At 40.0% G+C, this 126,089-nt stretch overlaps 7 protein-coding genes across 12 annotated transcripts in view; 3 read left to right on the plus strand and 4 right to left on the minus strand.

Annotated features, from left to right (window-relative positions):
- The window catches only part of LOC133441610 (mitochondrial intermediate peptidase-like), a 37,246-nt gene extending 26,829 nt beyond the window's left edge, over window positions 1-10,417 (minus strand). The window contains exons 1-13 of the mRNA XM_061719086.1: window positions 10,213-10,417; window positions 10,021-10,179; window positions 9,769-9,942; window positions 7,403-7,491; window positions 7,149-7,235; window positions 6,959-7,022; window positions 6,623-6,805; window positions 5,933-6,089; window positions 5,629-5,677; window positions 5,059-5,119; window positions 4,824-4,876; window positions 2,655-2,808; window positions 2,398-2,475 (exon numbers count right to left, since the gene is read on the minus strand). Coding sequence (XP_061575070.1) covers window positions 2,398-2,475; window positions 2,655-2,808; window positions 4,824-4,876; window positions 5,059-5,119; window positions 5,629-5,677; window positions 5,933-6,089; window positions 6,623-6,805; window positions 6,959-7,022; window positions 7,149-7,235; window positions 7,403-7,491; window positions 9,769-9,942; window positions 10,021-10,167 — 1,296 coding nt within the window. The 5' untranslated portion in view covers window positions 10,168-10,179; window positions 10,213-10,417. The remainder of the gene's footprint in view (window positions 1-2,397; window positions 2,476-2,654; window positions 2,809-4,823; window positions 4,877-5,058; window positions 5,120-5,628; window positions 5,678-5,932; window positions 6,090-6,622; window positions 6,806-6,958; window positions 7,023-7,148; window positions 7,236-7,402; window positions 7,492-9,768; window positions 9,943-10,020; window positions 10,180-10,212) is intronic.
- A 4,375-nt stretch (window positions 10,418-14,792) lies between these two features.
- On the minus strand, window positions 14,793-46,111 carry brwd1 (bromodomain and WD repeat domain containing 1). Of its 4 annotated transcripts, none has more exons than XM_061719091.1 (44): window positions 45,862-46,111; window positions 45,696-45,754; window positions 45,554-45,583; window positions 44,242-44,301; window positions 41,135-41,285; window positions 40,864-40,962; window positions 37,798-37,958; window positions 37,356-37,577; window positions 35,064-35,164; window positions 34,770-34,840; window positions 34,499-34,599; window positions 34,326-34,366; window positions 34,099-34,200; window positions 31,847-32,000; window positions 31,603-31,737; window positions 30,987-31,115; window positions 30,657-30,805; window positions 29,788-29,864; window positions 29,380-29,592; window positions 29,082-29,265; window positions 28,736-28,823; window positions 28,325-28,447; window positions 28,141-28,208; window positions 25,193-25,418; window positions 24,730-24,846; window positions 23,783-23,890; window positions 23,562-23,686; window positions 23,249-23,331; window positions 22,859-22,970; window positions 22,509-22,570; window positions 21,216-21,371; window positions 21,012-21,132; window positions 20,760-20,885; window positions 20,573-20,639; window positions 19,663-19,713; window positions 19,397-19,522; window positions 19,143-19,295; window positions 18,840-19,009; window positions 18,484-18,716; window positions 18,244-18,375; window positions 17,997-18,158; window positions 17,594-17,917; window positions 17,334-17,477; window positions 14,793-17,249 (listed from the first exon to the last, which is right to left on the minus strand). In XM_061719091.1, exons 1-44 carry the CDS (start codon window positions 45,896-45,898, stop codon window positions 15,940-15,942), a joined length of 6,663 nt encoding a protein of 2,220 aa, XP_061575075.1. In that variant the 5' UTR covers window positions 45,899-46,111; the 3' UTR covers window positions 14,793-15,939. The 4 variants fall into 4 exon arrangements, with proteins under 4 accessions (XP_061575075.1, XP_061575073.1, XP_061575074.1 ...); XM_061719089.1 differs by having other exon boundaries at window positions 19,397-19,525; XM_061719090.1 differs by having other exon boundaries at window positions 21,216-21,374.
- Window positions 46,112-49,014: 2,903 nt separating this feature from the next.
- Window positions 49,015-52,268, minus strand: hmgn1a (high mobility group nucleosome binding domain 1a). Its single transcript, XM_061719092.1, has 6 exons — window positions 52,076-52,268; window positions 51,090-51,122; window positions 50,234-50,263; window positions 50,090-50,140; window positions 49,829-49,978; window positions 49,015-49,735 (listed from the first exon to the last, which is right to left on the minus strand). Exons 1-6 carry the CDS (start codon window positions 52,088-52,090, stop codon window positions 49,670-49,672), a joined length of 345 nt encoding a protein of 114 aa, XP_061575076.1. The 5' UTR covers window positions 52,091-52,268; the 3' UTR covers window positions 49,015-49,669.
- Window positions 52,269-53,595: 1,327 nt separating this feature from the next.
- get1 (guided entry of tail-anchored proteins factor 1) lies at window positions 53,596-61,908 on the plus strand. The gene is made up of 5 exons (XM_061719095.1): window positions 53,596-53,727; window positions 54,246-54,411; window positions 56,860-56,927; window positions 57,184-57,298; window positions 60,481-61,908. Exons 1-5 carry the CDS (start codon window positions 53,638-53,640, stop codon window positions 60,552-60,554), a joined length of 513 nt encoding a protein of 170 aa, XP_061575079.1. The 5' UTR covers window positions 53,596-53,637; the 3' UTR covers window positions 60,555-61,908.
- On the minus strand, window positions 61,096-63,909 carry LOC133442505 (lebercilin-like). Its single transcript, XM_061720515.1, has 8 exons — window positions 63,678-63,909; window positions 63,273-63,589; window positions 62,824-63,066; window positions 62,510-62,647; window positions 61,855-61,924; window positions 61,676-61,773; window positions 61,377-61,473; window positions 61,096-61,194 (listed from the first exon to the last, which is right to left on the minus strand). Exons 1-8 carry the CDS (start codon window positions 63,907-63,909, stop codon window positions 61,115-61,117), a joined length of 1,275 nt encoding a protein of 424 aa, XP_061576499.1. The 3' UTR covers window positions 61,096-61,114.
- A 1,507-nt stretch (window positions 63,910-65,416) lies between these two features.
- sh3bgr (SH3 domain binding glutamate-rich protein) lies at window positions 65,417-79,704 on the plus strand. Of its 2 annotated transcripts, XM_061719093.1 has the most exons (8): window positions 65,417-65,574; window positions 67,842-68,027; window positions 68,229-68,309; window positions 69,849-69,923; window positions 70,975-71,118; window positions 71,702-71,737; window positions 77,519-77,575; window positions 78,981-79,704. In XM_061719093.1, the coding sequence occupies exons 1-7, from the start codon at window positions 65,530-65,532 to the stop codon at window positions 77,534-77,536; spliced, it is 585 nt and encodes a 194-aa protein (XP_061575077.1). In that variant the 5' UTR covers window positions 65,417-65,529; the 3' UTR covers window positions 77,537-77,575; window positions 78,981-79,704. The 2 variants fall into 2 exon arrangements, with proteins under 2 accessions (XP_061575077.1, XP_061575078.1); XM_061719094.1 differs by lacking the exons at window positions 69,849-69,923; window positions 70,975-71,118.
- A 1,297-nt stretch (window positions 79,705-81,001) lies between these two features.
- Window positions 81,002-103,756, plus strand: igsf5b (immunoglobulin superfamily, member 5b). Of its 2 annotated transcripts, none has more exons than XM_061719096.1 (10): window positions 81,002-81,114; window positions 83,410-83,505; window positions 86,620-86,937; window positions 91,662-91,789; window positions 94,358-94,523; window positions 96,355-96,486; window positions 98,832-98,856; window positions 99,446-99,534; window positions 102,307-102,371; window positions 103,426-103,756. In XM_061719096.1, the coding sequence occupies exons 2-10, from the start codon at window positions 83,457-83,459 to the stop codon at window positions 103,534-103,536; spliced, it is 1,083 nt and encodes a 360-aa protein (XP_061575080.1). In that variant the 5' UTR covers window positions 81,002-81,114; window positions 83,410-83,456; the 3' UTR covers window positions 103,537-103,756. The 2 variants fall into 2 exon arrangements, with proteins under 2 accessions (XP_061575080.1, XP_061575081.1); XM_061719097.1 differs by having other exon boundaries at window positions 86,623-86,937.
- The last annotated feature ends 22,333 nt before the right edge of the window (window positions 103,757-126,089 follow it).

The raw sequence follows: 126,089 nt of genomic DNA on the forward strand, positions 1-126,089 counted from the left end.
GGAAATGTGGACATATCCAGCAAAATGAACACATTTCTCCAGAGGTTCAGTTCAGGAATAATCCCAGCATCCTCCTCTCCCGCCTCTAGCCAAACAAACCCCCCAAACTCCCTTGACCCACAGCTTCCCTGCCACACCTCAGCTCTCTCATCTTCTACCTCAGTCATGGATCTTAGTGCAGCTTCATTGTCTCCAACCACCTCGGTAGTTACCCGTCGCCCTCTCTCTTCCCCTCTTGTCTCTAGCAGATGAAGAGGTGGCTGAAGAGACTGAGCTGGAATAAGGCTGTCTCTAGCAGATGATATCAGCAGACCAGCTTTGTGGGATTCTGCTGTAGCTCTTCAACATCAGCCTGAGCTAGAAGGATCTAATGATGATGCAGACGTCCTGCCTTCTCTTCCATGCTCTTTAAAGGGGACCTATTATGAAAAACACATTTTCTCTTGCTTTAACATATATAAAGTGGTCTCCCCTCAGCCTGCCAACTCAGAAGGAGGAAAGAAACCAGATTCTGCAGTGTCTGTACAGCCGCCCGGATGAGCCGTCCAGTGTGATGTGGCTTCTACGAGCCGTTCAGATTTTGCGCCCGTCGTTACGTAACGACGGGAGCGATTAACATAAATTGGCCTCTGATGCGTGAAACCACGCCCACAACTAACTCCGCCAGCCGGAGCTTCCTCCATTTTTTCGTAGCGGTGTATCTCGTCATTCAGGCAGCCAATCAGCACAGTGCCTCATTATCATAGCCCCGCTCACTCAGAATCCCGCATAGATAATGAGGTTAGAGACTGGGAAGATAAAGGCTTTGGCTCAGAGGCTGAATTTCTAATTTATTTAGCAAAAACAATCAAAAGCTTGTTTTTAAGACATTCAAGGCCTGTTTAAAATAGATATTAGATGCCATAAGAGGTCCCCTTTAAGACTGCAGACCTGTGGCTCTAACATCCCGCAATCATGAAAGTCCTTGAAACACTCTTACTTTCCATCTGAGTACACAAATCAGCACCTTTCAGAAACCACTGACCTTGCTGTGGAGCCAGAGCTGAAAACAGCATCACACACCTGCTTCAGGTCATCTATAAAACGTTATCTGTTTTCTCCAGTGCATTTAACACAATTCAGCCTGTATTTAATTTGTAAGAAACTCAAAAACACACAGTGGGATAACTCCACAATTGCCTGGATTACTGAATACCTGCCAAACTGCTGACAGAACAGCGAGCGAACTGGATGAGCAGATGGTCAGCAGCACGGGAGCACCACAGGGGACTGTACTCTCCCCATTTCTCTTCACGCCATACACCTCAGACTCCCAGTACAAGCTGGAGTCTCGTCATCTGCTGAAATACTCGGATATCTGCAGGTGTGGGATGTATCAGCGTTGGGCAGGAGACTGACGACAGACAGTACGGAGAACTGGTGGGCGACTTTCTGGCATGGTGTGGGAACAATGGTCTCATCTCCAATGTGAACACGACAAAAGGAGATGACTGTGGACTTTAGGAGAGCCAGGAAGAAGCCCGTCTGGTGTGCACCCGGGCTACAGACACAACACTGATGGCGTCTACAAGAAGGAGCAGAGCAGACTGTACTTCCTGAGGAAGCGTAGCTCCTTTAACGTATGCAGTGAGACGTGGTATATCTTTTGAGTTCAATCCCATCTACAGTCATCTGTTGGGGCTGAAGCATCAGAGCCAGTGACTTAAAATAATGAATCATCTAGCCAACTAAAGGCCTCGCTTACGTTAACTTATGAAACACTGATGAATCAGGAGAACATGTAACAACGGTGTGTTGGCAGGGCTGCAGGAGAAGGTTTGTGCCCTCCAAAAACACCAATGTGATCCCGAATGAAATGAAATTGGTATCAGATAGCAGAATCTTTGCCTCCATGGTTAAGAACTGGCTGAAAACACAACAAGATTGTACCCACTTTTGAAATGTTACTGTGTGTGTTGTGATGCGTGTTGAGAGGGAGTGAATGAGTGAGGGAGTATGTGTATGATGTGTGGAGATTGTGGGATTATGTGACTGTTAATTTTGTGATTGTTTTTAAATAGATGTAATTTTATATTTTGTATCATAGGTCCTAGATATTTTTGTATTGTATTTTATTGTTAGAAAAGCCCAACTAGGGACAGGAGTTGCAAATTAGCAATAGCTACAAACTCTATGTGCAGAACATCAGTTGCTGTCATTGTACTGAAACTATGTTTAAACTGCATTGTCCCTATCAACTAAACCAATAAATAAATAAAAAAGTGATCTGTTTGTTTGGTAATAAATAAATGGACAAGCCAAAAGGAACGTTTGAAGACTGTTTAGTGGACGGAGGCAACCAAAGAAGAACATTTTATTTACAATCAAACATATTATTCATTTTGTGTGTTTTAATACCTGATGAGGTTTATCTGACCGGTGAAAAAAGTCACAGTAGATGTATCCCAGTAATCCCTCCGTCTCATGCACCACAGCCTAGACACAAACACACACACACACACATAATAATACAGTCAACAGACACGTTGCATCAAAAAACTTTGATCACTGAAGACCGTCTTTGTTCTAAAGCTGGACATAAACACAGACATAGCTCCTCAAAAGTGGCAACAATAACAATTCAAGACATTTGTGCACAACCACCGAAGATTTACCAATTTGCGGACATCTTCACTCCAAACTTCTCCAGCGCTGGGGGGCTCTGACATGAGCGAGACCCCGTACAGCTGAGAGAAAAGGTTGTTCAAACCCTCCATGCAGCCCCCGAGGGACAGGTAGGGGCTGTACAGACTGGGCTCTATGTTGTACCTGGAATGAGCAAAAGACAAAACACGATATTCAAAGTGGAATAGGTGGTCATTTTTCAAGAATCACATCAAAGACGGAGAAATTCCACTGATACGTGCTTGAGGCGCCGGTTCTGGGAATCAGCGCAAAGACTCGACCCCACCCTGATCTGTGGTTTAAAGGTATCCGTTGCCCGGTTTTAAGCACGTCAGCTGGATTTCTATAGTGTATGACAGACATTTTCAAATAAAACTTTAAAGATTATGAGTTTAACCATTGTGCTGTCTTTGGGTCAAGGGAGAGTGAAGGGAGAAAAGAAGGAATGAAGGAAGGGAGAAAAGATGGAAGGAAGGAAAGAAGGAAGTAAGGAAGAATGGAGAAAAGAAGGAAAGAAGGAAGGAAGTAGGAAAGGGAGTGAGGAAGGGAGAAAAGATGGAAGGAAGGAAAGAAGGGAGAAAAGATGGAAGGAAGGAAGTAGGAAAGGGAGAAAAGATGGAAGGAAGGAAAGAAGGAAGTAAGGAAGAATGGAGAAAAGAAGGAAAGAAGGAAGGAAGTAGGAAAGGGAGTAAGGAAGGGAGAAAAGATGGAAGGAAGGAAAGAAGGGAGAAAAGATGGACGGGAGGAAAGAAGGGAGAAAAGATGGAAGGAAGAAAAAAGAAGGAAGTAAGGAAGAATGGAGAAAAGAAGGAAAGAAGGAAGGAAGTAGGAAAGGCAGTAAGGAAGGGAGAAAAGATGGAAGGAAGGGAGAAAAGAAGGAAAGAAGGGAGAAAAGGAAAGAAGGGAGGGAGGAAGGAAAGGAGAAAAGGAAAGAAAGAAGGGAGGGAGGAAGGAAAGGAGAAAAGGAAAGAAAGAAGGGAGGGAAGAAGGAAGGAATGGAGAAAATAAGGAAAGAATGAAAGAAAAGCAAAGAAGGTAATAATGGAACGGATGACGAAAGGGAGGTAGGAAGAAAAGGGAGTAAAGGAGGGTAAAAAAGGAGGAAAAGAGGAAAGGAAGAAGGAAGGAAAGGAAGAAGGAAAGAGAGAGCATGACGGGAAGAAAGAAGGATGGAAGAATTGGGTCATGTTGACCCAAAGACAGCACAAGGGTTAAAAGAATCCAATATTTCCAAAATTCCAATATTTTTGGACAGTGGAATGAAAATCCCACGGTGGTTTCTTCTGGGAACACCAAAGCTTAAAAACTAGGTCCGCTCACACCGCTTAAAACACATTTTAGATAAAGAGCATCAAACCAAAACAGTTGTTTAGCTTTAACGCAGTGATGAATACCAGACTGCTGCTGAACCCCACCATCAGCTCTGAATACACCTTTACTGGGATGTGGTCTGAGCGTGTGGTCCCAGTTCAAAATGGTTCCCGATGGTTTGAAAGAAAGAAAGAAAACTGGCAGAGGAGCAGAATGAGCAGTAGAGGGAAGAGCTTAAAGACTGTGTGTAATTCAAAACAGAAGCAGCTCCCTTAATCCACATTTCCTGTCTCTGTCTTCAGTCTCTACTGAATAAAAGGCAAAATATTTAAAAGGATAGTCATAAAAAACTTCCCAAGAACTTTTACATGCCATCAATTACTTTTGATCGCTGGAAAAAAAAATAAAAGTCTTCAAATAACAGGACTCTGTAAAATGTAGGAAAGACTACTGACTAATACCAGCGAAACATCTGGCAGCTTGAACCCTCAGGGACCCTTCAGGCCGTTTGACCCCCTGTTGACCCTCCATCCAAACATTTACAGAAAACTGCTAACGCAGTGAAATCAGTGTTACTGCTAATCCTTGCTATGTCCAACAATGTCCCATCTTTCCAACTTTTACTATCCACAACATGGCTCTTATTTGTGTTTTGCTTTTTTTTTTATATATAAAAAGTGGCATCACACACTCAAAATGGCATTTAAAGGGTTAAAATCCTGAATTATATTTAACCATTGGTGGTTTTGATCAGAGCCGAAAAGGGTCAGAGTTTTATGCAGAAAAAAAATAATCAAAACAATCAAATCAAATGAAAACGAGATGAAAAGCAGGGAAGCAAAACTCGCCTTTCGGCCCGCAAGACACCGCTGAGGTACGGATGATCCCAGGCCATCAGCTCCTGTCAACCAGAAGAGTATTTTGCTTTCATGTGATGTCAAACAGTTTCAACCCAACCTAGCAAAGTACTGGTGAATCATTAATATTAATTACACGATTGAGGGCGATGTGTCACATCTGCCGAGGAACAAATCCTCGCATGCAAAGAGTAAAGTGTTTTTTTTTTTTTTAAAAAAAGCTCACAGAATTACGAGGGTTGAGTTTCTTCTTCATGTCTCTCATCATCTGAAAGTCTTTTGCCGTTCTGAGAAGAGAAAAACAAGTTATGAGCTAAGTGACTGCAGGCATTAATTCCTGGCTGAATGCACCTCTTTCTGCACAGGATCAATGGAGGCCAGAGCCTATCCCAGCATGCATTTGGCTGAGGGCGGGGGAACACCCTGGACGGACTGCCAGGCTAACAACCCCAGTTACACCTGTGGGTGATTAAGAGTCTCCTGGTCAGCCTGGCATGCAGATATCTGGACTGTCTGAGTCACCATGCATCTCACAAACACGCACACACACAGGCTCGTGTGAAGTGGGAACATAAAAAGCCAGAGGCCTTTTTAAAGTTAATACCCAGTGGAAAAGTGACAATTTATCAAATCACCCCAGTAAATCAGTCTGCTTGATTTACAGTCTTTGAAAAACATGTGAACGGCCCATTAACCTATTGTTAAAAAACATGGGAGATACTGATTTATTACCGCTTTTAACACATTTTCCCCCCCTTTTTTTAAGTGACTACTGGGCACGACGAGGAAACTGTACCTGTCTGAGAGCTTGTCTGTTAACAGCTGGAGAAAGTTCATCACCGTTTCTACAAAGAGCCAGAAGAATAAGACGTCAGCAACTTTCTGAGTCAGATGTTAAAAAACACAGGATGAACAACTTAGATGGACCTTTTTCTTCTGTAACGTGTGCTGGCAAAAATAAAACTTGAAAACGACTCTGAGTCATTCAATTATGACCCAACATTACAGATACTTATATATGAACTCAAATTGACTTTACGTGAGGTTAATGTATACAAATGAACAAGTGATTCAGTAGAGATCACGGTAACAACAATAACCTGGTGTTTTGGCCATCGTTCCCTTTAAGGCTCTGTGCCCATACGACTCGTAGCCCACCAGTTTGGCCAGTTTGTATCTGCATTTCAGCAGCTCCTCCAGACACTGCATCAGATCTGCATTGGGATAGAGGTAAATCCTGTAGGCAATCTCTCGTAGCTACGAAAGCGGAGAGAAGACAGAACAAAATTCATGAAACACGTTAACATTTTAAGATCAGCTTACAACCAAGCCTGTACAGTTACTTATAAACTATTCATCAGTGTGACAATTAAACCGTTTTTTTATATACTGCTTATATTAATACTGCTTTATATCTTATACTTTTTATCCTACTGCTGCTGATTTGGTCGTTTTTTCTCCATTTCAAAGTGAGCAGGTTCACATGAATGAATAATATTGTTAATCTGGTCAGAAAGTTCACAAAGCTGCATCAACATGGATCAATAGCAGCTTGAAATTTTTAAAAGAGAGTTTTGCTAAACGAAATTATACTACAACCAAATATATTTCAGCAACTACGACGAAAAAAAAGATCTAGATATATTTTCTCATATTTTTGTCATTGAATTACAAAAAGCCATTGGGACAGAAGCTTCCCTTTTGTCCAGTTTCATGCGTGGACATGAATCAAAGGCGCCACCTGCTGGGTAAAAGGAGAAATGTCCCAGCAACTCAGACTACTAACTTACCAAGTCATCAGGGGAATCTGCATGTAATCCCCCGATTTGAATGAAGCTTCCCTCGCTTCCAAATTGCAGGTGCAGATGTTCAGGAATGGCAGACTTTGCGATTCTGTTGGGCATGTGCGAGCCCATCAGAAACTCGTTGTTTAGATCCAACAGCTTTACATGAAGACCAACAGCTTCTTTTCTCTGCAGAACAGAATAGTGATCAGCATTAATGTCACGCTGTAAGAACAGCAACTATGAACATTGTTTATGTAAACCATTGAAGCCCATTCTCATCATTGTGCATTTCAAGGTTTTTATGCAGCTGTCATGACAACCCACCCGGGACTAACTTACCAGTTTGTCGTCTAGATGGATCCCGCTTATTTCAAAGTCAAACATGAACAACTCCGCCACTCGCCTAAGAAGGCAAACATAAATAAAAATCTGAACCACCTCTAAATATATCAATGTAAGAACTGGAATGTAAGATGCACTGCAATTTCAACATCTTCTAAGAAAAGCTTAATAAAATGAATAAACCTACCGTGTGTCAGGGTCCAGTTGAGCAACAACTTTTGGATCTTCCAGCAAATTCTTTAGACTCTTGCATAACTCGACATTAGTGTTCAGCCTGAAACACAGTCATAAACCTACATGTAAATATCTGTCTCACAAATATAAGCAGAAAAAGAAAATCTGTATCGCAATATCTTACTCGTGTAAACAATATATTAATACACATTTTCAGCACTGCACAGCTATGAATAACAGCTGTACATAGTGCAGTGTGCTTCTTACTTTTCCACAACCGTCCCGATCTCGATGCAGGTCTTTTCTGCAGCCTCACGGTATTCTGGATCTGGATGAGCTACTTTTATGAAGTCTGCCTGTGTATGATCACAATAATCAGACATCCAGTCAACGACACTCAGGTCAAGTATAGATAACAAGCAGGACTCCACAAACTGAGTAAAAATAAGTCAGCAATCTGCTCCAAGAAGATAAAACATCCAAAAGCAAGCAAACTGTCTGTCATCTTTTAAATGGATTCTTATGTCACATTTTTGTAACGTTTCTTTTTCTGAAGTGGTGGCTTTGGTTTGAATTTCTTAGATTAATAGATATTATAATTTTAACTTCTTATTGCCATATGCATTTTGGATCACTGTGGGTGAGTGGTTGGTGTTGTTGCCTCACAGCGGGGAGGTTCCCTGATGCAACTCTCCATCTGTGGTGAGTTTGCATGTTCTCTGTGCGGGGTTGTCTCAGGAACGGCATTCAGTGTGAAACCGATGTAGACTGTGGTAACCTCTCCAAAAACCAGAGACTAAGCTCTTAGCAACTGCATGAAACTAAATGAAATTGTAACTGCTTACCTGCTGATAAGCACTGGCATAAATACTGCCCATCTCAATTACCGGATACACTTGTGCCACTTAAAGGGGACCTATTATGGCATCTAATACCTATTTTAAACAGGCCTTGAATGTCTTAAAAACAAGCTTTTGATTGTTTTTGCTAAATAAATTAGAAATTCAGCCTCCAAACCATGTCTTTATCTTCCCATTTTCTAACCTCATTATCTATGAGGGATTCTGAGTGGGCGGGGCTATGATAATGAGGCACTGTGCTGATTGGCTGCCTGAATGACGCGATACACCGCTATAAAAAAATGGCGGAAGCTCCGGCCGGCGGAGTTAGTTGTGGGCGTAGTTTCACGCATCGGAGGCCAATCGATGCAAATTGCATTTTGGTTACGTAACGAAAGGGCGCAGAATCTGAACGGCTCGTAGAAGCCACATCACTGTTATTCTGAAGCAGATGAACAATTACTCATTTTTCAAGCCACAGTGCAAAGCTCTGCAAATGTAAGCAGAGGTGTCAAGTAACAAAAGTACAAATTCTTCGTTACCTTACTTAAGTAGAAATTTTGGTTATCTATACTTCACTGGAGTAATTATTTTTCAGACGACTTTTTACTTTTACTCCTTTACATTTTCACGCAATTATCTGTACTTTTTACTCCTTACATTTTAAAAACAGCCTTGTTACTCTATTTAATTTCGGCCTTTAAAAAAAAAAACTATCCAGTTCAATTGTGCCATCCGGATAGAGTGAATTTGGTTGTGGTTGTGGCATAGATGTTCTTGTCCAGTTTTGTTCTTACAGATTCCTGCAACTAAACTTGGATGTACATTCCAATAAAGGTTAGGATAAATGATAACATGCCTCTGAAGTTTGACTTTTTGCACCATTACAATACTTATAGGCAACTAGTCATCATATCTTCTGCTCTCTGAAACACATGTTAATGCTCAATAGTACACATTAGGGGTGGGCAAAAATATTGATACGGCAATATATCGCGATACATAGTCTCCCGATACGATATCGATATTCAATGTATGTATCGCGATATATTGCCGTATCAATATTTTTGCCCACCCCTAGCTGCACTTTATTTTGTGATTTCAGTGTGGGTGAGACACTGCATTTTATTTTTGTCATTTTAAGTCAGGGGCAAGTAGCTGTACTGTATTTTTGTGATTTCAATTTCAGTGTGGGTGAGACACTGCATTTTATTTTGAGTATTTTGTATCTAAGAATAATGCACACACTGCACTTTTCATTGTGTTTCGGTGTGTTTTTTCATGCAAATATGTTGCATAATTAAAATGGAAAGTTTGAATTACATTGTTTTGACTCAGTCTGTCCAATGCATTATCACTATCATCTGATGTACATATATACAACTTTGATTTTAAAATGTGTAATGCATTTTTAAATTTTTCGGGGAACTATGTAGAATATCGCGATATATCGCATAATCGGGATATCGCAATTTGTATCGTATCGTGGCTCAAGTATCGGGATGCGTATCGTATCGTGAGGTCCTTCCCAATACCCACCCCTAGTACACATATATGGTTCTTTAATATATTTGCATTATACTAAGATACATTCCTTTTCAATGCCTTTTGTCCTTAATGGCTTTTCCCCCCTTACATTACTTTTACTTTTTATACTTTAAGTAGTTTTGAAACCAGTACTTTCATACTTTTATTTGAGTAAAAAACTTGAGTTGATACTTCAACAGGAGTATTTTTAAACTCTAGTATCTATACTTCTACCTGAGTAATGAATGTAAGGGAGGCTGAACCCACCAGATCTGCCACCTTGCACAGCTCGTCTGAGAGCTGGTCAAAGCACTGCACCGTCTCCACACCCGGGGCTCGGCTGCAGGCTCTGTGCAGCAGCCGCTCCGTGTTCTGCAGGGCGGTCCGTGCGGCCACCTGGAAGCCTGCTGGACAGGTGAGCTCAGGTACCGCAAACAACCCCTGCAACCACAGAGAATAAGGTGTCACTGCGAGCATTTCAATGAGACGCGGTAGTAGAAGTGAAAGCAATAAACGAACCACGTTTTTCTCAAAGGCATCCAGTCTTCTGTGAGGTTTGGCATTAAAAGCAGCTCCGACAGGTGACCACGTAGAGACATTTCTCCTCAAATACGTCCACAGGGTCCTCTTCTTTGCGAGGTAAATCAGCCTTTTACAGGCAGACATGTTGTACTTAATATGTTGTTGCTTGTCTGCAGATCACTACAGAGGCTAACAACAACAGCTGACACAGGTCATGCTAAACTACACAATATTACGGTTACAAAAGCTGTACACTTAAATATTATATTAAAATAACGTTAATGTAATAGAAACCTTCCCGTTTTGAGAATACCAGAGGTTAGGCGTCTTTCATATACATGTAATTCAAAGTGACTTCTCATCTGATGAACATAAGTGCTCACATGTTCGCTCACTAGCTCCTCCAAGCGAATCTAACTGGCTGTAGTGGCTGGTGTTTTCGTGAAATACGGTAATACATGTTTCTTTGGGAGAGTCGAGTTTATAATGAATTATTAAGGATGACGAAATCATTTGTAATTTTTCCGCATAGTAATATATTATTAATATGTAAATAACAATGATTAACGCCAGATCCTTGTGTCGAAAGTGCGAAGAGCTATCGAAACCTTTGACGTCACACTCGCAAGTATCTCATTAGTTTTCCTTTCCGTGTTTGTAAACAAGCGAGCTGCGCGCGCATTGTTGCGGCAAAAAGACGGAGTTCATGACAGTTTACACCAGCCGATTGACGGAAAAAGATCGTGGAAATTACGTTACTAAACTAACTTTGGCGGATGGAAAGCAACTTCCTTCCCGGAGGAAGATATCACAAAGTGGCCCGATGTCCAATGTCTGGATATTCATCTGTATTTGGTTGAGAAACCTAGTGTTTACTCAGGAGAAGCTGCGACACTGTCAGCAGCTGTCACAGCTGAAGTTTGTAAAGAATTATGACAACTGAATGTATTTTATGCACTAGACATTTTAAGTTATTTTATTATTTCATATTTATTTAATTTATCTTATTTTTGTTAATTTACTGTTTCTTAATGAGTTTCATTAAGCATGGCCTTTGAATGGAAGCCATGTCATGTGTACCTTTGTCTGTGCTGGCTGAATGAAGTTGATAGTTATTTAAAAAAAAAAAAAAAATGAAAAATTATATGAGCTTTATTGTCCATCCTGCATCTCACATTATCACCATTAATTTACAGAAACCTATTCCCACTAATACGATAAAAAGAAAAACATTAAAAGGCATATAATGCAAAATACTGTTTTTTAAAACTTAGTTCATTATTTTTAGGTAAATTCATTATTTTTATTTGATGGTTTGTGGGGATGAATATATCTATAATATACCTGAGTTTGATATACAACACATATAGTGAATATATGTATATTTGTGCAGCATATTTACAGCTGTGGAAGTTGGATGTTTGTAGCTTTAAAAAGAGAAAATAATCAATACATTTACACAATCAGTGAGAAAAAACAAATAACTCCAGTAGTTTATTAGCAAATCTTTAATAGTCAAGTAAATCATTAATGGCTGATATTCAATTCATAGTCACAGCTCCAAATCACTGATGAGAAAATAAAAAAATGTCAAGACTTGATGTTATTATTCAGAACCCTTATTTCTTAGATTTTTTCAGAACACTTTTGCTAAGGTTTGTGAGACTAGCACACACAATAACAATCATCTAGAAGGTCAGCCTGTGACAGTGGAATTCTTGTCTGCAAAATTCTGAAGTTCTTCCATCTCCCTATAACACGTTCGACATGTATCCTGACACGTGACAGTTGTCTTGATGTGTCGACCTCCTGTGCAGAAAGTTGCCGTTTGCCTTTGGTGAAAGCTGGAATGCGAAGGGTGGCACCCTGAGCTGCAACCTTAATTTCATTAACACTATCAAAAGATGATCCTGTAGAGAGAGCTACAGATGTTATTCCAGTGATAAACAACAGTTGTACCATGTTGCACTTAATATTTGAGTATGAAAATGTAGACTTCTTCAGCTCCTCTTTAAGTCTCTCATTTTCATCTCGCAGCTGTTGATACTTTTCCTGCAGGTTGACGTGGTCACTCTTCAGCTCGGTGTACCTCAGGTTCAGGTCATTGTATTCTGTCCTCGTGACTGGGATGTCCTCTTCAGCTTTAGCAGAAAAGAGAACAGCTGAGAATTGAAGACGAGATGGATGGATGGATGGATAGGTGTATAGAAAACATAAGAGGGGCATTGGAATCAGTAGAGGACAGTTGTGAATAGGAGAGGAGAAAAGGACAGGGACAAGGAGATTTTATTTGTCACATACATAGACTTAAGATTAATTGCAACTGTGTTAGTCTATACTGTGCATAAATATGGGTTGTAAAGAAAAGAATGGATGTGAAGATCAGCATAGGGGGAGAATACTCAGCATGGTTGAACCATTATACAATGCAATGAGACATGAAATGACAACAGTGGCTACACTTACTAGGACTGTGATCCATGCTGGTGATTCCTCTGGAGCTCCAGGAGCAGGAGCAGGTTGGTTTGGTGGAGCAACCAGAAGTCTTTCACTCCATTTCTTTTTTCTTTGGTACCTTCACATAAAAAAACTCAAATGAACAAAAATACTGATCTCAAGCTGTAAACAATACATTCCCATCTTAATTATCGGTTATGGTTTGCTTAATACCAAAATAAGTAAACCCTTAATATTCATGAGTTAATCATGTCATTAGGTTAAGCTAAAAACACAAACAGCTAGGTCTTATTTATTGTATTTTACCTTTTGATCTTTGCATCAGGGTTTTGGTTTTGTTTAGTGTATGAAAAAATAGAGGGCACAAAATCAGGACTCTCGTGGTCCAGTGACATCTCACCTGTAAAAAGAAAGATACACATTAGCAGAATAACACCAGATAACCACTTTTCAAGTTTCTTAAGTGTTCTGAGATGCTCAAATCAGAGAAAAGACAACCAGGGCACACATCCTAAACAACAATGATGCTAGAGGTTAAAGCTGTTAAGTTACGTGGAGCTGCTGTACACCCATGGATCTATAATATTAATAATATTAATTATTATTATGTACACCACACTGAAGCTCTCAGCTGTATGAGTTAGTACTAGTAGTAAACTTATAGTCTATGGTAGCAAACACTTACAACACACTTACTCTACCTACAGTTACTCAAAGGCATTTAAGTAAAGCTAAACCAGATAGCCACGATAACTAAACTCACCAGATATGAAATGAGCACTGCAAACGCGGGCATGCTTGATGATCCTCGGTCCAGTCGGTTCTTTGATGCTTGCAGCCACAGGCTCCTACGGTGCTTTTAAATGGCCTGTTTCCTCTGGGAATTGCAAAAAAATTATGTTCCTCGGGATTTCGATTTGTACACCCGTACACACAACAGCTGGTGGGCATGTTGTTCTTCTATAACGTTACTGCAACTCCAAAAACGCAACTTAAGAAACAAATCTTCCCTCGCTCCAGTCAAACTCATACAACTTCTTCAGCACTTCCGCCGCAACAATGCGCGCGCATCCTGTGATGACGTAGGCTGGAAAGGGGTCTATAAAAGCCATCGTACTCATGATCATACTGATCAACGCTATTATTGATCACAACGGAGCAATCCACACCATGTCCAAAATAAAACCTACCTTTTTTTATGTTAGAGCTTATTTTCCTTAACCGTCCGGGGACCACCGACCAAAAACAAAAAGTACAAAAAATAAATATAATAAAATGTTTAGTAGGCTATTCATTACAAATGCTCTAATCTATTTTATTAAAAATCATATTAGAAAAATAATTTTACATATGCAACACTTAAATACAAAAAAAGAGCCAAATCTGAGCTAAAATTGATTTCCCTTTTAGCCTAAATTAATAAATGTAGTAAAATTTAAAACTTAAACTTCAAGGAAAGTGACATTAAAATACTTGCTATTTTCTTACCTTGATAATGGTGCTAATTGATGGATGTAGGTGGTGATGGGTAGCAATTAAAATATTTTAAAAAACAATCACTTTTTCCCCTTTTTACCTCTGACCATTTCAATGAAGTCACAAAGTAAATCAAAGAGAAGAAAGAGACTACACTCCAATACAACCCTGTCACAAGTCAGAACATTTCTGTGAATTATTCAGATTCACCAGATACTGTAACATTGCAAAAAAATAAATAAAATATCCAGCTTACTTATCTCCATTCCATCTTTCACTCCTATTCAGCTCCTAGACTCTGGAATAACCTGCCGTTTCATCTGATGAAGATCTGCACGATCACTTGAGGTTTTTAAATCAGCTTTAAAAACACACCTTTTCTCCCTGGCTTTTGATTAGTTTTAGTGGATTTTGGCCAAATTTTATTTCAAACATTCTAATTTTCAATTATTTTACTTTTTTATTTAATTGTATTCTTGTATTTTGTACTTATTGTATTTATTTTACCTTTTTAATATATGCCTACAATTCAGCTGTTTTTAAATGTACGGCACTTTGGTCAACCTCAGTTGTTTTAAAGTGTGCTATATAAATAAAGATTTGAGTTGAGATCATTCGCAGCACCCGAGTTGTGTACCTCACAGCTATAGCCACATCTTTAAGACTCAACTGAAAATGTGGCTTTTATACACCATATTCATTATACTTGACCAAAACACATCAAAGACATTTTTGACTTCAAATTGTGTCAGCTTTTGAAACAAAAGTTAATCTTCATTTGTTATTCTTAAAGAGACAGGATTATAAACAGACAAGACTGAGTACGAGACAGAATATATCTTGAATTCATGTCTTTATTAATAGGAAGAATAACTCATTCATTGCACTCCACGACCACAATGCATTAATAGTTTTCCTGTGTAATCTGTTTATTAAATGTGTAGTATGAAAAAACATTAAACAAAATATCCTCAAGTTACTGTACTTATAACCCTCCCCATAAACTAAAACAAAAATAAACTATGACTGGCAAAATGTTTGAATCAACTCTGAAAAAAAGAATTTAATACTGAATGTGGGTAACACAGGACAACAACAGAACGTCTTCCCAATATGAGAAATCTCCGTATTTTGCATTTAGTACTTTTGGTTGTTTGTACTTGGCAAAAAAAAAAAAAAAAAGTACCAATTTGTGACATATGGCAAGACAATGCAGTTTAATGCGAGAAAAAAAACTCCAATTTAAATAAACGCTGTCCTCACGACTTCTTGTCAAGCCGCTCGGCAATTTAATTAATCAAATATTTACATCTATTCACTAGAATATAAAACAAATCTAATAAGGAAAAAAAAGAGAGAAAAGAAGAAGATGTTTGGGGAAAATAATTCATTTTAGTTCATTTGGCTCATATCAACTCACAATATAGTCAAGCATTAAGTGTGTGGATTTACAAAGGAGTGCTGTAGTCAAACGTCTGAACATGGATTTGTTTGTCCCAGTCAATGTGCTTGGACATCTGCCGATCTGGAATCGTAAACAACTGCATGTCTGAGACTACAGTAAACTTAGTTGACCCCTGAGTTTTTTTTAATGGAAAACTAGTGTATGAAATACCTCATTACAGTGTTTCTTAGTGCAAGCCAGCAATATGCTCGATTAAACAGAGGTATATTAAATAGCACCCAAGCTGACAAAGATTGCCCAGAACTGTTACTCTGCCGGCCAAATCACAACAAGCAGTATGAGAGGTGGCGTTTTTTTCTCTGTATTCTTGTGAAAAGCAGCAGTCCAAATGCTTGAATTTTGTATAACATCTATAAACATGTTTTTCATAGAAAATATAAATATCCCTGAATGGAACAGATTCACAGCATTATTTTCCTCGAGGACTCCAGTGCTACTACCATAACGTGGCCATCAAGTGTCTTTAACGTCTCCAGTTAATGTCGGTCTTCCCTGTAAAGTTCCCGCTGCCGTGTCCTTCATTCACTGTCGTGATAATTTACCGTCCGCTTCCCCCGGTTCCGGGTGTTCACGCGCGGAGATTTGCTGTACAACTCGTCGCTGTCTTCCTCCTCCGAGGTAGCACCCTGGCGGCGCCGCCGCCTCGGCCGGCGGCTGAAAGTCCTTCCGCCAGTTCCCCCCCTCCTCTTTGGACTGCTGTGGGGCCCTGAGCTCACACATGAGTTGTCAGAGGCTGAAGACGACTGCTCGCTCTCTGATTCTGAACTGTTTCTGCTGCTGTAGCTTTCCTTTCGCTTAGGTTCTGACTGCCTTGGGTTTTTTCTCCTCCTCGAGGGGCTGACGTCTTCCTCCTCCTGACTGGAATCAGATTGGCTGGAGGTGTCCCTCTTTCTGCTTTCACCAGCTTTGGATTCCCTTTTGGAGCGCTTGGAGGAGCCCGACCTGCTGTTCCTGTTGTTACTGGATACCGGCTCCTTTTCCCCGTCCTCAGATTCTGAGGTGTAAATACGTTTTCTCTTGGAAGAAAGCGGATTCCTGGTTTCAGTAGGAGATGTTCTGCTGGATACTCCCAACTCTGCGGCTCTTTTATTACCATTCCTCAGCCTGCTCTTATCTGCTGGGACAGACTCTTCCTCAGAGTTATCGCTGACATATTTCTTTTTCGCTAGCGGTCGGAGCCTCAGCCGTCGGTTTAACGTGCGATCGGAGCTTTCCGACTCTTCGTCCGATGAGCCCGTGGAGCGCTTCCTCCTGGACTTCTTCTCGGGTTTGTACTCTTGCTCAGAACTCTCTGAAGCTGAGGTGCTGCCATGAGGCCTTTTGCTTTTTTGTCTTGTTGGTCTCTTTGTTACAAAGTCGGAGTCATCACTGGAACGCCTGCTTTCCACTTTATCTTTTTTCACTTTTTTCTTGCGTGGGCTGGATCTCTTTGGAGAATCATCTGATTCTGCACCATCCAGTTTATTCGTTGAGGCAGATTTTTGTTTGTCTTGGCTTTTTGATTTAGAAACTTTGTTTTTCTTGGAGTCCCTGCGTATTGATTCCTCCTCACTTACTCCGTTTTGGTGAGGGTACTTGTGGGAAAGATCCCCTTTGTCCTCTTCGTCTGAGCTAGCACGAGGTTTGTGTTGCGTGGCTTGGGGTTCGGTGTCCTCTTCCTCCTCACTTGAAATCCGGCTTTTCCTTGCCAAAGCGGCGGCTGTGCTTCTAGAGGGTTTCCGGGGCGGTGGCGCCCGCTCCTCTTCAGCTTCCCCAGAGCTGTCTTCCACAGTTTCCTCCCGCTCGGAGTTGGTTCTCCTACCGTGCCCATTCACATGAGAGCAAGCATCTGAACGAGAAGAAAAGTTCAAAAGCTTAGAGAAAGAGAGTAAGCACCACTCGTGCGCTTAAACTGTGAGGAGGAAGTTCTTACCATTTCCCTTGGTCTTTGCAGCTTGTCTCGGCGTCCTTTGTTTGGCGTCTCCGTTCTGCTTGATCCGGGCTGAGGAAGTGTCGCTGTCATTTCCATCTTCTTCATCCTTGGATTCACTACCTGACTCATTTGTATTCTGGGAAGCTTCAAAGTTGAAAGAAACAAACAATAAACAAACATAAATGAGCAAAACTATCAAACGGGATGCCTGAAAGTTTAAAAGGCAATAGGGTACCTGCATGTTTAAAGGAGTTGCCTACCTCTCACAGATGACTCTTCATCTGAATCGGAGCTGCTCTGGATCACTGCAGCCCGTTTGCTGACACCAGTCTTGTGGCGAAGCCGGGTGCTGCTCCTTGTTGGTTTCTCCTCCTCCTCTTCCTCTTCATAGTCTTCATCTGATACTTCAAGGAGCTTCATCATCTTAACGGCGGCTCTTGCAGTCTTCCTCTTAAGGAATCTGCGGATTTCAACCTTTTCTTCCCTGTCAGAACCCTGAGACGTGGTTCTGTCGGAGTCCTGGAGGTGACGCCTCTCCCTGTGAGATGACCTGCTACTGTGGCCGTTCATTTCTGCTCTGCCCTCTGAAAAGCAGCCAGTCACAATGATGAGAAGCAGAAAACAGAAAACAGGCAGGTTTTGTATAAATCTGGCAGCGTTTACCTGCTCCGTTTCTCTTTCCGGCAGCCCTGTTTCTAGTTAGCCGGCTGCTCCTGCTGGGATAGCGACGATCTGAAGACCGAGAGGACGCCCGTTCATCTTCTCCCTCTTCGCCTTCGCTCGCAAGTTCTTCCTCTTCATCTTCTTCACTGTCACTACTGCCAGCTACCAATGAGAGATACAGATTTAGATTTTTATAGATTAAACAAATGAAGAAAGCAACAGTTTATGGGGATACTTCACGCCTCACCTTTATTATTCTGCTTGGAGCGTTTGCTTCTTGTAACTCTTGCTTTCCGTTTCTGTTTATGATGCTTTGAGGAACTTGGCCGTGGCCGTTCCTCGTCGTCAGAGTCACTTGGCTCGCTCTCACTTTCAGACTCTGGAAAGAAAAAAAAAAAAGTTTTTCATATTATCGGGAGCTAGAAGGAACGCAAGTGGGATGTGGCAAAATTTTGATTTAGAAATATGTGAAAGCCGTCTTCAGCACCTGGTGTTGATGAGGCAGCTTTGGAGACGGAGTCGTCGTCTGAGGAGCTGCCTGCCGAGCTTCTGCCTGCCGAGCTCCTGCCCGTCGAGCTTCTGCCCGCCGAGCTTCTGCCCGTCGAGTTTCGTCCTCGACTCCGCATGGTCCTCTCAGGAACAGACGATTTTGCTGAGGTAGATTTGGTTACTGATGTCGACTCTGATTTTTCCTGAGTTTTGGCAGCATCCCTCTTTTGACTTGAGAGAAAGAACACAAAATATGTTTGACAACCTCCAAACGTAGCATCACATCAGCCAAGATGCTTCTGGATAAATATGAATAATCTTGGACAGTTTGTAACAGAGACTCAATCCACAAACCCCGCTGATCTAGTGGTGGCAGACTGCTCCTGCTGCTGCTGCATTTTCTTGCGGAATCTCTGACTGCGGCGGAGCCTGTCGCTGCTCTTTACAGCAGTTTTGTACTCTGATATGATTGTTCTGATCTGTTCCTCAAAGAAGGCAGAGAGGCGCAACGTCATACTGTAAATCTAAAATGGAGAGAGAAAACAATGCATCAAATCCGAAGGAAAAACACACAAGACCAAACACTCACAGAAAATTTGAAGTCAGAGGAGGTTTAACTTGATTAACGTTCCTCCACAGAATATAATTAGCCGCTACCTTGGAGCGTTTGTTGGGTGTGTACGCTCTAGCATTGGCAAATATTAAGCGCGTGTCTTTGCACAGCTCTGTGGGGTTGTCGTAGCGATCTTCTTCCAGCATTCTCTTTATTGTGCTAAAGTCCATTGGCGTGTGGATGATGTCATGGTAGTCCTGGACACGCACACAAAACATGATTTGAGGCTTAAAAACCAGAACTAATAACAAAACTTGCTGCTGTTTCATACGCAGCCTCTGCAGTCAAGTTAATTTACCGGGTAGTTCTGAAGATCCACCGGCTGCCTGAAAGGTTCAGAGTCCTCACAGTCAAATACGTAGTTCATTAAGTTTTTGCATTGTTCCTTCCAGGAATCTCTGTCCGGTGGCACCTCTACAGAGCGCTGCTGATATTCACAACAAAAAGAGAATAGACATGTAGCAAACTTCACCAAAGTTTCAAAACAATCACAATATCTCAGAGGGACAATACTACAATGTCAGTGTTGCCAACATGCATCCTCGGATTTTAGTTTTCACTTACCTGACGCAGCCTGTGCCCAGAAGATGTACCCGGTGCTTCTGCGTCTTCCTCCTACAGGAAGTAGTAGTAATAATAATAATAATTAATAATAATAATAAAGAATCTAGAGAATCATCCTTGACAATTATATATTTAAAATATGACGGTTTTCCTCAGTCTTGGAAACACTAATCTATTTAGGTAAAACAATGAAAAAGGAACAACAACAACGCTTACTAAGATATAATTATATGCACCAGCTCCATCAAAGGATTTCAACTTTCATATCAATACATAAAGTGCAAACATTAGAGCAGTTCACTTTTTCACAGGGAGCTAAATCAAAGTCACGACTTCCTAAAACTTTTCTGCATAGGATTTTGCTGCAAAAGTATCGGTACAATCAGTTAAGGCAAAACAAAATAACTAGTGCAATTTATTGGCTCAGTCTGTCCCTCTATAGGCAGATAGGTTAAACTGCTCTCACAACACTGTCCAAGATGGTTTTGGTCAGTTTCTTGTTTTCTCTTCAGTCGTTTCTTTTCTGTATTATCCTCTGCCACGATGTCTGTGAGCTAGCGCCGCCAACGTTAAAGTGTGACATAGTGCCGTTTAGCAAAACACAGCTGCCACAGGAAATAGTTGAGATGGAAGGGAGCTAGATCAACATCAGAGTCTCAATCAAAAATTACATAATTCAGACATATCCGCGATATTTAACCAAATGGAAATCAATATCAACTCTAAGAAAAAACTAAAAAAAAACACAGCATTAGCACAGAACTTTTGCCGTTAAATCTCATACAACTACCTGCTCTGTCCACCTCAGCCATGGAGTATTTAAACAACATTAGTGGTGGTAAAAAAAAAAAAAAGAGGGAAAAACAACAATATTAATTAAAAAAAGGCTCATAATTTCATCCAGACTTGCCTCATCGTCATCATCCATTTCCTCCACAGCGGAGTAAATTTCCATGATATCTGTGCAGCTTGGATTACTGTTAAAAGTAAAAATATAGTATATTAAATCATTTTTCAAATGATACAGTGTGTATGAGTCATGTATCACCATACCATCTAACACAGATTATTTCTCTTGAACATCCAGTAAAACGTACTTGACAAACTTCTGGAGGATATTTGTGATCATTTTTGCAGAGTGGGCGATTTTGCTCCTTGGTTCGTTGAAAGTGCGGGCATTATGTGCAATATACCTGGCATCCCAAATTAATGCTGAAAGACGTCTGTGGAGATTAAAAAAAAAAACCCCAACATCAATATTTAAATTTCCACAGTACAATATTTGAGAAGGCAAGTCGTGGAAGGTCACACCCTGCACGGGTCAGGGGGAGAAACGTGGAGGAACTGACCTGTAGAACCGGTTTATGAGTCGCAGTCGAAGCGTGTCCAGATCTGTAGGATATGCAATCACGGTGCAATAGGTGGGATACTGGACCAAGTCCACAGGACCAGAGAAAGGAGCGGAGATCTCTGTAGCACAACAGAAAGGCGTGTTAATGTGGTTAAGACCCTTCAATGTTTATGTCTAAACCTGCGATCTGAAGTATACGCACCAACAGCGATGAGCTGATTAATGCCAGCAACGATGCGCTCACATTCCTCGTCCCTGCTCCTCTCACCCCACTCCCCTGGCAAAGGCTTGTACATCAGCTCCTTCATCTCATCCGCTGTAACAGGGACGCCGCCTCCCTCCATCTCCGGCTCCTGGGCTGCTAAGAAGGGACACACTCATTACACCATGAAACCAATCAATAGATCTCTGTAAACGCTAGGGGTGTAACGATACACTAATCTCACGATACGGTACGATACACGATATTGAGGTCATGATAACGATACGATATTATAGCAGTATTTTTTAACAACCTTGATAGAGGAACATATGACTGGAAAAAATTGTCTTTTATTTGAAAGACGCATAATACAAAACAATGCTGTGCATTTGCCCTATTGTTACAGTTTGTAATGCTTTATAACTGTTTAAGTTTTAAAGAGAAAGCCAGGACAACCATTTTCCACAAACTGAACTGAAAGTAAATGTCAGGTTTGCATTATGCAGCTTCAGTTTCATACAAGTACAAATATTTTGCCACAAACTGAATAGTTTCTCTCATGTATGATTTGACTTTTTTCTTTTCCAGAAATTTAACAACTAAAATTGAATAAATAAATACAAGTAAATAAATACATACAATTTTACATCATAAAAAAGATTGATTCATGCTCACCTTATAAGTGTAAGAGGAGATTTATTTTTGTTAAGAAGGTTATTTTGGTAATTCAGGGTTCATTATTTTATAAATATATTCTTTATATTCTGTAAATCAGGGACTATAATGACACTAGTCAGTTTATCTGTAGTGATTAGTCTGTTTTAGATTGGGCGGAGTGATACAGCACTAGGTGTTGTGTTGATGTTCTGAAATCCTACGCTGTTGAGCGGACATTGAAGTACACGCACGCAAACTCACGCAGAAGTTGTCCCGTGTTTATCCTACTCAAGACCCCAAAAAGGTTTAATTTAATAAGGTAAGGCTTAACTCTACACCAGACTTAAATAAGTAAAGGTTCAGAGCTCAAAACAGGACCGCAAAACGGGACTACTTTCTTCTGAGCGGAGTAAGATTTTGGTCCGCGCGGTCGCGGCTGCGGCCGCGGTCGTGGTCAGATGCGCGTTACTAGTCAACACAATAGATTAATATTAATAACCCAATATCGCGATACAGGTTGTCACCTCCACGACACGTATCGTGACGTTTTTGTATCGCGAAATTTCGTGGCACGATTGTTACACCCCTAGTAAACGCACTCCACTGCTTCGTATTTGCCATACTAGTCTGTATTACCCTCATCCTGAATGGGTTCCACGTCCCAAGGACTCAGTTTCTCCGTCTCACCATTGTCCCACCTGTTGAAAGCAAAAATAATGCTGCCCTCAACACCAATATCAAAACCCCTATACATTGTTTTTTTCTTTCAAAGCAAGATTAGATTCAAATAGTTCATCAATTAAAAGGGCTAAACAAATATCATGCAATGGCACACCACGTCTGAATGCCAGACAGTCTTGTCTTGTATTACTCACATCTAGGAAGTCACACAAGGATGTAAAGGTTCATAACATGAAGAATCAAAAAGCGGCACAGTCACGAGTATCTCAAGAATCGCTCTCTCCTGACGATATACTTCTTCCCACCTGACTTTGAAGCATTGGAAAAGGCTGTCGGAGTATTCTGGCTGGTAGGGCTCCTGACAGATGAAGGTCCCAAACCACCAGGCGTCATCTATCACCGAGCGAAACCTGTCATCTGCAGTTGGCAAAAAAATAGGACCAAATACAGATGAGAGAGCAGAACAGTCTGTTTCCCATTCATCTGAATCAGTGCAAGCACAAATCCTTTTAAAGGATTACACATGAAGGGAAGCCAAAACCACTCAACGCAGACAGGAAACCAGCTAGAAAACTGGAATAACACATCCGTCTAAAACACAGAAGCTACAACAATCCATCGTCATTACTTTTACTTCAGAGATGATTCAACAAATTTACAGATTAAGCTAAAAAGACGTATGTTGTCACACGTACTTGGTCGCCATTTTCTACGCAGAGCTTCATCATAACTTTGCTTCAACACCAGGAAATCAATCACATCTGGCATGTCATGATATCTGTGAGAAAAAGAAAATCAAAAAAGAAAAATAAACGTTCACCTAGCTAAGAGTTGGCAAAGGATACTAGTACATGCATATCACAAGAAAAGACGATCATCTCTCTATTACAAGGACTCATTTCAGAACTGTACAAACAATGCAGACCACCACCTAACACGATTCAGCAAGTACTCACTTCTATTGATTTTCAATGTGTTTTTCAACAAGAATACAATCAAGTTCCTTACTTGATAGTGAACGACTTGTCTGTGATTTTGCCGGTGCCGTGATCAATAAGAGTCAGCTTCAGACAACACAGCGTCGGAGGACAGACTTCATATTTGATCCCAGTGATCTTCACATATTCTTGGTCCTTGGAAGCATAAAAGGAGGATTGTTGTTTCATTTTGCAGTCTCAACATTTGCGTCATCTCAGACATTTCACCATCTTGTTCGCCTTCCTTCGTACCCGCAGTTGCATTTTGCTCCAGGGTTGTTTTTCCAAGTTGATGGGGTAGAGATCACTGCGGCTCACGGCCTCAACATAGGCCTCGTGTCCCTGCCGGAAGTATATTACCTGCAATATAAAAGGGAGATCCAATATTTAAACATCTATTTTTAACAGTGACCATTAGCGATATGCTTCTAAACTGAGCTGTACAAGTAAGTAAGCATAATTCAAGCAACACCACACAGCCAGGTCTGGACAATTTATACATTTCGGTCAAACCTCCACAACTAACTAATGTAATGGCTGAGTGAAATACTGACTGAACCAGAAGTAGGAATGGGTGATATTTTACCGTTCACGATAAACCGTCAAAAATATTCCCCACGGTAAGAATTTGTCATCTCACGATAAAAACAATAAATTCTTGTTGATAACGTTTTTGTGTAAAACTGATCTGTGTTAAATCCACGCACAACATACGTGAAGGAAGGAAGGAAGGAAGGAAGGAAGGAAGGAAGGAAAGAAATGAGCCAGAAAGAAAGAAAGAAAGAAAGAAATGAGCCAGAAAAGAAAGAAAGAAAGAAAGAAATGAGCCAGAAAGAAAGAAATGAGCCAGAAAGAAAGAAATGAGCCAGAAAGAAAGAAAGAAATGAGCCAGAGAAAAAGAAAGAAATGAGCCAGAGAGAAAGAAAGAAAGAAATGAGCCTGAAAGAAAGAAAGAAAGAAAGAAAAAAAAAAAAAAAAGGATACATTTACGTTTTTGTGTAACAAACATGGCGGATCTGAGAGAGAGATAGATTTATAGTTACAAAGGTGGAGTTGAATTGGTATTTTTTTTTTTTTTAAATCGTCATTTTTATTGTTATCGGAATAAATGCCAGAAATTATCGTGATACATTTTTTTAGTCCATACCGCCCAGCCCTAACCAGAAGTTTCAGGTATATCCTTACTGGTGGTTACATACCTCATCCCCCATTTGGGGAACAAAAGGAGACTTTCTGGGAATGACATCAGTGATCCATTGTGGTGGCCTGAACTCATTTGACACTTCTCTGTTAATAGATGGTCTGGCCTTTGGACGCTGATTGGAGCACCAAAATACGAGAAGGTTAAGCAAGAAAATATGAAACATCTGAAGTAGAATTCATTCATAATCCGAGGAAGCATCTAGACCAGGGGGGGGGAGCCTGGTCCTCCAGGGCCACGGTCCTGCATGTTTTAGATGTTTCCCTGCTTCAACACACCTGATCGTAACTATTGGTCATCATCAGCTTGTCAAGTCTGTAAATGACACCATCATTTGTGTTGGGGTCTGCTGAAGCAGGGAGACATCTAAAGCCTGCAGGACAGTGGCCATCGAGGACCGAGGTTCCCCACCCCTGATTGAAACCATCATGACCCACACCAGACGTACAAACTGAACGTACCCTGGGTGACTTGGTCTTTGCTTTTTTTGCCTTCTCCTTGCTCTTCTTTGCAGGTTTCTCCTCCTCGTCGCTTTGCTGCTTCTCCTCCTCTTCCTCATTCTCTTCTTCCTCCTCTTCAGAACTGCTGAGCCTGAGCCTCGCTCGTTTCCGTGACGACAAGGGGGTGGAGGGCTGCAGGTTTATACCGGCATCTGCTGTCCAGTCCGAGTACTCGCTGGATGTATGGCTGTACGAGCAAAAGTGGCAACGTTTAACGTTTCAAATCAGCGACATAATATAAGGAGGAACAAATGTTGCAACTTTGGATGACTCAGACACAACTAGCAAACTGAGTTTCCATGGTGATGCAAGATGAGCTCTGTGCGCCACGGATGAACTGACATGGTACAACACCAATGATGAACTACTCAACGCCAACATGCTGCATGTGATGCTGTGCAGAGCCACGTCTGTTCAAAGTATTCTCAAACGGGGAGCAGCAGTGATTTCACAATTGTTTGTGCCGATATGATACAACTGCTGTGAATAGAGAAATTGTTGCCTGGTTGAAAGAAAATCTCCATGTGAACATGAACTGAGAGTGACAGTAAGAATCCTGCAGCTCTGTTTGGGGAAACATCAGCAAAATGGGTTCATTGTGGTGAATAATAATATTTGTCGAGATTGATAAATATAACTACTTTTTCAGGCCATATGGCTGCATTGTTGTGGTGCACTGATTACAAAATGTGGTAAATATGGCTCGTTGTCCAGATTTAACTATTGTTATTGCTCTATAAAAAGGTGATTGCACATTTTATCATATCTATTCATCCAAAAAAGGATTAGTCTTGTCAGTCACAACCTGGCCTGGCCATGCACTTCCAGAAGTCCAGAACTGCTTCGACCGGACTGAGTGGGACTTATTTGAACATCAGAAGCTGGATACTTTCACAGACACGGTACTGGACTACATCAAGTTCTGCATTGGAAATGTGACTGTAGACAAAACCATCCGGGTTTTTCCGAACCAGAAACCCTGGATGACTAACCAGGTCCGCTCACTCCTCAGGGCCCGCAACGCTGCCTTCAGGTCAGGTGACAGAGCTACTCGAGCTGTCCTGTCCAAAGGAATTAAGAAAGCCAAAGCGGACCACAGGATGAGAATAAAGTCCCACCTGTCCAGTAATAACTCCCGGGAGGTAGGGCTGTTCGATTTTGCCCAAAAATAAAATCTCGATTTTTTTCTCTCAAAATCCGATTTTCGATTACTATTACGATTATTTTGTGAATTGACAAAAGGCAAAGAAATGATTTCATCCTCTAGCGTATCTGTCCGTTGCCTTGAACAGGCTGTGTGCTGCAAAATGTGCTGCAATTCCGGGCCGGAATTTCCCGCGCTGTCCTGCGTATGTGACGTCACATGACGCTGCAAGCACGTTCTCCCCGTTCTCCCGTGCCGGCTTCACTGTTGGCTGCAGTACCCCCAACGGCTGTCGTGGTGAAGGGTGGCGCTATAGAGTCTAATTTCTTAAAAGGAGCCTCAAGCTCCTTTAACACAATAATCCCAGACATCCTCATCACAAAACTGACCACCATCGGCCTGCCCCCTCTCACATGTGCCTGGATCAAAAACTTTCTCACCAACCGACCCCAGACTGTGAGACTCGGCCCCCACCGGTCCTCCACCCGCATGCTGAGCACCGGCTCTCCACAGGGCCGTGTGCTGAGCCCCCTCCTGTACAGCCTCTACACCAATGACTGCAGTCCGACCCACAACAACAACCTCATAGTGAAGTTCGCTGACGACACTACGGTGGTCGGACTCATCTCAAAGGGGGACGAGGCGCCTACAGAGAGGAGGTCCTGGAGTTGACAGCCTGGTGCTCAGAGAACAACCTCACTCTGAACACCGGGAAAACCAAGGAGATCATTGTCAACTTCAGGAAACAGAACACCGACTCAGCCCCTCTCTACATCAACGGCCAGAGAGTGGAAAGGGTCCATTCTTTCCGGTTTCTTGGCCTCCTCATCTCCGACAGCATCTCCTGGGCTGAGAACATCACTGCCATCACCAAAAAAGGCTCAGCAGCGGCTGCACTTCCTGAGAGTCCTCAGGAGATACAAGCTGGACTCCAACCTGCGGCTGACCTTCTACCGCTCATCCATCCAGAGCCTGCTGACGGCAGCTGCACTGCTGCGGACAGGGAAAGGCTCCAGAGGTGAATGCAGTGCAGAAGATCATCGGCTGCCTCCTTCCCCCACTGACGGACATTTACGCCTCGCGCTGCCTCAGCAGAGCCACTAAAATAAAAAAAGACAGCTCCCACGCCGGCTCTGACCTGTTTGACCTGCTGCCTTCAGGAAGACGCTGCAGAATCATCAGGTCAAAAATTTAACAGACTAAAAAACAGCTTTTTCCCTAAAGCCATAACCGCCCTGAACAAAATGTGAATGCCTTCATGTGCATGTTTTTACCGTGCAATACTTTTTCCCGGACTATCTGTGCAATATTCCAACACATGTGTAACTATATGTTATTATCTGTAGATAGGCTCTCAGGTCTTGATTTCACTATTCAAATGCACCTTAATCTTTTTTATATTATTTATATTTCTTATTGTTTGCACTGTCACTGTTGACAATAAAGTGTTCTATTATTGTAATTGTTCTAGGAAAGCAAAGTTCTATTTGATTAATTAAATTAAATAAACCTGATGGATTGCTTTAGTAACACGATGTCACAGAAACCGGCTGATGATTTGGATTTGTTTTCCTTTGTTGAAGAAGAAAATTACTTAGAGGAAAATAAGTTAATAATAAAAATGATCTTGATATTTTTGCTTTTGTTTAAGCTGAACCCATTTTGTTACAATCTTGTTCGGGTATGTGGACCTGGACATTTTTCCTACTTCCAAAAAATCTGGAAAACTAGTAAAATAATGGCTCCAGTCTCTTCATTTTCCTACCTTGAGCTGTCACTATTCCACTCCTCATCATTGGAGGAATCCAGTTCACTTCCATCCAGTTCATTGTCCTGCAAGGAAAAAAAAAAGGATAAGGCTCAAAATTAAACAACAATAACATCAAGTAATGAATAAGATCACCAGTTATATTCACACTTTAACCAGGTCACATGAAAACTGAACATACCTCTGAGTGCACATCTGAGCTGGCAGTCTCCTCCCCCTCCTCACACGATGTCTCAATCAAGCCCTGCGAAGGTCTGTGGCCATGGGCTCGCTTGGCAGTGGTGGGCTCGTCATCTGAATCATCCTGGGGGACAGATGGGACTTAGTCAACATTAGTGGAATAAAAAGAAAAATATGTGAAATAATTTAACATTTAAAAAAAAAAAAAACTTCTATTCTAAAAACTGATAAACGAGCTTTTACACAGGACACCATAAATGCACTTTGTGCTTTATTGATGCATCTTACACAGCGCAGCATGATGTCATACTGTGATTATTCTCCAGGATTTAGTCTGCAGAATGGTTAACGTTCCAGTAAACACCAAATATAACTCAAATTAAACACCAAACCTGAGGAAAAAGAAACCTACCCGACAGCTATAGATGATGCGTCTTTTCTTTGCGTTGTACAGAAGCATCTCATCATCCCCTCTGGTTGTTCGCACACCCTCCTGGTTCCTGAAAAATAATTTTCATCTTTTTTTTTTTTCTGAGGAACAACACAAAACGAGATGTAAAATACATAACATAGAATTTAATTAGCATGCAAACCACAGTCTTTCTAAGACCTTAAAAGAGGATCCTACAAGTCTTCCAAGCTGTGAGGTGAAGCAGTCATGGGTCATTCAATTTAAATGTGCCAGATGTTTTCATACAAAGTCACAGTCCCACTTGGACACATCAAATACATTTTTAAGTAGAAAACGTATGTTCTACCTATAGCTGCTGGGTGCCAGCTCAGGTACGACCACCCTCCGCCTCCAAGCCTGCAGGTCTCTCTCAGTGGCCATCTGGCTGCGAGGAGCGTTCTGGTGCATCTGCCTTACACCCTCCACTTGTCCGCTGCGGCGCAGACCCACATTAGGTGGTGATTGCACATCTGCTCGGTCATTCACAGACACTGCAGAGGCGGAAAATGAAAGGTTCACTCTCAAAGGCTTGTCTGGTATTTTTCTAGATATGGCATACATCCCAATTAATATAATATAGTACAGCAGTGGCGGTGTACTGATACCCCTGCGTGGTGTGCTCGGTGCCGGTGCCGACACTGGCCCTTGAGCGTCAGGCTGGCCCTCTGGAGCCGCCCCCGCCCCAGGCGGGTTGTGCCGGTTCTGCCGCTCTTGAAGCTGCCGGATGGCTTCGTCCAGAAGGCTGCTGCGTCTTATTGCCACCTGCTCATGCTCTGCGGTCTGCTGGCTGATCACCTGCTCCACCACTTCACCATCACCTGGACGGGAGACAGAGATCAGATCAAGCTTAAGAGTGAAGCTCGCACTTATAGTAGGGAGATTTCAAATTGATCAAACTAAACAATTATGTTCTTATATCCAGTGGAAACTGATTAACAAGTAGATATTAACAAGAACTTTTTTTTCCTCAACACACATATTTAAAAGTTACAAATGTTAAATTATTGTCTTACTGGTGGCTACATATCCCAGCTGAGGAACCAGATGCTCAGCAGCAATGTTCTCCCGCCCAGGAACAAGACGCTGGTACCTGAAATTACGTACAATTTTCAAACCAAAGTGCATATTTTTTCAAGATTTATTTGAAAGAAAAACAGGAGATACCCCAAAACTTTCTGTGCACACACTGAAAGTAGCAGAATACCAAGTTTAATGCCAGTTTTACATTACAGCCCAGCCAGGTAGCTCGTCCTGGTCTCGAACAATGAAAATGGCATAACAGTAAAACCTCTGAAACGTTACTGGGTTTGGAACTTTTTTTTTCTTCCTTCCTTTCTTCAAAGCAAAAACGTCCCAAGTTGATGGTCAATATGAACACTGACTTTTGGGGTCGAATCGAAAAAGACCAGTTTTTGTGGGCAAGTCGGCCCACAAAAACACTGGATCTCGGAAGAACATCAGATAAAACTTCTTTTACATCAATATTCATTTTTCCGTTTTAAAAGAAAGAAAAACAGATCATGCCACTTGCAGGACAGTCATTTATTCAGAGGTAAGGCTACTTTATGGATGGAAACCAGCTGACAAATAGTGATAATCGAATACATTTCTTGCCCCTAGGATAACGAAGCCTAGTTTCTCGGAATAAAAGCCTATCACATGTCAAGGAAGTGCAACACCCGATCGGTCCTCACTGCAGCAAACTTTAAAAATCATGTGAATTATCGTACTGGAGTTCTCTGACTTTCTTTTTTTCCCCCCAAACCAGCATGTATTCCTTCAAGATCATCAATTTACACATCAAGTCCCACATCAAGTGAAACGCCCAGGGTCACCTTCAGACCAAACTGATACTCTGCAGAGAAAAGTGCATTATAACTACCTTGGCGGATGGGGATTTCCATCCACGTCCACCAGGAACGGCGGGGGCATGAGATGGGGTGCCTGCTGCGTCTGCTCATCCAACACGAATCCATTAGCATCCCGGATTAGCGGCCTGTAGTCCGTATGGAAGAACACCTGGTCTGGAAGCTACGGGGACCAGCAAAGCAAGAATTAGGAAATAACTTCACTTAGCTGCTCCATCAACTTAAAGAGCAACCGATTTATCCATGACGGTTACCTTTTTATACAGAATAGTGAGTGTACCAAGTGTTGCATCTCAAGGAGTGTAACATTTTTGCAGCCTTAGAAATGCAACTATTTTCCTTGCCTTTTCGTAGGGCTTGGAACTGCCAAAGCCGAAGATGAGCAGATGGCCGTGAGAGTCTGTGCAGGCAAAGCGCTGGCCATCAGGAGTGAATTTGCAGTCAAAAACAGCTCCATGACCCTGACCTTCAATCTGGATGGAAGAAATATAAACCAAACACACAATGAAGATAAGCAGTAGCACAGAAGTAGATTTGTTTAACCATAGCTAAGAAATGTGTTTCTTTAGGTTTTATGGCCCTTATGGAAAACAAAATGTATATATATTTTATTATAATTCAACATCTGCTTTCGTGCATTTTTGTTTCCTTTGATTCTAACAGATATAAATAAAAAAAAAATAAATAAAAAAAATTTGTATATTGTCTGTTTTCCTCATCCACTTGCTGTAGACAGTACATGTGACGATTAAACGACAAAAGGTAGACTCAGCAACCTCCAAGATAAACGGCTTTGGGAACATACAAAAACTGCAGTAAACCAGGTGTGTTTTAGTGTTGCCATGTTGCATACACCCATTTGTCATTATTACTATCATGTCCCCAACGTAGATTTTTCAAGCTGCGTTTTATTGCCACCTCTATTCTGCAAACACAGTGTCTGGTGGGATTTTTATGTACCATGTTGAAGTAGTGCTGCGTGTTTGTTCCTCGCAAAAGGTCCCAGATGAAGACATTCCCATCATGGCCGGCAGACAGGATGATCCTGGGATCAGAAGGGTGAGGTTCAAGGACAAACACCTCAGCCTCATGCCCCTGCAAATAATACCGACATAAAGCTCTCATTTGAATGTGAGACGCATCATTTACATGCAGCAGTATGCAAACTGCAGAAAGATAAAGCACAATACTTTTAAACTATTACTTTAAGGATATGTAGCAGCTGCCCTGTGTAGGAGTTCCACACTTTAAGGAGATGGTTGTTAACAGCCGTGATGACTGTATTGTCATGACGATCCCACGCTACCATGGTGACTTTGGGTTTGAAGTAGCTTTCTTCTTCATTTACTGGTTCAGCACTGAGAAGAAAAAAGAAATATTTGAGCAAAGTTAGTGAGAGCAGCCTCTCGACTGAACGGTAATAATGACAAAATAAGTAGCAGCTTGTAGCTGCTACTAAATTCTCAGAAATAAGACCTCTGTTTTCAAAAGACATTGCTATGTGCATGCTGGAGCCTGCTCATCTTTCCATGGGAACACAGACGATCATTAATAAACCGTTGGCTTCTCCAACGCCATTAATAAGAGGTAAGACAAAAACAAAATTAAAGCTGCAAGCAGCGATGAACGGGCCCTCGCACTCATGGTCGCCACGGTAACGCTTTTGACTGAGAAAAGTAATGCGCATCGTCGCAGGATCAAGACGCACATTTTGATGTATAACACACTTGGGTGCACGATACGGTTCGGGCGAAGAAGCGGCCGAAGAAATAAATTGCGCCAAAATTACCCAATTAATTCAAAATGGCCGACTTCCTGTTCGTTTCGGCCATGGCGCCAAGAGACTTTTCTTCAAGTTGCGACATGATACATTAATGCAAACCATTAAATATCACATTTTTCGCCAGACCTGGCTTGCGTGCAAAATTTGGTGACTTTTGGGGCACGTTTAGGGGGGCAAAAAGGCCCTCATTTCGTCTGAAAAATAAAAATAAAACGAGGAAAAAAAAATAATATGTATATAAATATGTATATAAATAGGGCCTTCGCACTGTAAGTGCTCGGGCCCTAAAAATATAAGAATGAGTAATCGCATCAGTTTGTGCTCGAAGGTGGTTAAGCAGATTTTTCAGTTAAATGCACTATTTGCACAGAAGTATTATCTCAGGATCTGTGGAAAATTACAAAATCACACATCTGTGTTGCTCGCAGCCTATTTACTAAGAATAAGCCTATTATGCATTTTACTTTAACTTACAGACATTAATCCCAGATGTGTTTAAGACCCAGCATTTTGTTAAACAATTACCATTAAATTAACTCTGAATCATTATATGAATCAAGGGCTTGTTTGTGCTAACGTTTGGATAAGTGCTGAATTGAAAGCAGCTGACCACACAATCTACAGTCCGGCTTCAGTAACACATCACATTTTGACAGGTGTCAAAACTAGAAAATGACTTATGTACTTAAGTTGACATGGTAACAGTGAACTGCAACCACAGCTCTCGCTGTAGCCTAAAGGTTTTGTTCCGTCAGTCTAGGCTCTGAGCTCCATGCGAGATAGAAAGTTTCCTAGCGCATGCAGCTGCGCATGTTGTCTCGTTGTTGCTCCTCTGCTGCTCTGGGTTTTCCTTATTTTTTTTGGGTCTATACGCTTATTGCTCACCAATTTTTTTTTAAATTTGTTTTCCCGCAAAATACATCATGATATAGGCTAATATCATTATTTAATGGTGTCACTTTATTACTGCACTGCAATAATTACACCAGGAAAGAGGCAGAAAAGGCAACATAAGGAAATGAAAAGAACCAAACGAAACAAATAATAAATATTTTCTCCCACTGAAATAGGGTAGGTTATTCGCAGCAGAATTCTTACTTCACTAATTCACACTTGATTAACATCACATACATCCTCTGTGGTTATTATAAAAAGTCCCGGGTAAAACTAGTCCAGTACGACTATGGCTCAACTCTTAGAATGAAGACTGGATCTTCGTGATCTTGATGTTTTGCCATTTTATTTTTTCAGATTATTATAAAAACAGGATCAAAGGTCACATGCGGACCATATTTTGTTAATAATAGTCATTAATAAGTGTGGTTGCATTTTCACTTGCCAGAACACAATATTTTGTCACTAGAAACAGCAACAGATTAAACAAATAAGATAAGTAAGTCAAACAAATAAAATGTGTTTAAAATATATGAAGGAAAATCATTTTCACTAAAATATATCGTCATTGCAAACCTTTTACCACTATTATTTTGTGCAAATCGATCTCATCTATTGTATAAACGAATACAGTTAGTGAAGTCCAATCTTTTTGTTAGTTAGTCTTTCATAGTTGGGTTAGGGTTTTGATGAACCGAGACAACTGAAAAAATAAAACATTTGGACAGATTAGTTTTTCAGCTGACATGGGCACTATTTTTTCCAGAGTCAGCCCTTACCCTGGAAGATTAGCCGACATGTTGAGGAGGATGCACCTCCACTGCTGCCGCTGGTGGAGCTTCCAGATTCGGGCTGTTCCATCTCGACTTCCACTCACAAACCTGAGGAAAGACAGGGATCAAGCACCTTGCAACGTTACTAAATGCTACATTTAAACCCATATTAACTCACATGACACATACATTATACAATATCAAATTTAAAAAAAATAGCACTCTTTGTATACCTTTCACTTGAGTGGCAAAACTGGATGCTGTCAACTTTGTCCTAGAAAGAAGTTTGACAAATAGACAATTATCCTAATCCACTACTTGATATTTTTCTCAGGTTGTTTCTCAGAAGTTTACGTCACAAAGTTCTTTGTATGCACAGCATGCTACACATCCAACTTGAGCTTACCGTGTGCTCATGGAGCTCTGATATCTTCTCTGGACTCCCGCTTCCTACGTAATATATTCTAATGACATCATCGGTACTTCCTGTTGCTAAGAACATCCCACCTGAAAAGAAGGTATTTTAAGATTCACATGTTCAAACCTAAACGTCACTGAAGGAAAAAAAAAAAAGTCTTCCAATGTTTATAAAATAAAGAGGAAGACTACACATTTTTTTCTTAACAGCATCTACATCATGCAACACAGCAGTCTTTAAATACGACTACGGTAATTACCTGGACTGAATGATGAACACACAGTCTGAACTCCAGGCCTCGGTCGCTCTGTAAACTTGTGTGGCCTATCGCTTAAAGGAAAATAAGAAAAATATGTTACTGAGTTTATACGAAACAACAAGGGACAAGACTCCTTACAGAGGGTAAAATATTTTGGGACAGTGATTAATATATAAAATAAATTGTGCACAATCATCCACAATGTGAGCCTTCGCTAAGACCTCTTAGACTTTTATCCGAGTCTTAACAAATATACAATAAAATAACAGAAGTTGTTCTTAAAGTAGTTCTCACCTAAAGTTGATGTTGTTGACATCCCACTGCCAGAAGCAGACAGTAGCATCAGTTCCAGTGGAAAGCATATATCGTTTGGAGCCCTTGGCAAAAGGCGAAAACTAAAAACACAAAGACATGTATAGATCACAGTCCTGAAATACTCTTAAGTCATAAGATATCCAGACACAGTTTCAGTATAGAGGATTGAGAGTGAACGTATTCTCTTAAAACACAAGAAAATGTCTTAAAAGCAACCAGTACAGATTAAACTGGTGCATAACTGACAGACTAAGTGAGGGGAAAAAAGCATCTAGGCTTGTCTTTAACATTTGCCCCAACATATTACAAAGAGTTGGTCATATTTCAGCCAAGCATTATATACAACAATGAAATAAAAACTGCTCTCTCTGAAAACCTAAAAAAAAAAAAAAACACCTTTATAATTATGAAGCCAGACAAAATAAATGTACCAATATGACATATGTCATTATTCATGTAGTCCTTGGTTTGTATCTTTTAAGGATATTTGCCCAGCACTACTTGACAATGATTTGCGTAACCTCTTCCATTTCCTCCATAAAAATGCTTGCATCATAATAAAAAGGAAGCCTCTGTAGCTCTGCTCATCTCCCATCATAAATGACATGGAGATAAGTAGTGCTCTACTGTAATATCTTCATTTCCAATACAAAAAATACCTGGTCAGACCACTCAGGTATATCAAAAGATGCATTTATAACCCAATTACAGTAATTTTGTCATTTTTAACTAAAATACCGAACACCGATTCAGCCCTTTTATCTCAGATACGCACGCATGACATCTGCCATGCCCATCCTCCTAAAGTCCACTGGATTAATGAATACATGTTGATAAGCAGAAGGGTTTGTTGGTTACTCTGTTGGTTCCTCGTACAAATACATGTATTTCTCCCTGGCTAGATTTAACAACTTTCAAGATCCTTAGATTTTTTATTTTGCCCAAAAGTAGACCTAGCAAATCTATCAAGAAAGAAGAAACCTTAAGTCTGCATTCTGTGGAAAACGCCAACTGTTAGCTGCAGGAACAGAGAAGAAGCAATTCTCTGTTCAAACATGGCAGAATCGTATGTGACCAAGGACACTTGAACGCAGTCTGTTCAGTGAGTTAGAGAGCGAGCGGAGACGAGCACAACAGCTGGCAAAAGGGAGGGAAAAATCAAGTTGCTTATTATGTACCCATGTAAAATTCAACAGCTGATTTGATGCAACTGTAAATAAAAACATACAAAGTCTGTTGGTACAGTTGAAGTCACAGAAAAGCAACACACACACATACACGGGCCAAATGTAGCATCCCAAACACAGCGAAAAAGGAAAACATAAGATAACGCCGTTGCAGAGAGCGCAGAAACAGATAAAAACACACATCCAGTGAATCATGAGACCTCATGGAGAGGAGAAACTTTTAGACAAGTCTTGTTTGTTCAGGAACACTTTGATTATACCCTGTTTAAATTAAAAAAAAAACAACAAAAGAGTTAACCTTTAATTCTAAGTTTCCAAGGATAAGCAGGTACCTTGTACAGAGGCTACACTGCTCACACAGCAGGTCCAGCTTCGAGTTGCGGCCTGAGACCTTGAGCTATGTCTTCCCTCAAGCTCTCTGCCATCTTTTCCTGTCTACCTACTATCAATCAGGAGTCAGGAGTTTTTGTGATTAAGTTAGATTCTGAGTGATACTTAGAGGGGAAATATTACAAAAAAAGAAATGTTTTCCCTGCATCTGAAAGGTCTGACATTACACAAACCCATGACTTTGTCTGTGCTCATCCAGGTATGAAGATGACTCATTCAGGGAACACTCAAACTAAGTAACTACAAACAAATAACCCCTAAAGTTTGCTAGGCCTGAGTTGTGCAAGTGGTCACTTGTCGGGTGAAGTAAGGCAGGATAACACAGTTGCACATGCATGTGGGGGAGTGCAGGTATACGTGCAGATGTTTCCTTGTGACAGTCATTTAACAACACAGTAGCATAAATCAAGACATGCACAAATGTGTGTGGCTTGTATCTGCCAAGAAAAACTAAACTCGCCAGCAGATTTTAAAAGGAGGCCCACTCAGTGGAAGATGGGGTGGAATGGAGTGGCCAACTCTGTCCCATAAAACTAGCCCCTTACAACACGTGTAAAGATATGGTTCAAGAGGGTTTTGGGTAAATGCTAATTGAATTAAGCGAGTGAGTAATTTGGAAGGGTAGTTATATTTTGTCTTTAAATCACAGGACCAACTCAAATTTGGAAACTGGCAGTATATTACGAAGACAAACCTGAAGGGAGGTAATAGATCCACTGTGCCCCTGCAGCACAGCCACGGGAGCACAGGTACGAAGGCACCACACACGAATGGTCTTGTCACAGCTTCCTGCAGCAATTAGTGTGTTCTCATAGTTCACAGCCAAATCTGTGATCTCTGCAGAGTGTCCTCGCAACGTGGAATGAAGTCTTCCATCAAACGAAGACCAAATCTTCACCAAACAGTCATCTGAGCCCTGAAAAACAAAAAAGAAAAACTTCAAAAACTGAAAGAAATATCTGTGAATAAAACACAAAAACTATTATACTTTAAGAACAGCAACAACTAATGTACACAGCCAAACAAGTATCCATTTCAAAACTAATACTCTCAGTCTTTAAAATAGAGTGGTAGTGTTTAAAAAAAAACAATAATACAGATGGCCTTATTAATTGTGCTTTGCAGTTCCATCTTACTGTAAAGATCCTGAGACCAGTGCGATCAAAGGCGATACAGTACACTGCAGACAGATGCCCCAGGATCCGCCTATGCAGACGCATGCGCTCATAGTTGCTGACAGGACTGATGGAGCTGAAGCGCTGCTCCCCTGTTAGCTCTCTCCCCCGAAGCACCTTCACTGTAGAGAAGAAGATCCAAATAATCATCAACATTGCAGAACGGCAAGACGGTTTCGATCAGGACAAGCAGAGCGTGAGGAATATTAATGCCAACGTTTTTCCTGGTCTTAGCCAGACAAACATGTTCACTGAAAACACCAACTTGCTTTACTTGAGTTTCTCATCTCAGGGACAACATAGATTTTTTTTTTTTTAATACAACAGCATCAAGTACAAGGAAATTGTTATCCCATATCCAGATCTGCTCTGTAATCAATATGAATAACTCAGACAGACAGACATCTGGCTCAATGTGTTTGCTACGAAAACAACTAAAACATCCCTTAAACAAGAACAAAATAAATAAATAAAATAAATCACACACTCTTTTGCTTTATGTTCCAACAGACTCGAGCTGAAGCTGGTTTTCGGCATTTTATGCAGGCAGACGTTTAGTGGTCATATGATAACAGTACCTTGTGAATGTCTTTAGTTTCTTCAATAACATTTGAAAAAAAGTTTTCTTTTGACTTAGCATCTTTTTCCACATGTTAAATTTTAAATCAACAAACAGAAGTGGAATACAAGTCATCTTGGGTTTTTCTTAAGGATATTGTGCAACCACTAACCTCCACTTTAAAACTGCTGACAAACTTTGCTGCCTGATGTACTTCATAATCAACATGTACAGCCTGCCCAGAGGCTACGTCCTCGCAAGTGGAACGCATATTTAATAACTAATAAATGTTAGTAGAATAACAGATGACAAAACACTTGATTTGACTGGCAGCACAAACAGAGGACAAGCCATCTATATGATGATATAAATGTCTGACTGCATCCTGTTAGCAAAACAATATATTGATGCCTTTCTTGAAATATTGTAGTGAAGTGTCCACTTAATTTATATGATTTAATTTTTAATTGAATAAAAATATGCATGATCGCAAATCAATGTAAATGAAATAGTGGCATTAAAATATATACAAATGTGCCACAATGACAGAGCTTTTGGCACAAACAGGAGTATTTCCCAGGCTTCCTTCTAACTGATTATTCCATTTTGTTCTGGACAACCATGAATATCCTGAAGTCCTCAAAAAAAGTTGAGATGCAGTTTACTGTTGTGTTGCGTCATCTGTTCTTTTGATAAAACTGGAAATTAGGATACTGAATGTTGCAGAATACAAGATTTCTGCTCACCAACCAGAATCAATTCACATCAGATTCACTTTTGCAATATGTGCCATACGTTCTCAAAAGGACAAAGATCTGCACTTCAGACACGTCAGTGTCAAGCATGTGCACTCTAGAGTTGTTCCGAAAATACTAACAGTGAGCATTTACGTCTATGCACCATCCAATATTTACAAACAGAACTCCAACTCTTCAATGTCGCTTTAAAAGCCAGAACAAGAAGTTTCTCTATGCAGCCTTGGAAACTCCTATGTTGAGGGGCCTAAAACAGTAGCATGTGAGTCAAAGAGCTAGCTATCTAGCGTTACCATTATGTTGGCAATACTGGTTTCTTTTAGGTGGAAAATCCTACCACGAAGCCTGTGACGTGCTCCTTCTGCAGGGCTGCAGTTTAGACTGAAACCAGGACAATATTGGACAAAACTATATAATTCTTTGTCTTTGATGACCAGCCACTGTTGGATTTCACTGCACAATGAACATCTGGAGCCATGATACAGTTTCCCAGGCTGAAAATGCAACTCTAACGGCTCTTTATTAAATAGATCTAATAATATTTATGGGGATAAATCATCTATAAACCAATTTAACATTAAAATAACAGTGTCATCTGAAGAGTACTTGCCATCGGCCTATACCCAAACTCCAGGTAACGGATGAAAGAAAAAGAAATTGGTACTGGAACATCTCAAATGTACATACACTTTTTTTTTTTTTTTTTTAAAGAAAAATCTGGCATTGTCTGGTTGAAATAACCGTGGACTTATCAGGAAAAACGGCAAATGGATGGTGCTCATTATCTCCAAGAAACACCTCTGCATCAATGGTACCTCCACACTTATGCATGTCTGATGCATCCCAATAGGTGCTGGATTTTTGACTTTTCATAGATGACAGTTCAAGTGACGCCTTCATCTTGGAACATTACATTTTTGGATGAAGAATCAAGCTTTGTTTAGTGGAAAAGTAAATAGTTTTCAAAAGGCAGCTTAGAGCCCATGTGGCCTTGCTGATAACGGTGGCATGATGGTTTCTCATGCTGTGCTGCTTGAGGGCTTTTGCTGCTCTTCCACATTTTTGTGGGTCTGTTGCTTCCATCAAATACAATGACATTAAATGACAATATGGAAAATAATTTCCTTTGAACTTGTGGCTATCAAATATCTGCATAAATTAAAGATGAAAGTTTTTTATCTCCACATTTAATAAGCTTCCAAGCTTTTTCTAGAATCTGCGTTTTACTTTGCAGGAAGAAAAAACAACAAAAAACAAGAATCCTTGAGACAGTGTTGAGGAAGTGGATGCCTGACATCCAGATCAAACAGGATTGAAGAATGATCGTAAGTAAAGAAACAAAAGAATTCCTTAAAAATAAATTTAAAAAAATAAATAAAAAAAAAACACTGGAAGGATGAATGCCGTTTTGTAAAAAGTTCCTCTGTTACCAACACTAAAATTTAGCCAATATGGCTTAAAACTTGGCCTGGTCATATAATCCACCAAAGCTTATGGTCAACAACTGTGAGCCAAAAGAGAAATTATTAGTGAATTACAGTCAAATGAGCACATTATCCAATTACTAAATGACTTCTAGGCATCAGTCAGAGAATTAATCATTAGAGAGGAAGGCTAAGACCACAACAACGTACATGCAACAACTCCAAGCACATCCTGTGGTCATTCTCATTACTTCCCGGACAGACAATTAAGAAGTGACTCTGGACCTACCTAGGTGTGATGTTTTCTTGCAATTCAAAGGCCTCTCTGGTGGTCGGCCCCGGTGAAGGGCTGCATATGATGAAGCTTGAAACCGCGCACTGTCGCAGTCTGAAAATCAAAACCAAAGTTGATGTAATGATTCAGCAGATTGCCTGGTGTACAAAACCTGACAGCTTCAGCCCTGCCAACTTAAAAAAAAAAAAAAAAAGTACAGCATGCAAACTCAAATTTGCCCAAAAAGATACCCAGAATACACAAAAGGATCTTGGAACCATGGTACCTTTTGCCTTCCTCAGCATTGACTGCTTGCCAGACCCCAGCAGAGAGTGTACACCTGGGACACATGATGGCACCTCTTTGTCAAGGAGTGGTCCAATTTGCTTACATATCTGCAGCAAATGGTTAGGTGCAATATGTCTGTTTGCTGCAACCTGTCATGGCAAACAAAACCAGAGCAGTGACACTGATCAATACAAACCACTGAGAAACATATTGAAACCACAATTTCTACAACATGTTTTGCAACTATACTTCAAAACAGCCATCTGAAATATGTAAGATCATTTAGTCCACATTAGTAATTATTTAAAAAAAAAACAAAAAAAAAGGACAACTTATTTCATAATAAACAAAAATTGGAGTTGGAGTCATGAAGAGACTGTTTTGGTTGTTTGTTTGTTTTTTTTTTTTAAATAAAAGGATAACCCTTGTGTGTTCAAGTTTAAATATTACCAAGAAAGCAGATATGTTATGGCCATTATATCTAATACCACCGTTTCAGCCCTGTTTTCATATTTTGTACAGGACTGTCTCAGAAAATTAGAATATTGTGATAAAGTCTTTATTTTCTGTAATGCAAAAATGTCATACATTCTGGATTAATTACAAATCAACTGAAATATTGGAAGCCTTTTATTATTTTAATATTGCTGATCATGGTTTACAGATTAAGAAAACTCAAATATCCTATCTCAAAAAATTTGAATATTCTGGGAATCTTAATCTTAAAATGAAAACCATAATCAGCAATATTAAAATAATAAAAGGCTTGCAATATTTCAGTTGATTTGTAATGAATCCAGAATGTATGACATTTGTTTTTTTTTTTTTTAATTGCATAACAGAAAATAAAGAACTTTATCACATTATTCTAATTCTCTGAGACAGTCCTGTATATTTGAGGAATAACTTGAGAACTATAGATTTGTAATCACAATTTAACATGTGTTAAATTAACCCCTTTTTTTAGATTATTTTCAGCATTTTTTCAAGGTATATACATGAACACACAAACACAAAACTTCAAACCCCCCCCCCCCCCCCCCCCCCCCCCAAAAAAAGAAAGAAAACATAAATAACAAATAAATGAGGTTGAGAGGCAAGATAGACAACAGTAAGCGCTGACAGCAAAAAAGCTTATAAATCTACAACCCGTCCATCATAGAGGCTGACAATGTGTCCATATATGCCAAATAGGGTTGCCACATCTCTGTAAAACTTTGATAGTCTTTCCTGAGTGTATATGTAATTTTTTCAAGTGGAACACAGCTATTCATTTCTGAGACCCATCTTCCTATAAAGATGGGAGTCAGGCTTCCATGTGACGGCGATACACTTCCTGGCAACACACAAGGCCAGTGCGAGAAACTTCTTTTGAGCTTTTCTTAATTGAGCATCAATTTTTGTAGTATCTCCTAATAAGCATGTTTGAGGATCTAATGGAAGACGCACTCCTAGAAGTTTTGTCATGATGTCAGAAAAATCATCCCAGAATGTGTTTAGTTTTGTGCATAACCAAGTGCAGTGCAGGAATGAGCCCTCTTCTATCCCACATCTAAAACACAGGCTAGATATCTCAGGTTTATATTTATGCAATTTCAGTGGCGTAAGATAGGACTGATGGAGAAAGTTATAATAGGTCAGCCTGTATCTGGAGTTAATAGTGGCAGTGAGACTTTTTCAAATTAACCCCTTTAACAAAGGACAAACATACCTATTCCAAAGTTAATAAAGACTCTTATTTAAAAGGTGATCATGTTTTTTTTGTGCATTATCTTTGCAACAACAATAAAAATGTGAAGAAAATGCTTTTCTTAATTGAGCATCCATTTTTGTAGTATCTCCTAATAAGCATGTTTGAGGATCTAATGGAAGACGCACTCCTAGAAGTTTTGTCATGATGTCAGAAAAATCATGCCAGAATGTGTTAAGTTTTGTGCATAACCAAGTGCAGTGCAGGAATGAGCCCTCTTCTATCCCACATCTAAAACACAGGCTAGATATCTCAGGTTTATATTTATGCAATTTCAGTGCCGTAAGATAAGACTGATGGAGAAAGTTATAATAGGTCAGCCTGTATCTGGAGTTAATAGTGGCAGTTAGACTTTTTCAAATTAACCCCTTTAACAAAGGACAAACATACCTATCCCAAAGTTAATAAAGACTCTTATTTAAAAGGTGATCATGTTTTTTTTTGTGCATTATCTTTGCAACAACAATAAAAATGTGAAGAAAATGCTTTTCTTAATTGAGCATCAATTTTTGTAGTATCTCCTAATAAGCATGTTTGAGGATTTAATGGAAGACGCACTCCTAGAAGTTTTGTCAGAAAAATCATGCCAGAATGCGTTTAGTTTTGTGCATAACCAAGTGCAGTGCAGGAATGAGCCCTCTTCTATCCCACATCTAAAACACAGGCTAGATATCTCAGGTTTATATTTATGCAATTTCAGTGCCGTAAGATAAGACTGATGGAGAAAGTTATAATAGGTCAGCCTGTATCTGGAGTTAATAGTGGCAGTTAGACTTTTTCAAATTAACCCCTTTAACAAAGGACAAACATACCTATTCCAAAGTTAATAAAGACTCTTATTTAAAAGGTGATCATGTTTTTTTTGTACATTATCTTTGCAACAACAATAAAAATGTGAAGAATATGAGCACACATCTGACCAAACAGCCGTTTGCTACTCAAACCTAACTCGGTAGGGGGCGTGGCTTCCTATGCAGATGGACCAATCAGAGAGCAGGTCACATGCAAAACAACGCGGAGATGGAGCGTCTCGGCCGCTGATTGGCTGGCGGAGCCGTCTCCACAAAGAGAGCCTGATAAGTACCCACCCTAACTGCAGCAGCACGGCCGGGACAAAATAACATTTAACTCCCTAATCAAATGCCGGTTCCCCCTCCTCTCTTCAGCATCCCTCAACAGTTTACTCTGAACAATTTCAGAGTAAATGAAGTGTGTATTAGTCAAATAGTGCAGGTCAGGAACAATAATCCTCGGGGAGAAGAAAGCAGAACAAAGAGCGTGGTCGCACTCACTCAGCCCCCTGTCTGTCACCACACAATAACAATCAACTTTGCAGAAACAAGTTCAAATCTCACCACGTCTTCATATGTTCTCGGGTGCTCGTTTCCAAGCCAGTCCAATCTGCTGGGCAAGAGCTGTACAGAAACATAGTTTTATTAGGTGGGAGTCCCCACAGAAACAGAAAAAAGGGGGTTTAAACCCAGCTCTAGCTCTGGTGTCAAAAGGATGAGACATTAAAAGTAAGAGAGTTTGAGTCCAGACTGGGCTGCAGACCTAGGGTTTAAGTGTACTCTTAAATTAAACCTGCTGTACTCTACTGCCCTTATTTTTTTAACAGCTTGTGCTTTTTATTATTTTACTTCTTTTCTTATTCTTACCTATTTGTTATTATGTCTTGCCGCTTTTAATGTCAATGTAAAGCACTTTGAATTACCTTGTGTTGAATTGTGCTATATAAATAAATTTGCCTTGCCTTTCAGAAATAAGGGACGCTCCGATTTCAGCAACGCAGACCCCCAAAAAAGGACATCCCCAAAACTTCTAAACTGCATAGAAATGTATTTATTTTATATGAAAAAACGAAATGCTTTGATTTAAAGTTTAAAGTGCTTTAATAGCATTTAACTAGCATGACTGTACAGACATCCAACCATACTAGCAACTGAAATATCCTCCTATGATGTGTACGTCCATCAGCCCAGATGTAGAATATACATACAGGTGAAGGTCGGAACATTAGAATATGGTGTAAAAGTTAATTTATTTCAATAATTCAACTAGAATATGGTGTAAAAGTTAATTTATTTCAATAATTCAGCTAGAATATGGTGTAAAAGTTAATTTATTTCAATAATTCAACTAGAATATGGTGTAAAAAGTTAATTTATTTCAATAATTCTACTAGAATATGGTGTAAAAGTTAATTTATTTCAATAATTCAACTTAAAAGGTGAAACTAATATATTACATAGTGTCCTTACATGCAAAGCAAGATATGTTAAACCTTTATTTGTTATTATTTTGATGATTGAATTGTTTATTGATTTCATAATATAGAGATTTTTTCATTTGGGGTTTTCATAAACTGTGAGCCATAATCACCAAAATTATAACAAATAAAGGCTTGAAATATCTCACTTTGAATGTAGTGGGAAATAATATATTAGTTTCACCTTTAGATGAATTTACTAAGAATTAAGTTTTGCAATATATTCACATTTTCCGACCTTCACCTGTAGATTATTACATAAATAAGAGCATAATATGTGTCTATATTGGTTCAATACGGAATGCAACTTTTAATTCCCAATTTTAAGGGACGGGTGGCAAGCCTATGCAGACCCGACCCCTAGCAGCTATTAGCGGGCCAGCAGGGACGATACACACCTGGTACTGCTCTAGTTCACTGGCCAGGACCTGGGGGGAGATTAATAAGGCGTTTCAGAGAGAGAACAAGCACGTATCAAGTCAAGCAGCCTTTTAAAAGTGTGTTGAAAAGCAACAACAGTGTGGAGTCAGAGCAGCTCACCTCCGCCGCTCTCCGGCACGGACCCGTGGTGAGGAACCGAGAAACCACGTAATAAAGCTCTGAAACACACCAGCAAGCTCGTTAACATGCAGGGAAAACACAATCACATATCGATGCAAACCCGAGCTACCAAAACTGTGTGGGTTTTTTACTTTCTGCGGCTTACCCGTCTCAAGGAGCGAAATGTCCCGATTATTGGCCATTGGAATCGGCCGGGGTTTTTTTGGAGAGGCGAGGCGGATTTCAAGCTCTCTTTTATGGCTATGGAAAATGTTGATATATTTATTTAATTTTCAATTGCACAGCTCTGACCCCCCTCCACTGTAGCTCCCGCTTTCTGTTCTGTAGCCCGTTTGCAAGTCGCCATTGGGAGTACGAGGCCTCGGCGATACGGCTTACTTCCGCCCCCGCGGAGCGGCACAGGAACCGGGGGGTTGGGAGGAGCCTCGGCCAACAAAGAGAGGCTGATTATAAACGTAGACGCCGCGTCGAGTGTTCTTGCCCGCTGCTGCGATACGTCAACGCCGCCGCCATGTTGGATGTGGCAAGACTGCGCTGTAAACTAATACAAGTAAATTGACTTATTTTTATAAAGCGCCTTTCTACAAAGAAATTTATGTTTTACGTCTCATTTATTCATTCACACACGCACTGATATACTTGGGAAAAAGTTAGGCACCAAATATAATATATTAAATTTTCTCAGATGGCAAAAATAAGAACTTTATTGATCCCACATAGGAGTTATATCAGCTATAAAGAACAAGGTAGTGCCAAAAACAATGTATATATCCCCTCACAAAAATAAGAAAAACAGATAAATATATTTTCTCATCAACAAAACATATTTAAAAATTTTCAAATAACAAAATAACACATTTGCACCATTTTTCAGGCAATAAAATAACTGAAAAAATCAGAAAAATGGTTCAAATATGTTATTTTTTTACTTGAAAAATTTAAAATATGTTTATGTAAAATATGCTTTGTTGATGAGAAAATATGTTTATCTATTTTTCTTATTTTTATGAGGGGGGGATATATTATATTTGGTGGCTAACTGATTCTCAAGTATATCAGTGCGTGTGTGAATGAATAAATGAGACGTAAAACGTAAATTTCTTTGTAGAAAGGCGCTTTATAAAAATAAGTCAATTTACTTGTATTAGTTTACAGCGCAGTCTTGCCACATCCAATATGGCGGCAACGTTGACGTACGACTCAGCGCTCGATGGGGCGTCTACGTTTATATGTCTATGGACGCAGAGCCTACGCAGAGCCTACGCCGTAACCCAAGGCGTAGGCTATGCGTCGATTTAACGCAGAACAATAATTCAGGCTTTAACCCGACGATATTCGCTGTTGTCCAGGGGGGGGTTTGTTGATATGCATTTTCAACCAACTTTAATGAGAATTGAATCATTAAAGAATGTTTTAAACGTAAATTGAAAGCACGAAGAAAGCACAAGTCCACCCCCCCGTTTACGACCAAGGTCGTGAGTTCTGAGGATGACGTAATTAATGACTCTTTCGATGGTCGATTTTCTTTATTATAGTCTTGATTGATTTTCTTGTTGTATCGGTGTTCGGGTTACCAACCGTCCCTTGAGCTGTATTTTGTCCCGTATTACTGTGAGAGTCAAAAAATAGTGATATCATGTGACTACCCCTTCTGTCTTTGTTATTACTTATTTACTTGTTACTTATCTTATTTATGTTCACTAATTTTGGTAGGTGCGCCTTTTAGGTCTTTAAATTGTACCCCCCGTTTATCCTTTTCTTTTTTTTTTTAATTATTTTATTTATTTATTTTTATTTATTTATTTATTTATTTAAATTTTGTTTACTTATTTTTTTACTTTTTTATTCTACGGTTATTTTTTTTTACTTTTCTACTTTGATTTGTCTGTGTGGAGAGTGTGTTCCATGTTTTGGGTGGTGTTTAAAAGAGGGTGCATATTTCTGTAATACTGTTTAATTCTTGACTGTCTGACCCTTTGAAAATGAATAAATATACTTTACAAAAAAAAAAAAATAGTCATAAAATGGCATTGAGCTGTTGAGTTTGAGTTTTTTTTTCTGTTTTACTACAACTGTAGCCTACAGTCATGGCCTTTGAGGCACAAATATGTTTATAAGTTTTCTCCAGACCTTCTGTTTGCACTTTTGTTATTGCACTAAAAATGTGCACTATTACAGAATGGATGTTCTGCTTTCTTTCTATTGTTTCATATTAATTTATACAATTTTAAGTTAAGCAGGACAGGTTTCTGTTTAAGAAAGATACTTATTTTATTCACTTCATTTTGTATTAAAGTGAATTGCTGAATAATCATTTTTCCATGGGTTCATGGCATTCAAAATATGCATGTAATTCAATTCAGGTTCGAGTCAAATAGTTAAAAAAATCGTTTCACTCACAAAAAAAGGGGCTAAAAAAATTCACACCAGGAAAGGTGAAGGCAATCGGGTTGCCCGGCTCTGCCGATGAGGTGTCCCTTATTTTTCAGGGAGTTGGCAACCCTAATCGGTGTATCTACATATATATGAATGTTTTACCGAGATTTAAAATCTGAATTTGTGTACTAAATAGTTTACAGATTTGCACCAAGCCCCTCTTTAGAAAAGCCAAGTTGAAATTGTAATGTTTGAGCTTAGTTTGCGATTTTATTCATTAAAAATCAAGCATCTCACTATAATGCAAAAACATGTGCAAATGAGAAGGTAGTAGTAGACTTCAAATTATATTATATTTGACCTTCAGTTAACTCATGGCCTGAGGACCATTCAACTGACTCACTGAACTTACTTGAGCTACTGAAAATGATTAAAATAAATAACTATAAAACTAAGATTTGTCCTAGGTTATATAACTTTTTTTGGGTTATTCATGAAACTGTCACGAGTCCCTTGAAGAGTCCTACTGTAGATGTAAATCTTGATAGGTGAAAAAAACAAACCAAAATCACTCAAAAGGACAAAAGCTTCTTTTGAGTGAATTTGTGGGTTTTTTTTGTACATGGCCACATCAATGCACCACAATTTATAATAAATGGTCATAAGGTTGGGACAGCATTTAAAAACACTACAACTGTTAAAATTTGAGTTTGGTTGTTTTTTTTAGACACAGCCTTAACTTTGCAGCATCACTATATAATTTTTTATAGTATCATGGTTTATTACACACACACACATCCCTAAGAGACACACTTCCATAGTTTAGGCCCAACAAAATTGAAAAGCCAGAAGTGTACAGTCCAGGCAATTACTCAATGCATTATATATATATATAATATTTCTATTAACAGAAATGGACGCATTTGATAAAGAAATTCCTCTTTATTTTGGCATTTTATACCATCGATAACAAAGTTTTAAAAGGAAACTGTACATTGGTAGAGAAATCCCCCAACCACATAGATGTCCTAATGGAAAAAAACAAAACATGAAACATATACTCAATCTGTAATGCTATAGAACATTACTGAAAACAGGGATCAATGCTCTCATTTGTACCATACATTTGAAAAACAAAAACAACTCAACACACAGTGATTTAATTATTGAGCTTTATGAAAACAACAATTGTGACCACAAATGTTTACCACACAGTATGAAACCCATTCTCGGCCCTAAACTTTCAAACAGTATTCTGACGTACAGATGACAAAACGGTTAAATTGCCCATCACTGAACAAGGCATGATTGCATGTCAGGCACAAATACTCCAACTTTAAGATAAAACACAGACGAGACAAGAATACAATGACAAACGTTCCCTTCCCAGAAACCGCAAAATTGAAATTGTAGTATTAAAAAAAAAAAAAAAGGAACACAAAAAAACAGCAAACGGACCAAAAAAAAAAAAAAAAACATGAAGCAATTATATCCCTAAAAACATTGCTGTCTTAAGAAAATAGTCGATAAAAAATATTCTCTGCATTTTACAACAAAAAAGGCATTGGGAGCACTGGCTACTCTGCTTCTTTGTCCTTTTCAGCCTCTTCCTCCTTTTCATCTGCCTCCTCTGTTGCTTCAGCCTGGAAAGAGGTGACAAGAACAAAACATGGTTCATTGTTTTATCTCTTTGCTACAGTACTAAGTTCCCTCAGAGGAATCCAAACATGCAGTACCTCCTCAGTTTTGGCTTCGCCATTTTCTGCAGGAACTTCTTCTTCTCCCTCTTCTTCTCCCTCCTCCTCGTCCTCCTCTGCCTCGGGTTCTTTCTTCTCTTTTTCTTTGGGCTTAGCTGCTTCTTTCACCTTTTTGGTCTTTGGGGGTGCCTACAATGGAGAGGCAGAATATTCACTTTTACAAAAAGTTTTAAAAAGAAAAAATAGACATGTTTTAACCAGATGCAGTGTTCCGGTGCACTGGAAGGATGCACAATTTACCTTTGTCTTTTCTGCCTTCGCCTTTGGCTTTGGCTGTGGCTCTGGCTCTTTCTACAAGAAAAAAACAAAACAAATACAGCACACATTATACAACTTATACACACAAAAAAAAAATCCATGTAAAAACGGTTTTGTGGAACTTACCGTAGACAACCGTAGAGACTTTCGCCTTGGCTGAAAGAGGGTGGAGGAAAAATGATTTTAATTCAGTCACGCATTAACAAGTAAATGTGACAAAGTTATTTCAAAGTCAGCAAAAAAAAGAAGATGAATTAAAATCCTACTTGTTACTATGAGCTACGAGTTAAGTAGGTAACAAACTATACCTAACAATTTCAAATACAAATATGCGTTGCGTAACATGTTAACATTCACAGAGGCTGTGTTCAAAGCGCCTGGTTTTACAACATCCTTGTTGGAAAACAAAAAGCACACGTGCATATGAGAATGAGACAGACAAAAAAAAAAACAAGCTAAAATTAATTTACAGAGATGAAAAGAAAATATAAAATTAAAGTCATATGAAGTGCATGAAAGCAATAATTAAACATGCGCACACAATAGGTAAGCTTGTGACACTAATTAAACACTTATGGTTAACATGTGCACGTTCTCGTGGCTTCTCAAACTCTGTGTGCCACATTTGCGGTTTTGACTAAAGGCATTTGAGTATTATATAGATTCAAACAAAACAAAGCAAGTGAACACGCTGTACTCTAACAAGACCCTGACTAGCGCCCCCTGGAGGTGAAACTTCCAACCTACATCCCAATAAACTGGATCACATAACACAACCTGAACACTTACTTAAGACCAACCAAAAGGCGCCATGATCCACAACTCAGCGACTAACTTCCAGGATCAAATCTGGCGCGAACTTAATTATGCAAAAACGGATTTGAAACCATGACACCCTTTGATGTTATGATAACAGAACAAAGTGTCCCATTTGGCTGTGATACATGCAGTGAACAGCCTGGATGAAGTTGTGAATACTAACCTCTGCACTTGCATCTGCATCAGCAGCAACAGCCTGTAAAAGACAGAAATGGAGAGCAAATTAGCACAACTGTTTAGGCATGAGCCAAAGTGGGTGTGTAATGTAAAGGGGGGATGGGCACCTCTGCCTCGCCTTAAATCACAAAGAAATTATGCAATCTGTGCTCTTTGGTGAGGGGGTTCAATGGGTTTTTCGGTTGGGTTTTACAGTCTGAGCGCATCTTTGCTCCTTTTTTTGCAAAGTATTTGGGAGAATCGTGACAAATACCGGTGTTATTGTGATGTGGGCCGAGGCCGCAACAGATCACGAGGTCCACGCACTATAACATACAATATTGTGATCGTGTTTGTCTGCAACGTGACTGATCTCGGAGGATCATCACAGTTTTGGTTTCAGCTAACATTAAGCTAACATTAAAACGACCAGTCGTGTCGCTGTCTCCTCAAGGAAGGAGGCATTAGCTGCCATGATGAAACCTAAAGAAAAGAGCTCAAACATGCCCGTCGAGGGGGTAAAAAAAAATATAAACTAACAATCCATCTGATCCGGACTTTAAAAAAAAAAAAACGTTACAACACGTGCATCACACGTGTTTAATGCAAGGATAAGTTCAAACATCCGGTGGCAATGTGGACCTAAATCCCTTGAAGTGGCCACCTTTACCTCGACGACGGTTACACCCCTTTGTTTGATGCAGCACACGTCGAAGAGCATTGATAAATAAACGCGGAAAGGTGTATATTTTATTAAAAAGGGGCCTGCAGAAGGGGGAGGGAGGACATGCGGCTCTGGCTCAGAGAAAAAAGGCGCCACTTCCCGTGTCAACACGACGTCCAGCGTGGACCTGCAGCCGCTTTAGAGCCAAAATACAGGCCAACACACACACTGCTATACTTTAAAAAAACACACTTAAAAGCGTGTTTTAATATGCCACATTTACCGCAATATAAACGGCTTATATATAAACCAAATAAATATAAACTTACCTTTTTCCTTCCCATTGTTGCTTGGATTGTGCGGGGTACACTAACAAAAAAAAGGGAAAAACTGCTTGTTTTTGAGTAAAGTAGGGGGGGAAAAGCTGGCCAACTGCACTCTTGAGCCTACAACTCCAGAACAGTGCACGGTGGAGACTGGAGAGCAGCAGCAGGACTCGCTAATGCCGGATTGGATCTCCCTCTCGGTATATTTTATGCCTTGTCCTACCACCCTACCCGGACCTGCGAGGCCCCGCCCCCCCGCCGCTCTGATTGGCTGAGAGCTGGAGGCAGCAGCGTTTTTGAAACATAACATCTTACCTGTGTGGGCAGGAGAGCATGCCAATCAGCCACGTGACCCCTCGCTGTGTGTGTGCAGCGAGATAATATGGTATTAATTTGTGAATTAACGTAAACCCCTGGCCCTGAATGTGATGTGCTCAAATGAAAAAAGCCCTGGAAAAACTGCAAGACCTAAGACCTAAAAGCATACCTTTAAACTACCATTAATGCCGCGTTCCATTTGTCCTCGGAAGTCGGAATTTCCCAGTTCATAGTCGGAATTTTCAACTGGAACGCCCCTCAAAGTGGGATTTCCTACTGGGAAAGTGGGAGAAGCTTCACCACCTCCGAGTTACCATTCCAAGATGGCTGCCATTCCCAGTTCCCAGTTCCGATTTCCGAGGTAAATGGAACGCGGCATAAGCCCCGCACAAACAAGCCTTACTTGAGTAAAAGTCAGTAGTTTTGTTGGCCAAAGTCTTTCTATTAAATGATAGCTTTGTGTTGGGAACATTTAAGCATTAGAAACTCTTTGTTTGTGTGTGCAGCCGCTGTTCATTGCCGCGTTCCATTTGTCCTCGGAAGTGGGGATTTCCCAGTTCCCAGTTGGATTTTTCAAATGGAACGCCCCTCGAAGTGGGATTTCCCACTGGGAAAGTGGGAGAGTCTTCACCACCCCCGAGTTCACATTCCAAGATGGCTGCCCCGGTTGTAAACAGTAGAAGAGAGCTCTGTAAAAATTCGTAGCGCTTCATTCTAGTTTTGGTCACACTAAATCAGTCGTATACAAGTATTGTTCGGCATATATATGCTGCTATAGTGTAATTTACATTTTTCATGTGGTATATGCGAACTACAAACTTGTTTACCTACTTTGTAACTGGAACGCTGATAACTCGGCTGTGACGTCATTCCCAGTTCCGACTTCCGACTTCGAGGTAAATGGAACGCAGCACATGTGCAGCGAGATATGGTTTTAATTTGTGAATTAACGTAAACCCCTGGCCCTGAATGTGATGTGCTCAAATGAAAAACGCCCTGGAAAAACTGCAAGACCTAAGACCTAAGACATAAAAGCATACCTTTAAACTACCATTAAGCCCCGCACAAACAAGCCTTACTTGAGTAAAAGTCAGTGGTTTTGTTGGCCAAAGTCTTTTTATTAAATGATAGCTTTGTGTTGGGAACATTTAAGCATTAGAAACTCTTTGTTTGTGTGTGGTTTGATGAGCAGGGAAGCTGCACAGCTGCAGCGAGGAGGCAGAGGGAAACGGAAGAAAACATCCAACATGGCGAGCGGCGGTGCGTGGTTCCTCGTCCTGGGCTCCGTGTTTCTGTGCAACCTCATGAAAACATTCCTGCCTACCATGTCATCTTTTGTAAGTAGGGTCACGTTGTTTTGCACACAGGCGGAGACGGATAACTCCGTCATAAATGTTTAGTTAATGCCAGAGCTCGGTTAAAGCCTGAATTATGGTTCTGCGTTAAATCGACGCAGAGCTTACGCCGTAGGGTTACGGCGTAGGGAACGCGGCGACGCGCACAATACGCAGGCCATACGTAGGCTCTGCGTTGGTGTAACGCGGAACCATAAATCACCCTTTAGTGCTGAATGGACGACACGAGTTTAGCATGAAGCAACCTGAGCTAATGGAGGGAGCTGGTTCATCACAGCCCCGGCCAGCTCATCCACCCAAACGGGAAACAATTCATAGTTAAGGAGCCCTTACCATTACGGGGGTGTAACAAAATAAAAATCGTATGACCCAAATCGTTGCCATTCCTATGTACCACGTTTTTATGTTTTTATTGTTGAAGACTGTGATTCACTCCCATTTTGCACTCAGACCCAGACTGTTTGTGTGTTTAGTCTTTTCTTCCCTCCATGTTTCCTCAGCTCTCAAAGATGCTGCAGAAAGATGCTGAGCAGGAGAGTGAGATGAGGATCGAAATCCAGGAGATGAAGAGGGAGCAAGCCTCCATCAGTATGATGGACGAGTTTGCTAGATATGCCAGGTTGGAGCGTAAAATAAACAAAACAACAGACAAGCTGAAAACACACGGTGAGATACAAACTGATCAAACACCAAACACAGAAGCCCATATTCAACAGACTTCTACTGATCTTAAAAAGCAAGTACCCGTGCAGTATAGATGGTGTAAATGATACATCATAACTATCCATCCATCCATCGTCTGCTGCTTATCCGTTCCCGGGTCGCGGGGGCAGCAGTCTCAACAGAGATGCCCAGACTTCCTTCACCCCAGACACTTCCTCCAGCTCTTCCGAGGGGAGTCCGAGGCGTTCCCAGGCCAGCCGAGAGACATAGACTGCGTTTACATGCACTCAATAACCCTTTTAAAACCCGAATATTGGCAATAACCCGAATTTGCACGGCCATGTAAACACCAATAACCCCTTTGAATAACCAGAATTTGCTCATATTCCGGTTTTTAAAAACCCGAATATGACCCCTGGGTTACTCCTTTTAAAACCCGAATATTCGGTCATGTAAACGCCAAACGGAATATCAAACGGAACATGAATTTGTTTTCTGCGCATGCTCTGTTCGCAAGGAATCCTGGTCTTTTGAGTCCAGGAAGTTCTTCTAAACACGGGGAAACGCAAGACCACGCCACACTTTTGGAGTGAGGAGGAGACTAATCACTTCATAAATGTAATGAAGGATATGATCATTTTGGCATTTGTAGACGGTAGAAAGTACGGGGATAGCGAGATTTACAAGAAGGTGAGCGAAAAGTTGCGCAAAGCAGGATTTGTTTTGAATTTGGATACAGGAAGAAGAAGCGGAAATTACGCTATTCACGTTCTCCGCGCGTCGCTGGTTTGATCGGGATATCCCGAATGATTAATTACCATGTATACAGGAATAACCCTGTTTGCTCACGCATGTAAACGGAATATTCCGAATGTTTCAGTAACAGGAATATTAGCAATAACCCGAATTTTGACTGCATGTAAACGTAGTCATAGTCTCTCCAGCGTGTCCTGGGTCTTCCCCGGGGTCTCCTCCCAGAGGGACATGCCTGGAACACCTCCCTAGGGAGACGTCCAGGAGGATCCGGTACAGATGCCCAAGCCACCTCAGCTGACTCCTCTCAATGTGAAGGAGTAGCGGCTCGACTCCGAGCTCCTCCCGGGTGACCAAACTCCTCACCCTATCTGTAAGGGAGCGTCCAGCCACCCTGCGGAGGAAACTCATCTCGGCCGCTTGTATCCGCGATCTCGTCCTTTCGGTCACTACCCAAAGTTCATGACCACAGGTGAGGGTAGGTGCGTAGATTGAATCGTGAGCTTCGCCTTTCGACTCAGCTCTTTCTTCAACACGACGGTCCAGTACATCGACCGCATAACTGCGGACGCTGCACCGATCCATCTGTCAATCTCCCGCTCCATCGTTCCCTCACTCGTGAACAAGATCCCGAGTTACTTGAACTCCTCCACCTGAGGCAGGACTTCTCCACCCACCTGGTTCTCCGGCACGCCACCCTTTCCCGGTGGAGAACCATGGCCTCGGTTTTGGAGGTGCTGATTCTCATCCCTGCCGCGTCGCACTCGGCCTCAAACCGCCCCAGCACATGCTGAAGGTCCCGGTCCGATGAAGCCAACAGGACAACGTCATCCGCAAAAAGCAGAGATGAAATCCTGTTGTTCCCAAACCGGATCCCCTCCGGCCCCTGGCTGCGCCTAGAAATCCTGTCCATAAAAATTATGAACAGGACCGGTGACAAAGGGCAGCCCTGCTGGAGTCCAACATGCACCGGGGACAAGTCTGATCTACTGACGAACCAAACTCCTGCTCTGATCATACAGAGATCGGACAGCCCTTAATAGAGGGCCCCGGACTCCATACTCACTGACCCCCCACAGAATGACACGAGGGACACGGTCAAATGCCTTCTCCAGATCCACAAAACACATGTACTGTAGACTGGTTGGGCAAATTCCCATGAACCCTCGAGCACCCTGCTGACATCATAACTAATTGGCACTAAAACATTCACAAATGACACAGCAAGGTTTTAGAAAGTAAGGAATTATTGCATAGCTGTTATTTTTGATGCTTATGCTCTTATCTACTTTAACACCCGTAGGTTAAAACATTTTATATCACTTTGACCCCCAAAAGGAATATCCTATGGTTTTCTGTTGCTGTATAGATTTCCAATAGTAGATTGATGCATTAAAAGTCAGTCAGCTTCCGGATTTTCTTGTGAGCAAACTGAAATTTTAGATTTTGCATTGTACAGTACAGTACATAGCAGTGCTTTATTCAGCAAATTGCGGACTATAATCTCAACCAGTTTGCTTATCAAAGTGAACTGTCAGACCCTTTAAATGTGAAGCATTTATATAAACTTGTCAAATTCTTACATATGTTTTGGATACACTCAATCCCATCCCAAGATCTTGTTAGGAATGCACTTTTGAAAGGTACAGTGTATTGTCAAATTGAGTATTATAGTTATGTGTTTCCTTTCATTTGCAGTGAAATCGAGAACTGCTCAACAAGCCAAAATGAAATGGGTTGTGAACATTGTCTTTTATATACTACAGGTAGGTGGAGGTAGAATGTTGTATACCTGTATTTATACTGAACCTGTTGATTATGATGTGACTGTGACACCTTAAATGTATCATTATTATACTTAAAAGATGGGCATCTTTCATTTCTCAGCCTTACAGATGCCATTATATTGATTCAAACTGGGTTTTAAATATAACATTTTTAGCATCTTCTTCATCTGCCTTTTGTCTTTGAATAGAGAATACATTTAACTAAATTAACACGTTTCTTTCTGATATTCTTTAGGCTGCACTGATGATTTCATTGATATGGAAGTATTACTCTGATCCAGTCACTGTGGTCCCCAGCAGATGGATTGCCCCAGTGGAGCGACTTGTGGCTTTCCCTACAGGAGTAGCAGGTTGATCTTATTTTCACATTTCATGAAATGTTAGACAATTTAGACAAGGCACACAGAACCATTTATTGATAAGAAATTGTATACGTGATATTACGAATGTGTGCAGTTAGCAGAGGAGTCTGAAACGTGGCGGCCCTCACTAAATGATACTGGTATTAATGGTCTGCAACACTGTCTACAACACTGATTAAATTCAAATGTTCTGCAGCCACCTAAGATTAACGGGCTGTAGATCCAGCTGACGGTAGCTGTCACTTCCCTGAACAAATGTTTAAAACAAATAATTCAAAAGTAGGTCAGAATAGATCTCACAAAAGTAGCATTATTTGGAAATGATTTGTTAAATAAAGTTGTATATCGGTTGTGATCGCAATAATCGGCATATCACAAGCTCTGATAATGTTTGCCACATTCTTTTGCCTGCAGCCTCTCAGGCTCAACCTTATCACTTACAGTCAGAGTAAAGCAGCTTCCGTTTGGATGGGGAAATTATGCAAATAAGAAAATAACGATTTAAGAATATGTATTAAAAAGAGAGAAAAGAAAACTAGGTTGTACTGAATTGTGACCTTTACATTTAAAAAACTTTTTTTTAAGCAATTTTATTTATACGGTACATCTGAAATCTCGATTACATGGTACAGAAGAGTGGGTATCTAAAGCAAGCAAATGTTGATTCTGCCTCAAACTACCATGCACAATACAATCCATCAGCCTCAAGACTGGCCAACTATTTCATATAGCTGTTTACTTGAAAAGTAGCCAACTGTTCTGCTGTCATGGTTATTCATCTTCCCTAATTGTCAGAATTTACCGTACTTAAGTTGGCCACAGTCTGCAGATCAGTAGTAATATGAAGAAGAATTGATTACATCTTTTCAAGAGCCAATGTCCCAGGAGTTGTAAAGCTAAATACCTTGTGAGATTACAGAAGTTACTGGAGTAACTCTGGTCAGGCGATGTTCAGCTGGTCATTTTTCATCATCAGCTTAATATGCAACGTCAAAATGAGAATAGATGAACATCGGCAGGAACGTATTTTTGGCCGGAGGTTCCTTCTTGCAAATGCCCAGTTTGTCATTTTTTTGGCCAGTTGTTCAAACAGTGGACCATCCTCTGTGGTTCCGGACATACGCCAGTTTATGGCGTCCTCGGCTCCAAAACTGTGTAGCTCCTGGATCTCCTCGTCTCCCCCTAGTTACTCATCTTGCAAATATAGATCCTACCTGTGACGTCCTGCTGGTGTTGTTACTCTCATCAGCCGTTTCCTTATTTTATTTAGAAAACAAAAAACTCCCCTGGTGGGTTGTACTCAGGTTACCTGATCAACAAATCCCTCCCACGACCCGCCAAGTTCTGTTTACATTAGACCGTAGTCGCTATTAGGTGAACGCTTGGATGCTCAGGGAGTACTCAGTAGACTCCCATCGCACGCACACACGGCGGGCTCACAGCAGCACTACAACCACGTCAATTACTGGACAGTACAGTACGTAGTATTGCAATACGTACTTTGCTCTTTACTTGTCGACCCGTATACCTGTGACTTAAGATCCTACACACATTTATTTATGTACATGGTATATTTTGATGCTGTTACATGGGCAAATGCATCGTCATTTTAAATTCACACAGGTTCATTTAATTCTGGTTTGGCTGGAAGGCAACAACAGATTTTATGTATATATATATAAACTTTATTACGGGCTCTAGACCCAATATCAAGACATACAACATAAAAAATAAACAACTACATAAACACATAAAACATACTCTTATTCATGAGAGTCTTAAAAGGCACCAATACCAATGTTTCCATAGATAGGATTGATATCTGACAGAACTGCACCTGGGGCTTGTGAGCTTCATTATGATACAGTTTTGTGACTCATCAAGTCGAGACATAAACTTAAACATCAGGTTCCTCAAGAGAGCCAGTAAAGTGCTTAGCCCTGAGTCACAGAAGAGTTTACTAGCACTGCTACTGCTGGGCTTTTTCAGCAGTATCCTCAGACAGTCATTATATGCTACCTGAAGTTTGCGCAGGGTCTCCTTTTTGTAGCTGACCCATAATGGGGCTACATACATAGGGGAGCAGTAAGCACGAAACAAGCTCACTTTCACATCATCAGAACAGTAATGGAATTTCCTGACTAGCATGTTTGCTTGGACATACATTCGTCTCTGCCTGTACATGTCAGCATCATCTTCCATCTTGTCAGTGATTATGTGCCCAAGATATTTTGTACAGAAATCAGAAATCAGAAAGGGGGTTTATTGCCAAGTTTGTTAACACACACAAGGAATTTGTTGTGGTGATGGGTGCAATACAGTAAAAGTAAAAATAAAAATATAAAAGCAAACAAGTATATGGAGATAAAAAAAGAGATAGAATAAAGTAAAATGTATAAACAGAAATGTACAATATGAGGATTAAAAAGTGGCGGATATGAATCTTTACAAAAAGTGACGTAGGATGACAGATGACAGATAAAGATAAAATGTATAAACAGAAATGAACAATATAAACAGAGATGTACAATATGGATAGTAGCATTAGTAATAGCAATAGTAACAAATTAAAAACAAGCAATAGTAACAAATTAAAAACCACTTTTATTTCTGCGTTATTTTGAGTAAGTTCTCTGAGTGTTTTCTTGCTTTTAGACTGCTGTTTATTTATTTCTGGATAATCCAATTTGTAAATTAGTTGCATTAACACCCCTGCATCAATCCCCTAACATCAAAGGGAATTATTCTCTGCCACCCAAGACACTGTTCTTTAACGGTTTAAGACAACTTGATGGCAGTCCAGCATATCTGCATCGCCATGTAACACATTTGCATTGTGTGATAGTGGCGCGTTTGGAGCATCTTCAAATAGCCATTTCATGCTCCACCACTTCTGACCAGTAAGAGGTGATGGGGCCTCATGACTCGGAAACTAAACATAGCATTTCAGATTGAAGTCGACCGTTGTTGCACCTTCTTAAAATGTTATGTAAAACAACGAAAGCCATAAATGAGCATGACATGGGATCTAACTGAAACCTGGTTCACATTCCTGTCAGTTCAGCGTTTGCTCCAGCTACCTTCAAGGCAGAGGGGTTTATCGCATGTACTGTTCTTATCTGTCAGTGAATTGCATCACATTCAATGACAGAGCTGTTCTTTTCTCTTAGGTGGTGTGGGAATCACATGCTGGCTGGTGGTTTGCAACAAAGTAGTCACTTTGGGGCTTAATGTCATCAGCTGAAGACCACTTCTGTGATGTCACAATTTGGATACATGGGTTATGTCAACATTAGTTTGATTATGAAAGCTACTTTGCTTTTCTCCAATGTTGATGTCAGCTGAGGTCAATGCATACTATTGCTGCGTATTTTTAATATCTCAACTTGCAACATTAATTTATTATTGTGAATTTACTTTGAATATTTTTGTTTGAATGGTTTTGTTTCAAAATACCGGTGTGAATGTATTGGTTTCATATTATTTATAAACAAAATGGTTTCAAAATGTTGAGGTATGTGTTTAATAAAAGATGACATGAGAAACATTTTTTTTTAGTCTATCTTTTCGCAACTTTGGAAATTGCCAACAAACAAATCGGATAGATTTGTTTCTGGTAGGAAACCCACAATGGAGAGTGTAGACTTTTTTTTTTGTCAAATCAAAACAAACCAAGAAGTTTCATGAATGTTGGTTTATTCAATTGCCTCACTATAATGCTTTATTAGCTTACAGTTTCCCTCAAACTACCTTTTTACCAAAGTACAGCTGAGACCAGCTTCATGCTCTGCATCCTGCTTTTCATCAGAGACCTGAGGATTTTTCTGAAGCCTCCTTTCCTTTGGCAGTTAGCTGTTTCAGGGGGTCTTCTGGGCCTGACCAATCTGACAACACATGTGCATTTCTATTACTAAGATCAATTTCAGTTTGTTCCATTTCTCTACGGTGTTTGCTATAGAGACCGTTTCCTGCATGAGCAGCACTATAACATTTTATTTCTCCTACTGCACAAGTTCATCCATTGATAGAATTGATTTGCTGCTTATAGTGAATGAAAAGTGCTTACCTGCCAACATCCGAGTGTCCTTTTTGTGGTTCCCTAATGCAGCATTTGATGGAGCTTTTTCCTCTAGAGCTTCTACATCCAAATCCCCCTGACAACTCTGAAATGACATGCTGACTATCAGTATGAAAATATTACTGAAACTATTTGAATAAAAAGTTAAAAGTGACTGAAGACCAAGGAACCAATTCTATTGGGATGACAATATTCAGGAGGAAAAAAAACAAGCAAAAATAAACATCAAACTTTTGTAAAACTGTTTTAACTTCCTTGAAAATAAATTATATTTCCAATATAGGTACCCCAGATGTCTCCTGCTGTTCAGTTATAGAATGTTGTGTCTCCAAAAGATCTGATCCAGATGCTGTGATTTGGGTGCACGGTAATCCATCCTTCTGAACTGTCAACACAACAAAGGTCTTAAACAACCAATAACATTTAGCTAACAGTCTTAAAGCAGTTTTTTTTTGTCTTTGTTTACCTTTTTTATTTGATCCTTTAATGTATCTGTGCGAATAAATGTAATGTTGTTTCAGTTCCTTTTCTTTGTCCTGTTTTAGGAAAAATAGAGCATTTACATTTTTGCTTATTCAGACCGGTTGTGACATCTGCCAGTGACAAAACTCTGCAATCTGGAATTAAATTAAAGCTTCAACACATTTTAAAATCTAAAAATGAACTATTAGATCTGAGTGTAATTGGTATCACCAGGCATGGATTACAAACAGAGTAAACTCTGTGTGTAAAACGCTGATCGAGACATCTCTCACATACTCACTGGCCACTTTATTAGGTACACCTGTCCAACTGCTCGTTAATGCATATTTCTAATCAGCCAATTTCTAATCAGCCAATCACATGGCAGCAACTTGATGCATTTAGGCATGTAGACGTGGTCAAGACGATCTGCTGCAGTTCAAATTGAGCATCAGAATGGGGAAGAAAGGTGGTTTAAGTGGAAGGTGTACCTAATAAAGTGGCCAGTGAGTGTAGATGCTCGGTTTGACTCTTTATTCGTATAATTTGCGAGGAATCTTTACGATGGAAAACTAACAAATAGTGCAGTTCATTGGAAATACTCATAGATTTAGCAGCTATAATATGAAAGAGAACATTGTCAGTTTATTTGATCGTACCTGGATTTCTTCGCTTAGCTGAGAAATTTGCCATTGCTGGTAAGAGGATAACATTGTCGCTTCTTTGATCTTCCTTTGCTCGGTTACTATTTGGCGTTTGAATGAAGCTTGGCACAGGGCAAGATTCTTCTCCATCTCCTACAGTGCAACAGAGTAGTGGAAAAATATAATAAATGATTTAAAGTTAAGCATATTAGCCTGATAATCTGTAATTTTAGGGTGCAGCCATGTCACTGACAAGAGCTGTTAAGTGTGTCACAGTTGCATCATTTTCACATTCATGCATCACCAGTCCTTCCCCTGCTTCTCCATACCTGTATCCTGCTTTCCTTGTCCTCCAACTTGGCATAGGCCTTGGCCAGGCTCAGAGAGAGCTCCTCCCTCTCAAGCAGATGCTGGTCCTGGCTTAGCAGCTTCAGATGCTGGAGATCGACCTTTGTCTCGTGAAGCTTGCTCTCTGTGGCCTGTAGCTGTCTTGTTGCATTGTCCCTGGAGATGCGAGTTTCACGGAGCAGCCCCTTAAGGGCTCTGGTTTCCTTGTTGTGCTTCTCTAAAATCTACAAAACAAAGACAAAAATAATGTGAACATGATGTTGGTGTCCCTGGGGATGTAAAATTACACAAGGATTATGCAGGCGTTGGTGAAAGATTCGGTTGAAATAAGTTTTCCTGCCAGACAAGAACAAGAGCGAACCACAACAGGATTTAGATATGTGATAATGATGTACATCTCGGTGAGGATCAGGAGTCAGGAGCTTCGAACCTGAGGAATGCTACTCTCTGAGTCTTGATGGCGCTGCAGTGCCACCGTATAGCGATGCTGGATCTTCTTCAACAACTTGTTCTCGGTCCTGACCTCACTCAGCTCCTGCTGCAGAGCCCACACCTGACTTTTCAACTCCTTGACGCAGATTGTGCTGGCAGAATGGACATTTGATGTCGACACCTGCTGGGGCTTGATTGGAGGCAGCTTCGTGGATTGACCGGTTGTTTGGAGGGTGTGTCCCTGAGATCTTGCAGTGTTTTTCTCAACAGAATTGTCTTGTACGGAGGGTTTGGACGTCTCTTGGACATTCTTACCTAAAGAAAAGAAGAAAAAAGGAGTTCAATTCATACTGTGGACACCATTATCACTGTATGCACATTAAATCATATACATGAAAAGTACCTTTTTTAAATCCAGATTTCTTTGATTGTTTCCACTTCGGCGATAGATGGTTATCTAGAGTGTTTATAAGGAGATTGTCCTTGCGTCCAGATTGAGGAGCATCAGAGTCACAGTCCAGCCAGGAGGGAGTGGACCACCTGGAGGTATCTGAGCTCCAGGCAGCATCACCATCACCAACACCATCACCCTCCTCGTTGGCCTTCTGCACGAGGCTCAGCTGCGTCTTCTTCATCTTTAGAAGTGAAGTAATGTCGACGAAACTTAATTAAGATCCGTTTTTAAGTTAAAAACAGAAACAAAGCTTAAGATAAGTAAAGGTCCACACGAAGAGGAAGCATATAACTGTAGTCCAGTTACACTCTGCCAATGGATGCATATAGAATCCCACACAATTTTGTTGTTTTTCGACCAACTACCAAAGTAACATCCTTTTCGTAAATACACAGTTGTCATGGCACCCATCGAAAGATTGGAACGCAGAATCCGGGTACTTTGACTTTGCGTCTCCGACCCTTTTTTGGATGAAATAACTATTTATAGTTTTACGGTTTTGACTTCTAGACTAGAAGTTCTAGTACAGAGTACTATAGAGTACAGCGTTGCTAAGGGAAACTCTTATTGTTAAATGTATATAATTAAATAATATTGAAAACAAACACCCATAAAAAAAAAGAAAAATAGCCTACAACTGAGACCGACAATCGCGGTATATCTGTTTTCATGTATCTTAACTGTTATTTACGGAGAGTATTAGGGCCAGGCAGGAGAAAAATAAAAATAATATTTTAGAGGAGGAAGATTTTTCATTATGCACTTCGAGAAAAAAGTCGAAATGTCGAGAAAAAAATCCAAATGTCGAGATTAATGTTGAAGTACAAAATGTTGAGAATAAAGTGTAAACTTCGTGAATAAAGTTGAAATGTTGAGAGAAAAAAGGCTTTTCGACTTTTTTCTTGACATTTCGACTTAAAATCTTCCTCCTCTTTTTTTTAATATCTTTTTATTTCACAATAATTTTCACAATTCACATTTTCACATGCATGATTTCTATTATACCCACATTCCTACCCTCCCCATAATTACCCTAGGGAAAAAAAACATACATTAAGGGAGAACAAAATTAAATAAATATAAACAAATAAATAAAAAAATAAAAAAATAAAAAAATAAATATATAATGGCAGCAACAGCGATATCAAACTATATATATATATCCACATACATACAAACATACATACATATAAGGCACAAGTTTGAAAATAAAGATACTAATTTCTTTCAATTCTTGAAAAATATGAGCACGGTTGTATTTTTCTAAAGTTAATTTTTCCAATGGTAAAAAAGTTGATAAAAAAAACTTGAAAGTTGGAGGAAAATATGATTTTTATTTTTCTCCTGCCTGGCCCTAATACTCTTCCGTAGTTATTAGCATTAATAAAATAAAAAAAAGAATGATTTAATTAAAAATAAACTGAATGATGTGTAGTTTGCAGCAGGGTCGCAGACGGCACCTGCGCAGGTTCACCAGCAGCTCGTTTCAGGTTTTCATCCCGCAGTGTGAAAAGCGCACCGAGCTGCAGCGCTCTGCTGCTATTTCTGTCTCCGCACTGCTCTGGAAGGAGCTGGACATCTCCTCTGTCCCCTGCTCGGACGGACGGCCGAGGCCGCCTATCAGCGAGGCTGTGGGGCCGCGGCCCCCCCAGGCAGGGGCCGCTCCGCCAATCCCGCACTGACGGAGTCCGGGGACAGAAATAACCCCGTTTATGTCCCGGTGCGCTCTAATAATAGGGGAGGCTGCCTGCTCCTTTAAGACCCTCCTTGTTGCAAACTCTACCAAATATATTGTAACAAAATGGTCATTAAAGTATACCTCGCCACTTCGTCGGGATCCACGGCGGTGAGTTTTCTTCCAGTGTTTTAATCCTGGTTTCATTATAGGGTGAACTTTGCAGGTTGTACTTTTTAAATCGACCACGAAGTCGCGTCGGCTTATGCTGCGTTCCATTTACCTCGGAAGTCGGAACTGGGAACTGGGAATGACGTCACAGCCGAGTTATCAGCGTTCCAGTTACAAAGTAGGAAAACGAGATTGTAGTTCGCATATACCACATGAAAAATGTAAATTACACTATAGCAGCATATATATGCCAAATAATACTTGTATACGACTGATTTAGTGTGACCAAACTAGAATGAAGTGCTACGAATTTTTACAGAGCTCTCTTCTACTGTTTACAACCGGGGCAGCCATCTTGGAATCTGAACTCGGGGGTGGTGAAGACTCTCCCACATTCCCAGTGGGAAATCCCACTTCGAGGGGCGTTCCAGTTGAAAAATCCGACTGGGAACTGGGAAATCCCCACTTCCGAGGACAAATGGAACGCGGCATTAACCCCGAAATTAATATCACCCCCTTTTAATTTCTCACATCGAGCTCTACTTGGGAAATTTACTTCACGTAGGTTTATATTCATGCGTGAGCAGTGATTATTACCATTTTTATTTATTTGATTATTCATGCCACAATTGTTTGTGATTCCCCGTCCACAACAGGGGCTCCCAGGCTTTGAACCCTGAAAGAACTTTCTTCTGCACAACTTGAGAAAATACATATAAATTGAAATCACCGTCCGTGTAAAAGGTGGGGTGATAACTGCAGAGGGGAGGGTGAATTCAGCTGCGAGATCTACTTTTGGCCAACTTGAATAAGCAGTTTGCAGCAGAGCTGGCGTGTCGTCTCAGTTCGTTCGTTAGCAGGGTTGTCTCACAAAAGAGAGCAGGGCTTTGTCCCCGAGGGGACTTGTTTGCCTGCTGGCCCTTTCCCAGGTTCGTCTTCTACCCAGAATTAGCAGGTGACACCTCATGACTGACTGCACTAGTCTGCCATTCACAGTAACTTGAAATAAAACATTTAATTTCATCTGGATTATACCTTTTGGTTTCTTTCAACAGATTCTTTGCACTATGATCTGTGAGAATTACTTAAAAATAAATGTGCTGTGTCCCAAATTCCAAAGTGAACAATTGATTTGTCATTTACTACAAAACTAACGGTTCAAAGTACAAAATGATCCAATATAAAATGATAAAAGAAAGATAGGACAAATATTTGCTTGAAGTTGTTTGTTTTGCATTTCTGCACAGTGAACTTTATGACCTCGGGGGCTTATGGGTCACAATAGTTATTGCCGATCAGCTAATCGATTGCTTATAAGCAGTACTAGAGTTGTAAAAAAAAATCAGGGGGGATGGTGGATTTTATCATATGGGGACAGATCATTTGTGCTGATTACAAATAATATAATATATTACAAATAATAGCACTGATCAAAACACCTGCAGAAATACTGCAGGAATGACATAGCAGCAGTTAAATGCAGCCTTCTGTAAGCTTGAAATATCCACTGGGCTTACATCAAATACATCAAAACACAACAATAAAAAACAGTTTTCTGAACTTATCAATGTGACTCTGTCCTTCACAGGATAAGTAGAATGGATCACTGCAAAAACTCAAAATCTTAACAAGAATATTTGTCTTATTTCTAGTGAAAATGTCTCATTTTAGTAAAAAAATCTCATTACACTTAAAACAAGACTCATCACTCGAAAAAACAACAATTTTCACCTGTTTCAAGTAGATTTTCACTTAAAATAAGTAGAAAAATCTGCCAGTGGAACAAGATTTTATTGCTTGTAATGAGAAGATAAATCTTGTCCCATTGGCAGATTTTTCCTACTTATTTCAAGTGAAAATTTACTTGAAACAGGTGAAAATTGTCAAATAAGTTATTTTTCTGGTGTTATTTTTCTGGTGATGACTCTAAATGTTGAAATAGCAGTAAAACCACATTCATTGATGAAATGACATAAGGGATGGAAAGGGGGGATGGCAGTTTTACAGGGGGGATGATTTGGACTGTTTTTATTTCAGGGGGGATGCCATCCTCCCTCATCCCCTCTCAACTCCAGTACTGCTTATAAGTAAATTTAGCTGGATCTAAGAAACAGGACAAGTGTGAAAGAATGGAGGATTTCGCCTCTGACGTGAACCTAAACAGCAGAGTTTAAGACTTTAAAAAAACACTACAGCCTCATCCCCACATGCGGTGCAATCAGTAGAGGTTTTTGAAGGCTTGCACGATCCATTTTGGTTCTTCTCAGATCAAGAAGAAGCAGCAAGATGTGGTGGGTTTCCTGGAGGCTATTAAAGTGGACTACACTCAGCTGGACATCGCCTGCAACGTGGACAACCGCTTGTGGATGAGGGAGAACGTCCCCGAGGAGAAGAAGCCAGCCAACGGCATCCCCCTCCCTCCTCAGATTTTCAACGATGAGAGCTACTGTGGGGTGAGCTCACATCCACGCTTAAGAACTTTACTAACCTGCAACTGGCTCCAGAACCCTGAATTTTATGGCAGAAAAGCAAAGAAGATGCACCTTGATGTGTCTCATTGGCGAGTGTGGCCAAGAAGAATAAATGATCACTAAATTATTTTGCGAGTAGCCGGTTGCACACTTGTAAAGAATGTTTAACTTTTTTCCACGCAGGATTATGAAACTTTCTTCGATGCCAAAGAGGACAACGCTGTGTTTTCCTTCCTGGGGCTGCCACCTCCTCCCGGGTCAAAGGTTAGAAGCGTTTTGAGTTTTTATCTGTGGCATATGTAAAAAAAAAAAAAAAAAAAGTACTTTTACAATAGTATCGTTCTGGTTGATGAAACTCAAATGAACAAATATTCCCAAACAGTGAGACAATTGTACACAATCATACTGATTTGTTTTTCTTTTTAGGTTTTTGAGGGTTAGAAAAAATTGTTATTCGGTGGCGTTCCCTGCAGCAATCATTGTATCATGCACTTGTCGACATATTAAAAGGTCAATTTAGGTCTTCCCTGCAAAAGACAATGTCCAGAATGGTAGTGTCTGTTAATCCAAACTGTTCATCATTCAGCATGAATTTTTCCTTCGCAGTGTTTTCTCAGAAAAGATGGCACCATTTCTGGATCTGTTTACATAGTATGTTTCTTGTGGGGGAGTTTAGCCCTGCTTCTGTGAACGCAGAACAAACTGTGCTCTCTGATAATGGTCTTCTGATGTGTCCCTGAGATCTTGCAGTGTTTTTCTCAACAGAATTGTCTTGTTTTTAAAGCAGTGGCACCCGAGGAGAAGTCACGGCCGCTGGATATTGTCCGCTTTACCCGTCGGCAGACTTCTTCATCATCACTGATGAAATCTATATTTTCTTTGCAACTTTATGCTAATAATTACAGTAATTATAATTGTTATTGAACCATTGGACTACACAGTATTTTACAAAATTCTAAAATTTTCTGAAACATGCAGTCTATCTGGGTTTTCCTAACTGCTCATGTAATATAATAGGTGTATTACCTCGTGTGTATGTGCTTTAAAAAAAAAAAAAGTTTTCAAGTTATTGCTTTTCGCTTATGTACATACTACATAATTTGCAGTTTATTTGTCAACAGAATTTGGAAAAACACCACCTAGTTTAGATAAATTATCTGAGTCATCCACCCCTTGATGCCTGATGTATCATACTGCATTTGTGTCTTTCTGAGACCTCTGCATCACCCCAGAATCAAAACATACACACAAAAAGAGATGTAGGCAATTAGAAAAATTCTAGAAATTTAAAAATCATCAAGCAATCATGTATAATTGTGTCCTTTTACATTTGTTTTCACTTCAGTCACTTGCATCAAAGTAATTTAATACCCCATGTTATTGTTGACTGCTGATAAACCACATGTAAACACATCTATTCAGTCTTTTAATATTGCAGGAACTGATCGTCTGTAAACCAAAAGATCTCAGGAGTCTTTTGAGGTGTTTCACCTCAAATTCATGCCACCTCCACAGATGTTGCATCACAGCCAGAAAGTTTATGCTACTTAACATTTGCAAGGCTCGGGTTAAAATAACTCAACCTCAGTTCCTCAGAGGGTTTGCATTTCCTTTAGCGCCTTGCAAGGGCTGAATTGGTTTAAATCATAACTGTCCACAACGACTGCTTACTTTTCTTTATATATCATAATTTGTTGGACCAGATAAAATACTCTAAAGAAAACCATTCTAGATGGATATGTGGTGTTCAATATAGAGTGTATTTTTATATTTGTGTTAAACCTCATCATTTCCTTGACACAGGAAGCACGGCAAGCTGACAAAGAGCACATTGTGGAGAACGGGACCCATGCTGAGGAAAACCCCGACGACTTAGTAGTAACACCGTTTTTACTTTCCCTTTTGTCTCATCAAGCTCGCTTTCATTTTACTGTGCTTCACCTGCTCATCTTTAGATTCATCCATAACTCGTCACAGGCTCTTAGTATCCTCATGGCTACTAGGTTTCACCCATCACATCCATTAATGTTTAGGCTGCATGAAATTCACAATAACGCAATAACCTGTTAGACTGTGACAAACCTTCAGACCACATGAGTTATGACCCATCAACGGTAGTTTGAACTGATGTCCCTTCTTCCTTGTTTAGAGTTGTGGTTTTTCTTTTGAATCCAGCGAGCTTCCAACTGTTTTTCTCTCACAAAAAAATTCCTTCCAGTTAACATGCAGATTAAACACTTGCATTAACACTTTCATTAGCCACATTGTTTTGGCGTTTTAATGCTGAAATACCTGAATTACAGGTTGTAACTGTCTTTCTTTCTTAACTGTGAAAGTTTAACGAAGAAGGCTGAGCTCTTCTTTTACTACGGTACTTATTTAGTAAATGTGCTTTACTTCAACATTTTGATGGCAAAACTGATTTATTTGCTATCTGATGTACATATATTTATATATATATATATATATATATATATATATATATATATATATATATATATATATATATAAAATATTGCACCTCTCTTGGTGTGAAGTTGCGTTTATAATGATATACAAATATTTGAAACAGCTGAAAACAGCTGACCAAGCTCTGCTCAAAGAAAGAAAAAATCATCTTAGGGCATGCATTTTCACAGTTATCAAATATTATGCACTGCTTAATGTGTGGCAGTTTGTTGCATAGTTTGACACAATTAGATAATTTAATTGAAGAGCTTTTGGTATACCAGGTATTTCCTTTGTTTCCACTCTGTGCCGTGCTTAACTCATTGATACTTGGCTGTTGCTTTTAATTTAAGGTGCAGAAGAGAGAATAGAATCAGTTCTCTCGTCTTCATGTTCACTTTTCAGAGTGATTTATTTATATTTTCCAGTTACATTACTTGTTTTGCTTCATTGCACATTGTTGTTTTCACCTCCCAACAAGGAGGCTCCGGTGGAGGAGCTTCACGGGGAAGGTGAGGGTGGCGAGGCCAATGATGAGGATGCAGAAGGAGAAACAGCGGGAGATGAGGCTCCCGCAGAGGAAGAGGGGGAAGACGAACAAACTGACGAGGTCGCAGAAGACACAGTAATTACCTAGACTAGAGCCTAGCCTCCTGTCCTTTTGCAGCCTCGTCCATGCTTTCAACGTTTCCATTTTTTCCTTCCCTACACCATCTCACCATTCTTGGAATACACTCTTTTTTTCTTCCATTCCTCCCCACATTCCGTCTAATGTCCTGCTCTTTTACTTTAAAGCTTGCTTCCCTTTCAGGTGGCTGTAATCCTTGTACGCATCTCCTCAAGTTTGCATTGAGTCACCTACTAACACAGTCCGAAACATTCCTCTCCATTGTTGTCAATGTTGTAGTATGAGTGATATTACATTCCTTTCTGTAATTTCTAATATCTTCTTTTTTGTTTTATTTATTTTTATTTCTGTATTTTTATTCAGGTAAGTATTAATTTTACCACTTGTTATGATGGTCCAGTCCCCTCTGACCTGCTTACGTTGTAATTTGCTTTTAACTGCTCCTGTCCAGGTGTGTCAGTAGAGTCCCGCAAAGATCCACCCTCCCTAACTGTTTGAATAACCATCTCGCTGTACGCTGTTATTTTATATTACTGTTTATTATGTGCATCTCTCATACTGTCTTTTCTCCTTTTAACAGCACGCTGAAGCAGAAGAACAAGAAGAAGAAGATCAGGTAATTTTTACCCGAATAATTCATAATGTAGCAGCATGATTTTGCTTTTAATAAATAATGAAAAGTTGTTAAACAGTTAAAAAAGAAACACCATCAGAACACCAAGAATCACCAAGAATCATTTTCTGCATTCCATGCATAGCTGCAGAAACGCGTTGCCTCCTGTCTGAAACGCTATATTTTAGCTCTTGTCTCTTTAAGGCCCTGTCTCCTAAGAAGGGGAAGACTACTTTGATTGGTCACTTGACTGCTCAAAAATGATAAAGTGTAGTTTGTACTACAAACAAGACATTTCAAGCAGTTCACTGCCATAGAATATACTTCCATGGTAACACTCAAAGCCTTGAATCAAGACAGCTGAACCTCCTTCTTTTGTTCGTGAAGATGTTCCACCTTTTGTCCAAAAGTTTTCTGGATGGAAGGTGAAAGTTTGTCAAGAACAAAAGAAAAGGAAGTCCAGTTGTGTTGATTCAAAAGCCTTTGAGAGTTACCACAACCTCGATGACTGAATCTTCAACAGTGTACATTTCCATTGTGTTTATTTTGGGTTTTTGCGACTTTGCAAACCTTTTACAAGCTCAAGAAGTAATTCAAAAGTCCACCCTACAGCATAACATGAACCTTTTAGATTTTTCATTCTGTATCATACAATGAATGCAAATTACATGTATCTGTGTTCAGTAATACATTTCATTCTTAGCAGGTGCTGCAAGTTTAGTGCATGCTTTTACCAGTCATCATCACTGCTCATCTCTGTCTGCTTGCCAGTCATTTTAAAAGTGCTCCATAGATTGATTCATAACATTAACTGAATGTTTAGAATTACCATCAGCTTTTAAAATAACTCATATTTGTTTTTATGCCTCTCTTGAAAGCTGGATCAAAGCAACAACAATCTTCTGTTAAGATGCTCTTCAATATTGCCAAGTCAAAGTTAGATCTTCTGTTGTGAAGTATTAATTCAATTCCATTTTACAGAAGTTGTCTCTAGGCTTTTTCTAGAGACCCAGAACATGACCCCCGAGCAATTACTACATAAACAATGACAGGTAACAACTCCCCAAGTGGGAGAAAATCCTTAAGCCAATCAGTGGCAAGAAAAATTCCTCTTTTGGAGGGAAGAAACATTGGGAATGAAAGGGAAGAAACCATTTTAGTTTTTTTTTTTTTTTTTACCAGGTGTTCACTTCAGTTTATGCCATTTTTTTGTGTTTGTTTTTTGGTGGAAAAGGTATTTCTTGACCTATTGATGCATTCAAAAGCCTCGCCTCCCAGATAATAGAAAGGCTACATTTCTTTCCCAGCTTTGTGTCCATTACTGTTATACTTTTATCCTGTAGTTTAATATTTTGGAATTGGCATGATTCCATCTTCTTCTTCCATCCTTCTTCTAACTCTTTTCTTACAGCACAGAGTGCACCCACCCTAGGTAGTCCGTACCATGCCCAAGCACGACCAACCCCTAAAGAGTTGATTAGAAATGGAGTATGGATGGAGTAAGGATGGCATGATTGCTGGTCTTTGGTCGAGTATGTCTGCATTTTATACATGGATGGCGACGTGTACATAGTGTGTATGCATTACATGTCATGATCTACAGAAAGTTGTTGCCCTCCGAAAATTAAAAATGAGAGAAGGCTGTACGTGACCAGAACAACTGAAAATAAGCCATTTAGCCAGTGGAGTTGCCATCATTTTTCCCAGCTGAAAATACCACACAGGACAGAAGGGTGTCTTCTAACGACACGAGGACATATGTGCAGGGGGGAATTGTGCAGTGAACGCAGGCCATCTGGGGGAATCTGGAGGGAGGGTCGGTTGTGCCTGGGCATGGCACGTTACAACTAGTGTGAGTGTGTCCTAAAATACATCTGCCTCTGGTGTCTGTCTGTCTGTCTATCTGTGTTAACTCTTGCCCCATTCCTCATAGACACACACACACACACACACACCTGTATGGCATTTGACCCTTCTTTGTCCTATTGTCCATTTCCTGTTGGTTTGCTCCCTTCCAGGAGGAAGAGGATTTGCAGTCAGAGGTAACGGTCCTTTGTGATCTTCTCTGTCTCCAGTTACTCCTTCTAGCCAGCAGTGGTTGTGGGTTTCACAGTGCAGTGCTCAGGGAAGGCTGGTGTGGTTGGGTTTGGTGGTCCTTGCTCCCACTCATCCTTAAACTCCCCCAGTTTGCTCACTTTAATACATCGCCTCTTCCCCCTCTTTTTCAAGTTATACTGTCTTTTCCTTTTCTTTCAGCGAACGTCCTCTTTTTTTCCCCCAGTCGTAGCCGTTTCCTGAATCCTCAGCTACCCTCTTAGATTCCACTTGAAGACGACTGTAGCGCATGCTTGTGATGCTCTCTTGCTCCCCACACAGACTGCTGACCTGCTATTTGTCATTTCTTTTAGGAGGAAGAAGAGCTCCGAGAGCTAGAGGTAGATTCATGTAATTTCTTTACCTGCTCAAAGCCCTCCCGATTTTGACTTGCCTCTTTTCAGTCACTTATCCCTTGTTGTTATCATAGTTGCATCCTTTGCCACCTTCCAGTAGATCAGTGTGCCTTATTTGCAGCATCCTTTGACGTTCTGGCGTATTTGCAGAGCTGTTACATTAAAATGGACCAATCATATAGTTGAGTTAGCAGCACTACAACTGCGATGACAAATGTAGGAGCCAAAGTCGAGTAAAAGATACAGCAGCAACACTGATTTCGACCAGAGTTTTGGTTACAACGCTTGCGTTCCTTCTGTCTATGTGATCAAACATGCGTTGATTAAAGTATGAACTATGACTGCCTAAAAAAAGATACTATAAGGCTTGTTTACATGGAGTAACAGCAGTGTTTATTTGACAATGCATCAGTTTTATATTCCATACGTTTATTATGAGTGTATCAGTAATGCAAGAGTTTATTGTAAGACCCTCAAGCAAAACTTAATTTAGGGAATATTTCTTCTCTTATCTGGACATATTTCAGTTATGACAGTTGGCCCACAGCAATGTCGTTTATGAGCAGAAGAGATTTTAGATTTTTTTCCTTTTGCCTGTCAGGCTACACACAGCAAGACGCCCTACTTTAGTGGGCCCTCTCTGTTTCTCACTCTGCACATCAAACCTAAAGGACAGGGCTGCAATTTTCTGTCAGTCCACAACAACACAGCTACTTTTCACACAGCATTACTACACTTTCCCAGGATTTTGGCTCCACCAGGTCCCAAATTAGAATCAAATTAAAACCCAAATTAGCATTTAAAGTGCAACACCTTGCAGCTTTAATTAGTCTGTGGTTGAAAAAAGCACGAGCCATGAAGATTGCCGTGTTCACAGTGCTGTGTGAAAAGGGCTCTGCTTCTCTGAGACATTCCAACCTCTGCCTGAGCTTCTGCTTCACCGCTTTGCTTTTTCTTCCCGCCTTTCCTCTCCATTTGTTTTGTTGTTTTCCTGTCTTTCTTGCAGGATCAAGAAGAGCAAGGCAGTGAGGTAGCTTTGCTTTCTAGGTGTCTTATATCCTTAAGGATTCCTAGACTTGGCTTGTTCCTCTTTTGTCTTTTTTTCCGTTTCTGTGTGCTGCATGGGACTTTCAAGATTTATTTTTCCATGGAGGTGCCTGATGTTGTGCAGCATGTTAAATATATTTCACTCAAACTTTTAGGCTGGAATTAGTTTGGTAAGAGATTGTGGTCAAATAGGGACCATTATAGAGGTATTATTCTCCCCTCCTTTTGATGTTCTCAAATTCACTGCTCCCTGATTTCTTCTTCCACAGGAGGAAGAGGAAGGAGAAGTACAAGAGGTAGAAACATTTTGATGTTTGGTGTGGTGTGAATCAGACTTAAACTGAGATTTTATGCATGATCTGATGACGAACAGTGAATGTATGCTGAAGCTTCAATTCAATATACTGTATGTGTGTGTGTGAAATGTGTATAAATGTGTGTAGGGTTTCAGATAGAGTTTAAGAGTGTTCCTATTTAGGAATTTTGTCACATTGTTCAAGTAAGTTTCAGCCCTTAAATGTTACATGCAGTATTTTTGTGAAACATCTTAGACAAAAGCTGAAGGTCTTGATCGTTTTATTTTATCTCTGTAGTGTTGATTGTATAAAGCAGAAATCATGAGAACTCTTGTTGTCTAAATACATTTGGACATGTCTGTAGTGCCTCTCTCATTTTCATGAGGATTACTTCAGAGATGACACAACATAATTTTTCAGCACTGAAGTGAAAAAAAAACAATCACTGAAACACTTTGTCTTCGCCTGCCAAGAAACATTGTCTTCTTTGCTTTGATGCCTTGGAAACAGGTGGAAAGTTTTGTTTGTGATCTTTGGCTTTTGCGTTCACATGAGCTTAACTTGGACGTGCGTTCAGGGGATGGGGGGCGGGTAGCAACTTGACAGGGTGACGTAGGTTTCTCTTTTCTATGAAGTCACGGCTTGTGTTTCTTTTTGCCGAAAGGCCTCAGAACGAAGTGGAAGTGAAGCTGATGTGACAAGTTCAAAAGGGGACGGAGAACAAATGTTATTGTAGAATATTTGGAAGAAGACAATCCTCAAGAAAATAAGTGCTTGACATTAGATGAATCCCCGGACTGTGGCTGACGGGCTGATCTGCGTCCACACTGGGCGGAGGTGTTTTTGCTTTTGATAATTGTTTAATCAGCGATTAGATTGAAGTCATTGTGGCTTCTAACTTTAGGTAACAATACTAATCCTTTCTTACCTCAGTGATAGGCTTGTTTGCTTGGTAAAGCTGTCATCACACTGCCTTTACAGAGAACGGCTCTCAGCCACTGCTGATTAAGTGATGACATGTGAGCACAATAGATGTTGTTTATTTTAAGAATTTAAAGCACATTATGTGTAAATCTGGCGTGTGAGCGTGCGTGGGTGATCAGTGGACATTGTTAAACATCCTACTACACAGCAACCATCCTCTTACAATTTCTAACCACAGATTGTGACTCTTCGTCTTTGTGAATTGTTTTAGTGGAGAGAATGGACTTACTCACGTTTGAAACACGGCTCTTGCTGTACTTAGGTCAGCTCATACACAAAACCGCTCAGATTCACGAGTTTGTCTCAACGCTGCCGTCGCTGCTAAAAACCAAACCGCTCTCGAATGACTTCTCTGCCATTTTTAACCCTGCGTCACTGCATTCCAACCACCGACATGTTGCAAGGGCTCTCACCCCTCCACTGTTTGGACCATTACTTCTTTTTCCTCATTTGTGTTTAAGAGATTGGAAGACATGGAAGAAACACAGGTGGTGCGAGAGCAGTTTGTCATGCTGGAGTGCTGCCTGTGCTTTGAGACGTCTAAAGAGTCTTGTTCCTGTCGTGATGAGAGGGACGATCTGCATTTATAAACTATGGTGGTTTGATACCCCACTTCCAGTCACGACTGGGTATAAAGGAATTACTAATCTTGGTGGAGAAAGATTTTACACCAGCCTTTTTTCTTTTTTTAAAGGGCCCACTGTTATTTCCTTTACACAGCAAACCCAGAAGAGTCAACTGTAACCACTGTCCTCTTTGGACTCAGTAATCCTCCTGCAGCAGATTTATGGTCGAGGAGTTAAAGAGCCTGAAAGTGTCCCGTAGGCGGACCGAGTTGATGCAGACAAAAAAATAAATTGCTTCATTAAAAACATTTGAAATCTTCTCAACTGCAGTTACAAGGTGTCATGCATTTAGTCTCCCCCTGCAGATCTTTTTGCTCTTTTTGCACCAGCTTTTGATCTTTTCCATGTTGGTTAACACAACTCTGTTCTTTGCTTTTACAGGTGGAAGAGGCTGAGTAGTTAAAGCGAGGTTGATGGTGACGATTCACTGCTGTCCAGGTAAAACAGCCAACTCTCCTTCACTGCTTAGCTTCAGTGCTTCTGTTTTACCACCGGGGTGCAGTACAACATCACGTGCACTGACAGAACAATAAACAGGACTTCTCAATGTTGCTTTATTTTTGGCTCTTATGTAACCACATTCATTAAAAAGATAAAGCTGTGGTCTCAATTGTGTTTTGCCCTTTAATTTGACATCTTTAACCCTGCTTTCACATAAGGGCCAAAATAATACAATTACTCAACCTGTCATTGTCGCTCCAGTTTATAATGTTGCTGTGAAGCAATAGTGTGTCTCCATTGTTGGAAATGTCCTTGCTTTTACTTACGCATTGATAAACCTCACATAGTAACACTCATGTTTCTCGTGGTTCACCTTAGTTTTTCAATGGAGCTAGGTTTATTGTTGTTGTTGATTTGCACTTTTACATGATCAAGGATAGATCTAAAAATAAAACCGTAGCCCATTTATGAGGGATCGTTGCCAGAGGCTCCGAGTGCCTGGAGACCATCTGGAGCTGCAGCAACAACATCTCACACTTTTCTAATGTTTTAGTGTTCTGGGGGTGTGGCAGTGATGATAATGATCCATATCTTCAAAGACGTTTTTTTTTTTTTTTTTTTTGTGATCAAATTTTTATTTCTTTTTTTCCTTTTTCTGAAAAAACAACATGGTGCAAAAAAACACCAATACATAGCAACAAAAAATGAATAGATAAATGTAATAACAAAAAAAAAAACAAATACAAAACAAAAAAAGAAAAACAAAAAAAAAAGTAATGCCCATATTATTAAGTATAACAATGCAAAATTAACACATAAATTAAGAGCAAAAATAAATAAATAAATAAATGAAAATAAAATCATAACCCCAGACATTACCCACCCACCCCCTGGATCCTAGCAGCTTTAAATCACATCAATGTGTTTATAATATAACTTTTAACATGGTATACTTAGTTTTCCTTTATCACACTAAGGACATAGGAATTATGTATAATGAATAGTTCACTATATCAAAATCTAAACATGACAGAAACTAAATAATTCCTTTATTTCCAGGCTTATCAAATGCCTTCATACCTGCTGCTGCTTGTTTTTTTTTTTTTAAGTGTTTCCGCTGTATATCTGTATATCTGGGCATCTGACCTGCTGCAGGAACTGTTAAGAAACAGCCTGCGAAGGTATGGCAGAGCTGCTGTCCCCCTCCCCCCTCAGCAGCTTCCCAACCCCTGCCAGCCCCTGTCACGCCTCGTTAGGAGAAGCTGCTAAGTGAGCTTTCATATGTGCCCGCGGAAGAGTGGGCACGCGGGGTGGCACGGGCGCAGGGGTGATGGCGGTGGCTGCATCAGGCAACTGGAAAATGTGTGACCTCAATTTTTTTCTTGTTTGTCTTCTGTTGCAGCCTGAAGGACCTCGTTGTTCCACCTCTTCCTCATCCTTGACCCCCTCCAACCCCCTCCATCAGCCTTTGTTGGACAGCCCCCCCCCCCCCCCCAAATGCTGCACTGGACACTTCTGGAAACTGTTGGTTGTGCGCTTTGAAGGCACCATCCACACTGAAAAGTCATATTTGGCCCACTACTACCCCTCTGACTGCAACGTTGACTTAATTTTTATATTTTACGTGTAGAGACGTACAATATTGTAGATGCTCAAAGTGGTGTCATTGTGTTAGTTATGAGTAGCTTTTGTAATTGCACAACTAAATTGTTAAACTAAAATTTCTCGTGTTTTCCTTTCAGTAATCCAACGTCTTTGACATAGAGAGGCAGTGACCTTTTCAAACAGATCTTACCTTGGCATACCTTAGCTTGCGGCTCCAGGCTTTCACACTGTTACTCGGTCTTTCAAAACTGTTCTGTTCTTTTATTCCAGTATTGTGCCTTACCGACTCCTTTATTCAACCGAATGTATAAATGCCAACTGAGATTTCTAATGGCCCCACGAGGAAGGACACAAGCACTTACTGCGAGACTGTAAACGACTCCTCCGCTGCCGCATCAACTTCTGCCTGTACAGCTGTCTCATCCATGCACTTTGTTGAACAAAGAGTGTATGCCACAACTATGTGGCCAAGAATATGATGCACTGGAAAATGAAATAAATCAGACTGGTTTACAACAAAACCCTCACTGGTTGTGTTCTATTTTTACATGTTTTCATGATGTGTTTCTATATCAAAGGTCCATTGTGTAAGTTGAGCAGCGAAAGGGTCAACAGGAAAGCAAAGGTCATATCTCTAGGGACTCGGGGTAGAGCTCGATAGGAAATTCTACTATTATTATTATTATCATTATTTCATAACAATGTAAAAGTGTTCAGGCACGTACAGTTAATGTGCTGATTCATGTACAGTGACGTCTCATCTGTGTCATACAAACACAGGAAAAGAGTAATCGCGTTGCTTAGCTGATAGCTTTGATTAATTTGTTTATTTCTGGATGATTTATTTGTGAATTAGAGCACAACCTCCATTTCCATAAAAGCTGAATAGTTTTTTTTTTTTTAAATGCAACAAAAATCAAAAGATGTAATTTCTTCACTTGTTCGAATCAAAGACAAGATTGTTTAAAAAAAAAAAAAGGTTTGGTGTCATTCTGTGTCATCATCTTTACTTTTGTGTGTGTGTGTGTGTGTGGGGGGGGGGGGGGGCACTAGAAACTAAACTGCTGAGCTACTCAACAGTTTAGTGTCATTGGTTTTGTCTGTGTCCTTTCAAATGTTTGATCTGTGTTCGCAGACGGCAGATCTGCCAACAGACCGCTCACACGACGGCCACTTGCATGCCAGTGCCAGAGGGATGGACTGGTTTCCAGCCTTTGCCTTCACGGCCTCCCGAATCGTTTTACATTATCATACACTGTAGCTACAATTTTGCATTTGGACTTGTATGTCGTTTTAACTGTCTGATGTTTTTCTGACGCTTGGAAAGACTGAAAAGACTAAATCTTTGGTGGACTCTCCTTTAATACCTAATCCTGATGCCCTCATCCGGCACCATTTAATCTGTTTGTCGTAGAAATGTACAAAGCAGTATTACTGGTATACACAGTAAATCTTTATTTAGTCTCTCTTTCTCTTTTTCTTTCCACTTTTTGGGATTTAAATGTTCTCAAAACAATGAAGTTGACCAGTGAAAACACTGAAAATCATTTCATTATTGAGTTAGAGATTTAGGTTGGTGTTGTATCTTCCGAAACTTTTTCCTGAACAATATATCAACAACCTCCCCAAGTGACGTCCTTGAAACTTAAATGAACAAGAAAAAAGAAGAAAAAAAAAGTGGGAGGGGGTCAAAGTTACAAGGTCCTCTGGGAGCTGTGGCCTTACTGCAGGCATTGTTTGCACTTTGAGTCAGTGTGTATTTACTTGAGTGTTTTTTTTTTTTGTAGCATGGGACCAAGTTCCCACTGAGTTTGGTAATATTTAACAGGGACAGTTGTGGTTGACATGACTGAGCAGGCATGAGGAAGAAGTACTGAAATGCAGCATTTTGTGAGACATTTCCTGCTCTTCCACCGAATCACCAGCCTGAGGTGAGTCTAACGAATGAGTCCAGACATGTTTATTGTTCTCTTGACAAGAAATTTAACGTTTTTGAAATGAAACTTTTTTTTAATGTGCATCTGTGTTTAATTATTAAGGTGGTAAAAAAAACTCTTCTCATCTCTTCCCCACAGCCTACCCACAGACTCATTTTTGTAATTTATTTATCTCTTGTACTCTCTTTTCTCTTTACACTATCATCAAAGCACATGAACACTTTGGTTTCTTGCACTATTCACAAAACAGAACCCTATTCACTCCTCCTGAACATGTCTCCCTAAATGTATGTCATTTGGGTATGCTTGTCTATCTATCTATCTATCTATCTATCCATCTATCCATCTATCCATCCATCCATCCATCCTAAACGACTGAATGCATGAGAGAAATGTATGGTAACTAGAATACAGATTATCTTGTGACATTTGTAGGCTACTGTAAAAAATAGCATAGAAATACTGTTCATAGAAAATACCAAAAGATCAATTTCAGAAATATATGTGATGTCTTGTTAGATCATAAACACTGATTCATTGATGTAAAACATTTCTTTAATGTTGCAGCTGGGCTTGGGTTTTATGACTGCATTCTGCTGAGATGCTGAATCTATAATGATATGACATTATTTATTAGTTTATTGACATTCAACATTCGACTAAATCTGCAAAAATGCAAGGTTGCTATTTGAGTGTGAAGTTAAAATGTTTAATGCATCATAAAGGCGTATAAAACAAGCAGAGGTACACCTTAGTACAAGCGCTTTACTCAGATATATCACTGGAATTAATTTAAATATATAAAATAGGATTTGTGACTTGTATTTTTAGCATTTTGAGTTTGTATTTTTATCGTATTTTGGAAATATAAGATTCAGGAGATCAGTTAAAAAGATGCAACATTCGTCTTTCACTGCTGTTAACTCACAAGTATGTATGGTACATTTGCAGGACTTTTGAAACGAGGCTGAAGCTGCGCTAGATACCCTTTAAATCCACTAACGCATGCTGATGCCACTTCTAAAATTGTCATCTGAGCTCAGTATGCTGCCATGCTCATCGTTTAAGTAAAGCTGGGTTTGACGGACATCTCAGTAGTTTGCATGGGTTAGTAAGTTGTTTGCAGTTTTAATCGGAAGTTGGGCCTTGACACGACAGGAAATTAAAGAGCCTGTATTTTACACATCTATAAGTTGTTTATTTTTGCAGTCTAATACAACTTTGAAGTAAAAAGAAAGAAAAAGACAATATTTGTCTGTACTTTAAATAGCAGCAGTACATCTTCTCATTTTGTGTGAAATGTTTGGTTTCCTGTCCCTTTAAGACCCTTCTTTGGCCCCTTTTTCAGACAGAAATGGTGGAGTGTGAGGCAGCTGCACAGTACTTTTTTTAGGATGTTTTAATTAGCTGTTTGGCAGGTATGATGGAAGTGTGTTTGATGGTGCTGTAGAAAAATAAGAGCTCTTCAGCTCCAAATCAAAGTGACGAACCAGCAGCAACGACAGTTGGCAGTGCATGTTTTATTCTTTCATTGCATTGAACAACCAATCTGAATGGTGAATGATGGATGGATGGATGGATGGATGGATGGACGGACCTCATTAAGGGTTTCCAAAACATACGACAGTTCCCCCTGAAGGTGTGTGGCTGAGTAAATGCTCAGCCATTTGTATGTGGGCCCATGTCAGCTGGCTGAAGAATAGGCCCCAGTAACATGGGCTAATAAGCATGGGCCAAAAAATGGGTGTCTTAGCTGTGCTCTACTTGGCCGAACTACATAAGCAAACTCAAATGATCAATTCAGATGGGGCCAGTATGAAACCAGTGGACAATAATAACATTTTTCAGTCCGTTCATATCTCAGATGGGCCCCACACAGAAATCTTGGCTCAGTGGAGTGATCATTGTGGTCAATACCTTTAATGGTGGCTCCATCTTCTGACATCCATTCATATTTCTAGAAGCTACAGAAACATTTGTCTGACCTCTACCAGATGTTTTGTGATCGTGATGTGAAGCTCACAGGAAGTTAATTATTTAACATCAATATCAACCAAATGTTATTCATAGAGGAAAAGCCATATAACCATCAAAGCAAATTGGAATTATTGTTAAGGGGGAAATAAATGCCTGCAGCAAATATAAAACTTCTACAGTATTTGTTAGAATAAACCAGTTTGGGCCTGTAGACCTACCACTATAACATGAGCTATCGTGGCAATAACCGGAGAAAATGAGCATCTGGGACATGCAATTTATGTGATTTAATTTTATTTTTTTCTTCCTCAGAATCATTTAGGACAGAAGAATGGATTGACTAAATCTATGGATTAAACATGGACATCTTTTCTCTGCTAGTACTCCTGCTTTCTCTTAGGATTGAAGGTAAAAGTTCACCTCCAAACAAGCAGCTGTTTGCCCGACTGTAAATGTTGCCCTCATCCAGTCATGCGTCAGTTTTAAATCCAGCAGCAAGTGCAATGGTGACCTCGAGTGGGACAATTCAGATTTCTTACTAAACCTACATACAGAGTCTAATGATCCATTTCCATTTTGTAAAACTTTTTCTGAAAGGTGGCTGCTTAACAGATGTATCCAGTTGCTAAGAGGCTTCAGAATCACCGGTTCCAAGGCCCAAAAGTGGGACGCACAAGTCATGCTCGTTAGTTTGTTACTTTTTGATAGCAATGAAAAGATATTTCTGTATATGCTGGCCCAGATATTTCCCAGACCTAATTTCGTAAATTAATGCATCATTTACAATTCTGCAAGCTGGCTGTAGAAGGTGATACATTCAGCCCACCACAAACAAGTAGGAACTATATCACTCTGAGTACTTTGGCCTGAACCCACAATGAGATATTTTAATGTTTATTATTGAAGATATTTTTTTCCTTCATTTGTCAATAACAGAAAGCGACAAATATCTTCAGGCTTGAATTCATACTGGGGCTATATGCATTTATGTCTGTGCGTGGAGTCTGTGGTGTTTCAAGCGTAACTAAGGAGCGCACACAAACATAAAGCCCATTGGGTCATTGATGACTCCTCAAGGGTTTAGTTTTGCATTCCATTGTGATTATCTAACCCATGTCTGTTTCATTTAGGATGATGTTAAACTGTTTACATTTGACATTCAACATTCACAACATTCAAGAGTAAAATTAACAACTGCCCTATGCATCTTTGAGAATCAGGAGAGTGGTTTTGTAATTTTATAGTAGCCTCAAATATCTGAAATAAGGCAAGAGGGAGGTTCTTTGGGACATGGTCTTATTGTAAGTCTTACATCTCACATCTGCCTCTTGTTTACAGCAGAGGTGCAGACTAATAGGGAGAAAGCAGTCAGGTGAAAATCCCAAGGGTTTTAGAGGCAGCCCTAAAAACGGGCCAGCCCAAATATCTTAAAACACACCCACATATAAATCCAAACACCAGCAACCAAAAAACAGATCAAGAGAAATCCGGCAGAAACTCAGAAACACAGAGGAGCTTGCAGAGAGCAAAAAAAAAACAAAAAAAACAGGATGTGTTTAGGAGTTATAACTAACAAGATGACGTGTGTAGCAGAGGACAGGTGTGAAACACTTACAGGAAACACAGCGGAGCCTGAACGGGAAGCGTTCTATGCTCAGCTAATGTCCAAAGTCGCCTCCTACTCTCCAGATAGTGTGCCCATCCTGAAATGTTGATTCACACTTATAAACTATAAATAATTTTATAGTTTATTTACTATTGGCCTATTTTTGTCTGCAACGTAAAATCCTTCATCTCAGTGGACATTACATAGTCACGGCTAGAGGCAGACAAAGTTCAGACATGTCTTTTGTAAAAATAGCACAGATATAATTCAATATAATTAAATATCTGGATTTTAAATAAAAAATAAAAAATAATGTATTCCTTTCATTTGTTTCAAGGAAATAAATAAATGGAATAAACACATATCGTCCATGATTTATCCAGATACCCAGAGGGTTTTTCAACATTGAAAAAAAAATGTTGCACATGCCAATAGGTCTCAAAGATGATTAACAATTCATGTTTTGATACAATTTTTACACAATAGGTATTTTATTTTCATTAATCTGTCCATTAGCTCTGTTCATATATCCAATATCACAACATTGTTATTTTATTTATATTATATACATCTGTAAGTGAGTCAGTTTGTCCACGTACAGAAATATTCCATTTAATATCAATGATGGTAATTGATCTGAATGGTGGGCACATTGGTCTGAAATCATACCTGTCAATTCAAAAATCTAATGAGCACTGCATGCTCGTCCTCCTGCAGAAAAACCACAATGGCCTTGTTCACGTGGGAAACATTTTATTATATTCATTTTGAAATGTCCCAACAACAAACAGTCATAACAGACATTTTTGCCAACACATTTTGTAAAAACATCAAAATAGCTTTCCTGGTTCTAACTTTTTCACACAGCAGTCTTGAAATCTTATAGACATTTTGAGGTTTAAGAAAAAAAGAAGCACAGATTCAGGAATAAAATCTGTTAAGAGGTGAGTACAGTGGACCCAAATGGACTTAAAAACAAAATGCTTCAATGAACAACAAAAAGCACTACATGGCAGGCAACCCGAAACAGGCCCAAATTCCCCGGTTGCAAGGATGAACCACAGAGCAGGGCAGAGGAGGGGACCAACAAGACAATATATAGCAACTGAGGGATGAGTAACACAAGTGTGGACAATCAAAATAGATTAGAGCCAGGAAAATCAGACAAGAAGTAAACACACAGAGACACACACTTTCAGAATAAAACAGAAAACAAGTGATAAACACAAGACCAAACCCGAAGAACCGAGAAATCAAAGAAAAGAAAACCAAACCTAAGAAAAACCTGAGACCATGACAAAAATCAAATGCTGAGAACTGAATCGAATTACACAGATTGACAGTAATTTTAACAATGATGTTGTTCCCAACAACGTATCCCACGTTTATGCTATGTTTCTGCTCAGAATCTAGGGAACCCAAAAGCACGAGGTCAGAGACAGTAACATAGTCCAATGTTCTTTAATCGAGTCTGAGAAAACAAGCAGGGGTCAAAAACCAGGTGAGCAGGTAACGAAGAAGACAAATCCAAAGGGATGAGACCAGCACGTTAAACCAGGAAAGCAGGCAAGGATCAGGATACGGGCAGGCCGACAATCTGGTGGGAGTCAGAGGATCTGGATCAGTTTATGAAGGGTGACTAATAATACAGATGGGAACCAGCTGAGGAGATGGGCGGGGCACATGAAGGGGAGATGAATGCTGATGATGATGCGAGAGTTAGTGATCATGGAGGTGAACTCGTGACAGTTCCACCTGCTTGCAAATGTTTTTCCGACAAACTCTGAGAAAGACAACGGAATGAGTTTATTTCCTCAAAACCTCAAACTTTTCCATTGTTTTAACCTCTTTCAAAGACTGTTTCAGACAGTTGTAATGGCAAAGTACGTGTTAATGAAGCTTGTGTTCCTGTTTAGCAGCTGGAGCTCAGGTGACGTTGTCGCCCATGAACCTGGTTGTTGTGAGAGGAGAGGAGGCCCGTTTCACCTGCAGCACCACCAGCAGTAAGTGGACTGTTATGACGTGGCTGATGAACAATAGACCAGTACTAACTATCTCCAAGGATACTGGTCTCCTGCGCCCTGTCTACCAAAATGTAACGGCCATCCAAAAGCCCAGCTCAAATGGAGACAGCTGGGTGTTTATCCTGAACAGCACAGAGAGGCACAACCAGGGGGGAGTGACTTGTGATCTCCAGCATATTGATAGCAGAACAGCAAAACTGTCAGTACAAGGTATGTATATTATTATTTTTATCATTATTTAATAACATTGAGTGGTTTATTCCAAAAGTATACCTGGGAATACGGACACTGATCCATTACAACGGCATTAGTTCTGCGGGAGAGCGCTTCACCGTTTGCAGAGAGGAGGCTTCACAGCTTCTCTCAAGGATGCTCAGTTTCTGGCCAACAAGATTCTATGTACCAACGAACTCATACACACACACATACATACAGTACACACTCACCAGCCAAAGAAAACCTGCACATGGCAAGTTACTTGAAAACTGCTGCCATGGGAGAGTCTGCAGGAACACAACAATTTCAACCTTGATGAACCGAAAGCAGCATGTAAAAAAAAAAGAAAAAAGACGTAAATAAAGGCACTAAGCAAAAGTTGTATAGATGCTTTGACTCTGCTTCCCACACTTAAAAGACAAAAGAAGTAGTATATCGCCTTCAAGCATTCAACTTGGACTTCTTCCATGTCTTTATTTTAATTAGCTTTGAAGTAGGGGACTGAAGAATGGAAGCCTTCACTTTTCTGTGAAAGCAGCTGAACTTGCGCATGAGTGATCAATCACTGTGTATATCAAGGGCTGGGAAATCATTAAGGCCTATGTGGAGAAGTGAAGTTGGCCTGGTGTAGTAGATGGTCTCTGCGTCAATGGTTAAAGGCAGCATGGGTGGGGGATAAGGATTGATGGCTCTGTAGAAATAAATGCAAGCTGGACACGGCGAGACTCCGTGTCAGTCAGAGGAGGCAGCAGGGCAGGATTTACAGACTGCAGTTGCAACCAATCTCCTCTCCTCTCTTCTCCCCTCCTTGTGATGAAGGATTAGGACAGTATTACTAGTTCTCTGCCACTTGGATGGAGTGGTTTTGTTAAGGTGGAAAGCACTGAAGTGTGATCCAGAATTGCAAGTATTTAAATTAAAGAGAAAATATCTCGAGGAAAGTTAGTGCTGGTTTTGCTCCTGACTGTTTTGGCTGAAAACTTTGTCACTTTCACCTCATTGAAAGGGATTATCTTGTTAAAGTTAAATTCTACTTGCCCCATGGAGGATTGCTTTCACAAATTAAGCTTGGTAACCTTATTACAGGAATAAAATGTCAGCTTTAAATAGCTTATATAATGTTCTTGTTCTATATAATGTTTTTTTTTAAATATCGACAATGCCATAAAAATAAATTAGTATGTTAAATGTGATTAAAGGCTGTATATATGTTCATCGAGTGCACAATAAATTGGATTTGTGAAGCCTTTTGGATCTTAGATTGCGAGAAATTTGTGGAATCAATGGCTGGAGCAAAGTTTTATCTTAAGGTCATTGTTGTCATGCAGTGCACATTTCTATAGGAATTTGACCAAACAGAAGACACTTAAGCACACTTAAATGTGCTAATGCTAAGTGAACTTTGCCTTAGCAGAATCTCTGGTTTTCCAGAAGTGTTCTCCTTGTAATTATGGGTCTTTCCATCCATCCATCCATCCATCCATCCATCCATCCATCCATCCATCCATCCATCCATCCATCCATCCATCCATCCATCCATCCATCCATCCATCCATCCATCCATCCATCCATCCATCCATCCATCCATCCATCCATCCATCCATCCATCCATCCATCCATCCATCGTTAAGCTACACCCATTTGTTTTTTTCTTTCTTCTTTCTTGTTTCCCGGCTCTCTTGTGGGATAAGGCGGGGGTACGCCCCTGGACAGCTTGCCAGTACATCGCAGGGCTACATACAAACAAACAACCACACACACTCACATCTGCAGGCAATTTAGAATCACAGATGTACATAACTTACATGTAGTTAGACTGTGGGAGTAAGCCGAAGTAGCCAGAGAAAAAACTCCCAAAAGCAGGGGGAGAACATGCAAACATAAAAACCCCTAATGGGAGACGAACCAGGAACCCTCTTACTTTGAGGCAAGGGGTTCAAGTAGTAGACTGACAAAGACCCACAAAGGTGGGTGTCACACTTGAGTTGATCTCATTCTAGTTGCAAAAATTGGACAATAGACCTTCTGAATGCCTGCTGCTTGATAGTGTTATCACTGCAGCCGTGCTAACAGTGATAGCAGAACTAATTCATAACAAAGTGGTAAAACATAGTAACATGCCAATGATAAAAAGGGAACAGAAGTATCTGCGTTAAAGTCAGGGTAGGGGAACTTTCCCCAACTTTCTGACTCGGACGTCTAACCTCAGAGGTTTTATTAGTTTCAACTTCCAACAAGGAACTTGGAAATTCCAACTTCCAAGTAAAAATGGAGCAGTGTTTTGCTGAATGCAGAGCTGACTGCCCTGCTAATCTTGACCTCATAAGCAACAGCTGAACCAAATCTCAAAGAAGAAGAAGAAGAAGAGAAAAAAAGGCCACATGGAAACATCTCTCCTCCACAAAGCATGAAGAAACAAAACCAATGACCCACTGCTTCCAATGCATTATGGAGAGAGCCCCACCCCATGCTGCCAGGGCCACAAATCCCCACTGATATATGCAGCCATTAACAGTAGTGCATGGTGAACCAGCCTTCCAGTCTGGATGCAGAGAATCACTATGGTCTGACATGGCCTTTGAATTAGTTGTGCATCCAGACACGTCAGCAACTCTCCCTGTGATTTGTGCGCTGCAGGCTCAACTGTACATTGGAAAAGAGCCACAAATTGACAGTGAAGCTGGTTGAGTCTGTATGCTATCATCCCCGCTTCCTGCTTTAATTGTCCCAGGTGAAGATGATTTAAATATGACCACATAGGCTGGTCTTTCCCTTCCTACTCCCTCAATCTCAAAGACACTACGTCAACACAAACTCCTCAGTTGAGCAAAACGATATGGCTACGGTATAAAGGATTTGAAATGCAGGCAAGATCTGCAGGAGAACTGATGTAAATCAGAGAGGATGGAACCTGCCAGTATAAATATACCGTGTTGAGGCGCATAGACATACTCATCAGGTTAAACTTGCACCAACAAAAGTGCATACACAGCACTTGGTATACAATATTCATTTAATAGAAACTGCATGCACATACACAGGAATTTTAGATTTAGATTTACACAGTTTTAAAGCCGGCCTTGATGCAACAGTTCATTTTCTGAGGATTTATTCAGGAAAAAAAAAATCACTAAAATTAGAGTTAGTTGAAGGCTCTCTGCCTCACACAGTCCACTGCCAGTTTCTGATTAACAGACCTTATGAAACCAAGTCCCAGGGAATGCTTATCCTGGAGCATTGGAAAAAAGTGCTGGCATCATTCCCTCTCTTTTCAGATGTATCAATCATCTGTGATCGCCCAGCGTCTCTCATCATTCAGTGCAAATGAGGCCACTGGTTCCAGGCCAGCCTTCACTACCCAGTGCTGAGTATGTCGCAGGAGCTGCTGAGGTCCCACTATCAGAACCAGTCGCTGTAAAACTAGGATTGTATGGTGTTTATGACACCAAATCAGGCCTCAAATGAAAGCGCCTGCAGAAAAAGGACAGCCGATAATGCGTGTACAACATCTGAGGAGTGGTGCATAAATCGACACAGAAGTGCCATTTGCTGAGACAAAGCACCGAAGCTCCTGCTATTATCTTTCTGTCTATTGCAATTGTCTTTTGAATCCACCAGCTTTCACTCTGCCAGACAGCAGACTTCACGTATGAGATGCTGCATCTCTCAGGGTCTTAAGTGGCTTATTTGACTGGAAGGGAAGGAGATAAGAGGAGAAGAAAAAAAGCATTCTCCAGGCAATTGAAACTCAGATATGCAATCAATCTCTCTGCTCATCTCTTGGTGGAGAAGTGTGCAATCAAATCAATTAATAAGAAAAAAGAAAACTGGTGATGAAATTCATAGATTCTTATACATTTCTAATCCCACAAGTGCACTTTCTCGTATATGTGGAATTTTAAGTCGCACATAATTTGTAGGTGATGCCTGGAAAATTTGCAAGAACCAGATGAATTTTGAAAATATACTATCAAAATGCATCTTCTTACCTGTATCAAAGGTCATGCCTCCAGGATCATGTTTCTAGAGTACTTGCATAACCATGAAAAAGTGCTTATCATTACAAGGCTGTTGCTGATGAGTGGCCCCCAGACCCGGGGGCCGGTGACGCACGGACCAGTTTAGCAAGTACAAAACATGACACGACATGCAGCACACCAACATGAAAAAGCTCAGTCTTCCAACATCAAATGGTCAAGTGAGCAAACTGATGAGAATGCCACACGTCTTAAAAAAAAAATAAGAGTTGTTACGTGCTACAAATATTTCACTGTTATTAAATGACTCCAGAGATTTAAACAGCAGAGGGATCACCACTCTTCTGTTCCTTCAATTGTCCCAATCAAGTAAGCACCACATTGGTATATACTCTCTTTTTATCTCTTGCAACTTCCAATATATATTTTCCTTTTAAGCTGAAGGTGTCCTGAATACAGACTCTGATTTTCCAATTCACGCCACTGTTTAGTGCATTCTTGGCAACTGAGCTCACGACACTGACATTTGCAGCTCCACCTCTTGGCTACAACACTGTTCATGAGCATATATGAGAGGTGACAGATGTTTTTCAGAACACTCTAATTATTATCAGAATGTAAAAATAGTTCCACCCATAAAATCAAAAGTGCTTCTTAAAATGATCACCTACCACACCTTGAAAAATGGGTGAAAAAGGTACATTATTCAAGTTTGTGAGTGCTTTTCCTTGCTAACTGCAGAAGCCGGCAGTGTGAGTGTCTCCGGAGGTAACAGATTGGCCTTTAAGGGACACTCGGTCGTATTTCACTGTGAAGCAGCAGGATGGCACCCTCCGCCCCGTCTGCAATGGCAGGTGGATGACAAAAAGGTAAAACATGAATTCTTTTTCTTATTACTCAGATTCCTTTCTGTATTTTCTGCTGTAACTTTTCCACACACACACACACACACACACACACACACACACACACACACACACACACACACACACACACACACACACACACACACACACACACACACACACACACACACACACACACACACACACACACACACACACACAAAATGAAATGCTTATTTCCCCACTCTTACTCTTGAATCATTTTCATAGAGATACACGTTTCTTTCATAATTTTCACCCCGTTACTGAGATGTGATTTCTGTGGGTAATCCTTTGAGGTTGAGGGCAATTATTTTCACAAAGAGACATCTTCATCTACTTCCTCTGGAGCGTTTGTGACATGCTATACAGTTAAAAGAACATTTTCCTCATAATGTTAACACTCTGTCCAGTTACCATTAAGACCTATTCTCCTCGGCCTACCAGGTCTCTTATCAATTTCTAGTTTTGCAAGCTATTAAATTATATTAATAGCTGGAGTGAGGAGGTAGTGTGTGTGTGCGTGTGTGTGTGTGTGTGTGTGTGTGTGTGTGTGTGTGTGTGTGTGTGTGTGTGTGTGTGTGTGTGTGTGTGTGTGTGTGTGTGTGTGTGTGTGTGTGTGTGTGTGTGTGTGTGTGTGTGTGTGTGCAGTCTGAAGACTCCTCCTGACCCCTCAGGAATCAGTGTGTCATGGTTGTGATCACGCTGCTTTTAGAGAGAATTGGAAAGCTGATTTGATTTACTATCCATCCCATTTTATGAACCAGTAATCATTCTCAGTCACCCCATACTTGCCCTTTGTTCTAAATTATGCTGTGCTCTAATTACTAAAATTGAGTTTTAAAACAAGAACAGCGATAGCTGTTTTATGAAAACATGAATGTAATCCCCTGCTCAAAGTTACTAGCATGCTCCTACATTTGACAAGACTTTGTTACTTTCATCCCATTGAGGGTTTCTCAGATTTTTTTAAATATGATTGTAGTTTCAGGTACCAAGAAAATAAAATAAGATAAAAAACAGTTTGAAGTCAGTTACCGGATATTCATTTAAACCACAACTTTGCCGGTTCTATAACACACCATCACCAACCAGCCGAATCACAAAGGCAAAATAAAACAAAATGTAGTCATCTAATGACTGTCCAGATGGGCTTTATTTCTCTGTTTTCAGTGTTTTCAGCAGATATTCAAATAACTTAGCTGAAACTTCCTGTTCCATATACGGTCATTGTGTGAATGCAGTCAGATTTCAAAAAACAAATAATAATCTAAATTAAAGCTGCAAGCAGCGATGAACGGGCCCTCGCGCATGCAATTTTCACCAATAAAGGGCAAGGACTCAAAACACTGTCCGATGACACCACCCACGAGTCTTTATGTCAAACCATTCAAAAGTTATGGCAGAAAATAGGAAGTATCACATATCGACCAATCAGATGAAGGGGCTAATTTGCACCAATTAAGGTGAAGGAGTACAAACCGAGCCAGATGACACCACCCACGACGATCAAATATGGACCAATCAGATAAAGGGGGGGGCGCGCTTTTTGGCATCTAGCGTTGCCACGGTAACGCTTTTGACTGAGAAAAGTAATGCCCATGGTCGCAGTATGGAGACGCACATTTTGATGTATGACACACCTCGGTGCACGTTACGGTTCGGGCCGTATTAACTGCCGAAGAAATGGCATAAATTGCGTCAAAATTACACGATTAATTCAAAATGGCCGACTTCCTGTTATGTTTCGGCCATGGCGCCAAGAGACTTTTCTTTAAGTTGCGACATGATACAGGTGTGTACCGATTTTCGTGCATGTACGTCAATCCGTATTGTGGGGCTTGAGGCACGAAGTTTTTTAGGGGGCGCTGTTGAGCCATTTTGCCACGCCCATTAATGCAAACCATGAAATATCAAATATTTCGCCAGGCCTGGCTTGCGTGCAAAATTTGGTGACTTTTGGGGCACGTTTAGGGGGGCAAAAAGGCCCTCATTTTGTTGGAAAAATTAAAAATTAGGAAAAAAAAAAAACAACATTTCTACAGATACAATAGGGCCTTCGCACTGTCAGTGCTCGGGCCCTAATTATTACGCAAAATACAAAAGCCAGATGCTGGACGACTTCTTCCATACCATTTTTAGTCCCCACATGTGTTTACAAGCACATAACCAAGGGTCCTGAAATGAAATGTGGCTGCAGCTGAGCAATGCTGGAGGTTCTGAGGAGCTGCTGGGAGACGTCTGCAGAAAAAGTCATTTTGGTAGTGACATGAGAATTGGCCACTGCGCTTAGAAGTTGTACATATGATTTTTTTTTTGCAACAAAGTTGGACATTTTAACATGCTTTGGGAACCAGCCCCTCCCGATCAGTCAAGGAGCTGTAACTTTTCCTGCTTCTGCAGTCTCAACCTGGAAGTTGGAATGTTGCTCCTCGGTCAAAGCAGTCAACACTTGATAGGGCCTTTAACTTCAGTTATGTTTGTTGCACTCACAGAACAAGCAAAGAATACACTGTTGGTAATAATTTTCTCTTGCTGGGGAATGGTGTGGAGGTGAGCCAGGACAAATACAACATCAGCACAGAGAAGACGGAGGGGGGCCTGTTCACGGTGACCAGTAACCTGAGTATTACAGCTGCAAGGAGATCTCATGTGGACTGTCTGGCCTCTGTGTCTGCCCTCTGTGGGCCGCGGAGGAGCGGCGTTGATCTAACAGTTGGTGAGGAAACACAGGCATCACGTTTTATATATCACATGCACACATGCAACTTTTATATTTTTTTTGTTCAGTCTATTTTTGGAGGGCATGTGAATCATCACTAAGCTTTATGGTAGAAGAGAAGAGCATAAATAAATTAGTGCTGTCAAGCGATTAACATTTTTTGCGATTAATTAATTAAGATCTGTAATTACTTAATCTAATTAATCTCTTTTTTAATATCGCACCTAAGAATTTAAGAGAAAAGCCCTCAACTTAAGGGTGTTTTCCTTTAAATTCATTACATTATTGTGGCAGATCAAAAGATGGTTTTATAAAGTAATGTATTTACTTTTTTAACAGACTTGAACAGATGCAGTCCTAGCCATTTACATCCACTTGGCAAGAACATTAGCCACCTCTCTGTCGCAGATGTGCACATGCGCGCTGCTCTCCTCCAGTCTAGTTTGGGGAAGAGCGTTGCTGTGGCAACATTGTTGCTGCTAACTTTAGCTGTGGCTGCGCTCGACCGGGTGCTTTGCGTTTATGTGGCTAAACTTGAGCTGCTTTGTGGTGAGCAAAGTCCTTTCCTTTTTTACTTTACCTTTATCAATGGTGCCGTCGGGGCGTTTAAGAAATGTAAAAATTCCTATTCACTGACAACTTTCACATGCTCCTCCATTTTTTCACCCCCCCATGCCTGTCCAGCTCATGGATCTATAATATTAACTGGATGGTACATCGAAAATGGCCGCCCATTCATTTCAAAGCAATTTGCTCACCAGCGCATACGCCGAAATGAGTTCCTGACTTCCGGGTTTACTTCCGCGTTAAGGGGCGCATAGAGCATGCGCAGTTGAGTCATCTCCCATGATGCTCTGGGACCTCCCATCATGCCCCGGGGCAATGACGCGAATATTAATATAATATGTATTAATATAATATATACATTAATGTATATTATTACATGTATAGTATTACATATATTATTAATGTATTAATATAATATAATTACATAATATATATTAATATAAACATCCGTGGAATGCACGGACACGGCTGTGACGTCACGCCCAGAAAGAGACTTTTCTTTGACTTTTCTGGCCGTTAGAAAACATTTTTGACGGATATAAAGTCCATGACTTAAAAATATAGAATACAAAGATTAGTAATTGGTGGTGATTACAGCTGGAGGTGTCCTGTGAACAGTTTTAGAGGCTTCTCTTTTACTATTGCGGTCTATGGGAAAAAAGCTTTCTGGGCCCCATGGGATTTTTTGTTGCAGTACCGCGACTGGCCACTGGAAAAAATCGACATGCCTTCTGAGTGCGAGATTGGGGGGCTGGTCCAGCTACATTGGGAGTCTACCAGCGTAGCTAACCACGCCCACACACAGGGACTGCCAATCAATGTCCACTTCAAGGTGGGACTGACCACCGCACAAACAGATTTCATAATAAAGGCAACTCGCAAACAGGAAAAGTAAAGTTAGAGATTTAAAAATAGATCAAGCCATTAAAAAACACAACGCGCTTAATATGCCTGTAATAAATTAATTGCAATTAAAGCGTTAATTTGACACCCCTAGAATAAATATGGCTGCCAAATCAACGCTACTTACTTGCCTCACAGCTGAAGACCTTTCTGGAGACCAAAACCGAATGCAGATTATTGTGTTCGTAACCTAATACTCATTTGATTTTTGTATTTTGTTTCCCCTCATTTAAAGGGCGTTCCTCAGCAAACCTCCACATACCTCCATATACCTACAATAGTCTTCTTTCTCCACTTTCTATATCTGCAAGCCTGTAGTTGAATCTCGATGTACCAGCACTGACCATTTTGTCTTCAGTTGCAGAGGTATTGCAAGAAGGTGACGACTGCACAGTCCCCCTGGCTGTAACCGCCGCCCTCTGTGCCCTTCTGCTGCTCGTGCTGCTCTGCATCTGCACTGTCCTCTGTTACAGACAAAGGAAGCAAACAAGTAGGCACTTCTCCTCCCCAGATTGCTTGTGAACACATATCTGCTTACCACGTAATTATCCAGCGCAGAAACTGTGAATACAGTCTAATGAAGAGGATAGACGGCTGCATGGAGTGACTCCTGACTGACCTGTGGTGGCCTTCAACAAAGGCAGGGAGTATTCTTTCTGACAAAAGCAGAACATTAGTTGTCAGCAAAATGCTTTACTTGTCAGGAAACAGCGGCAGAGAAGGTTAGAGAGGTGTGCGTATGACTGCAGGGCTGCTGGTCCAGAAGAGCAGCTGAGAAAAGGTGAACAATAGGGACTCATTACTCGAACTGAGAAAGCAGTAGGCCTAACTGTAGTTACACTTTTAAGTATGGAAATGAAAGTCTCAGCAAAAGTGGGATCCTTTACTCTGGTGATTATGCAGATTTTAGCAGTGGACCTGAGAGAAAGGGGTGCACTATTATCTGTACAGCATATCATCTGACATTTTAGTTCCTAGAAGATATTAGAAGATATTATAATTCTTTCAGATGGTTTCCTGCTTTCAACTAGAGTTTCAATGTGCATTTGTTAACCTCCATTCTTAATGACTGTATATTTCAAACTGAGGACACAACATCATGAAAATCTTCCCGTGCCTTCTGCTTCAACCTTTAAGGAATTGTCAAAACAAAATTACCAACTAGATTTGCATAAAATGTTGGCAAAAAAACAACTTTCTACAGTATTTAGTATCTATAGGCTATATTAGTATTTTTCTTTGGGACATTAGTTCCTTTACTGCACATTTAGCTGCTACTACATGCTGCAGTCTCCGTAGAACGAAGGACCCCAGTCATTCCTCATGTCCGAACAGTTTCTGTCGAAGAAGAAAGACAAGCTCCAAGAGGAGCTGACAGTCGCTTGGGAGGGATGTCGCGGGACAAATTAAAGACTTTTGAATGCTGATCAGACGGCGCTTGATTGAAAGCAAGTGGAAAACCCATAGCCTGACTTCGGCTTAAACAGGCGCTACTTAAGTACATGTTATATCTGATTTCTCTTTATTAATTCTTTGGTTTAAAGAGATAAAGAAATTAATGTGATATGTTATTAAGTTGTGTTTTATTTTATTTGTATGGCTCACTTCTTGTTATCAATCTTTGTACAAAAATATGCCTTCTAACTGTTGTCTGCATAGATATCTTAATAGGTTTTGTTGTGATATTAAAGGAGCTTGAGGCCGGATTGTGGCAAGATTTATGAAAAAAATCTGTATACATTTTAAGTTTTCTAGTAATAATGTCAGATGAAGCGTTCCAAACCCAAAAGAATGAGCCTTCTAGCGTATCTCTCCTTTGCCTTGAACAGGCTGTGTGCTGCAAAATGTGCTGCAATTCGGTCCCGAATTTCCCGCGCTGGGCTGCGGATGTGACGTCACATGACGCTGCATGTGCGTTCTCCCAGTTCTCCCGTACCGGCTTCACTGTTGGCTGCAGTACCCCCAACGGCCGTCGTGGTGAAGGGTGGCGCTAGAGAGTCTCATTTCTTAAAAGGAGCCTCAAGCTCCTTTTAAATTTAAAAAGCCCTAATTTGGCATATTTAAAGCCCAGGGGTGATAAAAACCATTTCTCAGTGGAATATTGGTGTGGAAGTGGGGAGGAAGCTTGTTTTTGGGAGATAACTAATAAATTGGCTCCGAGTCATGCTTTCTAAGTCGTGATACCCGTTACTGACTGGGGACCACGTCATGGCTCTGGGTTGGAACCAAGGGACTATCATGAAGCAGGTGTGACCACCTGAAACGTCTGATACCTCCTTCCCCCTGGCCATTGCTCCATCCTAACAGCTTAGAAATATCACCCTTGAGCAATACAAATTAACATTAGGTGGATGCTACACATATTAAAGTATGCGGCACAATTGCAAGTCAATAAGCCTCTCTTTGAATCATTCTCCTCAACTGGGAATAATGTATACTTTGTAACAGCTGACAGCGGGGGTTTAATACAAACCTTGGCCTGTATAACAGCAGAAAAGAAGGGCATTCCTCTTTTTGCAAAATAAAAAGTTTAAAATGTTTCCTGAGGCAAGCACCATCTGTGTTGTTGTAATATTTGGTTTGTGCAATGGCCAACAGGGTCTTTGGAAAAGCCATCCACGAAGCCACGTTACAAAACTCATTAATGCTCAGCTCTGACTTTCACTGTTGAATTGCAAGCTGAGTGGAATATCAGTGCAGAGTGCAAATGAGCAGCAGGACTTTTACGGCTTCCATATTGCTGTAGTTTAGCTGGTCAGTGCGGTGATTTGATCAAAGTCAGCAACCTGTGGCTCATAATGCTGAACCTAATCATTCATCTTTTTAATTTTTCAGAGGCAAACCCGCAGGAGCCGACAAGGTAACGTCTTTTTTTTCTATTCAATCTACAATTAAATGAAAAAAAACAATGAACTTCCTTAAGAGTCACTTTCGTACACAGGGACGTGGCTCCCAGTTCACGAGAAACCTGCAGCACGGTCCTGGCTGTACGGAGCTCTATTTAGATTTGAGTTAATATGAGGACTCGTCATGAATCTTTGTTAACAATGAATAAGTCTTTATTGATCTTCATTAAGGAAGAAAATTAAAGACATGAATTTGCATGCATTAACTAGTCATCATAATTCAACATCATTAAGAGTCAAACTGTTGAAGCTGAAATATTCAAGCTTATATTTTTCAGCATTTTTCACACTGCTGAAATACAGAGTCAGGGTTGAGTGCTTTGGTTTGAAGCTACTAAAACTGAAAGAAAGAGAAGATGATGCTCATTTTTTATTTGTCACACACTTTCTGATGAGAACAGTGCGGGGCCTCTGAGACTCCGCAGCTCTGTGGGGAAGCAGGACTGCCTGTTCAGAACAGCATGGCCTCTGACAATGTGACACTGCTTTTTTGTAACCAAAGGTTATCGGCTCCATTTGGTCTATTCTCTTGGGCATTTACAGGTTCGACCAATCAGTGTTTGGGATAAGCTCTGTTGCTGGGGCGACAGGGGGACTGTTTAACCTGGGATACTCCAGCGAGGGCCCAACAGGTGAGAGTTAAGATTGTTATAATTAACTACAAACTGGATCATTGACTTACAAGACTAAGTTTATTAGATGGATTGGTGTTTGAATCTAAATAAAGGTGCTTTAAAGCTGTCAGAAGTGTACAGATATATTTACGGTTAAATTCACTATAGCAAAATTTAACAGTAGAAGTCCCCTCCGGGTACAAACCGCATTATCCACTGATGATAGTGTTTAGTTATTAAAGCTTCGTATACTGTACAGGACTTTTCCACTGCTGATCATTTTTGACTGCGAGCTCCAGGTTTGTGATGTCTGTTTACAGACTTTTGTCGTAAACATTTTGTCTCTGTGCAATTATGTAGTAAAATTTAACTGAAAACATAATAAGATCTTTGTATTTATGAGAGTAAAACAAAGAAAATGCCACAAACTAAATAAAAAAGTACGTATCCTCATTGCTTATTATAAAATTCCATGTACCGGTACTTGTCCCTTATATATGACCCCTTTAGGATTATCAGCTAGTCTATAGCTGTATAGCTGTATGATGCATGTACTGACTTCGTAATAATTCACACACCTCGGGTAAAAACCATAAAAGAGACATAGAAATGGCATGCCTGCTCGTATATTTCCTGGATTAACAAGGTCTGCATCAGTTGCTCGGGGAACCAGAGCACTCTGATGTTGTGAAGTCTGAATCAGTGGATATACCCTGGCCATCCATCCTAATTCTTTTCCTCTTCAAAGCAAAGAACTGGTCTTGTTCCTCTGGAACAGGGGCCATTATCAACAGATGCAGGTGAAACTGTCTCCAGACACCTCTGGATATAAGCAGTACTCGAGTTGAGGGGGGATGAGGGGGGATGGCATCCCCCCTGAAATAAAAACGGTCTAAATCATCCCCCCCTTTCCATCCCTTATGTCATTTCATCAATGAATGTGGTATTACTGCTATTTCAACATTTAGAGTCATCACCAGAAAAATAACACCAGAAAAATAACTTATTTAACAATTTTCACCTGTTTCAAGTACATTTTCACTTGAAATAAGTAGGAAAAATCTGCCAATGGGACAAGATTTATCTTCTCATTACAAGCAATAAAATCTTGTTCCACTGGCAGATTTTTCTACTTATTTTAAGTGAAAATCTACTTGAAACAGGTGGAAATTGTTGTTTTTTCCAGTGATGAGTCTTGTTTTAAGTGTAATGAGATTTTTTTTACTAAAATGAGACATTTTAACTAGAAATAAGACAAATATTCTTGTTAAGATTTTGAGTTTTTGCAGTGATCCATTTTACTTATCCTGTGAAGGACAGAGGCATATTGATAAGTTCAGAAAACTGTTTTTTATTTTTGTGTTTTGATGTACTTGATGTAAGCCCAGTGGATATTTAAAGCTTACAGAAGAATTCCTGCAGTATTTCTGCAGGTGTTTTGGTCAGTGCTATTATTTGTAATATATTATATTATTTGTAATCAGCACAAATTATCTGTCCCCATATGATAAAATCCACCATCCCCCCTGATTTTTTTTTTACAGCTCGAGTACTGGATATAAGCGTTCAGAGAAATGAGGCATGTGACTTATGCTGAGCAGCAACCACACTAATATCAACAAAAGACACTCAAAATGGAGTGAAGTGGCATATGACAGAAGCAAAGGTTTTTCAATAATATTGCAGCCGTTGGGGTTCTTTTGAAAGGTGGCTCTTGAACAACCCTGTACGAGTCATTAGGTAAACCGCACCCTGCCTCTTCGGGATTGGTTTGGTACCTTCTGTACTGGTTGAAATGACTGTGTGTGGGCAGGGTACCAGTTCCATTTCACAAAACAGACTTTTTGTGAACTGAATGAGTCGGACTGGCCAGGCTTCAGTGGGTAGTCAGAAGGTCGGATCCACCAACACCACTAACTGGAAGGTTGGTGGATCAGTCCCCGGGTGTGTCGCATGTTGAAGAGTCTGCAAGCTGAACTCTGAACACCACATGACACCCTGATGTGCTCATCGGTCTACGATTATAAAAATGAAACTGCTACTGATTTTATTGAGTGAATAAATAATAGACGGACTGTTGTGTGTTGGTGTGAATGACTAAATAAGAACACAATGTAAAGAGCTTTGTAACGCTGTACCTAAGTGCAGCCCACTTTATAAAACAAGCTACTCCAGCTACTGTTTTAAGCCCCCCAATAAGTCAACATTTTACAATTTACTTAATGTTTTTAATGAGTTACAGGTCTCATTGAAGCAAGAAAGGCCTTCATTGTTAAAAAGACATCCTCTAGTCTGTGCCAAAGCTTTGTGTACCCAGCAGGAAGAGATCTGATAGGTTGTTTAATAGTATGATGAAGGGATGAGGGATGATCTACAGCGACACCCACCAGCCACCGAAAGTGCTCCTGTATGAGTGCACACGACTGACCTGTGGCCGATCAATGGATTTAGTTGTGTTTAGGTATTTAGGTGTGTCTATGTCTGTGTTTTGCTCTCGGTTCAGTGTGGGGTTTAATTGAGTCGTTCCAATAATTTATTTTCACATATTTTAGTGTTCCAGTGATTTGGAAACCAGGTTTTCATTAAACTGTTAGTAATTTATTTATCCAGAACACTCGGAATGATATTCAAGAGGGAAAATATGTATTTAAACTCAGGATGTTCTTTTTGGAAACTGTAAGGCACAACGTCCTCCCATTTTAGATGAGCTCTACTCTAATTTTGCATGAGGACGTATAATATTTGCTTTTGATTTTACAGCCAGCTCAAAAGCTGTTTCTCACTCTGCAGATGCGGACTGCAGTGCACTTAACATGGGGACTTGTAGCCGGATGGACTTTGTTAGCTTTCACAAGGTGAGAGAGAGAGACACAGTGTGTGTGTGTGTGTGTGTGTGTGTGTGTGTGTGTGTGTGTGTGTGTGTGTGTGTGTGTGTGTGTGTGTGTGTGTGTGTGTGTGTGTGTGTGTGTGTGTGTGTGTGTGTGTGTGTGTGTGTGAGAGAGAGAGATCGACATAAACTACAAGTGAGTAATGGAGCGGGTTATTAATATTCATTACATACATGGGTGAATTGTGCTGATGTACCTCTGCACTCCAATTCACACAGCTTGACAGCAATATGAAATTTGGAAGGAATATTTACATGCTTTTTTGGCTATAGTGGGTAAATGTAGATGTATAGAAACCTCTCTGGCTCTATTCATGTCATCAGCAGCAGTTTTTTCCTGCATGCTCCTTCCCCATCATGGCGTATACACCAGGCGCAGAGCAGAATGAGACCTCACTGTAACACAGATTGACATATTTTATTCCTTTTGTAATTATAGATTCAGGTATACTTGTCGTTTCCTAATATATCAAAATGAAAAAAGGTAATCGTGCCTCGGAGTAATGACTTGGCAAGGACCACTCGATTGTCGTATTGTTTCTCCCATTACAGTTGAGACTTAATTCTTGAATGGAGAGCTGTATTTCTTCAGGCTGATTTTCAGGAACGCACTGCAAGTAAAATCTTTAAATAATAACTGTGAGACGTAACCCCTCTTTCCAATTACCTCGGATGTGGAGCAGTTTTGACTGGAGGTCACAAATTCAGTTCTGACTCACTGGCTGGAGCTATTAGAGCGTTGCTTTAGGTTTTGTAATTGGATTACCTTGTCAGGAGTGTAAAAGACAGTTGTTTTGACGACTGCAGGACCCAGGTCATCTTCTGTTTGTCTTTAGAGGACTCTGAGAGGAATCGCACAATGATTTGAATCTCACACACAAGATAACATTCAGCGTACCACTCCTGCATTCATGCTGCACCATTTTCTTTCACAACCACACAAATATCCTGTTTTTGAGATGTTTCCTGTGATCGTAATGTGTTTTACTGATTAAAACCAAACATTTGGTGCTGTTCCCCAGATTCCTGATGTCGTCCACTCCAGCAGTCCGTCTCTACACACTGAGAGCCAAACCACAGAGTTTCAAGAGGATGAAAGCTACGACAATGTCCGAAGAATTACCACAGTTTGAATATACGTATTTGTTTTGATATGATCTGCATACAATGTCTTTATATTTTTGTAAAACACCAAGACTGTTTTGTACCGAGGTTGTCACATCTTAATAAATAATCTTTTTGGACACTGTAATTCATTGCTTAGATTAAAGTTGTCCATTCAGGCCATGATAACTTTATTTGGGGACAGAAGATTAAATCATGTTCATGTGCTAAATTTGATATAAAGTAATACAGAAGGATTGGGAGCTTTACAGATGATCTATTGAAGTTATATAATTTGACTTGACTGTTGTTTTTACCTCTTTATAAGTAAGAACATTTCCACTGTTTATTGACACCAAAAAAAGCAAATATTGGTGCCCTACAACTCAGCAGAAAGCAAGAAATGAAGGGTATGGTCTAATTTTTAAAGGAAGCACTCTGATATCACCTTCTTCATGCATTTCTCTAACGTTCCAGTCAAACTAACACCCATGCCTGAGTCCAATTTTCTCTTAAGACAAGATAGTACAAGTCAACTAAAATAAGACATTTCAGCAACAGTACTATGAGGAATCAAATGGGGGTAAAAGGTATCATTAAACGTCAGATATCCAGTATATTTAACCCGAATCTGTAAAATATAGCAAATGTTTTTAATCACTGTGCTTGGAGATGAATCAATGCTCAACCACAAGGTCAGTGTGTTAAAACTGATAGATAAATATATTCTGACTATCTTACTTTTCAAATATATTTGGATAACCAAGAAGTTTATTCAGAACTTTGATCCTCGTCGGATCTTTATCAGGCAGCATCACTTCATCACCGGGTAGTCCAGTGCTAAAACAACCACAACATTCAAAATTAATTTAAAGTTGTAATATTGTGTAATAATTGTGATATTTAATGTTTAATGAGGATTAATCAGGAGGTAAATCACATTCTGCAGGTAGACTGACATCCAGGTTGTTACCTAGCGCTGCTCGCTTGAACTATACCTCATATGCAACTCTGACTTCACTGTTTCATTTCCAGCCTGCTCACATCGATCTAATCCTATTTTCAGGAGCACCGTAATCCGATTCGTCCATCTTTCAAACATGGTGATATCTTAATTAATTTCACAGTTGTGGAAAGGACATGACTGTGAAATACAGTGCCAGTCCGGCCTGATTCTGCTGGAGCAGCACTGCTGTAATAGTAATGTCCTCACGGTAACGCATGGTGCATCAGATTTATCTGTGTATGTGGTGGCTGACATAACATTTGCATTTCTTAATACTAAGTGATACGTGCAGGAGTGGTGGTGGAGTTAGAGGTGTATGAATCTGCCAGTACACTTCATCTTCCTTTCGGGACCCATACATACATTTTTTTTTTTTTTACATTTCAGAAACCATATTGACTGTAAATGAAATTGTTCCAAAATAATTAAATGTCACTCCCTGAGCTCATCATCCTTGTTAATAGCTTCATAGTATATGACATAAAAACCTGTACCAGTGGAAGGAAAGACTTTTATTCAGTGAAGCTCTAATCTGTTATAAGGTTTAAAAAAAAAAAAATAAATAAAGAAGGATTTCTGCATCATTTGTCACCTCAACAAGGCTCTGAGAGGAACAAACAGTGGAGTGGATGCAATCAGCAGCTTGTTTTCTTGAATGGCAAAAACTAATTTCATTTCACCAAAGGCCATTGCACATTCTGGACGTGTGCACTTTGGACTTGATTTATCTCTGCATTCAAGTTTGATCAGCTTTAAGAAAAAAAAAGGCCACAAGAGAAGTGGATGCATGCAGGCTAAATCCTGGTAAATGCAAATGTTATTCAAAGCAAATGCAGCTGATCTGCAGTGAGCTTGAATTATTTATCATATCAAAGTTTATACAGTGGTACGAAGGCGATATTATTGACTTCTGTCCGGAGGTCAGTAGCAGCCAATACTATATGTAATGAATTCCCAGAAGTTGACATTTCAGGGAAACCTCCCCTTGAAGTAGCAATTATGCAGTGACAGCATGCACGCTTGCATTATTGAAAGTATGAAAGTAGCGTGCTGACAGAGTTCCCTCTTCGTCTCCATCACCAGATGGCTGACACAGATCCTCAGTTTGGAAATCACATCTTGACATTGAATACGAAGAAAGTGTTTGTCTGCTTTCTCCCCCACTACGCTTTCATCGTCCTTGCCTTCTGTTTTCTTGCTCCAAATGCCCAGGATTAAAATGGCAGGCTATTAAATAAATTAGACTTCCTCCACTGCGCTTGACACAGTCAGCCGCAAAGTGAGAGCCTCATTACATGGCCTGTTTTGGCGTTTTGTTTTCCAGCTTAACCTTAGCCTTCTCTGGGGCTTACTTAGTGTACTCTATGGGTGTCAGTTACGCCCCACAAAATGGTACGGTCTTGTCCCTGCGAGACACCTAAAGCTCACTGAGCCAGCCAGGCCGGTGCCACTCAGCATCTGCCTTCCCTGCAGCGAGGTCCCTCGCTTTCACTTCTCATAACTGTCTTCAGATGTAACTCTCGCCCATCTCAATCTCATCTGTCACAAGATCTCCTTTCATTTCGTGACGGTACAGCTGCACGGCCTCTAATGCCACAATGGCAACCAGACTTTTACGCAAGCGTGTGAGGGGACGACCTGTTAGTGCAGCAGGTATGTCCTCCCTCCCTGAATACGTCACAGAAAAGTACTGAGCGGAGCACAAGCATCGGGGGGGAAACACAGGAGGAAGGCGTCTGCTGCTAGGGCACAGCTCCCCAGCTACCTCAACAGTTTTCTGTTGGTAATTAGCAAGGAGCCATTGCACTTTTCTTGTGTGTGTGTATGGATAAATAAATGGAAACTTTGTCTAATGGCTCTCTGGAGTGCAAACACGGCATCTCCGGTGGCTTGTTATATTCTGCTTTCCGCTTCCTGTTCTTCAGGGTCTATTGGCAGTCCAGTCACTGAAGTACTGAAGAGGCAGAGAGCATTATAACTACACTTTTGCACATATCTGTCTCACAGTTGTCAAGGAAATGGTTGGCGAATGCTTCTAGTGTTCTTATTGTCCCAAACATTGATTAATAATGCATTCTTATTAAAGACAAAGCAATTTAGAAACATTATAATATGCTGTAATAATAATATTTAAGGAGATATTAAAAGGAACGGCAATTGCACATTCATCCTGGACTATTTTTAGCTGTGGACTGGCATTCAAAGATTATTGGCAGACAGCGAACCATAGTGCAGAGAAGGAGCTCATCAGAGCAGCTGAGGCTCACCGATTTATTTTAAGGATTTGTGCCCACTAAAAAAGACACCTGAAGACTTGTTGAGACCAAGAAAAATACATAAATCCAAATTTTAAACAGAAACTCAGGGAATCAAGACGTATTATGTTTTCTTCTACTGTTGCTTCTCCTAAATGAATATGCTAATGACACACAAATGCCACCAGAGCTTGATCATCAGGTTTATAAATATTTATTCAAGCACACTCATGATGTGTAAAAGCTCTGCGCCCTCAAAATGCCATTGTGTTGATTGACTTGAATTAAATGGATGCTCTTGGCACTGGCCAGAGCAAATTAAGAGGTAGATGCATTGTTTGTGCTCGTCGGCATTGGCAGAGCACCACTGATGAATAACTTAGCATGTCCACTCATCATGGACAGCCAATGCTTTTAAGGGTATCATGGCACGAGGCTCCTGCCGAATTAAAGGCCTCCAAAAGTTACTCAGTGCCACTGTATTATGTGTCCAGAGCCTTTAACAGCAATTGAGGTCAGAATCCTTTACTTGACCTTGTTGGCAAAGGGGATTTTTTATATGCTGTTCAATGCTACTCAGGAGGACATTTTGCAGGTTAATCACCACTGTTAGCTGAAGTGTGGTTAAACGGTATCATTTTCAGTCTCACAGCAAAATGGGTAATAGCTCTGTTGGCACACAGCACAGAATATATCACTTTCATAACAACCTCTGCTCGAAGTTTCAGGCCCATCTATCATTTGTTGCTCAAACGACAAGAAAGTTCAGCATTTCAGTGCATCTGAAGACTATGTCACCTCGTACGGTCTTGATAAATAATGTTTAACTGCCAGTAAATGAGCAATGCAACAAGGCTTACACTCCGACGGCCTCTTGATAGAAAGCCCCCCCCCCCATGAAATCCAGCAGTCGCCCAGTTTTTTAATCTACACAGTAGCCAGACCGAGCAATCTGGAAAAACAGGGGCTTTTTCAATGCAATAACATGGTTGGGGCAACCAACTAAAACTACAGTAATACTAGAAAACATATGCTTGAGTAATCAAAGACCACAAATGACCATGATTGCAGATTAAACCATGGGGATTACAGCATGGATTAAATCTGAATTTAACCCTGAAGAGATTACCTGCAACTAGTTTTTGACACAAGCAAAAATTGCTGCTTTTGAACATAAGATGATTTGGCTTTTGATTTAGGAGACAGTGTGGAAAGTATTTTATAAGAGAAGCTGATGCTTTTTCTGTGACAATCAGGACTGACTGCTTGAAATCACCACCTATTGGCCCCGAGTGATTTTGCATTCAAAAGCACATTCACATTGGCTTCATTTTTGATTGTGGATGACTTTGTCCAACTTTTCACGGTCTCATGTTTCGACTGACATGCACTCCCGGTGGCTATGTGATTCTATACTGATCATACGTCTGATTGCGTTTGAACCCTACCTTACCCAGGTAGAGTCCAAGCCACCTAGACCCAAAATAGGATGAAGCAAGGGTAAAGAATGAATGGATGGTTCAGGATGATACAGTGATTTCCCAAGCCTCCTCTCCAAATGAAAACAGTGAGCATTAACTATAAAAATGTTACTGTTATTATATTTTTTGTTGACCATAAGCAGAAATGCCAAAGAAACCATAAGGTTAAGAGAAAAAGTACGGGCCTCAAGTGGAGAAAAATAGCATCACACAAATGGCCCACATGCACAGACATAAAAAATTGAATTTGTCATATTTCCTTCAGTGGATATATGCCACTGAACAAACTCCCACACACTGTCTAACTTGCAGAAAACATTTATAAGACATCTTAATCTATGAGACATCTTAAATGGGAAGGGGTAATAAGCGTAGAGCCTGTAACATTTTCTGAAGATCAGAAAAATCGCTCTCAGCCAAAGCTTTACAATCTCCAGAACACATAAAATGAGTGGATCTGATATACTATTCATATATGTAATTACACTAACCATATCTCAGGAATATGCACATAAAATCCAAATGTTTAAGCTGTCAGTCTTGTTTAGTCAGTCCTTTGTTGTGAAGAAACATCTTCGTGAGGATCATTAGAGCACACCTCTGTGGGATAGTCTCAAGTGCTTCTGTGTATTGTGACGTTATACTCACCTATTTTAAGTCTTCTGTTGGGTTTTCCAACAAATGTAATCCCCCATGGACAGAGTATCACATAGATCATGTGTGCATGCACAAGTGTTGACATTATCAACGGGATCTTTTTTATCTTTTGTAAATGAGGATAGAAATGGTTTTGATGCGTTGCACACAACTCCAACAGCAGTAGTTGCCATGGGGATGTTGGAGAAAGTATATTTTCATTTCTTCACTGGCTTAATCCTTTCTGTTTAAAATTGGCACAGACCAGGTTATTGCACCCCCCCTCTGCCCCATTATATTCAAATAAAGGTGGATCTTTAAAAATTCAGAATTGGATTTTGAGATATGTCAATATCTTATAAAAAATGGAATGAGCCAAGTAATACACATACACAAGATCGTCTTTTTCTTTTCTCTCTGTTACTCCAAATGAGTCCTTTGGTTAGCCAAATAGTGTGCTTTATTAATCCAGAATGATTGAAAAGCTCAAAACCTTTTCATGAGGCCCTTTATTGGATGACAAGCTATGAATGGAGCCTTTATAAGACGAATCAGGTGGAAACGTGAAGCTAACAATGTGGAGTTTTTGTCAATATCCGTATGATACAGAATTGCAATGAAGGACAATTTCTCTACCAAAACCCACATTGGCAAGAAAAACATATAAACTAATAAACTAAATAAATAATTGGATATGAACTGTAAAAATAAATATACATATATATTTATATAATCTTAAACGTATAGAAAACAAACACTTGTGTATAATTATATATATATATATATATATATATATATATATATATATATATATATATATATATATATATATATATATATATATATATATATATATATATACATATATATATATATATATATATATATATATATATATAAAAAATATAAAATATTAATTTACACAAGTGTTTGTTTTCTATACGTTTAAGAAAGGTTCCCTTCAAAATACCTCATAATAACTTCCAGTTTGGTACACAGATAGTGCAGTCAGAACACCGATAAACATGTTCAAAAAATAAGTAACATGGAGGGTGAGGTATATAATATTGTTACAATTTTAATGCACCTGTTTTATTACAAAAGCACAAACAATTGTTTTTGTCTCAGTGCGTATACTGTACGTAAAATCTAGTTTATCATTGCAAGGTTAGGCTGTCCACCACGATATGTTGCAACCAGTTGGAATAAAACCTTAGCTGAGTCAAGGAGACTGCTACTCCAATATTGTAAATTACCATGATGAAGTCATGAAGGATTTGTCCTGTTGATGCCGTTGATGGATTGAAATACACTGAATTGGATTCTTAAAAGCCTAGGAGACATGGTAGTCAAAACAAGCAGGGATTTAATCATTTTGGAAACTTCAAAACACAACAATCTTCAAAAGGTGACTTGCCACAGTCAGAAAACATGCAACCAAACATGGTAAATGTGTGGATGTTCTGAAGTGGTTTAATCTTGGAAAACTTACACCGTGGTGTTCAGGAAGACGCTTTGGAAGGCGGATCATCCAAAAAAGACAGCTGTGCTATTTGATAATGTACTGCAGAGGACTAAGCTGCTCAGCAAGTTGTGATGAGGTGAAAGCCTCTTACAGGGTCGAGTATTTGCTCCATGTGCACTTTTCACCTGACGCAGCAGTTAAAGAGCCAAACATGCACCAGTTTGTACCACAAACATGAGCTACATTTACCAATCTGTGTCCCTCAAAGCCATAGCAGCTTTGTAGATGGTTGATTTTAAACCATCCGCAGGGAGTAAAGCAGCAGGGGATGAAAGACAGACCTCCTGTGGTTTTATTTGAATTTCCTTTTATTCATGTTCTGCTATCACAATAAATAAAAAAAAAACATGTGTATGTCTCTAATTTTTGGTTGTAACAGCTTGGAGAACTGCTTACATTATCTTACCACCCTTCAGCAGTTTTACTTCGAAAATATGTGCCCTTAGTTCTTGAGTGTGAAAAGCACACCACTGATCTTTTTTTTTTCATTCTGCTATTTTAAAGTGCTGAGTCACATGAAGTATTGGTATTGTTGCTCGCCGAGCGTGTAGTAAAATACGCCTCATCTTTCAAGAGTTCCTGCCCAGTGATGGAAATGCCGTGTCTAACATAAAGATAAAGCTGTAGTTGAGCTCCAAGGTGATTGTGAGCTAGAGATACCTCCGATGCCTGATATAGGAGAGAATATTTATCCTTATGACATTTTGTATATTACTGAAGCTTTTCGACTGCAAGCTATGTTTCAGAAAAGAGACAATGGATTTTTCAAAAGCACGTTTGTTTGTTTTGTTTTTTTTTTCACGTGAGTGGTTTGTACTCTTACTTAAGCCATGCAATGAACAAATGTTGGCATTGTTAGAAATCATACCTTACTACGCTAGTTCACCCGGATATTTCGAGGCAGTACAAGATTAATCTGTGAAGAGACTGAAAATGGGGTGCAAGTATGCTAGACAGCTAATTAGTTAACTGGGAGCAAATAAATAGGTAGATATGATCATGTAAGTTTATGAGGGAAGGTAGGGCAGCTGGTTATGGCTAATTCTGACTAGTTTGTGGGTTCACACCAGTGGGGTATAATGAAAGGTGAAATAAGTGGGTTAGCGATGTTTGTTGAGTCTAAAGCCAGGATTTCTGGCTTGACCATGTTTCCTGAACTCATACTGTAGTTTTAGAGTTTAATATTAAGTCATCTTCACAATCATCATCTTCACAATATCCAAACCCAGTACCCAGTACCCAGTACCCAGTACAAGTTCCTTACAAAGAAAACTTTTCCATTACGGTTTAAGCAATTTCTAGGTTATGTGTTGTGTTACTATGGGAAGCATGGAGGCAGAATATCACATGACCATCATGACTATTTCAAACTCAATAGACAAATGAAGTAATAAGATAAGAAATAAGTCAGTGGGCCTGTGGGTTGTTAGACCTATACCAGAGAATATTCATTCATTTTTTTCTCACTACTTTAATTGCGTTCAGATTCACAGGCAGAACTAGAGTAGGACACATACTGGAAACTTTATTAGAATCAGAATATTTGACCAGTGAATGTCAAGCATAAAAAATAACGGGACGGTGTTGGAGCAAGATACACATTTCATGTTGAAAGTTTCATAGCTTCTGGATGATGACACCTGGATCAACATTGTTTGACACCAAATAAACCTAATAATTTGGTCAACAAACACTTTTCTGTGGGTAGAAGTATTAAATGATGTGTGCCGTGCCAATTTTTATAGGAAGATGAAGTCTGAGCACTCAAATCACTCCAAGTCGGTTTGAGCACCAGCTGCAGAAAAGAGTGGAGCAAAACCAGACAAAACAAGTTTCCCAAACTCGTCATTCATTTATTTTTGTACTTTCACTTCGGTTTAACACTTAAAGACTTAAACCATGATTTTAATAAAATAATAAAGTTGTTTTTGTTCCCTCACTGTTAGATATTTCTGATGATGCGGATGTGAGTTAACTCCTTCTTGAGTTGTCTTTTTTGATCTTATACATGCTGGTTTAATGTTTTAAAAAAGTGTATCATGCACCCAATACAGGAAAATACAGTTATTTTCTCTGTGGCTTCCATGTTTTGACTGGATTGTGCATTTTGTCTATACTGCAGCTCTAGTGAGCTTTGCCATCGTAGTTGTGCATCACAGTTCACTACTTCTGTTAAAAGCTGATACCATAAGCCACAAAAATGATTATTACCCAGGGATCTTTACAAACACCAAGTGACTGCTCAACTCTAAGCATATTTACTGAATCTGCAAATACAAATATTGTATATAAAAACAATTAATGTATTATTTTTTTTTACAAAATTAAACCACAATAATGTTTCAGGCTTGTTAAGTTTAATGAGTGTGTTAGGAGGATGAGTTGAGTTTCTGAGATAACAGGTTTAAAACTGAGGCCGACTGACGCAATCAAGTAGCTGGTTGTGGTTCTATGATGAGGAGCTGTGGAGGGAGACGCTAGTAGATATGTGCTGAGTAGATAAAATGTTCATATGGAAAGATAGAGATCAAGAATTAAAATAGAAAGACAACAGAAGTCTATCATGGTACTGAGATAAAGGAGACCTCAGCCTTCTAGTCCTGGGATTAAATGAACACAATAGAGAGAGAGAAGCTTCTCTGATCCTTTCAGATGAAAAATTAAATCAGTAAAAGTTATTGTTGATAATGATTAGCTATCGGTTTATGTGAAAATTGCAGTCATGTGCAGACGCAGTAGCTGTCTCCACATTTACTAAGATCCCACATGGATGCATCTCTCTGCCTCATCCGGTGGTTCTTCAGGCTAACAATGATTTTAATAGACCATCAGCAATGTTCCCACATGTTCTGCCAGTGCCTTTTGTGCTAGTCTCAAGAAGTACTTTGCTGTGTTATGTGATTTCACATCTCATAAAATACAGCTTGAAGTAATCTTCAGAATCAGCTTCCAATAATGTCACTGGAAACTGGGAAGGAAGCAAGGACATCTGGCTGGGTGGTAATTAAGAAGTGACTCATCATGGCGGGTCCTCCGTTTGCTGCTGAGTTGACTTGTTCTTGCTGTTCTGCACTTTGCTCTTTCGCTAAAATACGTTGTTATTCAGCTCATGACATAATGTAAAGCTTTCCTCTTTTCCAGTTAAGGGAAAGATAGTGTGAAACAGTATAATTGCACAATATGCACATTTTCTTGAACACCTTTATTTAACCTTTCTTTAAGAGGCTTTGACAACAAAAGAGAATTGCCCTGTCTCTAACAGACCTCCTCTGAAGAACTACCAAGCTTTGTCTTGTTCTTCTTTCATTCTTTCTGCAAGCAGACTCAAAACTGTACTGAAACAAAGTGTTTTTCTTTAACCACTGAATAAGATGTGATGTGTCACTGACATTGTCAGACTTAAAGCTTCGGATTTTTGTCATGTAACAATGCCAGCGTGGAGATGTCCCTTACGATGCATCTCTTTGTGTTCAATCCTATTTGAAGCATCTTGAGCTTTGTTTCAGCTGTTTAAAACATCCACAAACGAGGTCCCTGGTAACTAAAATGTCATCAAAACATCATGAACACAAAGGAAATAATTTAAAAGTGGACATCTCAGTTTCTTGTTCTTTCACAAGCTGAAGGTGCAAATACAGCAGCTGCCCAGTTTTAGTGATGTTTTATTCAAAATTGAATGGAATAAATAGTAAGCTAATGTGTTGATCAATGAAAATGTAATTAAAAAAAAGTCTAGAGTGAAGGATTTAGTGACATCTACTGGAAAAGCTGAAGGTTGCAATCAATAGAATATTCTCCACAATCAAGGTCTTGTGGACGCCTGCAGTACAAAATCGTGGGCCTGTTATCGGAGGAGGTAATGTGACAGATTAATACCATCCCTGGGCTATATTATATTTGACAGATGAGTGTTGTTAAACGTTTATCTATATCTCAGAAAGAAAACAAATTAATGTTTTCAAAGTGATAGTACAGTCATTCTTCTATTACTTTAGGCTTTTGCTTTCCTTTATTTTTCACTCACATTTCTTCCTCAAACTCTCTGCAATACTGAATTCAACTTTGCAAAATGACAATACAATTACCCTAAATTTGTTATTGATGTACATGATGAAAGTAATTGGTTTAATATAGATTTGTCTGGTATTAATGTGTTTCTCCCTATTTGAATAAACAGCTATAGTGTCAAAATCCCCTCACCCATTCATCTGTATGTAGGTGCTGACAATGCGCATTGATCTGGTGCAGCTCCACTTGTAACACAATTGGTATTGATCAGCAGCCCAGACGGGCCAAGACAAATTGCGTCCAGACGTCACCCTAAGGTAACGAGTGCTTAGGACTTCAAGTACCAACACCTCTTTTCTCTGTCGGGCGGATTTTTAGCCGGGGCCTGGCAGACTGGCAGCCTGTCTTAAGTTTCCTTTTGACGGTCAACATTAATTGGAACTGGGCACTAATAACCGCAGTGTTAGGAGCTAAGATATGAAGAGAACTTTCTGCTGCACGGACTGCTGGAGATCTCCACCCGGCATGGTGTAATTCTGCACAGTTGAATAAGGTTTTGAGCTGAAAATGTATGAGATGAGGCAGGAGGCTGTGCGTGATTGTGTTTGCCCAAATTGATGCTTCCATGTTTCAGATTCACATAACTGAGAATCCACGTATGAAGTTCTTCAAGTAAACCTTCTGGGACATTATATTATCATTTTGCTCACCATGGTTACAATACAAGAATTGCTGTATATCAGAAAGGAGGTTCCTACTACCGAGGGTGAGAACAGGTATGATTCAGATAACTTTTTTTTACAGAGCCATGGTTGGCTGGAACTCTATACCAGTTCATGTTTTTCATGCAGGTAGCAAAGATTGGTTTAAGTTTCAGTTGAAACAATATCTTTTAAGATTTAATGAATGATGATTTGACATTTAGAAGGAACAGAGTGAAGGTTGAATAGAATTACAATTAGTGTAAACCCTATCACAATAAAGGTGAAAAGTGGTCAAAGAATTCTAAGATAAGGTCATTTCAGGCAGCTTTTGTTTATGAAGGTGTTTTATTTGATTTCATTTCTATGTATTTATGTCTGAGAATGATGGTGATTTAGTTATCCTCTGTGTTGATTGTGACAAAGGGAGTTGTGTCTGTTATTGTTTTGTTTGTCATGTATAATGTATATCTGTTATGTATTAAGTGTTCATTTGTGTGTTGTGTGCATGTCAGACCCCAGGAAGAATAGCTAATGCTGTTGCTAATGCTAATGGGGTTCCTAAATAAAACAAACAAAACAAACAAACACCAGGTACCTGACGCAATTCCCATCATTTCGACTTCTTCTTTCTGTATCCAAATTCAAAACAACAACAATAACAGCAGTGGGGCGGATGATGAACAGCCCAGTAGAAGTCGTTGTTTCTCGGCCCTGTAGTTCGCCTTTTTCCTGCTTTTGGCTCACCTTTTTGTAAATCTCGCTATCGCGGTACTTTCTACCGTCTACAAATGCCAAAATGTTCATATCTTTCATTACATTTATGAAGTGATTAGTCTCCTCCTGGTCTTTGCGTTTGTCAATGTTTATAAGAACTTCCTGGACTCAAAAGAGCAAGATTCCTTGCAAAAAGAGCATGCGCAGAAAACAAATTCATGTTCCTTTTTATGGGGATATCCCGTTTGGCGTGTACATGACCAAATTTTCAGGTTAGAAAAGGAGTAACCCAGTGGTCATATTCGGGTTTTTAAAAACCGTAATATGAGCAAATTCCGGTTATTCAAAGGGGTTATTGGTGTTTACATGGCCGTGCATTATTGCTAATACTCCGGTTAGAAAAGGGTTATTGACTGCATGTAAACGTAGTCAATGACTTATTTTCCAATGACTGTTCCATTGTTTGCACTCATCCAATCCAAAGCTTGTGTTGCATATTTAACCCAAAATATTTCTCCCGCAACCCAAAACTGTGTCTTTTCTTTCATCACATCCATCCTGTTCTGCACTGACTGGCGTCGAAACTCCAATAGAATATAATAATGTGATTAAGGTGAATACATTAACTCAATGTAACGAAGACTGGAATACTCAAAACATCAAAACTTGGTTTTTGTTTACTCCAAATGTTTCTTATCTAAGAAAATATCTATGGTTCAACTGTTTTATAACATGAATAGTAATAATTAATTTCATCCAGCCATCCAACCATCAATCTTCCTCCGATTTCTCTGAGGTCGGGTCGTGGGCAGTAGCCTAAGCAGGGTAGTCCAGACTTCCGTCAAAGCAACTGCAGTGATTTATTTTGGCTCAGGACATCCTTTAGTCCCTCTCTTCCACAAGTGAGTCTATCTGAGTTTTTCTTTCACTCTTCCAACACAAAAAGAGCACACCTCATTAGCATCTCTTCCCTTAGACTTCATTGAATTTTCTGTTAATAAAAGCTGATTAGCTCTGTGATGTTCAGTGCCTAACTAACATCTAGCACTTGATATAAAAAAAAAGTTTCTTGCACCCTCAGAAGATGAGGAAGACTGGGCACGGTGGCGCAGCTGGTAGTGCAGCTCCGTCACAGCAAGAAGGTCCTGGGTTCAATTCCCGCCGGGGACGCTGTGGGCGCTGAATGCGTGTTAAGTTCCCCCATGACTTCAGAACCCACACCCTGGGTGGGGTTGTAAAGGGCCTTTCTGTGTGGAGTTTGCATGTTCTCCCCGTGTTCCCTTGGGTAGCTAATGTTCTCTACCCTCACAAAAACATGCAGCAGTCCTGGGCTATACATGCCCCCTCTGGCCAACCGGGGCGCCAGATGGGGTGGGGAGGATCTGGCCGGAATAACGTTGCTACGTCGTGGTAGAGGGAGCAATGCCCAGGACTGATTTAGGTAGGAGCACTGGGTGAAAAAAAGGGAAAAATCTGGGATTCAAATATATATATAAAAAAAAAGAAGAGGAGGAATCTAGGTACCGATTCCGAACCTCAGCAGAAGACAGCTACCGAGAAATGGAGTATCTCAGGAATAAACAAAAGCATGACTTATCACGACAGGGGGATTGTAAGGAAATGACATCAAGATGAAGAAATTAAAAAGTGTGGAAAAAGCGAGGAACAATAGCTTGGGATCATTCAATAGATTTGACAAAGGCAGAGTTGTCAGGCTTCCCTTGTGTTTCATTATGCAGTTGTCGTTGGTCGCTCTGCTTGCAGGATTAGATTAAGTTGCCAAATACTGTTATAAAAACAAGGACATTTTCTCCGGGCTGTTTTGACAGAGTGTTTGTTCAGAGAATGTGAGGATGTGAACACACTTGATGTGGGTAAAAATACTGACGCTCCAACTGTATGAGAGAGGAGTCAGTAATGGCCCATGTATACTTTTTGATGTTTTTATCATAGAATAGAAAAGGGAGGCTGTGGCATACAGTATAATATTATCTTAATACCTCAGCCACTGCAAAACATTGCAGATATATCCAGACTAAATGTTGCATACCGTCTGAGACCTTACAATTAAAAATAGAGCATTGAGAAGGAATGTTCCTTGAAGATAGGAAAGACATTAGGCATACGGCTTGTTTTGCAGCACATTTCAAATGAATTATATGCAGGCTAATTGTGCCTGTCAGGATTAGTAGCCTACACTTTTTTTAGTTCAAATTTAAGCACTTTTAAAGTTCTTTCAAGATCCATTTTCAAACTTTGCCAACACTTTTCTCAAACTGTGTTTAATAACACATTTATACAAATACACATACTTAAAATCATTATTTAACTGTTTATGACAAAAAAAGAGAGCAGAAAAGATGAAATGGAAAATACATTTTAATGTTTTATGAAATGTGTCTGGAATTAGACTTTACTTGTCATCATCTCAAATTCTGACTTTCTGAGAAATCCAGTTTGACAGATTTCATATTCTCCTATAGCTTCAATGCATAATTACTCGGATAATTAGACGTGATCTGGAATCTGAATAAAAGGAGACACCAAGATAGGTCTCAACAACTGATGGGGCCAAGGCTGTCAGAAACAGATTCATGGCAGTCTGTCAGTTCAGCCTGGTAGCTTAAATGTGGTATTTAATAACAATATATCATGATTTTGTCATGATCCACAAGTAACTTTGAGAAACCTCATTGATAGAGCAACAACGCTCCTCCAATTAATAAAACATGCTAATGCTAACTAATGTGTTTTAATGTAGAAATGCCTGTTATAAAACTGTGCACTGATGGCTTTTTTTATAATTTTTTTTTCTTCACACAATTTGATTATTTCGCTCTATATACATAGATACATTTTTCTATGCTGATTTGGATGCAGTTCTGCTTCTTTGATTTCTGGCATTTCTTAACATTTGTATTAAGAATTGCCATGACAACGGCGGCAGCGGTTTAAGCTTTCCAAAAACCAGCTCATGACCAGAAAAATTCTGGCATGGAATAATAATAGAAAAGCAAAAGCAATAGGGAAGGATTTTTAACAGTTCTTTCTCCTTAATCATCATGGAGAGGGTGAGATCCCAGAGGACATACTGGTGTGAAAGAACTAGTCTGCATTCCCGATGTTGAACTGTTGGCTGTAAATCTCCACCCATGCTGTCTACACCTGCATTACCTGCAGATACTGCATGTGACATTGTCAGCACAGCTGTTGCTAGGCAACAAACACAACACTGCAGTGCATTCATGATTACCTCTGAAGATTTATACAAAGGCTCTCTCTGCTCCACATCCTACTCAATAATAGTTTGTAAAATTATGTTTACTTAATTTTCACTTATTTGTATGTAAGCAATTTATACTGCAACAAAATACTTTCTCTTTACAAATTAATAAAGTACTATTCAGTTCAATTCAACTGTCAATGTACATCACAATGAAGGCACACATAAGAAATATTTTCTGAATTTGTAGCTTTCTTTGCGTTTTGGTCTGAACATGGTCTGAGCGTTTTGGTCTATTTGAAGCTGAATATTCAGAACAATCAAAAATTAGATTTCCTTCACTTCTTTCTTCACTACTTGCTTTTTCATCTTCTTTTGCAAGCTGCATCATTTCTATTGTGTGTCTTTATTTCCTTGCCTCCTGCATGGTCCTTTAAAATCATCTTCACTCCTGAAGGTTCTCCTTCTCCCTTACTTTAATTTTTCCAGTCTTTCCAGCTTTAAATCAGGCCAGCCTTACCGTTCAAACATCTACTTTCAGAGGTTGGTTATTTTAGTTTTCTTTAACGCCTGCTCCATTTCTAATAGTCTTAAACTCAGTATCCTCTTTTTGCCTTCAGCTTTTCCCAATCTACACCTAGCTCTTTTCATCCTTCCTCAGAAGACACCTTTAATCCTTTCACTCTTCTGCTCTTCACTCTGCATTGTTTTTTCTTCCCTCTGAGCTCAGACTCTTGAAGGCAGACACTTTAGTTTCTTTTGTTTCTCTCAGCTTCTCATCTTCTCATCCTATCTCCTCTATTATCCAGTATTCATCATCATCTTATCTACATCACATATGCAATACTCTTTGCTCATCTGCTTCTATCTATTTCAACTGAGCTTATTCTTATGTCTCCAGAGCTCAGCGCCAGTTGGTTGTACTGCCTTTGCACAACTATTGATTTAATTTAATTACCTGCACAAATTGTACCTTTGTTACAACAGCAGGGAAACAGACAGCTCTTTCATCATTCAAGAGTTCATGTAAACATTTGCAATGCTGTAAAATAAAGATGTGTGGAAGGGAAGTGAATAATTACAGAAGCAAATGGTATCAATGATGTGTGATTAAAAGTTACAGGAATGTTCTTCTTCATTGTGTTAAAGAGATACATCCAGGCAGCAGTATAGTAATTAAGTTCAGCTTTCTTCTGTGGAGTTTGAAACAACATAATGATCAAGATAAGTCTGCTTCCTCTGCAGATACAATCATATTGTGTGGCAGAGCGCGTGACACCAGATAGTTCTAATCCTGCAGAGTGTCTCTGTGTTTGAACGATGTGTCATATATCTGCTGATGTGTCGCCTGCAGTGTGGAATGACTGTGATTTATACTTTACACTTAGCTCCTGCTGCTCACATTATGTGCGGTGTGAAACTATGAGCTCCCTCCGCGCCCACACAAATGTCACCAAGACAGATCTGTGTGTGACTATTGTAATTAGTTGTTAAAATGCCTACAAATCCTAATGAATACTTAAAAATACACATAAGCTTCCAAATGCCTCTGAAACAACATGTTTATCTTTTTAATGGTTGCTAATTATTTTGATTTTTTGTGGATGGTTATTATATCAGATTATTTTGACTCAAAGTGCAGAATTGTATTTCACACAATCACAGTTGTATTAAAGTGAAGAACACCTTCCTAAGTCAGCGTTCTCTTTATACTTTCACTGCTGTGTCACTCTCCATCTTAAGGTACGTTGATGTCACTCTTTGTTCTCGTGTACCAGCACACTCGGCTGTGATGAGTTTCTTAGGTTGGAAGCAGATGAAAGAAAGGATCAAAGTCAAAGTGCATCTCTGTGTTTCCTCTAATGAAGATGGCACTGTGAGTAAGAACCTGGGCATGGTAGGCTTTCTTATATATGTCTGTTCCTGAACATAGTATAACATGATACGTTTTACATGTATGTACCCTGCTCAAAAAGTTAAAGGAACACTATGAAAACACATCAGATCACAATGAATAAAAAAACTAAATAAAATCATGCCGGATCTCTTAACTGAAATGGACTGGGTAATATGTTAGGAATGAAAGGATCTCACGTTGCATGATAGAAATGAGACTCATCAACCTACAGAGGGCAGAATTCAAAGACACTCTGGAAACCAAAGTGAAAAACTGATGTGGCAGGCTTGTCCATTTTGCTGGAATTTAATTGTAGTAATTTAAAATGGCACTCAGTAGTTTGTATGGCCCCACATGCTTGTATGCATGGTGACAACATCTGGGCATGCTCCTTATGAGCCAATGAGATGGGGTCCTTAGAGATCTCCTCCTACGGTATCACAGTATCACTAAGCTCTAGATGGTCTAAGGTGCAACCTGGCTATGTTGTATGGACGAAACCTAATGTCCTAGAGGTTTTCTATTAGATTCAGGTGAGGCTAGTATGTGGGCCAGTCAATGGTATCACTTGTCACCATCAATTCTGGTGTTCTATGGCAAAAGGTAATTCAGCTTGGTGGTGCCGGGCAGTGAGCAAAAGGCACACTAAATGATGCTGGGCCCTCAGGCCACCCTCATGAAGTCTGTTTCTGACTGCTTGATCAGAGACATTCACACCAGTGGCCTGCCTGAGGTCATTGTGTAGGGCTCTGGCAATACTCATCCTATTCCTCCTTGTGCAAAAGAGCAGCTACTGGTACTGCCGATAGGTTAAGAACCTTCTACAGCCCTGTCCAGTTCTCTTATGGCCCTTTTGCACTAGTACCTCCTCGGCGCGGCGCGGCTCGGCTCGGCTCGGTGCGGCTCGTCCCGGCTCCCCCGGTTTTGTCCCCGTTTGTTTTTCCACAGCCAGGTGAGAAGTGGGCAGGTTGGGGTGAAGCTGCTGTGACGTACTCGATTGCGCAACCGCTTTGTTCATGTCGGCGCTGATGAGAAATCAGCTGGAGCCGCGAGTGGCTGAGAGTAAAACAGCCCGTCTACATCCCTTTTTTAATTCTCTCCTCAGCCACCAGGTTTATGAACATCTGCACCTCAGAGTTGGATCACCAAACAGACGTTTTGCGCTCTATAATAAAATCTCTGCGAGCCGCCAGTCGCCCTCGCGCTGACTCCCGCTTCCTGATTCAAATGTCTGACGGCCCCCCGACCAATCAGTGGCGCGGAGGGTGGTGACGTCAGAAATAGTCCCGGCTCAGCCCGGTTAGAAACTCGCCAGAATGGTTACAGAAAAAGTATCTGCTTGGAGCGGCTCTACCCGCCTCAGCCCCTAGTGCAAAAGCGCAAGACGGGGCCGTGGCGGGTAGAACCGAGCTGAGGTGGTACTAGTGGAAAAGGGCCATTATAGTACTGATGTGCCATGCTTGAGTAGTTTGACTGCTTGTGCAATCTCTGTAAGGTTCAGGTATTTCCTCATGCCACTAGTGGTAACACTGACCATAGCCTCCAGGGCGTCTTTGCACAGTCTGCAGCCAGGGTTTTGTCTGGCATGGTAGACCCTGGCCTCTCTCACTCTTGGGCTCAAGGCCTGATCTTGTGCACTTATGAATAATGCCTAGGTGCTGTCCCTTAGCCCAGCCTCTTCCAGCCACTGGTAGGACTTTTCATTGTCAGTGGCTTAAGTCTGTTGGTGGTAGATGCTGTACATTGACTTTCCATGAAGCCCCCCCCCCCTTCTCTTCCTCATCTTCACTGGATTTCTGCTGTCTGAGACATTCACTTAGTGGTTCATCATTTGGACCCATCTTCTAGATTCATCTCTGGATCTTTGTTGTTTCAAGGATGGTAGCTTTGACACTCATTAATTCCCAGCCTCCTTCTTTGCGCTTTACGTAGAATCTCATGGTTTAGGAGTTGGAGGGAAATCCTCCATCCATTGAGAAGAGTAATCTTGTCTTGACATAAGTGACCTCCATCTGTTCCAGTGGCCAGGCTACTATACCATTGGGGTACCTGATTTCTGGCAGGACATATGTGTTGATGGCCTGGACTCTTTCCATTTAGCTGGCTCTTAAGGATCTGCCTCTTTTTAGACACTTCCAACACATCAGATGTTTAGGACAGCTACAAGAAAAGAACACGGAAGCAAATGGAAACTTCCAGGACGCTTGTTGTTGCCATTTGCTTCAGTGTTCCTTCTTGTAGCTGTCCTAAACGTCTGATATGTTGCCCCCTAGTAGTTTGACCATGTTCTGGGTGGGCCCCATCCGTTAGCAGCTGGTTTATTTGTGCTGCTAACTGCTCATGACATGCTGTTTGTGTTTCCCCTAGGCCTGGTGCTGACCAACTCTTCAGACTGGTTCATATATGGATGGAACATTCAAACTGATAACGAAAGCCTCTTCACTGAGCTATCATTAAGCTTTGAATATTGTTTCTCTTTCTTCTGAATCACAGAAAAGAAAGTACTTATCGTATGTTTTAGTTCTCCTGTCTCTGTAAACATCAACACTTTCTGCACTTCTGCCGATCTGCTAACAGACAAAATGTCAAATTTTCACATCAACAACTCTAATCAGAGACAGCAAATCTAAGAGAAATAACTCAGCTGTCTTGTCAACTACATGTTTTTTTTTGTTGATGTCCACAACCATCTCAGCTGAGTCTGTCAGCTTCCCAAACTATTTGCTGTGAACTTTAAATTGTCCTAGAAGATACTGGCTCTGCTGGGATGCTACAATGCTGCCACCACAGATTGTGCTGTGTTTTGCTAACGTTAATAAGCTTGCACACAAACCTCTATCCATCTGCTGTACTTGGCAATGCAGAAACAACTCATTCTCACTACACTATTTCAAGCACAGCATTTTAAGAACTGTTCCTGCAGAACAAAGAGCCCGTGGCCATTTTCAGTTCAAATTGGCTCAAGCTTGTCAGGCACTTTGACAGCTGCACAGAGACACACAGATCAGATCAGAGCATCAGAGATGTTAGGTGCCATTTATTATCATTTTCCTCTTTTCCCATCCATCAAAACTCCACCGGGACCTCATGGTATTTCAGTGACAGTCCATAAGGAAGCTGCTAGACCTTCAATTTGCATCCATATCTGGCCTCCCTGAACACTGGTTCTTTTAGTCTGAATCAATAACCATTTACATACACAGGAACCATATGAAGGCTATCTTGTGGTCTTTAGCCTGAAGTTATTCAAATGTTAATTTTGACTTCATTTTAAAGGTTCATGCATAGACAGAGGACAAGCATTACCTGGTTACAATTACACGATTATAACATTGCTGAACTAAAGAATAAACACAACAATAAAGTTAGGCCTGGCTGCTATTTCACTGCATGTAAATACACCAAAAAAGCCATTATTTTTTTAGAGGTGCAGATGAAACAACTTCAACACCCTGTTGTTTTGAAATGCACCACAGAAAAAAAACAATTTAGCTAATTATAGCACAGTAAACTTTTACAAGACATAATTAATCCCATAATAAATGTGGGCAATGTCAGGCAATCACCACAGCATACCTCTATGCAATGAAATGAACATAAAACATAATGTAGAGAGCTCTGAATGAACATAAAACATTTTAAAAGAATGCACTATGTTTCAGGAGAGCACCGTGAGAGGGAAGAAATGTCTCTCCCCCCCCACCCCACTCTACGTTACATTAACGTAAAGACTCCAATCCTGACCTTATGCGTTACATTAACGCACATCCTAGGACAACTTTGCACAGACTCATATTCGGTGTTTTGCCATTTTTTGCTGCTTTGCCAAAAAATGCTACATAATGGGTTTCTACCTTTGCAGAGCTACAATTTTACCGTGTTTTACTCCCTAGCCCACTTCCTTTTCCCCCCCAAGTGATTCTTGTCGCTTGCCAGGCCGTCATTGTAAATAAGAATGTGTTATTATGACCTGCCTGGTTAAATAAAGGCAAATTTGAATGAATATCAAATAAAGTGATATAATTGTTTTTTTTTCTCTCTTTATCGTATAATGTTCACAAAGTGTAATGCAATTCATGTCATGGGTAGTGTATTTTGAAGGCTCAAATACTCAACATCCCATATTATCAATTTTACATCGTGCAAGAAATGATGAGCGTGGTAATCAAACTTTGAAAATCGGCTGTGCGCGTGCGCAGAACCACAAAGTAGCATTTCCAGGCAGGTAGCAAGGATTGGCAGAACATCTGCACTTTAAAACCTCATGTACATTTTCTCTTCATGTTGTTCATTTTCTCTTTTCATTATATATTTGTTCTTTGTATTGCACCAATCGCCACAACAAATTCCTTGTGTGTGTTTAACAAACCTGGCATTAAACGCAGGGGCGTCAATTGGGTATGGCAAGGTACGGCAGCCGCCACACCTTGGCTTCAAGGGAAAATGTAAATGTTTGTTTTTTAAATACATTTATGGAATTACTCTGTCCATTTGTATTGATTATTCTATTACTTAATACATATAGAATAACTACAAATGCAAATCAGAACAACATGATCGATTTCACTAGTTATTATACACTGCAAAAACTCCAAATCTTAACAAGAATATTTGTCTTATTTCTAGTTAAAATGTCTAATTTTTAGTCAAAAAAAATCTCATTACATTTAAGACAAGACTCAAAAACAACCATTTTCACCTGTTTCAAGTAGATTTTCACTTAAAATAAGTGGAAAAATCTGCCAGTGGAACAAGATTGTTTTGCTTGTAATGAGAAGATAAATCTTGTCCCACTGGCAGATTTTTCTACTTATTTCAAGTGAAAATGTACTTGAAACAGGTGAAAATGGTCAAATAACAAGTTATTTTTCTGGTGATGAATCTTGTTTTAAGTGTAATGAGATTTTTTGACTAAAAATGAGACATTTTAACTAAAAATAAGACAAATATTCCTGGTAAGATTTTGAGTTTTTGCAGTGAGCAAGACTGCATTTGAAATAGTTCCAATTTTCTTGACCACACAGATAAGCTCCATAGCAGACTTCTGTGATGGGTATTTGCTGGACGTGTTGATTGATACTCTAGTTAAGTTCTGTGACTCGTAACCTTGCCATACCTTAGCTTCCACTGAAT

The sequence above is a fragment of the Cololabis saira genome, chromosome 4 (genome assembly GCF_033807715.1).
Source record: "Cololabis saira isolate AMF1-May2022 chromosome 4, fColSai1.1, whole genome shotgun sequence".
NCBI lineage: Eukaryota > Metazoa > Chordata > Actinopteri > Beloniformes > Belonidae > Cololabis > Cololabis saira.

Coding starts and splice junctions, on each gene's coding strand:
- brwd1 (XM_061719088.1), bottom strand. CDS start 45,898: ATGGCCAATAATCGGGACATTTCGCTCCTTGAGACGG. Junction 45,755..45,861: donor CATTTCGCTCCTTGAGACGG/GTAAGCCGCAGA, acceptor GGTGTGTTTCAG/AGCTTTATTACGTGGTTTCT. Junction 21,375..22,508: donor GGAACCCATTCAGGATGAGG/GTAATACAGACT, acceptor GTCCCTTCTTAG/CAGCCCAGGAGCCGGAGATG.
- hmgn1a (XM_061719092.1), bottom strand. Junction 50,264..51,089: donor ATGCAGATGCAAGTGCAGAG/GTTAGTATTCAC, acceptor ACCCTCTTTCAG/CCAAGGCGAAAGTCTCTACG. Junction 50,141..50,233: donor AGTCTCTACGGTTGTCTACG/GTAAGTTCCACA, acceptor TTTTTCTTGTAG/AAAGAGCCAGAGCCACAGCC.
- get1 (XM_061719095.1), top strand. CDS start 53,638: ATGGCGAGCGGCGGTGCGTGGTTCCTCGTCCTGGGCTCCGTGTTTCTG. Junction 53,728..54,245: donor TGCCTACCATGTCATCTTTT/GTAAGTAGGGTC, acceptor ATGTTTCCTCAG/CTCTCAAAGATGCTGCAGAA. Junction 56,928..57,183: donor TTGTCTTTTATATACTACAG/GTAGGTGGAGGT, acceptor GATATTCTTTAG/GCTGCACTGATGATTTCATT.
- LOC133442505 (XM_061720515.1), bottom strand. CDS start 63,909: ATGAAGAAGACGCAGCTGAGCCTCGTGCAGAAGGCCAACGAGGAGGGT. Junction 63,067..63,272: donor CAGAGAGTAGCATTCCTCAG/GTTCGAAGCTCC, acceptor TTTGTTTTGTAG/ATTTTAGAGAAGCACAACAA. Junction 61,925..62,509: donor AGCTAAGCGAAGAAATCCAG/GTACGATCAAAT, acceptor TTCCTAAAACAG/GACAAAGAAAAGGAACTGAA.
- sh3bgr (XM_061719093.1), top strand. CDS start 65,530: ATGGTCATTAAAGTATACCTCGCCACTTCGTCGGGATCCACGGCG. Junction 65,575..67,841: donor CTTCGTCGGGATCCACGGCG/GTGAGTTTTCTT, acceptor GGTTCTTCTCAG/ATCAAGAAGAAGCAGCAAGA. Junction 68,310..69,848: donor CACCTCCTCCCGGGTCAAAG/GTTAGAAGCGTT, acceptor TCCTTGACACAG/GAAGCACGGCAAGCTGACAA.
- igsf5b (XM_061719096.1), top strand. CDS start 83,457: ATGGACATCTTTTCTCTGCTAGTACTCCTGCTTTCTCTTAGGATTGAA. Junction 83,506..86,619: donor GCTTTCTCTTAGGATTGAAG/GTAAAAGTTCAC, acceptor GTTCCTGTTTAG/CAGCTGGAGCTCAGGTGACG. Junction 102,372..103,425: donor ACTTTGTTAGCTTTCACAAG/GTGAGAGAGAGA, acceptor GCTGTTCCCCAG/ATTCCTGATGTCGTCCACTC.